Consider the following 144,179-nt stretch of genomic DNA (forward strand, 5'->3'; position numbering starts at 1 on the left):
GGATCCCAGCACTTTGGGAGGCCGAGGCGGGCAGATCACGAAGTCAGGAGATCAAGACCATCCTGGCTAACACAGTGAATCCCCGTCTCTACTAAAAATACAAAAAAATTAGCCAGGCATGGTGGCAGGCACCTGTAGTCCCAGCTACTTGGGAGGCTGAGGCAGGAGAATGGCATGAGGCAGGAGAATGGCATGAACCCGGGAGGCGGAGCTTGTAGTGAGCCGAGATCGCGCCACTGCACTCCAGCCTGGGCAACAGACCAAGACTCTGTCTCAAAAAAAAAGAACAGTTGGGGGGTTTCAAAAACGTGGTACTCTTATGCCCCTATGCTTACAAAGCCATGCCAGTTGCCACCAGGAAGTCAGAGCTCCTTCAATATTTTCTCAGGACTCTCAAAGGAATAGAAGCTCCTGCTATCACCAAAGTAGTGTCTTGGGACCACTCAGGCAGCTGAAGCAGCTGGGATTCTTTAGGTAATGGTCAGCTTTGGTTTTTGTTTGTTTGTTTTTGTTTTTGAGATGGAGTCTTGTTCTGTTGCCCAGTCTGGAGAGCAGTGGTATGATCTCAGCTCACTGAAACCTCTGTCCCCCGTGTTCAACTGGTTCTGCTGCCTCAGTCACAGAGTAACTGGGACTACAAGCACCCACCACCATGCCCAGCCTTTATTATTATTATTATTTTACTTTTAGTAGAGAGAAGGTTTTGCCATGTTGGCCTCGAACTCCTGACCTCAAGTGATCTACCTGCCTTGGCCTCCCAAAGTGCTAGGATTATAGGCATGAGCAACTGTGCTGGGCCTAGCTTTGGATCTTCAAAATGAAACTCTAGATGCCTCTGTTATCAAGATGGAAATTATGTGCCATCCACCATGGTTTGAACACAAGATCCTACCTAAAGTATAATTTTAAAAGAAAAATATGGCATTACACTTACTGCTATTTAGACCAATTACTAAACAGAATATACAAAATTTTGTGTTAAATTTTTTTCACTAGAAACTAGACTGGGGAACACTTTTAACCTAAAGTATATATTTAATTGCTGGTATAACAAGTGCTACTTTAAGATGTTATAGAAAATTCAGGAAAACCTACTAGAGGGAGACGCTTTTGGGTTATTTTGTTTTGAGATAAGATTTGGAAAACAGAAAATGCCTTCTTAATCAAGGTTTTCCTTGATGGAAGCCCTCAGCCTGAAACACATGTTGATAGAGTCTATTAGGATGAATTTAAGTCAGGAGGTTCAACTATATAAAGTGAGTCAGAAACCTTCAGCTTCAGCAGTGAGTATATTTTTTGTGTATGTATGAAGATAGTAAAAGAGGGCTAAGTTTATTTTTGATTAACTCTGTCACGAAATAGGTTGCAGTTTTCATTTGAGCTTTTTTGAGCAAACATATTCACAGTATGTAAAATCTATTCTTTTAGAATCTCTAATATTATATAATGCTATTTCAAAGGAATATGATGAAATATCCATATATAATATGAAGAACAAGTTTGTTGTTCATACCTGCATATAAATCTTCTCTTCTAACTTCAGTAGGGGAATGGAATGATCGTTTCCTTCCAGTGGGGGAATAGCAAGTATTTTAGCAATAGGATTTATCTTTCATATTTAACAGTTAAGTATTCAGGGTTTCATGGAAATGTTCCAGAAAATGTTCCTGCAATGTGGGCAGATCAGTTTTAAAATAGGCCATTTGTAACTTTTTTTAAAGTGCATGTAAAAATTTATTGCAGATGTTTTTATATGTTCAAAAACAGTTATCCATCTCATACCCTGTGTTATTTTTTAAAATACCCTTGTGATTAAAGAAAAAAATGGAGGCAAAATAAAAATGTTTTCAGGCAAAAAGAAAACAAAAAACAAAGAAAGAAAAAAAAAATACAGGTTAGGTGCAGTGGCTAATTTCTATAATCCCAGTAATTTAAGAGGCCAAAGCAGGAGGATGGCTAGAAGCTGAAAGTTCAAGACCAGCCTGGGCAACATAGTGAGACCACATCTCTACAGAAAATAAAAATAATAAAACAAGGAAACTTATTTTAAGCTCTTCAGATAGAGGAAAAATCACCTGTGATGAAAGCATACAAATTCAGGGAGGAATGACAAACATTAAAAAGGGGAAAATAGGCAAATCTGAATTAATATTAATTATGTAAAACAATAATAATCTGAGTGTCAATATATCTGACTAAAACAAAAAAGACAAGAGAGAAGTATAAGGGAAACTAAGTGATCTAAAACCCTTGCATTGTCTTGGAAATGATGAAAATACCAATAGACATCACATTGTAGTAAGTCGGGGTATATATTGCTATCTCCAAGGTAAGCATCAAAACAAAAATTGAAAGAATGTATTAAGAATAGCTATCACAGGGGAAAGACACAGGATAATTAAAAGAAAACCAATTCTTAACCCAAGTTGAAGAATGAAAGAAGGAAAACAAATACAAGAAAAAAGTGATGCCAGGAGACAAAAAAGTAAAATAGTAGTTATAAGACTAACTTGAAATTGAATTGTGAGTAAACAGTAAGTAGTCCAATGAAAAGGCAAAATTGTCAGATTGTACTAATCAATAAGCAATAGATCAACCCATTAACTTAAAGAAAGTGGAAAGGAAGAAATAACAAACTATAAAAAGTATTTATTTAAATAATAAATAAATACGTAATAGCAAAAGCAACTAGCCAGATTTACTTCTCCAAAAGATGAAAAAATTGGTCATTTCTAGGGAGGCTAAATTTAAAAAAGAGAAAAGGCACAAGTTAGTATCAGGAATAGGAATCCGGACATCTCTAAGCTCCTTTTCATATTTAGAATTTAATAAGGATTTCATAAACAATATCATGCTAACAAATTTTAAAAATATAAATTCAATGGATAAATTCCTGAGACCAAAAAAAAAAACAAAATTTACCCAAATTATACAAGAAGAAATATGAATTTCAAATTGTATACCTTAAATAAAAACTTTTTCACAAAGAAAATTCCCACCTAGATGCCTTCTTTGAACTTTTCCAAATATTTAAAAAATAAATAACATAAATATGACATAAACTTTTTCAATAAATGTAAGAAAATGGGAAAACTTTCCAACATGCTTTATAAAATTAGCATAAGAGTGACACAGAAGCCTGACAAAAACATCACAGGAAAGGAAAATTATAAGTTAAACTTTCTCATAAGCATTGTCACAGAAGTTCAAAACAAATATTCACTAACTGAATCCAGTATATCTACTCATATAACTGAGTATATGTTATATACTCAGCTATATATGTATATAGCCGTACAGATACATACATTGCTGAGAAAAATTAATTACCCAGAATGTATACTAGTAATAGATACACTTAAGAACGCCCATATTTGTTTCCTGGCCCATGGAGTAAGGACTATTATGAGAGGGAACAAAATGTGACATCCCCTGGAGCCACTCTACCCCCACTCCAGCCAACACTGTGTCTAAAATAAAAAGCAATGCCAAATTTCTGGATTGTGCAGGCCAGGATTTTTGAATGTACCCAATTCCCACATGAGCTATAGGGCATTGTGAGTGGAGTTCTAGTTTCAATTACTAGTGCCAGATTTGGCAGGGAGTGCAAGACTAGCTGCTCTAAATTCCATTCTGTGTTTTAATCTAAAGAGAAGTTCAGGAAATAAACCCCAAGATTCATGTGAATTGTCCATAGGATTTTAAAACTCACCCTCTACTCTGTGATCTCAAGTTGGGCCTGACTTGGTTAATTACATAAATACTGATAATATTCTGCTTCACCTAAATGTCAGCTTCACCCAGAGAAACATGATAGTTTTTATTAATGAGCAACTGAAAGGAATATAGGCCTAACGTATAGGCCTTTCATTTACTCATTAATAAAAACTATGTATATTTACAAAAGAAATGTACATCTTCTTGGGTTAAAATAAGACTGAGAGAAATTATCCAAATCCACGTATAAGAAGGTAAATAAACAGGGCTTTGAAACAAATCTGTATCTGCACCTAACAATCAGGTTTCTTCAAATAGAAAATATGGTGGCTTATAAAACCATAAGCTTTGATATGAAAGGCGTAGCTAATAAAAAGAAATGAAAAATAATTAAAAGATAGGCTGATTCAACTAGAAGAAAAGAGAAATGCGATTTGACAAAAAGATTGACATCCAAAGTTTACACTAGAAATATAAACTAGAAAATGATATGTTGAAGAGAATAGTCGATGTTTCTAGAGCTAGTTACTCTCTTAAAGAGATAAAGAAAGGAGAAACATGTATTAGCTGTTACCAGATTTTATTTTTCTGAAAGAATAGATTGGAATATTTTCCCCAAAAGTAAGACACAGGAAATGATGGGGAAGTGTCTCTTAAGCCTTCATAGTCAATTTGTACCTTGAAACTCTAACCCCACCTCCGTGAGACGGTATTAAGAGGTAAGGCTCTGGGAGGTGATTAAGTCATGAGGGTAGAGTTCCCATGATGGATTCATGCCCTTATCGAAAGAGGAAGAGGATTCCGTTCAAGATGGCTGACAAGAAACAGCTAGCACAAGTCATGTTAGATTAGCATGGAAGTGAGGAGGCTTGGCAGCTTTGTGTGCTCTCAATAGCAAAATCCAGCATCACTTGTGTGGAGGGAAATGCCAGTGGGCCACCTTCCTCACAGCCACCAGTCTCCATTGCCCCAGCTGAGGGGTCCTTTCAGCGTAAGGCCCACAGAACAGCTACCTTCCCCCTTCATGAATATTTCAGCTGTGGCCCATAAGAGTTCTGAAACCCCATTCCCCACAGGCCTGTGATACTCCCTCAGGCTCTCACCACCTCAGTGTTCTGCCTGCCCCACCTGAGAGTTCGGATGGTGAGCCAGGGACCAACCCGTTTCACTCATCACAGTGAGCACCTGAACACTGGGCTAGCCCAACCCTGGTCCAGCTCCTTCATGACTCATACACACTCTCCAGTGGGCCATCTAGGGGCCAAAGAACTGAGGAACTACCTACCCCATTCCGACTCAGCTATTAGCTGACCACTTCCTTAAGAGCAGAGCCTGAGGTGGGGCTGACCCAACCAGTTGACACCATTACAGCCAACACCCACCTACACAGACCTAACAGTGGAGCTCCCACTTTTAAACAAAGTGGCAATGCTATAATGTTGGAGAACAGGTGAGAAGCAAATCCAAAAGACCCTTCTGAACATACTCTACAGTCACACTGCCTAGGCGAGCAATAAAGCTATCTGTATTGTGCTCAGTGACAAGGTTCTGCCCTGAAAGCAATCTCAGAGAGAGTCACAAAACCAGGTTTTCCCCACGACCCTCAAGCACATCATGGTCTGGAGATAGCCTACAGTGTATGCCTGAACTAGAAGTCACCATCCCTGGAACAGGGGTGAGATAGGGAAACAGATCACATTCCTGCTTCTCTAGGATGGGGAGCCAGTGAAAGTCCCTCATCCTCCCACAGACATCTCAGTGTCTTTCGACAGGAGCTCCCTGCAGCCACCCTCATCAGCGTTGGTGCTTGTGCTCACCACTGGGGCATTCGAGGGCAATTCAGGGACTCTAGCTCTGCCCAGCTGTGTCCTCTTACCCACACAGAATAGGAAGCTCAGGGCACTGTGTACTCCACTGTCTAGCCCATCACCTGAAACAACAGAGAGCACCTAACAGTAAACAAAAATCCACAGCTGGTTGTTGCCCAAAAGTGCCTTCTACTGGCCTGTAGGTTAAACCACACAGCCCAATATAAAACCTACCAACAGAAGTGGCAACATGCTATATAGTCACACTCTCTAGTGAGGGAAAGATGGGAAAGAGAAATAAATATATAAGCAAAGAAAAAAAATCCTATTTCTACTAAAATAATTACAAATTTAGAAGTGCCAGCCACTTCAGGTAAGAAGGAACCAGTAAAAACACTCTGGCACTATGAAAAATCTGAATGTTGTAAAACTACCGGAGAATCACACCAGCATTCTAGCAGTGAACCTTAACCACAATGAAAACTCAGAAGTGACAGGTAAAGAATTCAAAGCATGGATTGCAAGGAAGCTCAATGAAACCCAAGACAAGGTTGAAAATCAACACAAAGAAACTAATAAAGCAATTCAGGAAATGAAGGAAGAGATAGATATCTTTTAAAAAATCAGTCAAAACATCTGAAATTGAAAAACTCACTTAAGGAATTTTAAAATAAAATTGAAAGCTTTATCAAAAGACTAGACCAAGCAGAAGAAAGAATTTCAGAGCTGGAAGTCTTCCAAACTAACCCAGTTAGAGAAAAACAAATCAGAATTTTTTTAAAAAAATTGAGAAATATGGAAATATATGAAGCAACCAAAACTATGAATTATTGGCATTCCTGAGAGAGAAGGAGAAAAAGTTTAAAACCTAGAAAACATACTTCAGGGAATAATTCAAGAAAAAATTTTCTAATCTTACTAGACACGTAGACATCCAGAGGACATTTGTGAGATATTATGTAAGATGAATATCACCAACGTGTGTAGTCATCAGACTATCCAAAGTCAATGTGAAAGAAAAACCTTAAAAGCAGCAAGAGAACAGGGAGCCCCATCGGCTAACAGCAGGTTTCTTAGCAGAAACCATATAAGCCAGAAGAGATTAGAGAGCCTATTTTCAGCCTTCTTAAAGAAAAGAAATTACAACCAAGGATTTCATATCTTGCCAAATAAGCTTCATAAGCAAAGGAGAAATAAAATCTTTTCCAGATAAGAAACTGCTAAGGGAACTTGTTACCGCTAGACCAGTTTTATAAGAGACCCTTAAGGGAGTTATTAACATGAAAACCAAATAAGAATAGTTGCTACCACAAAAACACACTTAAATACATGGCCCACAGACTCTATAAAGCAACTATACAATTGACACTACTAAGCAACTAACATCACAACAGGATCAAAACCCTACATGCCAATATTAAGTTTGAATGTAAATGATCTAAATGACTCACTTAAAAGACACAAAGTGGCAAGTTGGATTAAAAAAACAAGACCCAGCCAAAGTAAAGGATTGGAGAAAGACCTATCACACAAACAGAAAACAAAAAAAGAGCAGGAGTCGCTATTTTTACGTCAAATAAAACGGACTTTAAACCAACAACAGTTACAAAAGGACAAAGAAGGGCATTACCCAATGATAAATGGTTCAATTCAACAAGAAGACTTAATTATGTATGCAACAATATTGGAGTGCTCACATTCAAAAACAAGTAATTCTACACCTAGGAAAAGCCACAGAGTAATAGTGGGGACTTCAATAGCCCACTGATGGTGTTAGGCAGATCATTGAGAAAGAAAACTGACAAAGAAATTTTGAACTTAAATTTGACACCTGACCAATTGGACCTGATAGAATACTCCACTCAACAACCATAGAATATACAGCTTTCTCATCTGTACATGAAACTTACTGTAAATACCCCATGTTCTCACTTGTAAGTGGAAAGTGAACACTGGGCACATATGGACATGAAGATGGGAATAGTAGGGGGCACTGTTGAAAAATTACCTGTAGGCTACTATGCTCACTACCTGACTGACAGATTCAGTCATACCCAAAATGACAACATTGCACTATATACCCTTACAACAAACCTGTACATGTACGCCCTCAATCTAAAATACAAGTTGAAAAAAAACTGCATAGTTAGAGCAATTAGGAAACTATCTCTTTATAGACACATCTAGGCCACTTGATTAGATAAAATAATTCACTGACTTGAAATGGGAAGACCAGAAATACTGGAGTAAAAAATTCAAAATATTACAAGATGATTTTCAAGTTAATATAAGTATACATGCAGCTACAGACATTGCCTGTGCCTAAAATATGCATGAAATTAGTCTTCCAAGGGAAGTTCTAGAAAAGAGAAACATGTTGAAGTACAGAGGTTAGAGATGGAAAGACAGGGACAGTTTGACTCCAGGCCTTAGTGACGTTCTTATGGGTGACACATCCTGAATGTGATTCTTCCAAATTAGAAACTTGAAGATGGAGAAGATTACCTGAACAGGGGTTCATTTGGGAAGTTCCTGAACTAATTTTCACTACTTACCCTATGGAACACAACACGAGATAACATAAAGAAGATTATGAAGGAAGGTGCAGGCCAGCTATGAGGAGAGAAAATGAAAATTAATGAAAGAAACCATTCTGTCCCAGAAATCAATTTGAGCCCAAATGTACGAAAGATGTAAAAGAAACAGGCCAGGCACAGTGGCTCATGCCTGTAATCCCAGCACTTGGGAGGCTGAGGCAAAAGAATCACTTGAGCCCAGGAGTTTGTGACTATCCTGGGCAACATAGTAAGACCCTGTCTAAAAAAGAAAAAAAAAAAAAAAGTGTAAAGAAAGCAATGGACACATTGATTCAGCTGGGCCTCCCAAAAAGAGATAAAAAAAAAAATATATAGAGGAATTAAATACTAGAGGTATGAGAGGCATGACCCACTGTTGCAAAAAAATGATGGAACAGATAGAATGTTGCTCAAGGCTATAAAGCCACACATAAGCCTTTCAAAAGCTGAAGAAATATACAGACTCTGTGGCTAGACTAAATCTAGCTAATTAACATGTATTAACTCACAAAGTTATCATTTTCGTAGTGGGAAAACTTAACATCCACCGTCTTAGAATTTTTTGTACATAATACAATTTTATCTGTCAATTAAAATAATAACTAAAATTAAGAAATGCAAAAATAAATAAATAAATAAATAAATAAAATGTCAGTGTAGAAGAAAAAATTCCGAAGAAATACAGTGCCTCGGGAAGGACATATTCTGATTTGACATACTGCCTTGACATCTTCTGACATTCAGAGTTTACTCCTAGTTCTGACTTGAGCCATGCGGCCCAAGTTCCAAACCTCAGCGGCAGCCACAGTTCAGAAATCTCATGAGGACAAATACATATCTGAAACAAATGTGGAAATGAAAGAAAAACCTTGCCTAAGAGGCAGATATCAGCTGAAAGCCTGTGGAAGACATATCATCCCTAGAGGCCATACTTAGCAAATTAAGGGGCATATTAAGTAGGAGAGTTCACATGGGCTGGATGGGTACATCTTGTGTAGGCTGGGCCAAAATGCCATTCTCTGAGAAAAGACAAAGTATGAATCAATGACGTTTCCTGCAACAGAAAAATGCACAATGTCAAAATTATCATTTGAAAGGAGGGTATTCTAATTACATCTTAAGTCTCAAGCGATGAACTCTGGACAACTAGTGCAGACAAAATGGTAGCTATTGAGGCAAAAAAAAAAAAAAAAAAAAAAAGAACTTTCCCTTCTGCTCTTCATCTGGAGACACTACTGAGTCTCCATTTTATGTTTTGGAATCACTCTGGAGTCCCAGATTTGCCAGGAGTAATTGGTTTAGGGGCTTTTTTATTTAAAAGGTTGGACTTTTAAATTTTATTTATTAATTTGATGGATGAGGAGCCGGTGCTGTGATCATCTTATTTATCCCACTAACTCTTGAGCTCCTTTAAAAGGGAACACATGAGACTAATTAGGACTTGAAGTACTGGAAAAATTACAATGATTTTCATGGAGAAAAGCCCAGGATACAGATGCTTGAAGGTGCTCACATCTAACCAGTTATTGAGAATGTCTTTGGCTGAGGCTGAGCAGAATAAAAAATCAGGGAGATGAGCTTTAGATTTTAATTTATTTGAAGTTTACATGGTAAAAAGAATTTAATTTTGTTTGTTAGTCATTTCTACTCTTTGAACTAGAAACTGGAAACTTGGCCAAAGTCAGCCACATAGAGCTCCAGAAAAATTGGCCAAAAATAATTATTACTCTTGCATGTTTGTGATAGAGCAAGTTTGGTAAAACATTCATAACCAAAAATAGGACATTAGTTGGAAGAATAACATCCAACAATTGGTGAACACATACATATGTATTTGTAGGTTTATATAACCATACACATAATGTTTTTATAAAGAAGATAGAGTTGGGGCACAGAGAATGATATCCCAAATTATGGTACTCCGACATGCTAGGCACCTTGAATTTTAAAAAACTGGAATGACTTAAAAGATGCTTCAAAACCCATAACTTCCTAAACTTCTTTTGTTCCTTCCCACTATTCTCCCCGCCATCAGCGCAGGGAGGAACTCTCTTAATTTCCTGATTCAACTAAAGAAGCTTCTCTCCAAAAGAAATGAAACTGTCATTAACACACCCCTTCCCCCAGGGATCTCATTAAAGAACCAGGAAAGATTAACCACTGGAGAAAAGACTAAGAGAAAAGATTAAAAGTCGCAATGCTCAGACAGACTTTTCATCTGTTCTCCTGAGGGCAGCACTGAGAGATTATCTAGGGGGCCGTCTGCGTCATAAGAACCTTTGTTAATGGTGAAGTTCCACCCCTCAACTTCTCTAAATTTGCCTCCACCTTCCCCAGAGCTCAGAGAAACCCTTTTCCAAGTCAATTGTCTGTTCCTTGGGCTCTGCATTTTCCCTGAAAGTTGTTTTTTGCTACTTATAATTACTTACATCCCCTATTTCCCTGCTTCCCTAGAAGAGAGTATCTAACCTTCAAACATCTGGCCCTTCTTTGAGTCTCGTATTTGTAGGACTCCGATGTCCACGTGCATGTAAATAAATCTGTATGCATTTTTCTCCTATTATTCTGTCTATTGCAAGTTCAGTCTAGTGAATGTTCAGAGAGGACAGAGGGGAGCTTTCCCTCTGCTCCTACAATATCCAGATACATACATGCATACATACACACATACATAAAATCTATGACTCTTAGTGATTACATCATACTTTATCAATAAAGGTTGCCTCAAGGTGAGAAATATTACTGATATGTATCGTGATTGTTTTTTTTCTTTCTGATGATTTGAGATATATGAAAATACAATCAAGAATTGGGGCAGAAATAGGTACTGTTTTGGGAGGACCGGATTTTTTTCCTGCTCTGAAATAAAAGAGCTCCAAAATTAATTCTTTTTTTTTCTTACCTACTTTTGATATATTTGAATAAACTATATATATATATATATATATATAAAATCTTCTAAAGATCACCTGTCGTATATATTGATTTTTCAATGTTTCCCTAACATAAATTTGGAAAAGAAAAATAGCTGATTGAAAATGAAAGTAATAAAACAATACTGACAATAATGGGTAAGATTTTAATAACATTAACTTACTAAATGCCAGATGCTGTTCTACAGGCTTTACAAATCCTAAGTATTTAATCCTCATCATACCAATATGAAGTTTTTACTCTATTATATGAGATTAAGTGTCTTGCTCAAGACCATGCAGCTGTTTCTGAGAAAATGATTATTAGGGTTGGGACATCATTGTTGCTTTGCACAGAACTTGATCAAAGACATTTCAATTTTCAGAACCTGGCTGGGCATTTCTGAAATTTTTTTTATGTTTCTTCACTTTTTAATATATTGTCACAAAAAAAAAAAAAAAAAGGAAAATCATCTAGAGTGATTTGAATTTGCACCTGATCTAACAAATTACTAGTTCTGGGATCTTAGCAAGCTTATGAATTTGATATTCATTCCTTCAATAAATTCCTAAGTGCAAGAAGGTATTCTCGGCACTGAGGGTATGATTGTGAAAAGACAGAGCAAGATCTCCGTTCTCGGGATTGCATTCCAGTGAGGGAGATCTACAATAATCAAACAAACATATAATACAAAGTAATATCATTTTAGGTGTTTAATATTCCTTAGCCTCAATTTTCTTTTCTATGAATTAAGAAATATACTACCGACTTCAGGGCTGTTCCTGAGATCCAATAAAATAATATGTGGAAAGTATTTAATACAGTAAAAATTGCAGCTCTTCTCTGGCTACTATAGAAATACATATTTGGCCGGGCGCGGTGGCTCAAGCCTGTAATCCCAGCACTTTGGGAGGCCGAGGCGGGCGGATCACAAGGTCAGGAGATCGAGACCACAGTGAAACCCCGTCTCTACTAAAAATACAAAAAAATTAGCCGGGCGCGGTGGCGGGCGCCTGTAGTCCCAGCTACTCGGGAGGCTGAGGCAGGAGAATGGCGGGAACCCGGGAGGCGGAGCTTGCAAACCGGAAGGCGGAGCTTGCAGTGAGCCGAGATCGCACCACTGCACTCCAGCCTTGGGGACAGAGCGAGACTCCGTCTCAAAAAAAAAAAAAAAAAAAAAAAAAAAAAAAAAAAAAAAAAAAATACATATTTAACTTTTGTTTGAATCTTTCTCTGTATATCTTTTTTTCTTCTAAAATAACACGTGCATACTTTTTCATTTAAATCATATAAGCGACTTTCTTAGGTATTACACAATAGGATCTCAGTTTATCTTTGAACATCTAGGCCTCCTTGTGTTCCCAGTGTTAGCAATAATCTATTCTCTGTTTAAAATTTTTGCTTTTATTGGTAGCTTTAAGGAATTTAAGATAAATATTTGCATAAGAAAGAGTTTTTATTGAAATGATCCCAAATCAACATATGCTTTGTCATTTGTGATATTCCCACTAGGGAGTAGAATGAATAATAAATGGCCAGCCAGATGTAGGACTTATTTAAGTACTTAACAGAGAGTTTATATTTGAGGCATTTAGCCGTAACCATACTTCAGCTGTGCTTTTGCCTTAAGACACATTTTTTAACTCCATGAATACAGAGAGCTTCAGACATCTACTCTGATTCTCTCTCTCTCTCTGGGCTCAAACAGAATTGAGTAGTAAGAATGTACATAATTAAAACATGGTAAAAAAAAAAAAAACAATCTCAATTAAATTTTGTTTTAATCTGCTATGAAAAATGGCATTGCTCACGGGGAACTACCTGTAGGTCAATGGTCGGTTTACTATAAATATGAAAACATAGTCAATTGTAAGACACGCCTTGAGGCACTTTATCCTAGTCAGAATTCTACAAAGTACTATAAGCTTATACATTATATACAGCAGACAAAGTACTGTACATTTTTAAAAACAGACATACTGAAGGTTTATTAACAGCTCTTTTATGATACTTAGCATGTGTCAGCATGTTTTAAGCAATTTACAAATATTAATTCATTTAATACATTGCAAAAATCTAATGAGGATGGTTCTAATATAGACCCTATTTTACAGATAAGGAAACAGAAGCCAGATAAAAAGTAAATTTCTCAAGATTGTAGAGCTAGTAAGTGGCTGCAAGTTGGATTCAGCACTAGCACATGGGGGAGTCAAAGTTCTTAACCGTAGCCCTCTGCTGCCTCTTATTTGAAAAGCGTGTGGGCAAAGTAACTTACGGGGAGTAAAAGAGACTTCAAAGCTGGTTTTGTTTAATATTATAAATCCCTGAACTTTTGCTATTCCTTACTAAAAATATTACTGTTTTCAATAATAAGTAATAGTATTCTAAGATAATTCTTGTATTTTTCAATAACTATTAGGTCTTAGTTCCTGAACGCTTAGTTCCTGAACTTAGTTACTGAGTGCAAAAGAAAATGAATTGTAATTCTCTAGGAAGTAAAGATATAGCCTCACTAAGTAAAATGTTCATGTATGTTTCATCAGATGTTTTTACATTCTTAGCAAAAGGCAAAATATAAAAGTTTTATATGTAACACCAAAAACAAAACACATTTTATGAGACTTGGCAAATAATATTAAATAATATACAAATAATATTCACTTAGTTTGCAAAGAACTTTCCAAAAGATTATATATACTTGGGTATTGACCTTTAAGGTTCAGGCCTTTCTGAAAAAATGTTGTGGCTCGTGATAGTTTCCTAGTAGACTTTATCTATAATGTGTAACTATCAGCAATAACATGAAGACAACAATTGTTTATATTAGGCACTAGAGAGTTTTGTAACCCTGATTCACATACTAATTAAAATCTTTGAATAAAAGGAAACAAAATGTTACAGAAAAGAAGGCAGGCATTTTTCAGGTAACTAATAAAGAAACAAAAGTATTACTGAATAAATTACATTTCACACTAACTCTGGATAATTTTACCATTTGAAACAGGAATGAAATTGCTATTAAGTATTAATCCCTTTGCATTCTGAGCATAGCAATCTAGATAAACCATTAATCATATGCTATTTACCCCCATTGGGCTACCATGTTCTCTTGTATCATCATCACATGTGACTGTATGGCAAATGCACCTGATAGCAATAACTCAAGCATACCCTTATAGAATGACCCTGTATGGCAGACACACCTGAATGTGTGTTCCCAGTTCTGAGCTAAGGAATCCAGGAATGACCAACCCAGAGATCTGTTCTATGAGGAGCATCTGAGCCTCCGTCTTGTACTGTGGACCACAGGATAAGTCATATGCAGAATCAAGGCCACAAGTTTTGGGTTGAATAAATGTTGCCAGGTGGAAGTTGTTAGGGAGAGGGTGCTATGTGAAATGCTATATAAACTGCCTGCTTTTTGCAAGCAGTTGCAATTCTTCTTCTCAGCCTGCCACCATCAAACCATGCGATTCTCCTGTCCAGTCTGCCACCAATGGACTCTCTTTGAGATGTAAGCCCTTCTGAAACCCCTCATTTGCTAGCTCTGGGTTTCTTTGGCTTCTTGAACCTGGTGCCATCCCCATTGGCATCGATACAGGTTGGCCACAATGGCGACTGACCCTTAACTCAGATCAGCTGCTTGTCAAAACACAAAGTCTTCAGACTTGACCAATAAAATTAAATGGCTCTAAGTGTGGTGGTTCACACCCATATCCTCAGTATTTTGAGAGGCAGAGGCAGAAAGATTGCTTGAGGCCAGGGGTTTAAGGCCAGCCTGGGCAACAAAGCAAGACCTCATCTCTAAAAATACAAAAGAGTTTTAATTAAAATAAATAGCCAGACATCGTGGTGCACACCTGTTTCCCAGCTCCTCAGGAGGCTGAGGTGGGAGGATCGTTTGAGTCCAGGAGTTCAAGGTTACAGTGAGCTACAATTGTGCCATTGCACTCCAGCCTAGGCAACAGAGCAAGACCCTATCTCTAAAATTAAAAAATAAAACAAAACATAAAACTAAATAGCTCTATATAGGTACCTAGAAGTTTCATCTTGAGTTCCTTTTAATGTCTATCAAAATTCATCAATATTAAACAGTAGTTGATGAATCTGTGTCCCATCCTCTTTTCTAAAATTTTCCCTGAGTTAATCTAGAGTCTACATGATCAGAACAGTCTATTGGACATTATTAGGTGCACAAATTTCCTGAAGTATTTCTTATGCAATGGTATTAGTTTAGGTTTTAAAATATTGTCAGAAATAGGCCCATGAAACATCATCACTGCAAGGATTTTGAGGAGTACATTGCTTATTAAACTGCCTTCTTTATTGGGACACTTAGAACAAATTCATTTCTGGTCTTGGCATCAAAAAGAGCTTTGCCTCTTCTGAATAATTTTTGACACAAACTTTGTGGCTACCTACATTTCCCTCTTTGATTTGTTAAAAAGCTTAAAAAATAGCTGCCTCTGTTTATCAAGCCAGTATGTTTTGGGGCAGAGTTTTGTATAGTACCTTCATCTTTACTCACTGGTGTGTTCCTATCATTGTTTTCTTTTGGAATCATGTTATCCACTGCTCATTTATGTTATTGTGCCAGTCCTAGGGCTCACACTTATCTATGATTGTCTTCCCAGCTCCTCTCAATTGATTTCCACTGTGTTCAGCCAATGAGAGGCACTTTGGGAAGGCTGGAGCCCACAGGCTGGGAGAAGCCAGGGTACTTTTCCCTCTCTCTCTCTCCAGAGATGCAGTCAGCAACTACATATCTGCTGAGGCCCTGGTTCTGCCAGAGAGCCCTGCAGTGGTTCTAGCTCCTATGGGAAGGATTCAGTTCTTAGTTAGGTTCCATTAACACAACCTTATCATCTTCTTTCAGCTGCAGGATGGCAGCTGTCTCCTGCTGTTGCTAATTTCTGTGTACCTCATGATCCCCTATTTACCATGTTCCTCAGTTTATTGCCTGTGTAAACACTGTTTTCTATTAAATTCACTTTATTAAACATGTTTAGACCAGTTTCTGTTTTCCTGGTTAGACCCTGACGGTTATCTTGCGAAATGTCATGCATTTCCATATAAGGTAACGTAAATCCTTTTGGAAGACAGCCAGAAGTCTGGAGAGATAGGGAGAGGGGACTGAGGAAGATAGAAGGAGACAGAGATAGAGATGAAAGAAAGCGTGAGACACTATGTAAATATTCTAAGTTCATAGTGTTTGTAAATAGATTTCTCGGCATAATTGCTTTCAAACTTGCATTTCACAGACTCTCTTTGCACTTCATTCAGATATTTAAATTCATTTTTGCTTTCTTAATGTTATTGAAGATGTTTGTGATAGAACGTTAAGGAATCTAATTTATGAAAAGAAATGATTAGCTATATTTTTTTCATGACTGTGAAAGTAGCAGTAATCTTTTAAAACTTTCCATTTTTCATTTGGATTTATTTTAAGCATTCTTCAGTCTTGCCTAAAATAACATTTCTTACTTACATACTCTTACACTTTAAGTCACGTTGAAAATTATGTGCAAAATCTGATTTTTTTTTGAGAAAGACACACTTGTTTTCCTTTTAATGTCATTAATATTAATTACTCCTAGAAGGCCCTGATATTAACATGTGGGAAGTATAATGGTGATATTATAAATCTGGTTAACCTTACAACAACATAACAGCTGTCTTATTCCATATGGGCTCCAGATATTTTTCCAGGATCTTTTAATGGGAAATACTTGTATTATTATGTATACACACAATTGTAATATGTTTGTTACAAGGTTTTCTGGTTTTTGGTTTTACTTTTCATTTTTTGGAGCATTCCTCCCTGATACACCATGACAAGAAAAAGACCTGTAATATGTGAGCTATAGCTCTTCAGTAGCAACCATAAGTTCATGGGAGACCTTGGGTTTCCTTTTGTTAAACATTTGTGACATTTACACCACCAGCTAAGCTCTCAACAAGCAGCCCTGATTTTTTTCCTCCACACAAATCTTTATTTAAGGAATATATTGGCAAAGGCAGCCCAATATTAATTATCAACATAAAATCAGTAATTATTACTAATTAAAATTTAAATTCTTGAGACAAAAACTTTATCCTCCATCAAAAGCAGGGATAAAGTTTCACACTTGGTAATTAGTATTTCTGTTAATAATGATGGTCTTTATTACAACATTTATTATTTTTTCACAATTAATTTTTTTATCTTAATTTACTTATGACATATACTCCACCCTCTTCCAGTAAGATTTTTGGTAGAATAAAATTAAGTGTGAAAAAATTGGGAAAAATATTATATTATGAAGTTAAGGAATGAATTTAAGATCACATATATATGAGTTGCCTAGCTCTAGATCAACTAATTATCAATATTAAGTGATAAATATGGTTATATATTTCCTGACAAGATCAAAGAATCCAAAAAATATTGTCATTCACAGACAAACATATGCCAATTCATGTGTAAAGATCCTTTTTTCCCCCCAGAATTCAATTACAGATTTACTCTCCATGGCATTTAACAATTGAGAAAACAGATATTCTTAACTATAAAGTTATCTAAAACTTATTTTAATTAGTTCAGTAACACCTGTTTTAGCTAAAAATTTCCAGAAGATGCAGAGTTACTGTTTAAATGGTTAATTCTTAAAACATCCTTCTATGCAGAAGATACGATATTAAATCAATATATAAGACTAAGACAGAAGGTCTGGACACTTTGCTACTTTTGTAATGCTATTACTTAATGTTGGACTAGAACATGGCAAATGTATTCAAGTAGACAGTAAACATGTCCATTAGGCTTTCCTGAAACATCTGTCTTGAAAAAGGTTTTGGCAGGAGCCGGATGGCCATCAAGACATGATTGAATCCCCTAAGTATATTTCACTCAGTTATATCACTTAATTGAAAGTCATATGCTCTGTTTAGCAGAAACGAGGAGGACAAGTCCTCATTCTACTTTAAATTTTTAAGAATTCAATATTTAGTCTCAAAGACAATTCAGAATTGATATAGGCATCAGGTACTAGCTGTTAGATCTAGGTTCATACACACAAAAAAAGCTTTGAATCTTAAGTACCTTCAGAAAATGTCAGAAGTGTGGACTTTAAAGCACAGAAGATAGGACAGTATGAAAACAAAAAATGAGGAAAGTACTAGTTCTGTATAACTAATAGAATGTCTAATATATATTTCTTATATAAAGAATTGTACCTGGACATGGGGAAATAAGCTGTAAAGCTGGAAGAAAGAGTCAATGCTATTATTTAAATCTCCTGGTTTAAATGTTGAAGAACACATACGGAATACAATCATTTTTGATTAATCATTAATCAGAATTCATACTGAGATGCCTTTCTAAGCATCTGTCAGTCATCAAGCCCAATCTCAATATAAATCTACTACCAAATAGTGATGCTTTGTTTTTGTCTTTTCATAGATAAAAAATATTTTTCCAATGCACTTGGAGGCTAACAAGTGGTTATACCATAAGCAGTAAGAAGATATGAGAAAATGGCTGTTTCACAATGTTTAAAGTTGAAATTTTATGTAAATGTAACTGATATGGGAATACACAGCATGAAAGATAACTAGCAAAGATTAGAAGAACGTATTAAAATTTGTGAAGATAGAAAAAGATTCAGAAAATTAGAAATAATGTTTGAAGAAACATCCTGATAAATTGTCTTTTATTGGCTATCCCAGGAGACTAGTTCCAGGGATTTCAGATATCATAGAAGACAGAAGATAACTGGCTTGTGATGTTTCCAAAATTAATTTTGGTTTACACTCAAGGCTTTACATGATAGCCACCAAAAAGTACCGTGTTTATTAAGCCCTGCTTCTAAGTGGTTTGAAGGACTAAGAAAACGCAAAACAATTCATTAAACTGTATAAAACTCCTTCTGAAACTGCATTTATTTGTAGTTTTTCTCTTACAGGACTCTATTTTGTGATGAAGTAATACCTACTGAGAATGAAACAATTCAAAGTATGTAGGCAGACTGTTAAGAAAAGTTAAATCCTTTGTGTTTGTTTGTTTGATGCCACAATTTAAATAGGAGAATTCCTTTAACAGCTTCAGGGGGTGCTATTGTTTGGATGTGGTTTGTCTCCACTAAAACTCAAGTTGAAATCTGATCCCAAATGTGGCAGTGTTGAGAAGTAGGGCCTAGCGGGTAGTATTTGGGTCATGGGGGCAGATCCCTCATGAATAGATGAATATCCTTCAGTGGGGGTGAGTTCTTGCTCTCCTGGGAAAGGATTGTTAAAGAGTCTGACTTCCTTGGTTTCTGTCTCTGGCCTCCTCTCTTCCATGTGATCTGTTTGCACACATCCACTCCCCTTTTGCACTCAGAATAGATGGGGGCAATATGAGGACCTCGCCAGATGCGGCTGCCGAATTATAAACTTTCCAGCCACCAGCATCATGAGCCAAATAAACCTCTTTTCTTTATAAGTTACCCAGCCTCCAGTATTTTGTTATAGCAACACTGAATGGAGCGAGGCAGTAGTGGTGACAGTAAATTTTAAAGACTTCTTTTTGAGACTTCTGGCTTTTGTCCACTTAAACTTAATTGCCTTGCAGTCAACTTCCAATTATATCCACCCAATCCTAGTGATTCCAAAGTGCCCTACCACATCACCAATATCTGTCATCACTAATGATTTTAGTTGGAAAAATAGTAACTATAAAATGCATGGTTGCAACAAGGAAAAACCTTTATAATTTTGAATTAGTAGTATTACTTTAATTCATCTGTTTTGTATTTCTAGTCTATGTAAACTAGGACCACAATTAAAATGCAATACCAGCCCCAAACTCTTATTTGAAGATTGTATTCTCCAAAAGACAAAGGTAAGGTAAATCAGTAACTTTAATCACAACATTATCTATGAAGAGATTGACAAATAAGTATAAGATAGCTGAATTTACCCACAAAACTGCAAAATAGCTATTAGTTGTTCACGTGCATAGTGTAGAATCCTCACATTTTGAATGCTTAACAAAACGTAACTATAGTCCTAAAGTAAATGTTAAAATTAAAGCTAAAATGTGTGTCTTTAAGCCAAAGTTGAAAGTGTCAGAAAGTGCTATAGGAACTTAAAGGCAAACTTGGTGACTTCCTTTCTCTGAAAGGACTGAAAAATGATTTATTTGTACTTAGATTCACAGAAGTATATGCTCTAGTTTAAGGCAAATTAATTTAAATTAACATTTGATCTTACTTTATGGTTTGGTTTAAAATATATTTGTGTATTTTAAATTAACTTATTTGTAAAGGAAAGTAATTTTTTTCCAACTGTGGTAATGTTCTCTTCTGCTCTGAAAAGGAAGGAAAGAAATTTGAAGTTCTTCTAATGAAACAACTTGAAAATACAATATATTTTATTTTATAACTGCATTATATTTGTGCAGGGGAAAAATTGTGGCTAAAATATCCCAAAGGTAAACACTAAAGAAAACAAAAAAGAGTTAATTTGTTTCTGCAATTCAGCTAGGAGAGTCAGAGCGGCAAGCTAATTGGAGCAAGGAGGGTTGCATTAGGGTAACAGTTTTCAAAATTTAAAATATATACCTTTTCCTCTCCTAATAAAGAAATACTTACTTGTTTGCTGGCTTCCTCACTGCTAGTATTTATCATTTTTTTTCCCATGGATTTTTTTTTTCTTCTTTAGTCCCTTCTAAAAAGGGAACAGGAACTCCGTTCTGGAACTGACCTCCTTCATTAGGAGCCAAGAATCTACCCTACGAACTTTCTGGAGGAACTCCCAGTTGCTGAAACATAAGTTAAAATATAGCAAATAGAGTTATCAATTATTACAAAAATAATATATAGGTTTTTATATGGCTATACTACAACATTAGCACTACTTCCTAGATCATACTAATGGAATAGACTGAACATTATTTCAGTAACCATCTTAGTCTTAAAGCCAAAATAATTTTAAAAGTCCTATTTTATAACAGATAAAAGTGCATTCACACATTATTGAAAGCTACATTTGATTTTCTGTCATTCTTTAAAGAGAATTTTACTTTTAGATTTTTTGGAAAAAAAATAAACCAGCTGCTTTTAGTTTAAATAGTTTACTCTTGCTAAATGCAATGGCAGTCTAGAAACATTTTTCTATCAAGGTTTATCTCCACTTGTTAAAGTTTAGATAAGAGACTGCCAGATTTTCTGCTTCAAAAGCGATAAGAACAAATGTAACCATCGATTCTGCTCATTTATCATTAGTATGTATGGTTTCACAGAACAAAGTAAAAATGCATCTAGCTCTGCTTAGAAAGAGGATACATTTGATTTAGACCAAAAGGGAAACATCAGATATTTAATTTCAAAAGATAGTGGTACAGGTTTTGTAGAAGAGGAGAGAATAATTCATAAATAATACAATAATGGAATTTTAAGTATAAAGTTATTGGTTTGAAGTTCACTAGACTCAGGTGTTTTTAAGGGTTTGTGGGGAAGACAACATCTTAAAACAGTCACTCATCATTATTCTAATGCTTAGGGTTGAAACACAGTGCTTTCTCTATTCAAGATGATTTGCAAATACTTTGTATACCTACATAGTATCATTTCTAATTCAGCAATTAACATTTACATGTACTTAAGTATTGCACAAAATAACTATTGGGAATTATAGGACAGATAGTATAGTCTAGGCATACTAAACACAGCAAGATAAAAGACAAAAAAGAATGCACAGGGGGATGATACACAAAGATACAAATAATCCAAATGTAGTATGATAGGCATTACGGGTGAAAAATGAGTGAGCAATATATGGACAAGGCACAATTCATGGAGGGAAAAAGATTGGATCTAGGACTTGAGGAAGAACAATCAAGATGATTTCAAGTAGAGAATGAGAAAGGGAGAAGACAATTCTGCATAAGGGGCAGAAGTAAAGGCACTGAATCATAAAAGGATATCAGGAGTTTGGGAACAGAAATATTGTTTAAATTGGTCATACATCATCAGTTGTTGAAATGGTGTAGGAAAGGATGGAGGAGATACAGATTTAAGTCAGGATAATGAAGGAAATTTAACTGAATCTTTGGCAAAATTGCATGATACATTTCTGTCATGGCAAATAGGTCTGGCTAAAATATGTGATATCTTTGACTAACAAAAGAAAGCAAGAGGCAGATGAAATGACTGGAGAGATACATATGTAAAAAATTGAGAAGCGTTTTGCAGAGTGTGCTAAAATGTTGTATTTTAGCTGCAGTCAATGGGGGTCCACTGAAGAATTTAAGCTGGGAGATGACATGATGAGTTCTGTCATTTTGGATAACTGGGTGATGCTGTGTAGTATGAGAATGTGAAGGAAGTGAATTGCATAAGACCGGGTCATGTTAATTTTGCCTTCCCACCATTCTTCCTTCCCTTTCTACTGAAAGGACCTTTTCCTTTCTTTTTTTTTTTTTGCTGGTTCTTGGAGCAAAAGTCATCCTATTATGCCTTGGCTAGGTTAATTATCTGGGCTAATTATAGTATTCCTTATCCCTGGCTACAGTGAAAGAATCAGAGATAGGTATGTATCCCTAGCGGGGTTTACCCTGGGATATTTTTTTTCAGATGTTTTTGCTGAGGAAGAAAGTAGTTTCATTTTAAGTGCGGAGCCACTTGCAACTTTAGAACCAGCCTCGTGGGAATAGCTGGCCTGAAAATAACAGATCAGAACTGAACAGAGGAAAGGAGAAAGGAGACTCCTGATAGACTCTATCCCCATAGTCAGCCTTCTCTGGAACAGCTCTATCTCATTTCTAAATTGTATTTATGTGATTATAGTAGTTTGAAAGTGGCCCCAGTTCTTCCCCTCCCTTTATCTGTGCCCTTTGCAATGTGAATTTTCAGCTCCTCCCATCGAAAAAATGGATTCTATCCTCCACTTCTCAAAGCCAGGATAACCTTGTAACTGACTTTGGCCAATAGAATGAGGAGGAAGTGATCATGTACCAGCTCTGAGCCTGAGTTTCAAGAGGCCTATGGCAATCTGTCCTCTTGAAACCCTGCCATTGCTGTAAGAACAAACCTACACTGGCTCACTGGAGTTTGGAAGACCTTGTGAAGGAGAGCTGAGTCATCCTGGCCAGATGGCAGCCGCCTTGCCAGCCTACCTCAATTATGCTAGCGCAACCAAAAGTATTCAAACCCAGTCCAGCTTAGCGGTTGTGCTCACCTAACCCATAGGCTTATAGGGCAAAATCAATGTTTAGTATTTATATTCCACTGAGATGTAATGGCTATTTCTGACATTGTTTCTTGTGACATTATATAATTGACAGTGTATGACTGTGACAATATATAATTGATGCAATAAGCCAATAAATTTACCCTTTTTAGAATTAACTGGATTCGAGATTATGAAACAACTAAATGAATCCAAACATAACCAGTTAACGAGGCATTTCAATCATCTAGATGACAGTTCATAGCCTGAAATACCATGGAATGCACAATTATTTAACATTATAAACAAATTAGAAAACCTAAAGTTGCACTAAAATAGTCTTGTAAAAACAACAAATGTTATGGGTGAAGCACAAAACTTGTTATACAGTTGGATGCAGTCTGGGAGTAAGGGGACATTGTTAAAAATGATGCTAAGATTTCAATTTAGAAAAATTAGGAGTTTGATAACTAAAATGCGGAATAAAGCAGAGCAGGGAACTGAGAAAACATGACCTAAGTGGCAAAGACAGAAGTTAGGGAAAGAGTGGAATTCAAATGTGTTAGCATTTAATGATTTCCATGGTTATGGAAAGATCAAGTATGATGGAGTCTAAAATGAAGGCATTGGTTTTGATAATTAGAACAGAGTGGTTGAATTTTCCATTGCAACTTCAGTGAAAACATAAAGTGGAATGTATGAGAAAATACAATCTGTACCAATTATTAAGCACTATCATTTATATTGTATATATCTGTTTTTAAGTATATATGTCTATATTTACTTTGAAAGGAAGGCATACATGTGTATTTACTCATTCACGCACTCAACATTTATGTATTGCCTGCTTGTCGTGTTGATTGCCAGAGATATGGATAGTGTCTCTGCTCATATTCCTGTGAAGGAGATATTATGTAGACATACATATGAAATATGTAAAAATTAGAAGAAAACATTTAATAAAATAAAATATATCACAGAAAGAGAAATCATCAACTCTACCTTTCAGAAGGCTTCCTAAAAGACAACATATGAATTGGGTTTTGAAGCACGAATCTAAATTCTCCATTTGAATAAGCAAATATGTGACCATCTAGTCAAAGGGAACTATTGCCTAGATGGTCATAGATTGTAAAATTGTACTGGGTATGATAATGACATTTCAAAAACTTGATTCTGATGAAGCACAAAGTGTGCTGGGAAAGCTGTGATCATTGAGATTGGCGATGAAGGCAGAGGCCAAATCTGCCTTTGTTGTAGTCTCAATGATCACAAAGAGATTTGTGCATTCCTAAAGCTGAGATCTGTACTATAGGGAAGGCTAAGAGTTGAAGACCCCTAATGCAAGGGGGTCACAGAGTCATAGTTTTGTTTAAAGGTAATTCAGGGGATAGTAGAGAATTGAAAAGTAGGGAATGAGACTGGGGTAAAAAGATGGTCAAGATAAAAATCTTTCTAAATATCAATGACCATTCCTACAAAATACCATCAAGTTTTGCATATCCGTGTATTAACTATATATCTTTACTTGATGCTTTATATCAACGTGCTTTAAAATTCAAACTTACTCATTCAGAACAAAACTAATTTCACTATCTTAAAACAGAATAACTTTATTTTATGATTTATTCTTACATGACATCTAAAATAATCTTCTGTACTACTAGTGCCAAGTAAACTGAAAACAGTACCATCTGTCAATGATGGTAGGAAAAGGAGAGGATAGAGTTGAGAGACACTGCGAGAGAGATTCACCAAGGTCTGATAATTGATTGGGTGATGGTAGTAATACTAACTTTACATTAGACACTTCATATGTGCTGAACACAACTGTGAGCACTTCAATATGCTTACAATGAGAATAGAGTGAGTTGTCTCAATTTTTATGGCATTATCTACATTTTACAGATGGGAAATGCACCATAGAGTCTAATAGAATGGTTCTTAGGTTTCTCATCCCACTGGTTTTCTCTAAGGACTTATCTGGATAAAATAAAGATTCCATATCATTCTGAATAAGCTAGCATTTATTGGGTGCTATATATTATTAGATAATGTATTGGGACTTTGTTAGTATTTGATGATACTAAGTCCAGGAACAAAAAAAGAACCACAGTCTCCCCTGCTAATGAAAACTAAAATTGGCCGGGTGCGGTGGCTCACGCCTGTAATCCCAGCACTTTGGGAGGCTGAGGCAGGCAGATCATGAGGTCAGGAGATCGAGACCATCCCAGCCAACATGGTGAAACCCCGTCTCTACCGAAAATACAAAAATTAGCCGGGCATGGTGGCGGGCCACTGTAATCCCAGCTACTCAGGAGGCTGAGGCAGGAGAATCGCTTGAACTAGGAGGCAGAGGTTGCAGTGAGCCGAGATCACACGCCATTGCACTCCAACCTGGGCAACAGAGTGAGACTCAGTCTCAAAAACAAACAAACAAACAAAACTAACTTTTTGTCTCACTACCACATTAATATCCCTGTGGAATGATTATTAAAGAATGGTAGCAAACTTAGGTAAAGTGCCAACTGATTAAGAGCTGAGGTTGTCTTATTCCATATCCTAAAGAACTCTGGTGAAATTGAATTGGAATGTATAGTGTGGGCATTCTACCTTCTGCTCATTTATCTGTATTGCTTTTTTTCCCCGATTATTTGGAAAATATATATTAAAGACTGACTCTGTGACAAGTACTCTGGTTACAAGATCCAAGAAACACCTGTTGACCTTCATGGAATTTATATCCTATTGAGGAAAGAGATAATTAATGTTGGATGGCCATAAGTGGCTTGGGCAAATAAATAAAGCAGTGACAAATGATAAGGAAAGCCAAAAGGCTCTGAATGCAGTTTATAATGGATGGACACGGAATGGTCTCATTGAGAGCTTTGCGATTTTGACAAAGATCTGAAGGAAGTAAGCCATAAGATAACCCAGGTGGAAGTATTCTATACAGAGGAAACAGCAACAGAAAAAAATCCCATATGTTTCAACAGGCATGGGGAACATACTCTCCCCTGGGTAAGGTAGAGAGAGTTAGAAGGCTCTGCAGGGTCTTAACCACTAAGCTACAAAGAGGAAATAGGAGAGAAAGTACCTGATAATAGCAACTACCTTTTAAGCCATAGTGACTCCATTGGCTAGTTACTATGGTTTATAGTAAATTCAAATCCTGATCAAGTAGATTAGCAACTAGTTCCTCCTTGAGGAAAAACTAGAAATGAGTTTAACAGGAGCAGGTGTAGCACGAAAAAAGGGCAAAAATTGTTCTTTCCAGTGGCAGTCTTAGATGAAATATAGGTGAATCGGGGATCTTCCTTCAGATAACTCCATTTCATGCCAGATTGCATTTCCAAACTGGCTTCCCTGTGTTATCATCATGTATGCATCGATATCCTTTCATTTATTGCTGAAAGAAAGCCAATACTATGCTTAAATACAACAGCCGTTTTATAGCATATTATAGAATAACTGAAGATAGGTTTAAACACCATAATAATGCAACTAACAATCATGTTTTCAGAGTTCTCTCACTTAAATGTAATCTTATTTTAATAAAGTAATTGAGTTTCAGTTTATAGAAATTCATACCTTATTTGAAAAGAATTTTATAACAGCATAAATACGCATATAACCAGTAAAGTTGCTCTTAAGAACAACTTCCAAATATAGGATACTGTTGAAATGAATTTACTTCTTTCACTTAAAAGATTATTCCTAACATAAGAAGGTGCTTATAAAAAATAAATCAAAAGTAGCTCAAACATCAGCAAAATCCAATAAAAGAGACATTCGAATGGCTTTTCAGTATTGGATTTACCAGAGCTAGAAAATTATAAACAGAGAAGTCATAGATGTCATGAAGTTACACAAGGCTCTAATGCCTCAAAAAAGAGGCCGGGGGTCATTTCCCTAGGTCTTTTTCTTGTGCCCAATAAAACAATATGCATTGGACCTAAGTTCATAGTAAACTCTGTCTATATCTGTTGGAATATTTAAATGGTCCTAGAGTGGAAAGAGAAATCTGTCCTATATTCTCACCTTTTCCTAACAATCCTAGAGTAAAACTGGCTACAGTAGTAGAGAAGGTTTGGGACATAATTAGTATGGTCCATCCATACAAAAATACTCATCCCGCAAATATGCAGATTTAGATTATTAAAGCTGATCTATATTCTCATGGTAGATTTGGTAATTTCTTATTCAGGGGTCAGGATAGGAACCTAACCTCAAGTTAAGTATTCTGTGGTATTTGTTTAGCTCTCATTTCTTGAGCACTGACTATTTGTTACCTTAAGAGCTAGACTGGGTAGAAGATAAATAGAAGCTACAAATACAAATTTTACTTTCTAAAAGTCTGTGCTCTAGTAGAAATAAAAGCATAATTGCACAATATTATGATACCATATAAACTATGGTAAAGGCATGTCTCAATTGATATAGCAGCTCATAGAAGGAAGTGATTATTCTCTCTGAGGAAGTTTAGGAGGGCTTCCCAGAGGTGGTGACAATTTAGTTGTATGGAAAATATAAATATAAGTTTACCATGTATAGAAGGAAGGTATAGTAGCATTTAAGAAAGTGATATGCAAAGTTATGACATGTAATGTTGGGTGAATGAAAATTAGTTCTGCACGACTATAGGATTGAGGGCTTAGAGACAAAAGAGTTTAAATGGCTTTGAAACACTGTTGAGTATTTCAGACCAGATACCCTAGAGAATTGCAAGCCATTGCAGGTTTGTAACTAAATTAAATTTTATTTTTAGGAAGATGATTTGTGAAACAATGTAAAACAAATATTATTTATTATAAACACTTAAATGAGTAACCTTAAATGGTTTAATAGAAAAATAAATGCTATGTTTTTATACAGACATGTTCAAATACTATCAAATCCATTTATCACCTTTAGTTTTTAGCCTCTTGAAGTCAGTTTTCCCTTCCCTTTATGAAATGATCACAATATATCTAACTTGCATGACAGCTAGTTCATACAACATTGGGCACAAAGGAGGTGTTCAATAAATATTGTATTACCAATGGGTTTTATTCACAGAATTTTTATGAAGATAAAAAACATATATATTTAAAAGTCGTAGTATAAATCCTGGCACATATTAAGCACGATGTTTCATTTCCCTTTCTTTTTAAATTTTTGACTGAAATAATTGGATTTTGATACTTATTTTTATAAGAAAAGGCAAAGAAAAATTACTTATTTTGAAAATGCCACAAGGAAATCTAGGGGATTAAGTAGTGTGATTGAAAGAAAAAAAACACAATAATAAGGTTATGTGATATCCATTTCACATAAAAAGCAATAGCTTCCCAGTGGAATACTGATCTATACAAATATATATACACCTAAAGTATAGACTAATTTCAGTTATGGAGGATGGAAATGGTCTGTGAATGTGATCATGGAAAGATATATATGATAGAGTGTTGAGAGTATTTTAAAAATTACAGAACAATATCTGTAGGTTGATTACATTTTTGAAAAGAAAGCATAAATTATATAAATGGAATAGCATTTAAATGATATATGTCAAACTGTTAATATCATCTCTGTGATGATGTGCTATTTTCAATTTTACCCTCTACTGTTCTGCATTTCTTACATTTTTATATTCATAGGCATATATTACATTCATACTATAAATACAAAATGGTAACACACACACACACACAGACACCTCTCACCAAGCTCTTTATTTTTTGCTAAGCTAATACACAAAAGATAGCACTAAAGAACAAAACACCAGCTCCTTTTACCAAGGGACCCAGCACACAAAAATGCAAAGGGAAAGTGGTAGCTTTGCCTTAATGAAGATAAAGCTGACAGTGAGAAAGTCCAGGGGAGGGTAATTGAAGAGATGTGCAGACATATGCCTCCACTCACTTATGGTTACTGACTACCAACGCTGCTGCTGTGTGTGGATGGCAGAGGCAATCTATAAGGCTTGAAATTAAGTAAATAAAGACAAATTTCCCCTTTTATTACACATAGAATTAGAAGCAAAAAGGATGAGGGAACGTCGTGATAAATAGTGTAAAGCTAAACCTTAGCATATGGCATCTACAGCCACACAGGATACGTTTTTAGAGACTCCAACTACAGTTAGAAACAAAAGTCTGAATCATTTTAAATGACAAATTGAAGGTATAAGATTATGAAATTGATTAATATGGAGTCACAAAGAGACTCGTTCTAAATTGCACAAAGAAAAATTGGCAATGTTAAGGGGGGGAAATGCTATTTTTCATGTCCATGAAAACTCAGATTTTCTTTTCTAGACACTTTATGAGCATTTTGTACGTGTATATATTATGTTTTCTGCTTAATTTCAAGGCTGAGAGAGAACATTTGGAAAAATACAAACTAAAATTACCTGCTAATCCAATACATCATGTTTAGTTTCTTTTCTCCCTCAATTAAATCTTGTTTTTCCAAGATCAACCACAAAACTCTACCTTCCAAATCCTGCAGGCCCTATTTTGTTCTATATTGTGCGTATATGTTCTATATTGTGTGTAAATATCATAGGGTGATGACATTTTGTTAAATGTGGCAAGAATAATTTAAAATCACTCTTTGTCCATCTTATGGCTACATATGTCACCTTTTTTCCTTGCTATCCAGAAATAATCATTTTCACTTTTATTTTTACTATGTTTTATATTTACACACAGACATATACACACATCACACATATACATCATCACAAGCATTTTCACAAGTAACTCTCAACAATATGACATATTTTAATAGCAGCAAAATATATCTGAGCTTATGCTATATATTAAACCATCCTAAATTCAGATATTTAGGTTGTTTCAGGGCTTCAGTATTATAGAAATGCAATGATAAACATATTAGCACACTTTTTTTCTCTGTATATATAATTCTATCCTTAGGCTAGATGAGTTAGCCTCCTCAGCTTTGCTCTCAATAATCAATAGTACTATTTATGACAATAAATAAGTCTCTGATGCCACTCATCGTAAACCAAACCAGAGTCAACTGTGAGTGACAGGTTAACTCTAAATCAACACCTCTTCATTTAGAGTTTCCACCTGTCTGAATTTTAATTTTGACCTCATACATGAAACTACTATTTGTTTTCACATTCCATAGAATCTGAATGCTTATTGTGTGCTGTTACTGATTGACTGTCATGTAGCAGTAAGTGTGCCTTCATTTCAATCTTCTGAAGTGTGATTATTTCAGTCAAGACAGTCTAGGTTATGCCATGGTGATAACACCAATATCCTAGTGTTTTTCAAGACAATGGCTTGTTTCTTTCACACCATTTTCCATTGCAGGTGGAGAGGACATGAAAAAAAAAAGCCATCTTCAGAGCTAAACACACAAAAATTCTAGCTCTTCTTACAAGCCAGAGCAGGAGAAAGTACCCCTATTATCCTATATCAAAAAAGCAAAATACAAGAAGTCAGAAAACAAACTGCTAATGATGCTTCAATGACACTTAAAATTCTCATATGTTGTTAAGAGCTTAAATTCATGAAAATTCTCATATGTTGTTGATGAGAACATAAATTCATGCATCCCCATTTTGAAGGCAATCTGGTTATATGTTAAAGAGCTTCAGAAATAATTATCTCCCTTACTTTAACCCAGTCATTCCTTTTCTGAAGCTTTAAATAAATAAAGCCAGATCTGTCTGGCTGATCTGTTTCAGCGACATAGCTGATTTTTTTTTCTTGCAAAGTTGGGAAAAAGTATTTTAAATTGTATGATTTAAATTCTGTCATATGGAGTATATGAAATTCATTTGGGGTCCCAGAGGACCCTCCAATTAACAGACAGTTACTTATGATAGGTTGTGTTACGATTTACACATGTTCCTGGCTCTTTTCTCAGGGAGAATTACATTCTGGCTCACTGACTCAGGACTGGCCCTGTGACTCACTCTCATCAATGAACTCTACACAGAAGTGACGTGTGTTGCCTCTGGGGAGCAGCTGTAAGTCCCTTCTGCAATGCTGACTGGCAGTGGTCCAGAGTGAGGCTGTTCCCTCAATCTGAGTAAGCAGAGCTTCCTACTAAACTCCTAACCATAGCCTACAAAGCTCTCCATTTAGGATCTGGCCCCTGTCTATCTCCACCCCTACTTCTAGACCTCCTCTTCCACCACTCTCTAAACTCATCCAAACATGCAGACCTTCTTGTTGCCCTAGAGTTCTCCAGGCATGCACCCACCACTTCATGTCCCTTATGCTTGCCGTTCCTCCCCATGGAGTATGATATTTTGTTTTGTTTTTTTCCTTCTTGTGTTTTCTGTCTCTGCTCAAATATGATCTCATGAAGAGAAAGGTCTTATTTGATTATAGATCTTATACCTCAGACTCTTCCTCGGATTTCTTTAGCTCCCTCCTTTTTTTTTTTCTATTTTTTAAAATTGTTTTTATGTTTTTAAGTTGTTTATTTATTGCCTAAGTCATCCACTACTGTGTTCTCAATGCTTAGGCCAGTACCTGACACATAACATCTGTTTAATAAATATGTCAAGTTAAATTAACAAATGCAGTTTAGAGCAGGGCTGAATTTCACATTCTTGAATAAACGGTTTGTTCTATTGCCACAAGGAATTTTCATAAATAGCAACAAGCAGAAATAATTTAACTCCTTGAAATATATACTTAAAAATAAGGGAGGCAGAACACAGATAAAATAACATTAGTATATCTTTCGAAATAGATATGTTAGCTTTTTCACCCTGAGATTATGAAACAATGAAAACAAAACATATGTCATGGTAAAGCAAGATGGAAAAGTCTGTGGTGAAGAGTATACATTGGATGCCCATCACTTAATAATGATCACCATGCCTACTTCCTAACTTTCCATTAACTTGTCGGTAAAATGAAGATAGACAAACATATTAGTCTGTTCTCATACTGCTATAAAGAACTGCCTAAGACTGGGTAACTTATAAAAGAAAGAGGTTTAATTAACTCACGGTTCCGCATGGCCGGGGAGGCCTCAGGAAAGTTACAATCATGGCAGAAGGGAAAGCAAACAGATCCTTCGTCACATGATTTCAGGAAAGAAGAATGAGAGCCAAGCAAAGGGGGAAAGAAGCCCCTTATATAACCATAAGATCTTGTGAGAACTTACTATCACAAGACTAGAACAGGCGAAACTGCCCCCATGATTCAATTATCTCCACCTGGTCCCACCCTTGACATGCAGGGATTATTACAATTCAAGATGAGATTTAGATGGGAACACAGAGCCAAACCCTATCAACAGATTATTGTGAGATTAAAAATCTATACTCGTGGCCAGGCACCATGGCTCATGGCAGTAATTCCAGCACTTTGGGAGACCGAAGCAGGTAGATCACCTAAGGTCAGGAGTTCAAGAGCAGCCTGGCTAACATGGTGAAACCTCATCTCTACTAACAATACTAAAATCAGCTGGGCATAGTGGCGGGCACCTGTAATCCCAGCTACTCAGGAGGCTGAGGCAGGAGAATCCCTTGAACCTGGGAGGCAGAGGTTGCAGTGAGCCGAGATTGTGCCACTGCACTCCAGCCTGGGCGACAGTGTGAGACTCATCTCAAAAAAAAAAAAAAAAAAAAAAAAAATCTGTATTCACTTTTTATATAGTGAATACATAGTTCTGCACATAGAATGTTTTCAATAAGTATTGGTTCATTTCTTTATCTTGGCTTATTTATATTGTATTAATTGTAATGTTTTAAATGTTGAACATATAACACATCATTACTTAAAAGTAGATTACCTAATCATAAATATTTTCTAAATAGAAAGCCTATCTAATGATGAAAAAGTAAGCATTACATTGTACACTTTAACTAAAAAATTTAACCATTGTAAACTAAAATTCTTTCCTCATGAATATATGAAATTCATATAAATTCCTATAGATTACTAGGCTTTAGTGAGATTTAAAAAAAAGTATAGCTTACTTTATTATAGGAATATAAGTATGTTTAAATTGAAATGGTTGCTAGAAAATGTATTTAAAAAACTCTACTTTCTTTCCCATATAAAATCCAGCTCACATAATTATCTAGCATATCATCAAATCACATGAGTGTTGCTTGAAATAGTCATGACCAGATGTTAAGTACAGTTTTGTCTTCATAATTTTAAGATATTGTTTAGTTTTTTTCTTGTCTTTTAAAGCTCACTGATTACACAATACAGTCTCTCTCCACAAAGTATATAAAGTTTGTTCCAACAAAAGTATAAAAAATAAAAAAGTAAAATATATTAAAAATGAAATTTTAGGACTGTGATCTGATGAAAACAGTAGAAAATGAAGGTAAAAGGAGAAATTTGGAGATAAATATTTTTTCAGTAAATATTCTTATACTCACTCTGAATCACTAGAAATGTTGTCTCTAATTGTCCCTTTATGTAACCTGATCCTGTAATTCAAATAAAGTTCTACTGTCATTCAGTGGGTTAAATAATTGTTTGTATCAATACTCCATCTAAGGAAGTATAATACTACTACTTTACCTTTCCACCCTCACCATTTATGTTCTGCTACACAAGGAAAAGGGAACTATATGTCACATTTTCCTCCTTAAAATTATGAAGAATTCTGAATCTTTGAAAAGAATGGGAAAGAAAGTTTAAAGTTTTTCTTTATAAAAGTAAATATCCTTTAGCACAGAGTTGGCTGGTGCTCCCCTAAATCCATTCTCTACTTCTGTTAGTAATAGAATTCCAAATATTTAGCTGGGCACATGAAGCCTAAGTCACCCTTTCAGCTAGGTTTGGCCATGTAACTAAGTTCATGGTCAAGGCAACATAAGCAGGAGAGCCATGCTTGGGCTCTTGGGATACGTTCTTAAGGAAAGACTGCACTTCCTTCTTTTCTGTCTCTGGGTGCTTGGAACACAGACTTGATAATGGGTCCTTAAGCAACCATTTTGTATATGAAATGGAGCTGAGTATTGGGATATAATTCAGTACAAGAATACGAAATGGAGCTGAGAATAGTATATGAAGTACAAGTATATGAAATGGAGCTGAGAATTGGGAATAATTCAGTACAAAATAAACAGTATCTAAGTCCCCAGTGATTCCCGAAACTATCGTGTCAACTCGGGACTTCTACCCCTAGTTTACTTTTATATGAAGGAAAAATAAAATTATTATCTTGTACTTTTGTCAATTTAGCAAAACCTAATTCTAACTGATAAAACCACATTCATGAAACTTTCTTTCATATGAATAACATACTTAATATATATTGCAAACAACTCATAAAGGCATAGATAGAACCCCTTAATATCACACAAGTGATGTTAAATATTTAAATGGAGGGAAATTACAGTGATTCAAACTACTGCTGATAAACTAAAAATCTAAAATTAAGATCAAACAAACCCAAGGTCATAATTATTTTAAGAGCTATTTATGTGTACCTTGTTCTAGATTTCATTTCATGGGAGAGAAAGCAAAGATATCGATTCATGGTTCAGTGGTGTGCACACTAGGCAACACTTGAGGTAGAAACTGAAGCTCCCAGGAAGAGAGAACAGCTGTGAGAACAATGTCTACGGGGTTTTATGTGCAACAATGTCAAGCTCTAAGTGGGCTAAGCTCAGTTACAGAGCTGAAATCCTATTGCTTCAGGAAAAGTAGGTTTTTTAAGGTTATCCACTTAAAAACAGATGGAACAGATCTAGAGCAGTGTTTCATGCCCCGACAATGGGTCTGGTAGGAACTAAACTAGAAAGGCAGGACCCAGCCAGTCACTTACTTGTTTGGGATAAGGGCCAAGAGGAAGATACAACTGAAGTCAAACTCAAAACCTAAGTAGGATTTAGCAAAGAATAGAGATGATAGGCAGAATTATATAAGAAAGAACACCATGACAAAACATTGACAAAACACCAAAATGCAACACCATGACAAACACCATTGAGACCAATAAAACAAAGGGACAGATAAAAACAAACAGCAAAACAAAACATATGAATATTCTTCCAAAGAAGGACCATGCAATCTCTTTGCTTAAAGCAGAACTAACAATGAGGGAAGAGGTGAGGGTAAGCTCTGAGGTCACTAAAAACCTGCCGTCTGCATCATGGCAGTTGGAAAGCCACAAAAGGACTGTAGTGTTGGCTGACTTTTCCACATGTGCCTTTTAAAGAGGTCCCTCCAACAGAGGTCACTCCAGCAGAACAGGGGAGAGGGGCTTGAGGAAAAACTAGTTTGGATTCAGCTTTTTAGAACAGAGGCAGTGGAGGGAAATGATGATAATTTCTACTAGAGCGAATGAGGCAAACAGGAAGAGGAATGGTGACTCTGAGGGCATAATTACAAGCACCTAGAGAGCTGAGCTGTGGGGCAGTGGAAGAAGAATGGATGAGCCAGGGCTCTGGCTTTGGTGGTTTTGCAGATGCTACTGCCAGAACTGGAATAGAAACTTGAAATTTTTAGAGAAAACCAGGTTCTGGGGGGAAATGACATGATCTGTGTTTGTAAGAGATCATTTGAAGTACCTATTGGACATCCAGGTGGATAGATGCACAAGAGTTTGTCTTTTTGAGTAAACCTCAGAAGAGCATGACGCTATAAGAGGGTTCCAAAAAATGTAGCTAAAATTTGGGCCACATTGCTATTATGTTACTCAAAATATGAAAGTCGAGATAATACAATTGTACATCATTGACCACAGGCAGACGTGATCAGGATATCTCATTTGCCAACCCTCTCTCTTCCCCGAAACAGTACTATTTCGTAAAGGAGACTGCACAGTTTCCACAGGGATCATTAAAGAGGGCTTTTGTTTCATTTTTAAATATGTGAAAATCTTGAGACTACTCATGATATTATAAGGTACACAGAGTTTGAAGATTCAAAGTAATGAATTAAGGTGGCTGAGAAATATATAAACCACGAGCATATTGAGAACGATAAGAACTATTTACTAAGCCTGTAATCAAAGTGTACAATCTGTATTTGGGAAACATCAAGTTAGAGTCTCAAACTGGTCTATTTAAGAACTCATCTCACAGGTTGCACAGTCACAGAACACCCCTAGTTCTATAAAAGTGAAAGAGATTTTAAAACTGCAAGTAAAGACAGTCATCTAAAGCTGCTTAAAAAAATAAAAATAAAATCACCTCTCTAGGTCAGGAACTCTTGCAGGTTTATGAATTGGGAGGGTCATTTCCCCAGAGGTTGAAAACAATGGACTTGCACTCATTCCATTTTACGCTACCGCTTGCTGGCTTGTGCTTTTGTTTGATTTGCATTTCAACTCCATTTCTGCCAACAAATTCAGTCCCAGGTTCTCCTTAGGAGAACTTCTTCCTGGCCAGGCATGGAGTCAGATTACAAACTGAACTGGGGAAGGAGGCCAAATGAAGATCCACCTTGGCTTGCTCCTTATGTAGGAGTTTACTAGGGCTGCACCTGGGATTGGCTTTCTCTGCCAGGCCTTTTCTATTATCTCTTTCAGCTGTAAGGTAGGTTGAAGCTCTCCTTTTCTCTGACAGTGTTTTAAATTTTTTAACTATTCGTGTTTTTAAACTCTTTTAAAAGTATTGCAGATACTTTGGGATTTTGATTAAATTTTAACATACTTGAATATGATTAAAAATAAGTAAATAATAAAACTAAGGTTTTAAATTTAAAATAGAGTAGATCTTGTTTCCAGGACTGGCTCTGCCTCCAGCTATGTGACCCTGGGCAAGTCATTATACTTTTCTGTTCGTGTGTGTGTGTGTGTGTGTGTGTGTGTGTGTGTGTAAAATGAAGAGCTGATTTTTAACTGGCCTTGGCAGTTGTCAAAGTCTATGTAATATAGGGTCATTTTGCATTACAAGTCTACGAAAAAGATTGTAATTTCCTTTGAAGGTGTTTCTCTCTTTCATAATACGCCTTCTAGTATCAGCAATATAGGGCAAGGGACCATTACTGCTTTTCTTTGTTTCAGAATAAATGTTGAACTTTTTCCCAACAAAGCCCCTTAGAATTCTTACCAATACACATTTCTCTGCAGTTCTATTTCTGTCTCACAAGCCTGTTGCTTTTCTTTTTCAATAGCTGCATTCCCTTCCCCCATAAAAGATAAATAAATCTCCTCTGCTAAACTGGCCTTTCCCTGCTAACTTTCAGCTCCATGGTAAGAAGCAACGCGCATGTTAGCCAGGTGTATTTAGAGATGAGGAGGCCACGTTCCCTTAGTTGACATCTCAAAGAGCTTTGGGCAAGGCCTGTCTGAAGAGCAATTTGACCTCTGAATAACTTCTTGCTCATATCCTACCCAGATGATAGCAGTGTTTTCTTGTTTAAATACGTGTTTTCCCTCCTTCCTACTTTCCTGGAAAATAATTAAATCAAATGTCCACCACACAGGATAAAGCAAAGGGCCAGGTGGAATTAATATTGAAAATCCACCCCTTAATGTATTCTAATTATGAATTATTTGAACACTTGCTTTTCTCTAAAATGGATGTAGTTTTAGAACCTGCCTATGTAAAGTTGTAATGGTGATTAAATGAGATAAAACAGAGCCTGGAAAACAGTAAGCACTGAATAAGCATTATCTACTGTTATTTGATCATCTTCAAATGTAATTAAAAACTTATGATGAAACATTTGTCAATTTCATCCTAACTAGAGAAATCTTTGTAATTTCATGTGTAAAATTTGCTAGTGTTTTCACCATTTGAGAAACTACGTTATTCCCTTGATAATAGACACAGAGACCTCTTGAATCCATTAATTGTTATAAGACTCTTGGGAAAGTAAGGTAGAAGGAGCAAGACTTAAAAGATTAGGAATCTCGAAAAACTCAACAAAGTAAGAGGGAGATAAAAGAGAGAAACACTAAATATAATTAAATAGTTATGTCATAATGGAAGTGTTCATAAAATAGAAAAAATATATTCAAATACAGGATTTAAGATTACCACAATATTGAAAGATTAAGGAAGGGTGAACTGAAAAGCACAGTAAACTCTTGCTGTAAACTCCAGAAGCTATTTGCACTTCTCAGTTAACACTTTCAGATTCTCGATTTGTGCCTGTTTCCCAAACTTGTTTGTATTTATAAGAAGGGTAGGGTCAAGGTTTATTTATTCATGACAGCATCCACAGCACCCAGTACTATCATAGTAAATGCTCAATAAACATGTGCTGATTTAAAACAGAAGTGTATGACAGAAGGCAGTGGAAACCACCTCCCCAACACTACTGCCGAAGGAATTTGGAGATGCTATTACTAAAAGAGTAAACAAAAGAGATTGTAATGCAGTCATATTTTTGAATTGAAAGAAAACAAGACAAAAACTGTGCACATAATTACTGACTCATTCATTTAAAAAATATTTATGATGTAGTAACTAGCCTAGCCCATGTTCTCCTGGAGCTTAGAATCTAGGAGTAGAGACAACATTCATATCTATGTATGCAAATGACAATTTAATTAATTGAGGTAAGTGTCCCAAAATAGAAGTGTGTCATCCTGTGCAGTGTGTAACTGGATCAGGAAGGTGGGTGGGGGGACGATTGGTGATATTTAAGCTGAATGATGAAGTAGGCATTAGTCAGGCAAAAGTTCGTGGGTGGGGGGATAATTCCAGGCAGAAAGAACAGCAGATGCAGAGGGTTTGAGGCAGGAAAGAGGTTCCTGGCCTACTCTCAGAACCAAAAGATACCAGTGTAGCTAGAATATAGTGGACAAAAGGAAAAGAGGTGACTGAGGAGTTGAACCATCAGGGACAGTTCATCTATTGGTCAGCTGATAGGAAATCATTGAGAAAATTCAAACAGGAGAATAACACAGAGTTACATTTTAAAATGTGTATTCTAGCTGGATATGGTGGTGCAGGCCTAGAGTCTCATCTGCTTGGGAAGCTGAGGTGAGAGGATTGCTTGAACCCAGGAGTTCAATACGGTATTGAGCCATATTGAGCCATGATGGCCACTGCACTCCAGCCTGGGCCACAGAAGAGAAGCTGTCTCAAAAAAAAAAAAAAAAAAAAAAAAAAAGAAAGAAAGAAAGAAAGAAAAGAAAAGAAAAAAAAAGAGAAGGTGGAGAGTAAATGTAGAGAAAGAAATTTTGAGATCACTGTAGTCATGAAAGTGGAAGAAAACTGTGCCGTGGGCTAAAGTGGAGCCATTGGAGATAGAGACATGTGAGTGATTTAAGATGAATGTAGAAGATAAAACTGATGTCTGGGTGATTGGCTGAATGGAGAAAGGACACAAATAGGTTACAAATGACTTTCTGGATCCTAGCTTAAGCAAGCCCGATGGATGTTCCTTTTATTGAGAAGAAGATTGAAGGGCAGGGAGAGATTGGGGTTCAGTTTTAGAAACATTCAGTTTAGATGCTGAGAGCACATCCAAACAGTGAAATCAAGTGCACAGATGAGCCTTTGCTTTTGTCTCCACCTGCTTCAGTGCTTTCCCATTGAGCTGCTTTGCTGAGATCCAGCCAAACTCCTCTGTAAAGTCATGGTGGTGGAAAGATGCTAAAGCATTTGAAGCTGAGAAGGGAGTTATAATATTTTAGAGAGCAATTATTACTAAGTACTGGAGCCTTAATGTACAGCTTGGTAACTATAGTTAAGAAGATGTTGTAGACTCGAAATTTGTTGAGAGTAAAAATCAAGTGTCCTCATCATACACGGTACCTGTGAGGTGATGAATATATTAATTAATTTGATTGTGGTAATCATTTTGCAATGTGTACATTTATCAAACATTGTTTTACACTTTAAAAATATACAATGTTTATTTGTCAATCATACCTCAGTAAGGCTGATAAAAAAGACATTACTGAGGAAGTTCAGAAGTAAAAAGAAGAACAAGGATGATTAAAAAATAAAAATGGGACGTTTTGAACGTGGAAGAACTGAATTCTCTGTGCTTGTTAATTTCGGGATGACTCATTGTATTTGGTTTGTAAGTGGATTTTGGAAGTACAAGTGACTGTAATTAAGAGGAAAGAGGCTAATAAAGAAGAATAATGCTTTATATCTTTTTGTTGACCTCACTTCTAAGGACATGTAAATGCCTTCAGAAAACTTCTCTCAGCTCCCCTCAACTTCATTTTGAATCTTTTTTTTTTCCTTTTCCTTCTTTCGTTTTTATTTTCTTTCCTAATCTTTACATGTCTTTCTTTTCCTTGGTGCCCCATTTCTAGAGCTGGAAATTTAGGCAGACAAGGAGATACTGTAAACACTAGAAAGATTTTAAAAAACACGCCTTTTTTTTTTTTTTTTTTTTTTTTTTTTTTAGCTTTCGTACTGTTAAAATAGGACTACCTTCATAGTTTTGTGTAATCAATTTTGGTTCTGTATTATTGATAGGAAAGTTCGTATAGATGGTATGTATAGGTGAAGAAAAATATGCATCAACTCCTCCTGTCTGAATTTTACTCAAATTAAGTAGAAAAGAGTAAATCATGTAAAAAAGAAGTTTGATCTGGGAAAATTTGCTCTGAGATGCTTTTGTTGAGAAAAAAAATTTACATTATAGACATAAAAATCTCAAACCATATAGTAATAACTGCCTCTCATTTAGAAAGTAAATTTGAAAATCCAGTTTTTCTGCACTGCATTTATCAGAACTCTAGTGTCTTAAGAGGAAATGAAATATTGGCTCTGTAATTGTAAGGGGGTTCTGTAATACAATAAATCTGAAGGATGTGCTCTACCATACTCCCTCATGGAGCTTCAAGACACACATGAGCACCTAAAGGCTCTCAACTCTCCCACAGCAAAGTGGCCTGTATAAAGCATCCCAGCATCTTCAAAGCTTACTTAAGCCTTGAACAGTTTATTCTTCTCAGTATAGCTTTTGAGGATCCTGCAAAAGACCAGTTTGGGTAAAGCTTATGAAAGTCATTAAAGAAATATTTCCTTCTTTAGAAAACGTTTGTAGTTAGGGATTCCATTCTTCTTGTTCATTCTTCTGCAACCTTCACTATTGGGAAGTACTGCCTGGTACCTAAACTATCTGATTGAAATGTCAATCTTATTTTTCACAAATTCTTACTTTTTTAACCAAAGAGACCTGAGCATTTCCTCTCAGAAAGACTTTTTGGACAACTGAAGAAACATATTTAATCATATTTGCACCTTCTCTAATCTAGGGATCTTTAATCACTTATTTCATAAAGTCAATTTTCCACGTATTAAATCATTTCATTATTTTTAATAGGATGTAAATTCTTTGTTTTACGGCACAACAATATATTTTGAACTATTACTACATTTAGGTTTTAATTCACCAAAAAAGCCAGAAACTTGAAAACCGCACACTTTTGTAAAGCTTTAAAAATACGTGGCCGGGCACGGTGGCTCACGCCTGTAATCCCAGCACTTTGGGAGGCCACGAGGCAGGCAGATCACGAGGTCAGGAGATTGAGACCATTCTGGCTAACACGGTAAAACCCCGTATCTACCGAAAACACACATAAAAATTAGCCGGGCGTGGTGGAGTGCGCCTGTAGTCCCTCCCAGCTACTCGGGAGGCTGAGGCAGGAGAATGGTGTCAACCCTGGAGGTGGAGCTTGCAGTGAGCCAAGATCGCACCACTGCGCTCCAGCCTGGGCAACAGAGGGAGACTCCGTGTCGCAAAAAATTTAAAAAAAAAAAAAAAAAAGGCTTTAAAAATGCATGAAAAATAATTAATACGAAAATCCATCTGCCTTTGGTCCACCTCATTTCCTTGCAACATGCTACCCATGTTGATTTCTCTCAGTTAAGAAAACTCATCAAATGAAAACCTTTTGTTCCTTAAATAATGATACCGTGAAACTACTCAATGCACAACAGATCGGATATATTTGGCACGTATGTAATGAGTGGACTATTGTGGACTCAGAATATTTTTGCAATAATTTATCCTTTAACTTCATCCTCCAATGTTATGACATCAGCCTTTCATAGAAGAATCTTTTCCCAGATGGGAAAAAAGTGTTCACTAGCATAATCTAAACTCTATTAGTTTGATAAAATAATACATTTATCCATAAGCAAACTAAAATTTAATTTTTATTTCTATTTTTAATAACCACATTGCAAATGTAAATGTATAAACTCTCTAAAGTTGATAATTTCTCTTTTCCAGCTGCATTGTCTGTTGTATAAATACAATAAACTTTTAAAATAGCCCCACTTACTAATTCAAATCTAAATGATGCAACTAAATAGAAAATCTTAAAATTCTTAATCCACATTGAGAGTTGCATAAGTTTCACAAAAATCCCAAACGTCTTGTTAACACTGATAAGGCTTCAAGAAGAGGGTGAATTATAGAATATTAATAATTATAAAATATATATTGGATACCATATGTGAAGCACTGTACAAAATAGTGTACAAATATTACTAATGTGACAATGCTAAATGTCTTCAAGGAGCTCAAACTCACTGGATGTGATTGCACATTGAAAGCAAAGCAGAATAGCTGGGCATCGTGGCTCAGGCCTGTAATCTCAGCACTTTGGGAGGCCAAGGTGGGTAGATCACAAGGTCAGGAGTTCAAGACCAGCCTGGCCAAGATGGTGAAACACCATCTCTACTAAAAATGCGAAAATTAGCCGGGCATGGTGGCACGTGCCTGTAATTCCAGCTACTCGGTGGCTGAGGCAAGGAATTGCCTGAACCTGGGAGGCGGAGGTTGCAGTGAGCCGAGATCATGCCACTGCACTCCAGTCTGGGCAATAGAGTGAGACTCCGTTTCGGGGGAAAAAAAAAAAAAAAAAAGAAAGAAAGCAGAATAAAACAAAACTAATCTAATTCAGCCATACACACACTATTGTAACAAACAAAAAGAAAGCATCAACAATTCACAATTGTCAAATTGTGGAACCAACCCAAATGCCCCTCAATCAACAAGAAGATAAAGAAGCTGTGGTGTGTGTATGTATATAGATGGAATACTATACATATATATATAGTATACATTTATATCATGTATGCATATCTATGATGATATATATATGAGATGGAATTCTACACAGCCATAAAAAGGAATGAATTAACAGCATTTGCAGTGACCTGGGTGAGATTGGAGACTATTATTCTAAGTGAAGTAGTTCAGGAATGGAAAACCAAATATCGTATGTTCTCATCAATATGTGGACGTTAAGCTATGAGGACACACAAGCATAAGAATGATGCAATGGACTTTGGGGACTTGGGGGGAAGAGTGGGGAAGAGTGGATAAAAGACTACAAATATGGTGCAGTGTATACTGCTCGGGTGATGAGTGCACCGAAATTTTGCACGTTACCACTAAAGAACTTGCTCATTTAACCAAATACCACCTGTACCCCAATAACTTGTGGGAAAAAAAATGAAATAATAAAACATTTAAAAATATATATTAAAAAATAAAATAAAGAATAAAATAAAGCATAAGCAGCCACTGTAGCAGGCTGAGGAAATGATGATTTTTTGGATAGGGATGTTGAGGATAGAATCACATAGGATACTCGGTGACATATAAAGGTTTTTAAGTGTTGAAGAACAGTATGATATTCTTAGGGACTGTTTGAACACAGACATGAAGTTTAAATATGAACACATGTTCAAAAATGATGAAAATAAAATAATGAGTGTTAAGGAGTATTTGAGAGGATGAGGGTCTGAGGTTGGTTTGGTGTTAGATTATATGTCATATTGATAAGATTTTTGTTTTCGTTGGTGGTTTTTGATGTCATTATTTACTTTTAAAATCCATAAACAAACATATAACCTATGATCCTATACTTCTTTTGAATTATATAAAATAAAAGTAAGTTTCTTTCCATTGCCAGGTATTTTCTGTCATGCTTAGCTGCACTTTAGGCAATAATATATTCTTCATCATACTGTAAACTCTTCACCAATTACTAGAAGTATTCCTTTTATCTTTTAATTCTCGGCTTTTAAAAATAACACATGCAATCGAGATATTTGTAAATATAAGGGACAAAAGAAAAATATAGAGTGCCAAGAATAAAACTTCTAATGTGAATTATACATGAGAGGCTTATAATTTGGTGAGAGTGATATAGAAAGCCTGTAATCTCAGCGCTTTGGGAGGCTGAGGTGGGTAGATCACAAGGTCAGGAGTTCAAGACCAGCCTGGCCAAGATGGTGAAACACCATCTCTACTATTGTATAGGTTAAAGATGGTGCCTGTGTAGGAGAATAATAAAATAGAACGGCAATAGAACTCTGGGACTAAAACACAGAGTTCTATTCAGGACATTGACAAATGGTAACTATTTAGAGCATCACAATTTATAAGAGTAAATGAATAAGAAACCAAGAAAAATATTTTCTAAGTATTATTTATGAGACCCCAGGTATCTAAACAGCTCACTCCTTAACTTTTACTGAGGACCCTGTTCAAATATCTCTTAAAGAAGCTTTGCTGGACTATTCTATTAAAATAGCAGAATATAAGTTTAGAATGGAATGGAATTCTAGAAAAGAGAGAAAAAAAGGTCAAAATCTAGAGAAATCAACAGTTAATATATTTGAAATATTCTTACTGTCACCGTAAGTGGATAAGTGTATGTTCTGCTTTAATCATAATCACTTAAAAGATTAGATATCTTAATATGGGCTATAGAATTAGATACATTAATAATCACTTGAGATCACTATCTATGCCAGAATAAATTAGTACAGCAACCTTTTGAGGGAAAAAGGCAGTAAAATACAATTTGAAATAATCAGTGGTGTTATAGAGCTCTCTTTGCGTAGATCATTGATGACTAGTTCTTCCAATTTGCATTAAATGAATCCATTGGATTCTTATTTATTCTTAACTGAATGCACACTTTAAAGAGATACCCAAAGTGATTAATTAAATAATTTAAAATCACCTTTGTATTATATAGTGGCATGAGACAGGAAATTAGGTGACAATTCATGGGAATATTTTGTATATCTTGGCAAATAACAATATAGCACCATTCCAGCAAATATGAAGAATGAATAAGTAGTTACATTTTACAGTAGGAGAAACTAAAGTGCATAGAGATTAATGGTTTACTGAAGACCATCTATATTGCTATGGATATTAGTTGGAATAAAATAATACTTTTTGTCTTAGTTCTATAGACAAGTTATATTTTTTGCAAGAACGTACATGTAATTTTTGTCAGTGAAGTCATTGTTGCTATTTTCTGCATTTAAGCCATAAGACAGATACAAATATGTACATGTAAATAATTATAACAGAGAAAATGAGCATTTTGATAAAATATTTTATTAATAATAATATATAATCATGGTTATAAAAATAACAACTTTATTAACTACAGAAAGTTTATAATACAAGTCATAACCACAGTGTTCCCTTTTTTGGGTAAGCATACAGCTATACCACTCAATAGGCAGCTTATTAATTTCCTATTTACATAGAAGACAAACAGTCATAACATCCACAGTATTTCATTTTCAGTTTCCTAAAGACAGAAACTTTCTGTGCAAATGGAAATGAGCCTACTTAAAAGTTACACTGTCAAGATATATATGGTCCAAAACATTTTAACTTTTTTTGTATTAGTAAATTCTTAGCTCCAAACTTAGTTGAATATTGAAAGATAACTTCTTTTTGGACTTTATCATGACAAGCGATTTATTTTAAAATTATGTATTTTAAAAACAAACACTATGTACTTTTACCAAAATTAATTTTATTTTTTAAATGAGTTTGCCTACATATATGGGATATAATTGATTATAATAGTATGTTTTGAATCTCAGTATATCGATTTAAGGCTTTTTAGTATAAGAGCTTATTAAAATTCTTTACCTCATGATCTCTATCTTGCAAAACCAGTATTTCTTTTTTAAAAAGTTTAAAAACAACAACGAAATGCCTGACAGCAATTTCCCACTTCTTGACAGTGTTCTTTTCAAGAGAATGTTGTGGCTATAACATTCACTTTGTACAGTACCATTGGTACCAACAAGAAATATTCACAGGAATAAGTGAAATACAATTTTGCTATCACATGCCATTATTGTTAATTTTCTTGCCTTCCAGTGTCTCACACTTCCCATAATTTGAAACACTTAGATAGCAAGCAAAAGCCTGTTAATACTAGAAATTGACTCAATAGATTTTACTGAGGACCTGCCCACAGCATATAGGTAAAAGTCATTACACATTTTACAATAAAATTAAAGAAGTATACAAAAGGATTATCATTCCTTCCGCACGGCAGAGGCATTATGAAAAATATTTTAGTTTTACACTTCAATTCCTGGTAGACATGAGAAAATGTCTACAATTATAACAGTACATAACCATTATTCAAACAGCCAAACCAAAAATCACATTGAAACCTCTGACTTAAAAGATCCTTTTGTCAATGACACAAAATAAAGTGGATAATTGGATTTTTAAAAATGTTTAATAATTTATTCAGCAAAGAACACGTGGTAAATAGTATCTTCCGCCCGCAAATAATGACATGACTCTACCCTGTTCTACTACCTAAAATAACACGGACCTTGTTCATCTAACTTTCATTGTCAATTCCACCCATGTCCCTCTATCACAAAAGGAGCCTCCCAAAGACAGAATTATTTTGTACAGTTTGTTTGATGATTTATTGGTGGTATTGTTTTTAGCCTTTAATAAAATGAAAAATACTGGGCTCAAAATGTCTAAATACTTAGCTGCATCTTGTATCTAGCTAATCTTTATCTGTATTTCCAGGAAATTTAGAGGAAGAGTCATAAAAGAAGTATTTTTAAAATGTGAGTATTTAAAAGTATGACAATTTTTATAAAAGTTTAAAAAATATCATTAATATGCAACAATAAAATTTCACTGGTTCAGCCAGAAGAAACTATGAAATATACTTTATATTTTGGCAATATACTCTTGAAATTTCTAGGTGTTCTTATGAAAATGGTGTATTATATAAGGAAAAGAGAAATACAATCAGATAAGATGATGGAGACTAGCAACTAGTTGGATGTCTTTTTGCTTCCACTTTAAGTTCCTTGATACCAGCACATATCTTATTATGAAAAAAAATTTTGTATAAGCATTTCTGGACTTGCCGCCAGAAGTCCAGTTAGTTCTGTGGACTAAACTCTCCATAAACTTAAAACCATTTTAGTCCAGATTAAACGGTATTCTAAAGAGTTGTTAGGGAATCATTTGGGGACTTAGCCTTGATAAAAATCACTCAAGAAAACTAAATCAGAGAAATGGGAATACTAGATTCACACCACTCAAAAAATTATTTTTAAAGATGTTTTGTACAGGAAGATTTTTTGCAAAAATTCAAAGCCTATCCTATTACTTTTTGTTATTCTATTTCTCAACAATACATGATTTTTAGCTAAACATGACAAATACAATGATAAATATGATCATTTGGCTGTTATACAGAACATGAAATTTAAATGTCTATTACATATGGCATTGGGAGTGATCTTTGTAAAATGAAATAAGAAAAAATAAAGATATCTTGATAAAATATCTGATTCAACAGATTCCACTGTACTTCAAAAAAAAAAAAAATGAATACAGAGTTTAGACAAACTAGTTTCTTTCCCTTTACAAGTTTTCTTTTACTTCAAAAAAACTTTATTAGGCTAAAATCTTCCAGGTTGAGAAAAGTATTTTTTTTTCTCTAATATATACTTTAATGCATGACTTGATGAAGGGTATTTATAAAACTTTGGAGACATGAAAATTTTCCTCTTAAATTTTTTAAAATTTAAAGGCAGTGAGCTAGAAGTCAATCACAGCAGCAATTCTTAGAATTAACCTATTTAAATACGTTTTTAATGACCAAAGCAGTTTTAATCTTCTTCAATTAGACACTGATCTGAGCACTGAAGAAATGCTTTAGGAAAGTAGACATACAAATATCTTGTGTAAATAAGTGGCCTTAAGTTTGGAGGAAACAAATTACACAAATAGAATTATTACCCTCTTTCCTTTAAGAATTAGAAACTACATGAAACAAACTAGGATATTGAATACATGTAAACACCTAGATTAGGTGTTATTTAACCTGGGGTGATGGCCACACGTAAAATGTCAACCAGAGAAGATCATCTGCAGATTACGTATGGAGAATTAGCCACTCATTTTGATTTTGCATCATTTTTTAATATTTCTACTGGTCTTTAGAGATTTCTATTTTTTTGAGGTAAAACTATAGGTACATACTTCTAAAATATTTAGAGGTTACATTAAGTACATCATAATTTAAACTGTAGTGCATGTACATGTGTACCTAGGCATGTGTACATGGGTATGTGGTTTTGTAAAAAGTGTGTTCGTGTACCAGTATTGCAGGATACATGGTGAAGAGAAATGAATGAACTATAACATATAGCATATGAAATGTAATATAATTTAATATAGGGTACAATTTAAGGACACAAGGTATAAATTGTTTTGGTGAGGTTAAAATAACATTTAATTTATGGTTTACTCATTATTAAGAAACCAACCTCAGAAAGCAGCTTAGAGAGATTAATTGATTTTTTTCCCACTAAATCTTTATCCAGCAATTATATCTGTGTGTTTTTTTAATCCATTCAAGTATCTTCAGGAGATATGTTACTACACTTGCATGTACCTTAATTCACTTCAACATTGACAAAATAACACTGACAAACAAAACAACAGAAAACACCCATGAACATTAATGAGAATTTTAACAAACATGACTCTCCAGTAGTTGTCTTAGGATTGTTGTAAGTGATATTTTTAATTCCACATTCTCTGAAATCTTCATGTAAAAGACAGTTGTATTGGTGGGTGCTTCAGACACACTTACTTCAGCTATGACTGTGGTACCTTATATGTTAAAATAATTTTGTGTATCCATTTTGCATAATATGCTACTCGGACAAAAATACCAGGACGATTTGGAATGGCGCATCCACGGCCGGGAACAATGACACCAAGAACCATTCTCATTTTATGTTGCTCACAAACAAGTGGGCCACCATAATCCCCCTAGGAGTAAGACATACAAAAACAAAGTATTATTAGGAATTTAAAAAATAGTTCATTAACATTATCGTATATAGATTTGCATCTCAGAGATATATACAGAAAAAGAGAATAACTGCAACCGAAATATGAAGATATAAAAATTAGTGTACTAGACCATTTGTTGACTTTCTACTGAATTAGCCAAGACTGAGATAATACCAAGTTTAAAGTGTTCTATTATGTGTAGTATTCTCCTAAAATGACTTGCCTTTTCCAAAATAGTCAATCATCTTTTAAGTGTGCTCTGCCTTTGTTGGATGCAGACTAACATATAACCATTGGTACCTATTTAATAAGGTAGATTTTATATTTATTTTAATCTTCTTATGTTCAGTATAGAAAATTTGGAACATGTGCAAAAATACAAGTAAAAAAGAAAATAACTTGTAATCATATAACTTTAATAATTAAACTGCATTATATTTTATCTTATTTCTAAACCTTTTTTTATTTGCCTCATCCAATCCTGCCCCAGATGATTTTAACAAGTTAAATAAAAAACTTGTAGTCAATAAAATAATTCTGTTAATTGAAATTGCTTTTCCAAGCAAGGAGTATTCCTCCACTTACTGCTGGTATTAGTAGTTAACATAGTTATATTTATATTTTATACCCTCCTTTCTATAGGATGTCCTGTGATTTCATGGCATTTCTTATATGGTAAGCCCGTTGCATTGTCAGATAGAGATAGATGGAAGATTAACAGATAGCTTTATTTGTGTTATATATATATATGCATTCATATATTCATCTATGGTTTTATTTATTCATATAATTATATAAAAATATATAATAAGCCAATATAAATAAACAATGCACTTATTGTTACATATAACCAGTACAACTGTGCTGCACCACTTTCATGAACCATGTAGCCTCCTAAGAATGCAATGGCTGGCTTTTGGTATCCTTATATGCATAAGAGTGTTTGGAACTACCTTAATTTTCCCCCAACAGCGACGGGGGAAACCGCTGCAAAATTAACTTCTGTGATTCAAATGGGAAAGAAGAGAGACATTGGCATTCTATGATGGGGAAAACCAAGTTAGGGGTAAAGCAGAATATTAAACAGTAAAGAAAAATAGTTTATTCCAAGAGACTTTGCATAAACTATGCCAGCTGAGGAAAGAAAACTGATTTCTTTTTTTTTTTTTTCTGAGGCAGAATCTTGCTCTGTCACCCAGGCTGGAGTACAGTGGTGTGATCCCGGCTCACTGCAAGCTCCGCCTGCTGGGTTCATGCCATTCTCCTGCCTCAGTCTCCCAAGTAGGTGGGACTACAGGCACCCGCCACCACGCCCGGCTAATTTTTTGTTTTTTTTTTTTTTTTTTCCAGTAGAGATGGGGTTTCACTGTGTTAGCCAGGATGGTCTCGATCTCCTGACCTCGTGATCCGCCTGTCTCGACCTCCCAAAGTGCTGGGATTACAGATGTGAGCCATCGTGCCTGTCCAAGAAAACTGATTTTTAAACAAATGCACTAGTGATTACTGACACAAACTCCTCGAAGTAATTTACTCTGGAAACTTTCACTAAATATGATGTTACTGCTATTATACAAACATTTGGGAGGTATCTCCTTCAAATTTATTTCAGTGGTTAAATTGCCTTGATTTAAATGTCAGTGACATATATATTTTTAAAAACATTCTGGAGGATAAATACATTTTTTAGAAGTGGCAGAATCTATTTGAGGTCAAGTCTTATCAATAAGGTTAAAAACAACACATATAGTAGACAGAGATGAATAAATCAAGCTGAAGAAGGGAAATGAAGAATATATAGTTGATAATCCAGATTAAAGGCTATTCTTCAAAAGCAGTTGTCAAATTGGTTTTGGTAATGACAATAATTAGATGATCTGTAAGGTTGGGTCTACTTAGAAACTTCTGTGTTTCCGGGATGCTTATTGCTTTTTCTTTTTAAAGTATAGTCATTTCTTTCTCCTAGTAAATTTTCCCCTGTTGTAATGAACAACGGTTTCATTGTTCGTGATTTACTAGAAAGGCAACAAATTTGAAACTGGTTATAAACATGTAATCTGTTTCTAACCATATCATTTTTAAGCAGTTCTAAAAACTAACTTAGTAAACAGTAAACATTTTCTCTTCTTTTCAGAAATAAAATCTCAGAGCAAGGTGTATAGCACTTGCATTTCAATACATATTTATGTTCCATACTTACAGCATGCATTTTCCTATATATCAAAGGACATTTCACTATCATTGAACTCATTTCATCCTTTGCCACACACAGCATTCCACAATCCCACAGCCCTGAAGCTTGGAGAACATGTCTCTCACATTCAAAAGCTAATTAAACTAACAGCTTAACAGCTTGTCTATGTAAAATAGGGATAGGAACATTGCCAAGCTGAAATAACAGTTGCCTAACAAATGAAATGTCCAAGCTCATAAAGTCACAAACTTTGACCTTTGGGCTTTTTAAAACAGAATGTTTAAACACATACACAGAGCGAGAGAGCAAAAGAGAGACCAGCTTACCCAAAAAGAGATTTTAAAGTTTAAAGCCAGGCATCTCTAAATGATATAACTTGTGGAGCTCATTTCGAGATAATTTGGGAAGATGAGATACATTTAGAAAAACATTAGAAAAATGCAAACTATTGATTTAACTGATTTGGACACTTCTCATTTGAATAGCTCTCCCTTGGAGTTCCGGATCTACACACTTATTGATTTTTGAGTGACAAATGTCATCATAGTTTGCTGCTAATAAAACATTGATTATCTCACTGTTTAGTTAAAGAAATGCAGAATATTACAGAGATAATTTTCCCAATTCCTCTCTCCTAGAACAGGTTGGTATACAACATTTTTCATTTGAGAAAAATAAACAAAAAAAAAAACCCCATGAAACACTAAGCTATTAATCACATCCTCCTTATGAAAGAACTTCCTTTTTACCTCACATGGTCCTGATCCAATCTTCTCAGCCCCAGCACATATTTCAGACTCATTCAGAGTCACCTTCCCTCGGTGATGCTGGCTGCATTTCTCATTTCCCATTATATAGAGATGTGCCACTCGTAATAGACCGTCATAGTTGATCACTAGATTGATGCAAAAAAACATACAATAAGATGAGAAAAGTAAGAAACAAAAATAAAATAAATATGGCCTCATCTTTTGAAAACTAGCTTACATCCAGTGTAGCCCCAGCCATAAACACTGCAACTGGTCTTTTCAGGAATTGTGCATCCATAATTAGGTAAATCAATTGTATTAACAAAATCATCCAGGACAGCAGGTCTGAAAACACAAAATAAAATGGTAAATACTCTCAACTGGATTCAACACAAAATTAACATATTAAATGTAGTGTTCATGTTTAATATGGCATTTACAGAGAAGTCCTGTTTCTTTATTAAAAAAAGAAGTGGGAATGTCCAAATGTATTGATGAAATTTGGAATAGGTAGTAAAGAAATGAGTCATGTATTTGCCAATATTTAAGAATAAATGGTCAATGCTATTTTTTAAAAGAATTATTTTACATTAGAAAGTTATCAAATAACTGCTAAGTTTCTATTTTAAAACAGACTGATCAGACTGTTGACCCAATGTTAGTTATTCATTTTTTACAGTTTTGTGAATACCTCTCTCTATATACACACAGAGAGACCCACAGGCACACATATATACATATATATAGCATGTGACATATGTTTATAATGCATCTGCATGAGAGAGAAACAACTGCCACACAGCTGAAGAAAATGCTCCAACAATTCTAGTCCAGGTGAAAAATACAAAATCTTCTAAAGTAACTAACCTGGCAAGCTTCATTAAAACCAGATCTGATCCTTCAGGGCCATATACCAGCTGGGAAACATTGAGAACCTGTTTGCGTTTCTCATCTCCTCTTCCATGGACATCATGAATTCCAAGCCAAGCCTCATAATCTTTCAAGTCTCTGAAGGAAACAACTTTAAATGTAAAACATAGTAATTCCAAATTCTGTAGTATTTTTCCTATCTATTGTTATTTTAGACTATTAAGGCACATAACCTAAATTTAAAATTTGATTCATAGTATAATAAAGAGCAACACATTTGTTATGGGAGATTCTGAATACTACAAACATACGTAAGCAGAAAGAGGCTTTTAAGTTGCTGATGTTCTAAATGACTATTTTAGAAACTTGCTTATGCTTGCTAGAGTAAGTCACTTGTGAAAAATGCTCAGGTAAAGCACTTTACATGAATTACATTTTTCTCTGCAAATTTTGTTTTGTTTATATCAGCTGTGTATATATTTGGTTTGGTAACAGGTGTTGAAGTTTTCTACAAACAAAATCAAGGTGACCTTGCTGAGAAGCAGGAAGTTAGTTTACGAATGCTGCCTCTTTATCTTTTCCTTAGGCCAATTTTCATTGAAAATTATGCCCAGGATGATCCTGAGGCTGACTCTACAGGAGAAAGAAGCAGTGAGGATTGGAAAAAGCCTATTGATAATTTAGAAAAAAAAAAGAATTATATCTAGAAATATAGGGTACAAGTAGAAAGTTGGGATATAAAATATTTACATAATTCTAGCAAAATTTTTCCCCAACTGAGAGTAATGCTAATTGTGAAAAGAGGTGAACTGAAGTAGTGTCTTGTAAATATCAGTGACGTCAAAGTAAGTTTTGTAAGCCAAATTCTAAAAATAAAATAATTTGTTCACCCCACTGGTGAATCTCTGTAAAATGAATACATATTATAACCTTAAGAGCAAAGTGGAAGACATATAAATTTTAAAGGCTCAAAATAATACTAGTTTTAAAAACACTTTACCGAGAAGGGAAACACTGTCGTGCAGTAAGAACCCAACTTTCCTTTATCAATGATCCTCCGCAGATATGTTTATTTCTGTGAAAAAGAGGAAAGAGAAACAAGTAACATCTGTGCAGAAAGAGTGACTGCCAATTAATGCAAAGCCTGTGGCTCCATTTGTTAAAAATAAATGCACTGCAGAAGAAAATATATAAATTAATCCAATTGGGATAAAATGAGAAGTTCTTTTATCTGAAGGGTGATATTTGGTGATTGTAGCATTAGAACTTTTTTTCATAATGTGACTACAAATTTATGAAATCAATTTTACTTTTGTGTAGTCTAAAGAACTCAGTTATTACACATCAATAGCCATCCCGAACGTACACATTCATGTGTATGTGCATCTATCCTTGTGAGGAAAGTATGTGCTACAAACATAGAATAATTATAATTTTTTAAAACTGTGAACCTATTTTAAATTCAGTGTTTGCTTATTAAAAATGCAAAGTTGAGTTCCTATTTGAACCCTGACAACCATCCAGTGGTAGCAATTTTATTTGTGCACTATTTCCTTCTTCTACTACCATTATGTAGTTTTGATATATTAACTTAAAATATAACCGAATCTGAATAAATTACTTTCTCCAGTATAAGATCAGGAATATAATATTTCATCTCTAAAGTAAAACAATTTTGTGAGGCAAATCATTTAGGAAATTGTAAAATATTTGTAGAGTATGATGAGTACTAGTACATTTATTTGATGATATCCAAAATCTGTAAATCCATTCTTTTTTGGCAGAGACATGGAAAAAGTACAACTTTTCACAATTTACATTTCCAAAGAGTACAGAGGTTCAGTGCTTCAGAGGGTAATACTAGAAGATTCTCAGACTGAGACCGCAGTTATTTATGGCCTTTACCACACAGGAGGATAAGAATATATATTGACTTTTAATTTCTATCCTTCTCGGTATGAGTTTTGGAAGAATAACTAAGCAGCTGTTGTTGCTAAGAACTTGGATTTAAAAAGGAAAAAAACTAAAAATTTACAGTACTCTAATCTGATGGAAAAATAGCTTCACCTGCTTCTCCAAAAATGGAGATGACCAAAGCAGTATCCTTGTGAATTCTCTTACTAGAAAAAATAATTTAGAAGTATTAATACATGTCTTCTTTTATCCTCTGGGGTTATAAGAAAAGCAAAGAATCACCAATTAACTCAAATGTGGATTATTGAAAGATTTCTCCTTCTTTCCTTCCTTCTTTTTTTCCTTTTTTTTTTTTTTTTTTTTGACAGACTCTCACTCAGTAGCTGGGATTACAGGCATGTGCCACCGCCACCATGCCTGGCTAATTTTTGTATTTTTAGTATAGATGGGGTTTTACCATGTTGTCCAGGCTTGTCTTGAACTCCTGACCTCAAGTGATACACCTGCCTCAGCCTCCCAAACTGCTGGGATTACAGGTGTGAGCCACCACACTTGGCCTCTTGAAATATTTTCTATAATTAAGAAAATTAAACACTCCAACAGAATTCTAGAGTCTTTACTAAATCCTCATACTGCACACTCAGCTTTAATATTCTGGTTAGTTTCACAATTCTGTTTTAGTACTACACACCTAGGACAGCTATACGACAATTATTGGCATAAATATTTGTAAAATCTGATGAGCCATTCCTTGAGAAAAGGGTATACTATAAAAGAACTTCAGGCCATCTCCTACAACATTATGGTCATCTAAAGTCACATATATCAAATGATATAAACTCTTGCTTTCCAATAATTGGTTTATTCATAAAAGGACTTACGTTTCAAGTTGTCTCTATTCTAATGTCACTGTGATTTAATAATAGTAACACACATACTTTCTTTTTCTCTACTCTAGGAGGCTAGGGGTGAGGGAACAGGAGGGTATTCTAAAAGAGAGGATATTTAGGTTGAAATTTGAAGAAGGAGAAAGAATTTTCAGGTATAAAACATGGAGGAAGAAAGCCACATGTGCTGTGGGAACAACAAAATAAAGGCTTGGAGGAAGAAACGTGAGGTATCTAGAAAACAAGAGACAATGTGCTCAAATTCAGATGTACCTTGGGGTGTGTTGCATGGCGAGGTTCTGATAGAGATAGCCAAAACATAAATATTTTAGCATTCCGATTAACATACAGAATAATATATGTAGTATATGAAAGTTCTAAGATCAGATTTTAAGTTAACTAATATTTTCAATCTTTAATTCTTATGACATAATTATTAAGCTTAATTTTCTCTAACAATATGATTTGCAAAGTGATTTTATGTAGAACATATCATTGATTCTTAAGAGCATTGAGAAATAGATATGTCAAGAATTTTGTATCCCCACTGATTATTGTAATATCACGACTATTTAACTATTGGCCTTTTTGTAATGATAAAATGCTCTAGAATTTAAAATCGCCACTTTTCTTTTGATTGACAAGGAAAAAGTCAGAAATTAAAAACAAAAATAAATGTTTTGACATGATCATGCTTAAACATATTAGAAAATAAACCCATAATATCCTAGATTGGAAATTTAATAACAAGTATAATAACTACTATGGTAATAATAGGGCTTCAATAATATTTTGCTTAATCAGAACCAAAGTGTCCCTTGGAATCAGGGACAATGCCAACACATATGGGACCTTTGTGAAGATTTAAAAAGGCACTACCTCTGGAGGCACAGATTGCAGTCCGGAGCTTACAGTTTGGCAAGCAGAATGTGATCAGGCTCCTCTTTTACTGCCTCACCCAGGTGCCCCGTAGCGGCTACAACCTTCACGACCACGTGTCCATATTTTGGGGAATATGACTCTTGCACATATTCTGGATATGCATGATTTGCATCTATTAATAATTACCTGTATCTCAAACTAACCATCCATCCTACATTTGTTCGTGTTGGAATCCCATTTACAACTCGCAGTTGTTTCGTTTTGGCGCAAGATATTACAGGATCTAAAACAGGACCAAACATAACATTTTAAAATAGGAATTTGAAATAATCAGTGCCTCTTAGTTTTCTTAAATGCAATGATAATTAGATAAATGTAACTATTCTTATTGTGTCCAAAGAACAGTTTGGAGAAAGAGTAGTTTTATATGACCACAGCATTATATTAAGCCCTTAACACATGCCATCCTCATCTAAGAAGCTGAGTAACTCAGAAAAACAAATCAACTCAAAGCAGACAGGATTGCCATGATAGTGACAGTGGCTTTGCTCACAATCCACTAACACCGAGCTCCTCAGATCTAATCCCTCACCACCTTCAACATAAAATAAACCAAAGTTATTTACAACGATTATTTCTAAAGGTCAGTAGAAATCAATAGCTTCAGTGAAAAAAACAAAACCAAGCTTTACTTGGATATTACTTCTGAATTTGTACAGTTAGATTGTAGATTTATTCGATATGTCTTGCCAACATTTGATTTATTGAAATCATATCCAAATGATATAATTATTATATTCAAATCCTTATGTCCAAAGACATAATACAAAATTCATTGGAGTAAATGTTTTCCTGACCCTCCTCTGTGCTCCTCGCCTTATCCTCTCTACTTCTGTCCATGGTCTAGAATAGATTTCCATTTGCTTCCTGAGCCTGGGGCACAGCAGGTGGTATTTTAAATCAAAAACACTTGAGTAACTTCCTTCAGCTCAAGAGATATGTGAAAATAAAATACAAGTGGCCGCCAACAGATTCTTAAACTGAGGATTAACTGAATATCTCAGATTGTGTCATCTCGTGCCCACTGGACTGTAGGGCCTGCAGAGAAGTTTACAAACAGAGTAGAAGGGAGGCACTGAATAACTTTCCAACTTTCGGGTTTCATTCTTCCTGATTTCAGCATCCTAATTTTATTAAAGCATAGTATATATAAAGGTGTTCCGTTATATACATTGTGCCCCAAATTAGAAATAAATATAAACACTCTTTTCAAAATCACATATACCATCTTATAGATTTTTTGAAAGAGAATTGAATTTTCATATTCAGTATGCAGTTGCCTTTGAAACTCCTTTACACGTACGCATAGAAAAATATATTTTAAAAAGTAAAAATAAATAGATTAACTTTTTATAATGAAAGCTAATATAGATAATTTTCTTTGAAAGAAATAATGACATTTCTGACACTCAGAGAGAGACTCAGAATATACTTCACATTGTGAAAGATTACTTACGGTCTAAATTGACTATTGTAGGTGTGGTATCACCTTCACCTGTAAAAATAAATGTGTAGCTAAATACATAATTCATACATGCATATATCTGTTATATAAAACAAAATATATATTAAAATCCAAGTATCAATGAATTCAATAATTTACTAAAATTCTTTTTTGTTTGTTTGTTTTGTTTTGTTTTTTTTGAGACAGAGTCTCATTCTCTCACCCAGGCTGGAGTCCAGTGGCGCTATCTCAGCTCACTGCAACCTTCCCTTCTCAGGTTCAAGCGATTCTCCTGACTCAGTCTCCCAAGTAGCTGGGACCACAGGCACACACTACCACACCCAGCTACTTTTTGTATTTTGAATAGAGATGGGATTTCACCATATTGGCCAGGCTGGTCCCAAACCCCTGACCTCAAATGATCCACCTGCCTCAGCCTCCCAAAGTGGTAGGATTCTAGGCATGAGCCACCACATCTGGCCAATTTACTAAAATTCTTGACATTTTATTCAGAGATGAAATGTAAACTGTTTTGAGTAATTATGCATCATTTTTACTGGATAATATCGTATGTATATGCCCTCTGGTACTAGGTGATATGAGCAGAGCCCTATTTTATGACTGTGGAAGCTCTCAGGTGTGTGTTTGAATGATCACTGGCCATTTGAATTACATTGCCGTCATCAAGGAGCTGCCTCGATCCACCAGGATGTCCAACATCCTACACAATGAACATTCCATTGAATAGCACTCATGTTCATTACCGTCTACTTGGACTCTTCATATTGATAGGCCATTTTGCTTCTGTAATTTGAATCATTTAATTTTTTTCTGAAAACTTTTAGTTTTATATGGTTAAGGATAATTGCAACTACACAAACTTCATAAATCTCTGCAAGGATTCTAGAAGATAGAAATCAATGTCACTAGTGGAAAAAGAGTAGTAACACCATATAATTATGCTTTGTTAATTGAATATTTCAAGGGTTGTTTTTTCCAGATGCTAGTAAAAAAATATGGAAAAAAGAGAACACTGAAAACTACAACTTAATTCTAATTAAAACCTGTAGCTTACTACTTTTTCATCTCTACTGGGACTTAATTGCCACAAATAAGAGAAAGGCTTGGAAGATGTGAGGATTTTGAAATACTTATGCTATAATGAATGAGACACAAGACATTTCCTGGAGCTTAATGTCTGACTATTCAGAATTGATGGCATAGAGTTCAGTTAGGCAGTGTTTAGACCCAGATGGTTGTTAATCCCTGGAAATGCCCTGAGCTCAAATAAGCCAGCAACAAACCAATAATGCATATGGATTCCTTTGTAATAGACACCAATGTGATTGTTATTTATGATGATAGTTGTGAGAATTAATATATACTTATTTATGCTCATTTTCCAGATCTAGATATTTTAAATGAATAGGTTAATGGTGAACATACAAAATTCATCATTTCTCTTTCCCTGTAGCTTATCCTAGAGGAGGGTTTGTCAGTTAGCTGAGGACAGTGTTTTAGTTCATAAGTATGAGTTAAGATTGAGGCCGACTATGGTAACAAAAACATCAAGGATATTGGTTTTCCACATGAGTCAAATACTTGAAAATGTTAAATAAGTAGATATTTATTTCTTATTTTGTGATGAGAAAGACTGTTCTATCTTTACTTGTATATTAAGTCTCTTATTTGTAAGCATTAAGCTAATAGGTCTACAAAGTGCTTAGTTAACTATTGTATCTTACAATATATTTAGTTTTAAAAATTTGTAGATATGGCCTTGCGAGGTGGCTCACGCCTGTGATCCCAACACTTTGGGAGGCCGAGGCGGATGGATCACAAGGTCAGGAGTTCAAGACCAGTTTGGCCAACACAGTGAAACCCTGAATCTACTAAAAATACAAAAAATCAGCCAGGTGTGGTGGCAGGCACCTGTAATCCCAGCTCCTTGGGAGGCTGAGGCAGGAGAATCGCTTAAATCTAGGAAGTGGAGGTTGCAGTGAGCCGAGATCGTGCCACTACATTCTAGCCTGGGTGACAGTGTAAGACTCTGTCTCAAAAAAAAAAAAAAAAAAAAAAAAAAAAATTGTAGATACTATAAATTTGGGATTTTAATAATTAATAGTAATGTATATGTTTTCCTTTCTCTAATCCAATATTTCTCACACTTTAGCATAAACTGAAATACCTTTTAAAATTAAATTTCTGGGGATTCTGGGTTGGTAGCTGGACTCTTAATTTTTAGCAAGCATCCTAGGTTCTTCTGTTGCATACCTGGATTAAAACTTGAAAAACTACTTTCTAGGCCTTTTCCATTTCACTACCAAATACTATTCTCACTTTTCTTCCTTTACTTTCACCCTATCTATACTACACTATCTATACCACACTACTTTCAGACTCATGTCTAAAAAATATATGTGATACAATACTTATTTTTTATTGGTTCAACTTAAATTTGAAGAGAGAAAACATGTCAATGATAAAAGTTTTACCTATGGAAGAGTAGGGGGGTGTGTGTGTGTGTTTGTATGGCCTCAGAACCAAACATGGACTTTTTCTGAAAACATAAAGAAAACTTTCTCCCACTCTTCTTAAAGTTTTAACTCAATTTCAAAAGTTTACAAACATTATGTATTTCTCCATGAGAAATCTATGTTCACATTCTCATTTTATATATTGTCAATACATACATATTACATGATTATATTGCTTTGTAATTGTTTACACAAATGTCTCCTTTCTATATTATGAACTATTTGAAATTAAGAAGCAACGTTTGTATTTTTATAAATGTAGTCTGTTAAATATGGCTTTGTACACAACAGCAGCTCAATTAACAATAGTGAATGAATAAATGAAAACAGAGATGGAAGTTAAGGCTTTGACTGTTTACTATGCAACAGACACTGTTAACAATAGCCCCATATAATAGGTACTTTTATTATAAAATATCGCAAATACAAATATGAGTCCTAAGTGGGTTTAGTAACTTGCCCAAGATACTTAAAAGTGATGGGTCTGGCATTCTTAGGAAATGTGGACTGAAGTTCTTAACCACTACGCTCTTGGTAGTTAATTAAGATTTTTCTAAAATAGTATACCAACTGTGTCTGTGTATACTCATCATATAGGCATCTCTTCATTTTTATGTTTGCATATTTGATAAACTTAAAAATATGTAAAATATTATTTTGTAAGCATGTTAGAAAAAAGAATAAAAACCTTTACATATTTTGTAAGAGAATTTTACAGTGTGAAAATGATTTATATAGTCTCTGCAGTTATATAAATAATAAGAACTCAAATCTTCTAAAGATAAATATTATTACCCTTTCACCAGGGAGAAAATGTAAATAAATCCTGGCTATAAATATTAGTTAGAAAAATGACAGTGTAAAAATCTTTATTGAAATTAATGTGTGGTATACCTTGAAATAAAATGATTTATCTGCAATAGCATTTAATCAAATACTAGTAACCCCCTCAAATCTTTCAACAGCACATTACTTTTAGTTTAAAAATATTAGTTGAAAAAATTTTTTGAAAACTTGTAAATTATTAGAGTCCTGGCTCCCTTGGTTTGTGATTATAAACCAAATCACAGTGCCTTGAGATTCTACAGGACATTTCACTGTTAACCATGCATGTGTGCTAGATAGAGCTGCTGTGGTCTTTAAAAAGTCTGGAAATCTGTAGAGGAAGCAAAATAACCTGTTTTAGAAGGCAGATAATTGCCTTTTTCCTTCTTCCTACACCATTGTCTATTTTATGAGCCTCCATTAGTCTTAAACATAGAGAGTGAACAAAAGCATAGTGCTATAAAACTAGGACTTAGAAAGATAATAATCTTTTAATAATTTGTAAGTATTTTTGTATGGCATTCTCTGAAAAGGTAGGTGTGTTTCTTTTAGTATTAACATTGGGGCTGTGTCAACCTTAATATGGGAAAAGTGAAGAACATTAGGAAAACAAATTAGTTTGAAAGGCTATGATCATGGCTGATAATATGAAAATAAACTTATTAGAAATGCCATTTATTTGCAAGCATATAATATATTTAGTTATTTATTCTTATAGAGAATTTCCCAACCTATTAAAAATAGACGGAGCAGCTCCAAGTCTTAATTAGAGGTAGATTTGATTAACATCGTATTTTAAAAGTTTGCCTTTAATGCTAGAATTTCATAAAACACAACTGTTATTTCCATTTAAGGTGAAATTTACCACTTTAATTTGACAGAAATTCTAGAAAAACATAGACTTGTGTTTGTATTTCATTTTTTAAAAGCAACATATTATTTCTTCAATTTAATCTCTCTTTTTAGAGTAGACAATTTTGCTGCTATTCTCAAGGAACTTGCTACTACTGGCTGGTCTCACAAGAAAAACATTCTTAAAACAAAGTTCTTATCAAACTATAAAAGTATTTCCTTTCTAAAGAGAATGTGGTTTAACATTGTGGTAAAGGATGTTTGTTGTAAACAATAGAGTTACAGATACATAGTATAGTAAAATGGTCTCTTTCTACTGGCACAGCTTTATAAAAAGGATTTTTCACTCAATAACATATTTAAGACACACTTCCATCTCAATACATATTACTTTATATCACTGGTTACTGGTGGAAATGATTTTGCCCTCCAGGGAACATTGGCAATGTCTAGAGATAGTTTTGATTGTCATAACTTGGGGCAGGTGTCATGCTACTGGCATCTAGTGGATAGAGTCCAGGAATACTACTAAACATGCTACAATGCACAGAACAGCATCTAGCCCAAAATGTCGGTGTGCAGAGGCTCAAAAATCCTGACTATGTCAACATTATTACTGCTTTTGATACATTTTATCAAACTGACTTCGAAGCAGGATTTTGAATTCACACTCTAAGTAGCACAGAATTGAGACAACCTGATTACCCAGGTCCTCACTAATACTGGATATTTACAATCATTTTATTTGTTAACCTGACAGGTAGAAGTGACTTCTCATGTCTTAAAATTTTTTTTCCTATTAATACATTTTAATGTCTTTTCATTTATTTCTTAGCTATATTCTTGAAGACTTATTTTCTACTTTTTTCTCCTGAGTTCTCACATCTTTTTCTTATTGATATCTAGGGACTTTTTAACATGAATTATACCAGACATGTATTTTATATGAACTATGTCAAACAGGTATTACATGTTTTTTATATAACTTTTACTTTATGCACTAATATCCTTTTAACAAAGCCATCTGGGAATCAGGTAACTGGGTGGAAAACTCCAGGCTCTTCTTTAGTCTTAAGTTAAAGAACTGAGAAGGAAATAGAAGTACCACTAGTTCAGATCTGCTCATGGCTCTTTTAGTGGGCTGGGAACTTTGCTGAGAGCTCTGCTATATTCAGAAGTCGAACAGGGAGTACTGGTGTTGGAGACTGGGGAGATATTTCTAGCCCAGTCATATTAGAACTGTGGCAATTAAGGGAATAATTGCAATTGGGAATAAATGCCAGACCACCTATATTATTTGCAACTTTTAGATGAAATGTAGTATATTTAAAATATTTCACAAGACACCAATCCCTAAGTGTACTTACAACGAGAAATAGGGCAATAATCCCAAGGAATGAGTGGATTTCCCGTGTAGCACCAGGGTCCATGAGCATCATCATCTGGATTTCGGCAGTAATTCTCATTCAGCTTACTTGCATCTGGTTCCCAGAAGATATGACTGTGGAAACAACAGGCTTTGCACATCACAAGATGCTCATTCCATCCAAGAGACACAAAATATTACAAAAAGATATAATCTCAGCACATTACTTTCACTGTAGATACAGTATAACCTTCTACTTGGGATGAATTTTAGCTATTTTGTTTGAGGTCTGTTTTGTTGCTGCTGTTGTTCCTACACTTTAGAAGCAGACTCTCTAACTTGGAAATCTGGAAGAGGGCTCCATAATTGGCATATTAGATTTTGTGATTTTGCCTCTATTTGAGAATCCCAGTGGCATGGTAACAATACTTCTGTGCATAGAAATAAGAGAAACATTGTCTAAAGCAAGCAGATGGCAAAGATTAAAACTATAAAGTACATAAAAATACAAGCTATTATACAAGTATTTTTTTACATTTTAGATACAAATGAAGCATCACTAGCAATACCACTATGACAGAGTACAAGATATACTGAAATTAATAATGTGTTAATTAAATAATTAAAATTCTAAACTATACGGGTCATATGGTTATAAAATATTATTTTCTGACAGATAACTGAGCAATACTTTATTTCTAATTTACATCTTAACAATTTATTACAAAAGAAAAGCAAAGATTGTAAATTTACTGTAAATTATTTTATACGGCCATTTTCATTCATGTAACATCAATATTTACATTTACCTCAATAACATGAATGAAGTCAATTCTACGTGGTCACTCTGACTGCTCATAAAAGTCATTAAAACTATGCATCTTACTGAATTTGTTTCCAGTTATTAATTGCTACCATGCTTGAATATAATTAATGTATAATTTTAAATAAAACTTTAAAAAGCTTGAATATGGAAACTTGGACTATATTTCCAGAACAAGGTTCATTTTTCTGGACCAAGAATAATAGTAAACACATATAGTACTTATTACATGCCAGATTGTGTTGTAGGTTCTTTATAGATATAACCTTAGACCAATCTTATGAGACAGTCTTTAAGGTTATACCATATTACATTTGTGGAAATTGAAATCTGGAGAGGACAACTAATTGGTGTAATGTCACATGGCTTGCAAACACTAGAGCTGGGGTTTGAACCCACAGCTGTTTTAAGAGTCAGTGCTCAAAACCGTCATGCTATCTCCTACTTACAAAGTTTGTCCTTAAGCCAAAATGGTACCATGTGACTTAATCCTTGATCAATTTCCTACAAATTGTTTCCAAAAGTCAAACCTAAACTAGATGAATTAAGTATTATTAGGGACCCATTGATAGTTTCTAAATAAATATATCCCATATTTTCAGTGGCATGCGGGTAAAAGTTTACCAACTGGTACTTTGAGGTATGTGTATGTTGAGGATGAAGATGAGGAGTCCTCATTTGTAGCTGTTGCTGATTTCTGTCCTGTAAATACTTCTACTATGAAAATTTCAAGCTTCTAATGTAAAATCACTGAAGGCAACATTTTTGAAAGAAGATGAGAACAATTATATCTCACAAGTCCGTAAGAGCAATCTGCCCCACCCACCACTGCATGTTTCTAAAAATGCTTTAAAAAATAGCAGTGCTGAAATTAGCATTTATTTTAATCATGCCAATTCTTATTTAAAATTATTTAATAAATCCTTTTAATCTTCAGGATAAAATTTACATTTCTTAATTGAGCTTACAAGACTCTCTATATGGTGTTGTAAAGAGGTAAAAATAAACATGTAAAAAATTCACTTTGTGAATTCCTTCTTTGTGGACATTGACCAAGTTACATTCTTTCAGTCTAACCGCAATTATTTCCTATATTCAAATAACCTAATGCTTTGGCCTTTGCACATACGATTTCTTGTGTCTAATGTCCTCTTCCTCCTCTACTTCCCTCGCCCGATTCTTACTCATCATGTACATCCCAGTCAATTTCCCTTCCTTTAAGAAGCCTTCCTGACCACTCATGTCCGAATAGGCACTTCTTCGCATTCCCATAGCATAAAATATGCTATCTTTCATAGTGTTCATATGGTATTTCCTGTTTGCTTGCATCCCACACTAGAGTGGGAGATCTCTAAGGATAGAACTCTGCTGCTCTTTGAAGTCCTAGAACTACAGTGTCGATATAGTAGCCATTGGCCACATATGGCTAGCGAGAAATTGATCCAGTCCAAATTGACAGGTGCTGTAAGTGTAAACAGACACCAGATTCTGAATATGCAGCATGAGAGTATAATGTAAAAGATATTTTCTATTATTTTGTATTAAATACATATTGAAATGAAAAACTGTAGATATATTGAATTAAATAAAATATATTAAAATTAACTTTGCCTGTTTATTTTTACCTCTTTAAAAGTGGCTACTAGGAATTTAACAGAACGGATGTCGCTTACATTTGTGAGTTGCATTATCTTTATATTGGACAGCATTATTTTAGAACCATCCTTTTTGTGTGAAGTAAATTAATTGAAACAATATAATCCCCTATTGAATACATTTTGGAAGAGAATAAGGAACTTAAAAGACTGAAGCAAAGTCACTCCATCTCTCTGAGCCCTTAAATTCCTATCCACACATAGAAATCTTTCCTGTAGGATTGTGGTGGTCAAATGGCATAACTCAGGTAAAGCAGCCATGTTATAGGCACTCGATCAAATGACTGTAACTTGTTTTTTCTTTTATTCTAGTGCATATACTCTGGGATGTTTATGAAAAATCTGCTTTAGGTCACAATTATGTGTCATACTGCTTTCACAATTTTGTAAACACTAGCACTATTGCTAGGGCTGAATAGATGCTACCTTCTCTGTCTATGAGTATATCTATGGTAAAAATCTGTAATTCTCTAAAATTTGTAGATTTTTTTCAATTACATATACGTTCCTGTAATTATTGGAAAATTGTATGTATCAAAGTTCATAAGGAAACCTGTCATTACACATTTTTAATAGTTAAGGTTTACTATTTTAGATATTTAAATTATATATGAGTAATTATTCATTGATTTGTCGTAAACTACTATCAATTATTAAATATGAAAACAATAATCCCATAAAATACACTATTTCAAACACAAGATTTGCCACTTAATTATACATTGTCTTATTAAATTATGTAATTATTTTGTCAATGTGACTGTATCCTCCTTAGAGGTTGGAACTAAAATATTATCCACTTTTTGTTGATGTTCCCCATGATAGCAATTACAGTACAGAACACACAGTAAATGCTCAATAAATATCTACTAACTTGAATTGTACATTTAAAAGTTTGCTACATAGAGAAACAATGTTATGATGAGTTGTAAAGCAAAACCAATCTAATGTTTTTATTAGTTTACCATGATATATAAAAGAATAGAAAGAAATAGCAATGTACATATCTAAGTATACAATTTGTTGGTATCACTACATTCTATATATTTGAAAGGAAGAAATTTACACACCGGTGTAAGTCTTCCATGTTCTTGTTCCACATTGAACACGTTAGTCCAGATCTTGTTTGGGATAAGTTGCCCATATAATTTTTGCCATTCCCACGATAACAATCTAGACATAAAATATACAGAAATAAATCTAACGACTATTAAGGCAGATAAAACAAAAACATTTTTTACAAGTATACAGAATCATGAAATCAACATAAAAATTAAAGTACTTGAAAGGGCCGGGCACAGTGGCTTACGCCTATAATCCCAGCACTTTGGGAGGCCAAGGCAGGCAGATCACGAGGTCAGGAGATCAAGACCATCCTGGCTAACACGGTGAAACCCTCTCTCTACTAAAAGAATACAAAAAATTAGCTGGGTGTGGTGGCAGGCGCCTGTAGTCCCAGCTACTCGGGAGGCTGAGGCAGGAGAATGGTGTGAACCCAGGAGGTGGAGCTTGCAGCGAGCAGAGATTGCACCACTGCACTCCAGCCTGGGCGACAGAGCAAGACTCCGTCTCAAAAAAAAAAAGAAAAAAAAAATTAAAGTACTTGAAATCTGTACAAATCAAAAGTACTCAGATATCTCAGGTTAAAATGTCTTTATTTTAAGTCCAATATCTTCATCAAAATAAGGGTTTATGCAAATTCAAATGTAACAAATAATAATTTAAAAACAAAATAATTTAAATGAGTGGCCCTTGGAACAACAAAGAAATAAGAATTTTTAGAATAACACATGTATATCCCAACATTTTCTTCTGAAAAATTTCATTCCATAGAAAAGTAATATAACAAGCATTCATCTACTAGTCACATTCCTTATGTTTTGATTTTTGTCTTTTATGACATTAACATTCTGAGTCACCCAAGTCAGCTGTTTTACAAATGCTCTTTAACTTCAGTTTGTTTGATTTATTTTCTCATGAATAAAACCAAGTTAAAGATACTTAACAGGAATATTGCATCAGTGATGCTTTGTCCTTTTTAGAGCATAACATCTTGTGGCACATGATGTCACTTTGTTCCATCACTGGTGATGTGTTTGATCACTTGGTTAAGTGGTGCAAAAGAAAAACTCCTCTTTGTATTTAACAAAAAATCAGTTGGGGTCTTTGAGTCTGAATAAATATCCTATTGCCAAACAAATTTTCACAAAATAGCTTAGGCATACGTCAATGAATTTTGCATGAAACACTTTTGTCATGCTGATGGTAAAATGGTTATTTTGCTATTTCTAACATTTCTTTGTATTTGTTAGTTAGCATTCTTCTGTAAATAAAAAATTTTCCTTTTCCCTTACCCTATTCATTTAGGTATTAGTAGTAGAAGTGCTAGCACTAGCTGTAGAAGTAGTAAATGAAATGTGGACCAGGGGATTTTCTTTTTATTTCATATGATATATAATCTATTCCTGTTATTCATTTTGATGCTCAAATTGTTCCAAGTTTGGCCAATGGAACCCACTTTAAACTGACTCCTGTGTCTCTTACTATGCTCCATGAGGTTTTCTGTTTCTCCTTTTTTTAATTGAGCAGTTTGTGTTCTCCTGCCTCAGCCTCCTGAGTAGCTAGGATTACAGGCATGCATCACCACACCTGGCTGATTTTTTGTATTTTTAGTAGAGATGGGGTTTCACCATGTTTGCCCAGACTGGTCTCAAACTCCTGACCTCAAGTGATCTGCCCACCTCGGACTCCCAAAGTGCTGGGATTACAAGCATGAGCCACCATGCCCGGCCATATTGTTCATATTTTTAATCAAAAGAAATGCAGTCAGAAATCAAGTTCTTCAAAAAATGTAAGTTGGTCAGGCGCTGTGGCTTACACCTGTAATCCCAGCACTTTGGGAGGATGAGGTAGGTGGATCACTTCAGGTCAGGAGTTCTGGCCAACGTGGTGAAACCCCATTTCTACCAAAAATATAAAAAATTAGCTGGGTGTGGTGCTCACGCCTGTAGTCCCAGCTACTCAGGAGGCTGAGGCAGGAGAATTGCTTAAACTCCAGAGGCGGAGGTTGCAATGAGCCAAGATCATGCCACTGCAATCCAGCCTGGGTGACAGAGCAAGACTCCGTCTCAAAAAAAATAAATAAAATTTAAAAGATTTTATCTCTCCCTACATATCTATATATTGCATCCTGAATTTTAAAAGAATTATTCTATTTTTAAAAATACTCTATATTTTTAAATAATACCAAAAATTTTTAAAGTGACTTTTTATATTTAAGATTCTTAATTTTTATATGAATGAAAACTGTACATTTGACTATGAAAGGTCATCTACAAATTTACATCAACATTAAGATTTTATGTCGGGAAAAATAACTAATGAGTACTAGCCTTAGTACCTGGGTGATGAAATTATCTGTACAACAAACCCCCATGACACAAGTTTACCTATGTAACAAACCTACACATATATTCCAAAAAAGTAAAGAATGGAAAATACACAAGAGCCATAAACAAGAAATTAATGAAATTGTCTATTTGCAATGGTGAGTAGAAAGTAGAAATGGAATGACATGGAAGCAAAAGAAAAGGACACTTCTCTGAATTTACCCTTTCATATAGCATTGACTATTATCCAATATCAAGGTTTTAAATATTCAAAAAATAATATCCAGAAAGATGGAAATAAAGACAGAAATATGCCTATGTATATATCATATGTATACCATTAATACAGAGAAGGAAAAAAAATCCAGATGATTTTTGGATACAATTTTCTGATTGTATATCTGACTGTATATACTCTCACTAGAATATATTTTAAGACTGAAATAACTGTAAATACATTATATGATATCAATATAAATATTTAAATAAATTATATTGTTTACTGCCTTAAATGTATAATACATAGTATTATAATAAGTAGTGTTTTATAACATTTTAAAGAAATTCTGTAATCAGTTTTCATTTTTCTTTAATAGTGTTTTTTAATATTCAGTTGGAAGAATATTTTTATATATGTTAATTCAGATGTTGCAAGATTTGAAAAATGTTTCCACTCATCTAACTATATGTAGCACTTATATTTTCTGTTTTTAGGAAAATGCCTACATCTAAGCATCCACTTAGAACATTAGATAGATCTATCTACTTAGATCTAGGTATTTTTCAATAGATATAAATATAAACATTTTTCTATAGATATATAAAACAACACATACTATTAGCTCAGCAGTGTCAAACAACAACATAACTGACAGTTAAAATTCCACAGCTGAATGTTGATTTAGCTAACAGTGTTTTTCTTGAGTAGAAGGTCTATGGCTTCTTTATTTTTAAATTGTCCCATAGTCTAGCAGTTTGTTGTATATATCAGGTGCAATGGTGCAATATATTGTTAAAGAATAGTAATATAATGTGGTGTTAAAGAATGAATGAAAGGAAAAAAGGATGAAAGAATGAAAAGGTCAATGTAAAGAGAGTCAGGTTTAATCCCAATGTGCCAATTTGAGAATTTAGGAAAGGTACTTAAATTCCATAAAACTAATATTTTCCCCTATGAATGAATTATCTGATAAGCAATAACATGTTTACTCTCCAGAATCCAAAATTTTCATATTCTATTACCTGATCCTTTTTAAGTGATGTATATGTATATAAAAATATCTTAATATACACCAAAAGTTTATCAAATAATTGTTGTCCTTTATCACTCACAAATTATTAACAAATGTTCAGGTAAATGAGACAGGAACACAGAAGACTCAGCTGGTACCAAACTTCCCTTAATCATTGACTTCAACTTTATTTCCAACTGACCCTTAAAAGAACAGTGAAACTGATTGAAAAGGGACTCATCCCCTCTTCCCTCTACAACTCTCTTTTCAGAGTTGTTCATGAACAATGGCATTGTGGAAAAAGTTAAAGGATGGAAGAAGTATGCATAGGGCAGTAAGTCTATGAGATGGAGCTTTAAATTTGGCTTGGGATTTCCAGGATGATTTAGGGCTAACTGTGATCATGACCATCACAATGAAGTCTATGTGAAATAGAATATGATCATTTAAAAAGGATAACTCAATTTACTACACATCAATAATTCCCAGGACCTAACATTATTATTAATATTTAATGAATTATTTCTTTGAAAAATCTACCTTTTTAAAAAATTATTTTAGGTTCAGGGGTACATAGGTAGGTTTGTTATATGTAAATTGTGTGTCACCAGGGTTGGGTGCATAGATTATTTTGCAGGCATATACATGCATGTGTCTTTATGGCAGAACGATGTATATTCCTTTGGGTATAGACCCAGTGATGGGATTGCTGCGTTGAATGGTAGTTGTGTTTTAAGTTTTTTGAGAAATCTCCATGTGGCTGAATTAATTTACATTCCCACCAGCAGGATATAAGCATTTCCTTTTCTCAGCAACCTCACCATCATCTATTATTTTTTTGACTTAAAAATCTATTTCAATCTGACTTTACTACCGCTCCCTGAGACAGTTATCTTCAATGGCATCTATGTTTCCAAATGCAATGGTGATTTCCCTCAAACCCCACGGTTATCCAGCAGCTACACTGCTAACAACCAGGGTCAAGTCACTCCCATCTGTAGTCTGAATTATGGAAACAACCACTTCATTGGTTCTGCTGTTTTAACACTTGTCAAGAATTCTAGCTATTTTCCAGAATGCAGCCAGAGTGATCCAGTTAAAACTTTAAGTTTGGTTGTGTAACTTCTCCTTTCAGAGCCCTAAGAGTCCTTTCTCTTTCAGAGCAAAAGTACAAACGTTTACAATTCCTGAAAGGCTGATACAATTTTAGCCCAATTGCCTCTCTAATCTCATCTCCTACTACTCTTCATCTTACTTATTTTGTACTAGCTATAGTGATGTGGTTATTTACTTAACTTTCCCAGAACTCCCTCATCTCACACCATTTGCATTTGCAGTTTTCTCTATCTAGAATACTCTTACACATATATGTGCATGGCACATGCTGCTCCCTCACTGCCCTTGGCTCCTTCTTATATGTTAACATAATAAGTATGATCTTCCCTGAATATTAAAATATAAAAGAGCAGCAGCCCTCTTTTCTAACTCTGAGACATTTTTCTCTCTACTACTTATGACAAACTGCTGTAATATTCCCATTCTCATTTTTATTTTGCTTATTTTCTATCAGTTGGATATTAGCTCCAGGTGATCAGATAACTTAGTTTTGTTTACTGGTATATCTCCAAGGCTTAGAACTGTGGCTGTCAGTAGCATACACTCAGCTAAATAAATAAATGTTGAGTGAATAAACATATAAGAAAAACCCAACTTCAAACTTGGTGATTTTGTTTGCTAGCCAGCAAAACCAGTGCAGCAACAAGTACATTTTATGCTGTAAAATGTGGCCTCCCTTTAGGCATTTCCCCTGAATTTAATCATGCCCACCCTGCAGAATGTCAGCTATTACCTTGTCCATTTGACATATCACAGTTTGGAATTTGGGAGCAGTAACCAACTCGGATGTTTGGATCAGTGGTAAAACACCAGGGTGATTCAGACCCATCTGGATTTCGGCAGTAATTTTCTCGTAGGTCCCTATTGAGAATAAGCATGTTAATGTAAATTACCAGAGTTCTTACGTTGGTGAAGTCAGAGCTATTACATTGCTAGAATTCTAGAATGTATCATGTTTATAAATAGAGTTCTAAGTTTTTGCCCTTAAAATAGCTATAACAATTTAATATTCAGCATACATAACTGACACTGCCCAAATTACTGAAATAAATGCTGTCATATGTTAATATTTTTTTTTCCTTCCACAGGTGTAGAGTTTCACCCAAACATTACCACTTCATAAAAGAGAGAAACGGTACCACTGCATTCTTCTCACTCAGTCTCAAGATTTAGACTCTCAGTTGGTACCATTTCAAAACATTGGCCTGTTATTTATTACATGTTCATGACCCATATATTGTGTAGAAACAGCATGTGGAAGAAATGTTATTATCAATAGTCATTAACTACTCTCATTTAAAATGGAAGTTCAATCTATTCAAATATGTCCCACGAAAATTATGATAGCTATTTTTTCCTTGAGTTCTGCATTTCTTTGATTTATTTAATTTGTTGCATCAATTTACTTTAATTACAAAGCAATTCTTTATGGATTTAGAGAGGCTACCTAAAAGCTTTATACATATTTCTGTAAAATTAAGGCCCAGTTATACTATAGAAAAACGAACTATAGAACAAATTGTCAATGTAGTACATGTATATTCTTCATTTTACCAGTATTTTAATTAGAAATTTAGAATTCCTAATAAGAAAAAAAAATCTATGCTAATAATCCCTGTATATAAAAGAATTTTAATGGTTTTCTATCAATATAAATAAGGTTCACATTAAATAAAATATGGATTTCATGATAAATAAAATGTGTTAAATATGCTAATTTTAAACAAGTATGTGCTTTTATTTCATAGATTCCTTGTTAATAATTAATATTCAATCTTTTGGAAACCACAGTGTTTGTATCACTTAGCTCCAATTAGAAGTACTATTATACAATTATATTAATATCCAAATGGACCATTCGAAACTGAGAATTTTTTTTTTTTTTTTTTTTTTTGAGACGGAGTCTCGTTTTGTCACCCAGGCTGGAGTGCAGTGGTGCGATCTCAGCTCACTGCAAGCTCTGCCCCCCGGGTTCACGCCATTCTGTTGCCTCAGCCTGCCGAGTAGCTGGGACTACAGGCGCCCGCCGGCCATCATGTCTGGCTTTTTTTTTTTTTTTTTTTTTTTTTTTTAAGCAGAGACAGGGTTTCACCATGTTAATCAGGATGGTCTTGATCTCCTGACCTCATGATCTGCCTACCTCTGCCTCCCAAAGTGCTGGGATTACAGGCATGAGCCACCACGCCTGGCCAAAACTGAGAAAGTTTTAAGGAAGAAGCTTGTGTTGCGTTAGAAAGTCAACAAGTAATAGTCTTATCTAATCAAAGTCAGTCCTGACACAAACTATTATTTAAGGATATGAGAACATCAGCCACCAATGGTTAAAGCCATGGTATAGTTAAGTGTTCATAACCCATATTCAAACCTTTAGCCTTCCTATACAATTATTAACTAGAATAGGTGAGACAAGAAATTTATAGTTATATATACTTTTAAAAATCTATGTCAGTATAAAATACGTGTGTTAAATTTTACATAAACTTTGCATACACTTTGGCTTTATTTTCTATTATTTGGTAGAGATGGAGTCACCCTTTGTTGCCCAGGCTGGTCTTGAACTCCTGACCTTAAGCCATCTTCCCGTCTCATCCTCCCAAAGTTCTGGATTGCTCATTTAGACAAGCTAATTAAGTGAAAATCGAGGGCTATCAAAGTCTTACTGTGGACTGACTTTAACATCTGTATTAGAAGCACGTCAGTCAATCTAGATGAAGCAAGAATGAAAGTCAAGATTTGCCGAGATATTTTTACTAAGTCCTTATCTTTCACTTGAAGAAAGGATGGTTTACAATTACTAAAGGGAATTGATTTTATGATTTGTGTAGATTCATCGGAGGCAGTATTGTTCAGTTACAGTGTTCCAAAGATTGCCATTTGTAAGGTCTCAGTGCCAGGGCAAGTAATATTCCATGTTTAATATTTAATAGAGACGCCTGACCAGTACACCCCTCACTACTGGATCACAAAGAGTAAATGGCAAATCAATGTCCTGAGAAAAATGTTGAGTCAGATTTTATCAGTTTTGTAACACAGCACAAGCTTTGTTTCGTAATATTTATGTTTGGTTATTTAAACCAAATAACAAAATTAAGAAATGATGACTTAAATTCTGCCAAAATATAACAGGTAACTTTTGATACTTAAGTTTCACTTGTGAAGTCTGTGAAGTAAATGTTTATAACCATTCTGTTTTTCTTACAGATGAATTTCACTAGGTATCTTCACATACACAATTTCTTATTGGGTATTACCAGTCATTAGAAGTTAACAAAAATGTGAATGGCAGTGACACTATCTCCTTTGTCCCTTATAACTAATATTCTCTGTGTTTCTTTGTTTTTTTCTACTTTGATATGTATTTCTCAGGTGTGAAACTCATAGGTCAGGAATAGAGAGTGAATTGCTGTGATGGAAATTAGGGAAATAAACCCAGAATGACAACTATCAATTTTGTTATTGTAAATTAATGGGAAAACAATCTTAGATTAATATTTACTATTTAAACAAATTATGGAACTAGCTAAAGCTTGTGCATGCAGACACACACACATACAACACAAATCTCCCCTCTTCTATGGTGGATGGGCCAACTAGTGCTCACAGCACCTCATTCAGAAATGTTAGCCTGTCTTATTAAAAGCCAATTACATAAAGCCAATATATGTTATTTATAGGTGCTATTTCAGGAAAGCCACTACAAATGATGTGTGTTATTAATTTCAAAAGCAATCACTTTATGTTCCTCATAACAGGGTGGACAATTTGAAAACACATGGCATTGTGTTTGTGCCTGTCTACAAAAGCCAAGTGGTGTGAAAAGTACCCATAGAGAATGCACAAAACAACTATGTAATTGATGCTCAAGGGCAGTTTCTTTGGCTTGAGTCATCTACACAATTGTTTTGCTTCCTCACTTTTCAAAGCAAATCCAGAAACAATTGAACACATTCATTTAAGCTTTGAAAAATTATTTTATTCACAGATCTTTAAGGCTAATAACTGTTCAGTGGTAGGCCTTTTCTTTCCATTCTTTCAAAAGGAAAAATGTGTAATCCTCCCAAAGCTAACACGAAAATTTAAGAAGGCAGTATTTTGAAACATGCCTGGCTATCATTACTATTAATTGATTTATTAAACAGACCCACAAGAGCAAAGTTGTGATCAGAAATCCACCTAGGGATGTATTTCCCAAAGCATAGTGAATCTACCCTCTGGATCTGAACCACCTAGAGTGCTTAATGAAATGCATATTTGAGGACCAAATCCCAGATCGAAAGAATCAAAATCTCTGAGTGGAGGAATAATCTGCCTTTTAACTCCTGATTATCACTGGGCACAATAAAGTTTGATCACTAACACAAAATTAGTAAAAAGTAACCACTCTACCTCATTTTCCCCAGGGCCTACTGAAATGTATAACATTTGCCTACTTTACTCACTTGCACTTGAAATTTTCAGGAGTCATGTCATGCTTGTGAGGATACTGAGAATCCCAACGCTGACATGGAATTCCATTCCAAATGGTATTGGCAGTGCCCCTGTAGCCTTCTCCTTGACCTTGGATGCATTCAGTTGTTTCCATAGGAACATCAGTATCATTTACAGTATTGTCAGCTATTGGAAAAACAATAACAAAAAAACTTACATAAAATCTTTGAAGATGCCATCTGCCGCTTAGAGTTCATTGGCATTTTTATTAGCAGACTTTTTTCCTGTTACTTATAAGTTTTTATAACAATTGAGTGGAATAAGAAATTTAACTGAGTCCAAGTGATCTCATTGTTCAGTTCCCACCTATGAGTGAGAACATGCGGTGTTTGTTTTTCTGTTCTTGTGATAGTTTGCTAAGAATGATGGTTTCCAGCTGCATCCATGTCCCTACAAAGGACACAAACTCATCCTTTTTGATGGCTGCATATCACTTGGACTCAGGAAGGGGAACATCACACACAGGGGCCTTTCATGGGGAGGGGGGAGGGGGGAAGGGGGAGGGGGGAGGGATTGCATTGGGAGTTATACCTGATGTAAATGACGAGTTGATGGGTGCAGCACACCAACATGGCACAAGTATACATATGTAACAAACCTGCACGTTATGCACACGTACCCTACAACTTAAAGTATAATAATAATAAATAAATTAAAAAATAAAAATAAAAAAAGAAAGAAATTTAACTTAACATTATAACTAACTTCACTCCAATTTTCCTTTCATTTAGATCCTAAATTAGTTTTTTCTTGAACAGTTACTTAAATGCATTTTACTTCCACATGTATAACTTACATATGCTGAATATATAGTGTTTCTGAAATGACTATACAATTATTTCTAAAATCAGCTTGCTTATAAGTACATACTAAGTGGTAATGAAATTAACCACAATTTTCCTCCAATCTAATACATACATTCTGGCCGGGTATGGTGGCTTATGCCTGTAATCCCAGCATTTTGGGAAGCTGAGGTGGGTGGATCACCTGAGGTCAGGAGTTTAAGACCAGCCTGGCCAACATGGTGAAACCCCGTCTCTACTAAAAAAAAAAAAAAAAAAAATTAAGCCAGGAGTGGTGGCAGGTGCCTGTAATTCCAGCTACTTGGGAGGCTGAGCCAGGAAAATGACTTGAACTTGGGAAGCAGAAGTTGCAGTGAGCCAAGATTGTGCCATTGCACTCCAGCCTGGGCAAGAAGAGTGAAAGTCTGTCTCAAAAAAGGAATTAAATAAATAAATAAATTCTAAGTTTCTAAGCTGACAAGTTAAATATATTTTTAAACAACTTGTTTATAATAAAGAAAAAAATCAGTTATTCCTAGGAAGATCTATCTCCTGCTTTTTTCCTAGTCCGACTTCAATGCTTACTATACTTCATGAAGATTATGAAATCCTCAGTCACTAAGCAAAAAAAGTATAAATTTAAATTTTTACCACAATTTGGTCTCTCTCTGTGTGTAATGTTTAGTCAATCAAAATATAACTCAAAACATTCCAGAGCAACTAAAATTCATATTTCTTAAAACATACATGGAAATGTTTATGGTTTGATAAAAGTGTAAACTTCCCAGCTACCTTTACAATCTAAATGGCCATTCAAGATGCCTCCGAATGAAACTCAAGTCAACAGCTTCTAGGACAGTTTAAGATCTGAGTAAATTTCATTGATGTATCCATTTTGGAATTGGATGTACCACTGTACAAAGTACAGGCCAGAATTAGACATGCTTTCAGTGACTAAGAATGCCTATGAAAGTTTTCTATAGTTAATAGTGTAAGTATTTTTAATAGCTCTTAAATTTCATCTAAACATTTCTCTCACACAAACCATTGCTAACTTATGTAGTTAGCTGAATGCTTTATTTCATTGCATTCTATGAGCTAACCGTAGGCAAACTAAACAATAGCCTATGTTTAGAGTTATTCTATGAAGCATTTCTTTGTGAGAAAAGGGAAAGCATTACCTTAATGACTACCCTAATTACTGAAATAAGTTGTACTATGCAAATTTCCATTAAATTCCTTTTAAATAACTTTATTGCAACCCATTTAAAAAGTGTCTCAATGTTTTGTATATCTGCTTTAGAGAATAGAAATATGACTCAGAAATACCCAAACTTAAAAAGAAATTCAAATGAAGATGAAAAGTGTTCAGCAATTGACCCATAAAGTGGTAATTGAGAGCTGATAGCCTAGAGAATTCATCTATATTGATATTGATGATATATATTGATTTTAGGAAGAACACAAATTACTGCACTTGGGGAAATGGCTTGTATAGAAAAAGTTGATGCTGATTATGCAAGTCTTTTATAATTTCAATACTATCCAAAGGTCTTTGGTGAAATACAAAATAAGATGGATTTCATAGGTCCTAAGGAACTATATTTCATCAATATAAATGCCATTAAGTTACTCTATTTCTGACTATGTGAATTAACTGTTAAATGATATGAGGAGACTGAATGTGTGGGGGAAAGTTTTAATAGATGATAACTCTAAAACAGGTAAAAGGTCAAGTTTGTACTGCCATATTTCATATCTAGTTATAAAACTGATGGGAAAGGAGACAAAAATAAATGTCCTTGGGCATCTATCAATTCATTAGCTTAACATGCTAAAAGAAAAGTTTTGGGGCACAAGCTCTTGGGCAGCAAACTTGTGACCTCAGTCAAAACTAAGTCCTGACAATAGAAGGGAGTTCAGAGTTAGAACAGCCAGTGTAAACACACTTCCACTAATCTCTTAGACTTCATTGTCTGCCTCAGGTACCTCAACTCTTTTACTTTCCTACTCAATTGTGTGTGATTTGTTTTGATTGTTTACTACTGAGCCATTCTTCTCGAGCACTACTCTTATACTGCGCATATAACTCACAGATAAGTCTTGATGAGTCCAGGTGTCAATCAGTGCCATCTTTGGCTGGATATGGACCCATCCATTGCATCTCACTGAGAAACTAGTTCAAGGCTCAGTCCAAGAAAAATTAACACACCACTCCTTGGACACAAGTATGATTTGCAAGATACCAATCAAGACAATAAATAAAAGGAATATAATATTTAGACATGATTAAGGATTTGAACATTATTTGTTGAAATTTCTAAATATGGAAGCAGCTTCAAAAGGCTGTTTCCTCTACTATGTGAAGGTAACTTCCTACTGTAAGGATATGCCTGGGTGGGGGTGAGAGAGTAAAACTGTCTGTCTATGTTGTCAATGTAAGATTAAATATCAATTATCATTTCTACAGCATGTTATTAGTCAAGGGTGATTCGAATTTCAAAGTAATTTTTCCAAAAATAATACTTTAAAGTTACACTCTTACAGAAATGACATATGATAGTTACAATCTGAAGCAATATTTAGAGCCTTAAAGTCAGAAACAAGGGGAAATATACCTTATAAAAAGGGAGATAGTAAGGTAGACATAGGTTATCACAATTCATTAAAAAAATCAATACTTGGAAGGTGCAATGAGCAACTATAAGCAATCACGTGATAATCAGGTAATATTAAGAGGAACGATAAAAGGTAAATACTGATAAAGGATAAACATATTCCTAATTTGAGAGCAAATTTTGAAATTTTAAGAACCTCTGTGAAATGAGAGATCTATATTACCAAAATCCCAAGTCAAAGAAAAGGCTACTTGCTTAAAAATATTCAGGAAAATAGTTCACTGCTGATTTATCCACTAAAATTTCAATGTCAATTCAGACATGTATTGTTAGTGCTAATTCTCTACTTCAACTGGAAGTTTCCAACCAGATTTAATAAAAGAATCTTTCACTTTTAAAAATAGCAATGATATAAATCTCATCATTTGAACTATCATGTTGAATAGGTTTTTTTCTAAACTTTCATTAGCATATTTTACAGCGTTTATTATAAACTTGAAGAGTCACTGAATATTCATTTTTTTAAAAAGTATGTTAAATCATTAAATAAAAACCAAAATGCTGGCTTTGGATTAAATAATTTAAACAGTTTAATATATTTTAATTTGGACATGGAAAAATAAAACCTTTTAGAATTTTTAAAATTATGGAATACAAAGAATTACTGTAATTAATATAAATATAACATTTTACCAAATAAATATAACTTTTTCATTAGGTTTTATTAAAATGTAAAGAATCTAAATAATAACATTATTATTTTTCATCTTTTAAAAAATAAGTATCTATAACTTTAAAATGTGTATAACTCTAATAATAGTTTTATTTTTCTGGTGTTTTAATTCATTGGAAATATTTGTCATTATTTTAAACACAAACTAGAGTATTTAGCTAGTATTTTTCTTTAACTCCAAAGTACCTTCTGAAATCAGTGCATTGTATTTATTCCCTTTGACATTGAACTGCTAGAAGTCACCCCATAAATAAAAACTACATAATTCTGGTGCAATGTATAGAATAAATAATACAGGCAAATAAAGATATATTAGTATGACAAGGTAACTAAATAGTTTTCATCAATAAATGAGAGTTATTATGAGTCTCCATGAAGCTGTTTAATAAATATCTGATGAGGACCATGATGAATGATTTGTCCATAGACCATTTAACTGTGATATAAATGTTTGATCTTTGCTGCTCACATACTTACTATTCAAACAAAATTAATTATTCCTCAATGGCAGTAAAACAAACTCCTCCTGCAGCCCTGCTGTATAAATATCAAAACCGGGTGTAAAAATAAAACAAATATTTCATGACAATTGATTTGGAAAGGGCTCTTAAATGTTGGGAAAGGCATTCCTTTGTACTTAATACTTAACATGGGACCTGAGTAAGGGAGGGTTTTGAAAAAATCTCTATTGGCCAAACTAAAATGTCAGAAAAGACAGAAACATTCCCAAATATCAGCTGAAGTTGATTGTTTAGACAAAGCAACAGGTATTTTAAAATACAGCAGCCCCACATACACAAATATATTTTCAATTCTGTCTACCAAGTTAACACTGAAAATATCTGGAACTCTTCTGAGAGTTTCTACAAAAGAAACATTTTACCAGGAGTATCAGTAGTGGCTACCCATTGGAAGCAGAAGCAAAGGTATTTGTGTAATCGTCAGTGGTCTATGAGTAAAGGAATGCTTTTCTTTGATGATTGACACAAAATTTGCTGTTTGGAAATGCTTTAAGTAAAACATTTGCTATCAAAATTTTTCACTGTCCTGTTTGAATATGATCAAATACAATGAGTGTCTCTTGGAACATTAATTTCACTTTGCTGGTGTGGTTGTGATGTGATCTGATTGCTACAAAATTTGGAAGTGAATTTTAAGATTTGAATAGATTACTTTTGAGACAAAGAGTATTCATTGTTGTCTAATTCTTGGGACAACCATCTTGCCTCCCAACAGTGACCAATAGAACAAGATCAACAATTTTAAAAAAAATCTGATTACTTTTCTCTGTGAAAGGCTGGTCAAAGCCTTGCAGAGAGGCCACAGGGCCCTGTTGGAGGTCTGAATGGTAGCTAGAGAGGAAGAGTGCATAGTATATTACAAACAGCGACCCCCAGGGCTCTATAAGCTTCATATGAATGATGAGTAAATTCTTACATCTACAGTTTCCACCACCCCCAACCTGCCCCCAACATCCCCACCAAAAGAAATCCCAGATTTCCCAATGGAGACAAGCTATTGCTTCTCTTTTCCCTATAGCCAAGAATAAGTCGATTCATAGTCTGGTAGACAAATACCCAATTATCCCTTGGAGTAGTTCAACCTAATCCACTGCTTATTCCCAGCTACTGAAGAGCAACTGAAATAGAATTTACTTTATGAAGGTCCCTCGGGATTGAGAACAGTGTGTAATAAAGCCACTCTCCCATCAACAGTACTTATGCTCTGTGGGCCACTAAGACGAGGATGAAGCTCATTGTAAATTTAAAGAGCTTCTTGTTTTAAAATTGGCATGGGAAAACAGTAAAGACCTCCAAAATAATGAACCTCAAATTGTTTGCACGTTTGCTTTCTATGTGAAGCCAGGATTCACATCTCAAACTTTTCCCTGGACTTTATCCAAGCTTTTTCTCGTACAAAATGCTCAGGAGACAAGACTTTCATGAAAGGTCTTCAATTCTATATAGCTTTATTCTTTAGAAAATGATTTGGAAGAGACCTCCAAGTAAAAGACTTTTCCCTTGAGAAAGGGCATTGATAGCACTGTTTTTTTTTCTGACACAGGGCACAAGATTTTATTTCTATGAGTCTCTATTCTGGCCTTGGATAAATTAGGAAAACTCAAAGAAACAATCAGCTTTCTCTAAGAAAGAAAATAATTTGTAAAAATTATTCTGTAATTGTATACAATTTGTAAAAAACATTTTCTCATCATATGAACACACTGAATCTTAAAAGATGACTATGTTCTTTTAAAGTGATGTCCATGTTCATTGGTTACTAAGGGAAAGGATTTTTTTTTTGTATATTTGTTTCCAATGGCAACATACCTATATTAGTCTGCACATGCTGCCATAACAAAGTACTGCAGATTTGCTGATTTAAACAAAAATAATTTATCTTCTTACAGTTCTGGAGGCTAAGAAGTGTTCAAGACCAAGGTGCTAGCCAATTGGGTCCTTGGTGAGGGCTCTCTTCCTCACTTGCAAATGGCCACTTTCTTGCTATGTCCTTACATGGTAGAAAAACAGAATTCTCTCTTTCTTCCTCTTGTTATAAGGCCACCAATCCTACCAGATTAGGGTCCACTCTCATGACCTCATTTAACATTAATTACCACTGACAATCCCTATATTATCTAAATATAGTCACAATGGCAGCTGGGGCTTCAACATAAGGATTTGGTGGAAGAAGCAATTCACTCCATAGTAAGACCTCAAATAGAAACCTTAGTTATCAAAGATCTACCCAGGTCTCACTTCTAAAGTGTTTCTGGGCACTTAAGTATACTAGTTCCTCCTTAATTGCAGTTTTGGTTTCTGCCATTTCAGTTACCTGTGGTCAACCATTGTCCAAAAATATTAAATAAAAAATTCCAGAAGTAAATAATTCATAAGTTTCAAATTGCACACTCCATTCTATTTTGCCTCAAATATGCCTCATTTCTTTGTCCAGCATTGTATATGCAACTCGCAGAGTTAGTCACTTAGTAGCCTTCTGGGTGATCAGGTCAATGGTCATAATTTTGCAGTAACCTTTATTTTACTTAACAATGGTCCCAAGGCACAAGAATAGTGATGCTGGCATATTGTTATCATTATTCTATTTTATTGTTGTTGTTAATCTCTTATTGTGCCTAATTAATAAATTAAACTTTATCATAAGAATGTATGGAGATGATACAGTAAGGGAGCTCAAATGAAGGGGCTGATGTGAGGAAATCATAACTTAGTTGAAATGTGAATGAGTAGCTGCCAATTAGATCAGGAAGAAAGTAAAATTTTTGGAAGGCAGAAGGCATGGTTGGGGTAAAGAGACTATAATGAGAACATGGAAAATACGAGGCAAAGGAAGAAAATCACTGTGGCTGTAACAGAGAGCAAGAGAGCCTGGAGAGAAATGTGGAGGTATATGAAGTCATATATAAGGTTAGAAATATAGGTAGGGGGTAAAAGATGGTTATGTTTTGTCATTGTCCTAAGATCAAAGGAAACCATTGAAGGGTTTTTAATTTATGTGTAGAGGGGTGTGTGTGTGTGTGTGCGTGTCTGAGTGTGTGTGGTGTTCTATAGATGAGGAATGATATAATCAGATTTTTGAAAACATTCTCTTTTGCAAGGAAAAATAATGGATATAGATATTACACTCTGAAGGCCATTCGTGTTAAAAATGATACTCTCTTAGAAAAAGGAGACAATGATGGAGTGAAATGGTCTTATGTGAAAGGTATATAGCAGATAAAATTGACAGGACTTGGTGATAAATGAAATGTGAAGAGTGAAGGAGAAGGCTATATCTAGGATTATGCCAGGCTTTTGGATTTTAAACAGGGCAAATAATGGTATCAATCATGCAAAAGAGAGTATAAGGCAGAACAGACCCTCTCAACCCCCTTTGCAGGATTCATGAAGAAAATCAGGGTAAAAGATAATCAGTAAGAGAAGAGGTGAGTTTCTGGTTCTGAGGGGCTAAGGGAAATTGGAGTAGCCCATAGGTAAATACTAATTAGTGTTCTCTTAAGGGGACCATGTCAGTCTTGCATGTTCTGATATATAGCAAAAAGTTGTCCTTAGAGCGTCCTGGGACACCTGAGGTTCCTGAGATCCTTTCAGGGATCCAGGAGATCAAAACTATTTTCACAGTAATGTTAAGAGATCATTTGTTCTTTACACCATGAAGCTTTCAGATGGCATGTGATATGTGATATCCTGAAAGACTGATGGCAAAAGCAAATACAAGACACCCAACTGTCTTCATTTAAGGTGTCATTAAGTAAAAATTTTTAAATGCCAAATTTGTAAAACGTTGACCATGCCACTGTTTTCATAGCTAATGGCCTTACTACTGTTTTAAATGAATTAATACATGTCTTGAAGTTCCTGTTTCAATTTCTAACATAGTAAACATGCATTCATATAATCCACACAGATAATTTGGGCTTCCCAATAATGTCGAAGAGTATAAATGTATGTTCAGTCCAAGAAGTTTGTGAACTGATCTAAATACTCAATGTGATTTCTAAGGGGTATCAATCACAAGACGGTTTTTAAATTTCTAGGGACCTGTTGAAGTTTACTTCATAAAAAATACTAATACTGCATGTTCTTACTTATAAGTGGCAGCTAAATGATGAGAACACATGGACACATAGAAGGGAACAACAGACATTGGGGCCCACCAGAAGGTGATAGATAGGAGAAGGGAGAGGATCAGGAAAAATAACTAATGGGTAGTAAGTTTAATGCCTGGGTGACAAAATAATCTTTACAACAAAACCCCATGACATAGGTTTACCTACATAACAAACCTGCACATGTACGCCTGAACTTAAAACTTAAAGAAAATACAATAAATTTAACAAATGTTATTATTTGTCTCCAAAAAGTAGGAAACTAATATATAGAACCAACTGTTATTCAGAATATGAAGTTATAATCAGGGAAAAGCATAAGAAAATCAGTCCTTCATTCAAGCACTATGCAGGACTTCTAATCTTATATTTGTGATGTCTTAAAATTCCATATGCCCCAAAACGCTGTTAAAAATTATATACACAGAATATTCGTGGGCTGATGACATTAAGGTATATATCCCCTCCTGAGAAATACAGTGTAAGGAAGTCTGAAAAGGCCCATCCCAGAGTACACTGGCACACATTTGTCAATGAGCAACATTCATTCTTTACTTTGAGTGAGACATTGATTGTAACATAGAAGCTTGGAAGCAAAGTGACTAGAACAAATTTGTAGTTCATTCAGCTGTTGAACAAATAAAAGGAACAAATAGAAGGAGAGCAGTATTCAAATGTTGGCTGGCAGGTGTGAATATCCTAATATCAAGGCAGTTTCATCTTTTGCTTTACTGGTTTGTGTTAAAGTTCTGAATTTTCTATCCTGTTATAGGCTTTGGTCTGTTTTATTCACTTCTGTATCCCTGATACTAGAAAAGTGTTTGTTTGACACATCATAGCTGCTCAGAAAATATTCATTGAATCAATGCTACGGAGAAAGGGGCAAACAACACTTTGCGTTCTCAATATGCCGGGTGGAACTGCCGATGCCAAAGGCTTTTGCTATCCCTGTTTACTTGTCACTTTCCTTGGCTTTCTGGAGAAGAATGAACTTAGATGTGCTATAAACAAGGATGCCAAGTGCATGCATCTCAATATAAGCAGAACTAAACCTGTGATCTTTCTCCTCAAATTAATGCCTCTCTGATATATATGTCATCTACCCAATAACTTGGAAATATTTTAGACTCTTCTCTCTCCCTATCCCATTTCCTAGTATAATCAATTTGTCATTATACACTGTACATTCCCCCCTTTTGCTATTGTTCACATCCTTCCTCACCTTGTTTTTCTCACCGCTTACTGCCTTAATCACACTCTTTTGATTTCTTACTGGCCTGCATTGTATTTTGTGTTTAATAGTCTTTTATTCCTCACCTAATCATACTTCTCTGAAAGCTTTTTATTCATTGAAATTACATTTAAAATGTCTTGTGACCACAAGGTTTTAAGAGAAAAGTACACACATACACTGAATACATGCACATATGTACAAACATATATAGTATATAGGGATACAATTATTAGTAGTCCATAAATTATAAACAGCACAAATATATGTTTAATGTATTTTCAAAGATCTCTTTGTTGTCCCCAGGGTTTTTAAACCCAGGGCAATGAGCTACAGTAAAATTCAGGTAAAGTAGGAAAGGGCAGCAGTGTGGGAGGGCAGGGGTGTTGACGTGCCTGGCTTCCAAGAAACACATGCATCTCAAGAAGGGACCTTTGGGAAAGAATTCACCTGAGAGAAGAGGAGATGGAACTTTAGCCCCTTAAGCAATCTATGCCCAAAGGCCCCTAGGAGAGTCTTTGTGTTTTTCTGGGTCTCATGGACACCAGTTTAAAGATCACTGTTCTAGATCACAAATGAGGTAAGATCCCTCCCTTTGCTTAATTTTCCAGTGTTTCTCATGGCAACTGAATGGGCTACTCTTGGATCTTACTTGATTTGCCTCATATCAACTTAATTTTTCTCAACTTCTTTCATTTTTCTGTTTTTACCCCATACCCTACCCATATCAATCATGTACCTTGTCTTGAATTGCCATCCAGCCACCCATGTCTTTACCCCTTTCCTCACTGGCCTAATTGCAGACATTTGCTAAGAATGAAATAAGGATTGTTAACTCTGCAATGGAAAGCACCTCTTTGTAGGTGTTAAATAAATGGTGGTAATTATGATTTTCTAATACAGTTATTATATGATAAAACAAGAGTTTAGAAATTCCCCTCCAACTTTCTAGAGAGTAAGTGACATAATCATTATCTTTATTCTTTGTTTTAGAATCATTGAAAACCCAGAATGAGTTCAGCTGGACTGGACTAAGAGAAAACCAGAAAACTGCCCCAGTTAATTATATGAATAAAAAATAATAATTAATTATCTGTTATAACCAGTACAAGTAAATACAGATCCCCACCCTCTGGTGTACACACTGCATAATCTTCTCCCTTTGGGTGTGGATGAAACTTTTGAATACAATGAGAACTACTCTTGTGATTAGGTTATATTATACAACAAAGATGAAGAGATTTTGCATATGTAACTAAAGTCCCTAATCAGTTGACTGTAAGTGAATTAAAAGGGAAATTAACCTAGGCAGGACTGACCTAATTAGGTTAGCTCTTTAAAAGAGAGTCTGGAGGTCAAACGCTCAAAGCAGGAGAGATGCTATCCTGTTGGCAGGAGTAAACTGCCATATTGTAGAAAGGGTTATGTGTCACAGAAAGTTAGGCAGTCTCTAGAAGAATTATACCACAGCCTTAAAACCACAAGAAACTGAATTCTGTCAAAACTAGTGAACTTTAAATGCAACATGGAGTTTTACATGAGACCAGAGGTGTGGTGGGCACCTTGATCAGGACCTTTTGAGACCCTAGCAAGGAACCCGCTTGAGTTATGGCTGGACTCCTGACCCACAGAAAATATGAGACAATAAATGTGTGTTGCTGTTAGCCACTAAGGTTTTGGTAATTTGTTATGCCACAATAGAAAATAAAGGCACAATTGAATCCACCACCAAATTTTTGGTTTCACATTAAAGGCTTTATTATATATGTGAACCAAAACATTTGAAAGAATATTCATAAAACATTATCTCTTATGCTTTCCAGTATGTCAACTTCATTTCATTCACTTTAATAGAAGTATTATCTCTTTATAGTCATATTTATATCTCTTTCATATAAGTATTTTTTAAACTAAAAGCTATCCTTTAATAAAATATTTCCAAAATATGCCCAAAACTCAGAAGACTTTTTAAATCTGAGTGATACAGGTTTGGCTCACAAATTCTGTTGTTTTTTTTTGTTTTGTTTTGTTTTGTTTTTTAGAATTAACACCCTATAAATACTATCCTCTGCTTAACAAAGACATTGGAATTATATAGCATGTTACTTGTGTAACTAGCCAGCTCCTCTTTGGACAGAAGAGAAAAAATAAACCTACTTAATAGCTAGAAAGTATCATAGTCATTGTATTTCTTGCCTCTCTCAATCTCTTTTTTAAAATACCCTAAAGATTGGTTTGGAACTGAAGAGGAGGGCAACATTTGGATTTCTTGGTGTGTGTATGCCAGTTGAAGGGTGAATGTGCAGGTGAGCATATGTGTGTGTGTGTCTGTGTGTGTGTGTGTCTGTGTGTGTGTGTCTGTGTGTGTCTGTGTTTGTGTGTGTGTGTACAGGTTTTATTCCAGAGAAGATTTATAAGAGTACCTAAAGTGGCTCATGCCTGTAATCCCAGCACTTTGGGAGGCCAAGGCGAGCAGATTACCTGAGGTCGGGAGTTTGAGACCAGCCTGACCAACATGGAGAAACTCTGTATCTACTAAAAATACAAAATTAGCCAGGTGTGGTGGTACATGCCTGCAATCCCAGCTTCTCAGGAGGCTGAGGCAGGAGAATCACTTGAACCCAGGAGGTGGAGGTTTGGCAAGCCAAGATTGTGCCACTGCACTCCAGCCTGGGAAATAAGAGTGAAACTCCATCTCAAAAAAAAAAAAAAAAAAAAGTACCTAAACTACACATACATACACACACACACACACACACACACACACACACACACACACACAAAATCAAAAGGGAAACAGTTGGTTTATTATACCTAACTGGTATAGAACAATGGGAAGACTAATACATTTTTAAAAGTCAATGAGTGGAACCAACCTAATCTATACAGAGAAACACTATGACAGGAGTCATCTTTTATTTAAAAGGACAAAACAGATGATTCAATTTCCTGGGAACACAGTGTTTTACTCTGAAAGGCTTCCAGATTCTTCAGTTATTTCATATATGCCAGGCATATCCCCTGCCTATGGGATTATTGTCCAAAATATCAAGAGTTGTCCAAAACATTTCCTTTCCTTTTATCAGTAGGTCTACATTGAGAGAGATTTACCTTGGCAGTATCATGGTGTGGATTATATTCAATTAGGTTTGTTCAGAGGAATTTCCCCATCATTCTGCTATAGTGAAATATATGAAAATCAATCCATGCCCTCTTAATTGTGTATTTTACTCTAGGTGCTGGTGCCTGATCTTATGTAGGTTATTTAGCTTTACATATCTGTCCATATATACATAACTTTATATTATCAGGCCAATTTATAACACTATTATACCTTACTAAATTTATGCAATTCTATTGATTTTAAAGAATTTTAGGATCCAGTTGAAAAAAATAAGAACTGTATTCAAAGAAATGAAAATATTATGTAATATTATTTAAGAGAACAGTGAAAATGTGTGAGTTAACCATAGAGGAGAGGACCAAGTTCATAGATAGAAAGGAACAATATAAAACAGGTTAAAAAAATAGTTTTTATCGTAAATTCAGAAAAGCTGGGTAAGGGCCAGCATATGGAAAAATGATTGTATGGACTGCTAAAAGACAGATTGAAACAGAATGCAGGCTGGGTACAAGGACAGCCAGAGAAGTAGGGATCAGCTATAGGTATTAGAGACATCTGTGATAAACTTCTGTTAGACTTATTATTCTTCATTGCAGCCTCTGTCACTCACCAGAAGGGGTTCACCATCAGTTGAGAGCTCATGTTATATCTCTGGGGAGGAAAGGTAGGTAAAGGATACAGGATTGGAAGGCAAGGATCTAAGGTCCTAGCTTTTACTCCCCTAATGACTTTGTGATGCTGCGCACATTTCTGATCTTTTTCTCTCTGTGGTTTTTCAAATTTTCTTGATAACGTTAGAATGTTTAGGCTCTTGCCATGTTGAACATTTTGCCATAAGTAAAAATGTTTTCTGTGAATGTGTGTATGTGCATATTTATCACTGTCAAAATAATCAGTCTCTGAAAATGCAAAAGATTGGGTAGGATTATGTAACACATTCTTAAAATATTAAAACCTGCACACATTAAAGCATCAAGTTAAATAGTTGTTAACCTGTCTCACTAATAATCTCCTGCTTAGATCCAGTCTGTGAGAGGAAAAGGAAGCAATAAATTTGACCTTCACTTACCGCATGTTTTAATTGCACAGTACTCCCAGCGGGTGTGAGGGTCAAGAGTATAGCACCATGGCCTCGGCTGGCCATCGGGATTGCGGCAATAATTATCATCAAAGCCCTTGTCGGGATATCTGCAAACCACACCAAGAAAAGTGTCATGTAAATCTGCCTGGAAACACCACCCACCCCTCAGCTCACAAAATAACTTTCCACTTAGGTTGTCTACACCTAGCTGAGGAAAGAGGACGTTTTCTATGTCTTGCCTTACAAGGACTGCTTATCACTGACTATTGAATCTACTAATTTATATATCCCACTAAGGATAGAGTATCATCCCCTGGCTAGTAAGTTAGGTCCATGTGGTACCTTCCCACTAGCTGAGGTTCCAAATCGAGTCTCTTTGTCCTAGAACCCAGTTAAGGGCAGATTACAAAAACATGACCTCATGTAGAGTGCTCATTAAGAAAACAGGTCCTCTTCCAGGGAAGGCTTAAAGTTCAAACTGAAAGTTCGTTTTCAATAGCGCTGTTACTAATGACAGCTCAGTTTTGGAAATAGAGCCTTTCGAGGTCATGCCCTCACCTTCACCAGATCATGAGACAAACTTCATCACACTACTTTCTCCACACCCCACCTCCCTTCAAATGAACAAAGTCCTGAATTGGTGACTTGATTTTAATTGCTACCATATCCCTTCTGCTCTCACTTAAATGACAAGACAAGCATTTATTTGGAAAATAAGCTGGAGTTTTAATTTCATTTAAAATAACAACAAACAAAAAAGGATAGAGGAAAAGAACAAAGAGAAAACACCTAACATCAATTTCCGAAGAAAGGCGGGGGATGAAGTTTCCTGTGTAATTATTTGTATTTTTATTCTTTATAATCAAAATAAAGGAACTTTCTTCCTTTTTTTTTTTACCTTAAAAGTTTTATGTAAAATATATGGTCAAAAGTAGACATTATTATTATTATTATTTTTTTTTTTTGGCGGAGGTGGGTAATGGCTTAAGCTCAAAACCTACTCCTGGGGGAAAAAGATAGATTTAGCTGCCTGACTTCTCCAAATGCGCTTTTTATATGGGCAATTTCAAAACACACCAGGATAAAGCAACCTGAATGGTTTGCTCTTTTACTCCATTTCTATGAGCACTACTTATTTCATGTTGTTATGCGTGTCGCCTGCAGTACCTGAGTCTCTGAAGATGCAACTCCAGATTTGCCTGCAATTAGTAACAATACCTCTAACCACAGCTAAGGCTTGTCAAAGTGGTCATTACTGAATTGGCCCTGTGGTTTGCTTTGGTTTTGTTTTGTTTCTGCTCTGAGAGAGAAAGAAGCTTCTTTTAGTGTTTCCACTCTACACCCTGCTGATGATTTTGTGTTTAGTACCATGGTGATTTTAGAAACTCTGACAAGTTGACTATGTAGTCAGTGTTCTCATATATCTCATCAGAAATATTTTTGCCCTTTGACTATTTCCTCCAAATATAATGGCCAGAAATTCTACCAGAAGAACTCCTGAACATTCTGGGAGTTCTAAATGTTATGTTCATGCCCTATCGGGAAAACACAATATAAGGAGAATTTCCACAGTGGTGTGTCATAGAGTGAATAGAAGTTTATAAAAGAATCATTGAAAGCATGATTCATTAATATATTACCTTTCAGGCAAGAATTTGTGCCGGTGTGGTGTCTGATGATCCCAGCGCTGACAAATCTTGCCTGATTCTGTATGATCCATGAGACCTCGATAACTCTCCCCATTGCAGGTCATGCATTCAACTAATAAAATTAAAGTATGGCATGTTAATTGTTTCTGACAGCAAAATCAAAAACACCACTGTTCCATTTAAAGAACAGCACCTGTTTAGTAAACAGATTTTTAAAAAATCCTACACATCATCCTAACATTTTATTAGGGCCTAATGTCCATAAATAGTGACATAAACTACTCCCTACGGAACACATCATACAGTTTAAGTGGGATTTTTGTAATTAGTGTCACGCAGATTTACTATAGGGCCACGATGCTGTCTATCTATTTTTTTCAATAACTGTCTCAAAGGTATCTAGAAAATGGAAATAAAAGACATATCCTTGGAAATTTTTCCTGTGTTGGTCTAAAGTGCAAAGATCTCAGTATCTATTTGTCAGCACAATAGTGTTTCTCTCTCAATTTGCCCTCCAAACACATACACAGTAATTACAAAGGTTAATTGAGTTTGTGTCATACTTTTATGGTTAATGCCACAATCAGGACCACATAGATTTAAGAGATTGGCTTCACATAGAAATCTGGTGCAATTCAAAGAATACGGATCTTTTTAAACAATAAATCACAGCTCCTTTCTGTTAGCAAACATCCATGTTGAATAGGCTGGGCGAGTTTACATTCCTATCTGGCTTAGGATAGAAGATGACCTGCTATTGAACTCCGTGTTTCCACTCTTTTTAAAATGTATAAGCTAATGTAATTAGGTAGGATCTCACAGATGATTTTGTGAGGTTAATTCATTGTTCTCTTCTGGCTGGCTCCTTATGTCACACTGAAAACTGAATCACATCAATTGCTGAAAGTGAGACTTCTCAAACAGACAGGTTGATTTGTAGCACAGCAAGCATCCTGTGGAATAAATCATTGCTTGGCTTTCCTATGAATCAGGCAAACTTCCTTAAACACATCATTTGTATCTTATAATTACTGATAATCTAACTTTAGCTGAAGTGGGAAGAGGCATCAATGCTTAGTTTTATCCAATGGAATCTAGCCTAATGAGTATTTGTAGTAATTTGGGATTATAGTATTAGAATCATCACTTTTGAATCCTTGATTCTTATAATCCAATAGGGACATTAACTATTAACTTTCTGAAACATGAATAACTTGGCTTGATCCATCTACTTTCTTTCATTTATATTAATATATGGGCTAAGAGGCCAACTCAGCTTCCCTTCATTTGATACTGAGATTCCCCAGACTACACCCAATAAGCATCTGAACTGTAAATGAGTGAAGTCCATGAGCGTATCAATAAAGGTGCTCAGGTTGGCCAAGGTCATTGCAATGATCAACACAGGTGATGCAATGTTACATTTCAGCTTTCCATTTGAATGGTTAACAGGTTCATTTAGTTCTCTCTCTTTTTTTTTTTTAAAGAACACAAAGTTTGATACCATCAAGGAAAATGATGCAGCATTTATCATTATTTGTTCCTTTGTATTGAATGAAATGTACAATAGAGTACTAGGGTCACATATAAAAGATAAGTATTCATATATACAATTTCTACTCTTGTACTCAGGAAAGAGATTACATCTATTATGCCTTCTTCAGCAAATGCAGCTTATGATAGTATATTCCTTTCTAATGAGAGTGAATAGAATTATTTTCTGGTAATCACTACATTGAGCAATATTATAAATTTTTTTCCTTGACTTACACATTTTAATGGTTTCAAGAAAACATAGCTACATGAATGAAACAGATAGTTCCATAAGATGACCACTTTTCGTTATGAGTGTGGCAGATCAATGCTTGTTCAAGTATGAATGTGCATAAAACCACCTTGAGATCCTGTTAAGAGGCAAGTTCTGAGTCAGTGGGTCTGGGCTGGGGCATTAATAAGAAGCTCCCAGGGGTTGCTGCTGCTGCTGGTACTTGGACCTCACTTTGCTTTGCAACTTTCTAGATAATGGGATCTATTGTAAAAGTTCTAAGTATTTGGCAGTCATAGTCTAGGCAGAGACTAGTCAGTCTAGTCTCTTACAGGAGAGACTAGATTTTACTGGGACCTTGAATAGATGAGAGTTGGATAAATTATAAAGGGACAAAATAACATAAAATCAGAAGCATACTTATGCTATCTTGATAGTAAAGTGAAGGGAGAGTTATTATTGCAGTTGTGGGCCTAAAAATAAATAAATAAAAGTTATCAAGAATAACGTTACATTTTAGAAAGCAATGAAAGTTATTGTTGGAGTGGGAATTAAACATGTCATGATTGCATTGAGATATTTAGATATATTATAGTAACATATTATTTGATTGTTTATACCATAATTTTAACATAAAAGGTATCAGCCAGGTGTGGTGGCTCAAGCCTGTAATCCTAGCACTTTGGGAGGCCAAGGTGGGCAGATTGCCTGAGGTCAGGAGTTTGAGACCAGCTTGGGTATGGTGGCACATGCCTGTAGTGCCAGCTACTTGGGAGGCTGAGGCAGAAGAATTGCTTGAACCCAGGAGGTGGAGGCTGCAGTGAGCTGAGATGGCACCACTGCACCACTCCAGCCTGGGCAACAGAGCAAGACTCTGTCTAAAAAAAAAACAAAAAGAAAAACAACAAACAAACAAACAAACATGAAAGGTATCATCTGATTCTTACAGTGAGGAAAACAAGGCTCACAAAAGTTTTAAGAGACTTACCTAAAACACAAAATGTTAAACCTGAGCCTGGAACACAAATCTTCTGACCCACAGTCTTAGTATTTTTTTCATTATCCCAAACTGCCTTTTTGTTTTACATATTTTAACTTATTTTCTACATATTCTAGCTGGTTATACTTTATGATATACTGATAGCAATAACTTTAGAAAGTTGGTATCCCTACCAGCTTGTCCTCATTGCCCTGTTTTTTTGTTTACAACAGTTAACTTGCTCTCCTTTTGCAGTCTCATCTACTGGAACATTGCAGGGAAAGTGCATGGGAATGTAACTAGATTGGATACCTTATCCAAAGTCAATGGCTGAAAAGTTGGCTGTTTTACCATGGAATCAAATCATCAAGTTATTCGTAAGAATTATCTCAGGAAAGTCAAATTTTTAACTCATATTCACTTTTCAAACTGGGAATTCTCAGATTCTTCTAAATTTTCTTAAAATCAAGCAGTTCAGGTGAAACCAAGTCCATGTACTCAAGGAAACAGGTGAACATATAAACTATGTAACAAATGCCCTTTGGCTCTTTCTATTGCTGTCAGTACATTATTTAACTGATCCAGCAAGTTCTCCTCAAAAAAAAAAAAAAAAAAAAAAAAAAAAAAGAAAAAGAAAAAGCTAACTACTGCCCTAGATAGATCACAAAAACTCACAGAGTAATGGTTTCTGTTCATCAGTTCAATATTTTTTCTAAGTACAGCTCTGGACTGAATAATACTAGAATACTACAAAAACTGTATATAAATTACAAAACACAGAAGATTAATTTAACAGCTTTTTCATCATACTAACCAACTAATCTTTAAAAATGTGTTTCATTTTTCTCAGTCATAAAACAGGAGTGATATAAGTATACAGACTAAAACAGTTATTTTGAAAGTATCTGAATCTATTTTTAATTAGTGTTTATTTTATTACATTAAAGACAATCTCAGAAAAATCCATGCAGGTGATTCCTTCAACAAAACTAAATGTTTAAAATATAAGCAGTCTCATACATTTACATATATAAATAAAAGTTTTACAAATAAATTATAAGTTGCCATTTAATCTTTATAACTTGCCATTTAATATTTGTTTTAGAAAGTTTTTCTTCACTTAGAGTATCAAATTATACACATAAACTTATGTCAGTATTATTTGGGATTTTAAATGTAATGTATTTTTTAAAATAATTATTATGGCTTAATTAAAATATATTGACTTGGTCATTTGACAATCATTAGAAATGACATCAGTTCCAATGACTAATGATTGTTTTATTTTAAGTTTCAAGCAAACGCTAAAGCAAGAAATTGGATTTTACATACCTCAACTTTCTAAAACTTTTGAATCAAGCACTAATTATTTTCTTTGTATAACTCTATAGGGTTCTTTTTGAAAACTATCCAATAAAAGTGTATATATTTATCATGTACAACATGATGTTTTGAAGCATATATACATTGTCAGTGGACTAAATCAAGCTAGTTAACATATACATTACCTTACATAGCATTTTTGTGGTAAGAACATTTAACATCTAGTCTCTTAACATTTTTTAAATATATGATATAATATTATTATCTATAGTCAACATTCACAAAATAGATCTATTGAACTTATTCCTCTTACCTAACTGAAAGGTGATAAGTGTGATCAAAGAATATTTGTTTTCCTTTGGAATATTTACTGTATTTTAAAGTTTTAAATTATAAGAAAATAATATTAATCATTGACTATCAGACACAATCCTTTTAATTTTAAACAAATTTCAGGTGATTATAAGCCAAGTTTTAAGCATGGTTACAAAAATTTCAAAAAAGATATACTGTTCTATATGTCTTTTTCATTTGAACCGTCTAAAGTTTGATCACGGGTGTTTTTCTTGTTTAATTTTAAATATGCAAAATGATTTTATAGTTGCTACCTTAGCCATAATAAAATAACCTTTATAACTTACCATTTAATTTGTATCCATGGATAGAAATGGCCCATCTATTACACAACTTAAGCACTCTGGATTTTGAGGTTTCCCCCTTATATGTATTTTAAAAGAAATTTATATCATGTCTATACTATTTTGTATATTTTATATTATTGATTTTAAAAGTCACTCTTTTTCTCTGCCAATGTTTTGACAATGCTTCTTATTTTGGATCTTTTTCATTAAAATCCTGCTAACATGTTGCTTGTGTTAGCTTGATTTAAAATACCACAGTTTAACTCATGCTCTCTGAAATAAGTTTAACCTACAGGGCAGATGTTGGTTCCCTTCTCCCACAGGAGAGTTATTCCACTATTGTCAGGCCACTAATTATTTGCAGAAGGAACATGTCTGCAACCTTTAGTGCCGTGGTGACCAACAGCATCATATACCATCAATACCAATGAGCAACGCCCTTTTCTAAGGGAGGTGTGATGACTTCAAATTATTAAGATACTAGAGAGTTACATTCTAATGAGGTAAGAATAACTGAAAATAGGATTTATTCAAGGACTTCTTTTCTAGCACTTTTAATCTATGTCGCCTAGCAGTCCAGTCCTATGTAGGTAAGTATATTTTGATGAATGTTTTTCATATAAACCCAGAGTTGAAAAATCATATTCTCACAAGAACCAGGCAGGTAATGAAAACAGTAAGCTGTTTAAAGTTTGGCCAAGGTACCTGTTTGAAAACACTTTTTCAGGTCAAACAACACCCCTTGCCAATGATTTTCAACCTCAGAAAACTGTAATAGGAGAGAGTCCCTTAAAAGTAGGGGTGTTTTTTTCTTCCATGTGCAAGTTTAAGACAAATATTAATTCATTCAGACTTATTCATACAAAACAGACTTGTTCATAACGTGATCATAGAAAAGTTTATTATTTTTAAAAGAAAAGAAAACAATGAAGAGGTTATAGGGAACAGAATATGATATGGAATGGAAAGTAAGAATTTACAAACAGAGATGGAACTGGCTCTAGCACATAAAGGCAAGGATTTCAAATTCACTAACAACAGAAAACAAATCCTTCTCTGTGACAATTAGCTAACAGTAGCCTTTACTTTTTATGTGATAAATATCAACCTAATATTAAATGAATATTTATGGAGGAAATATTTTTAAAAAATATTTGGTTAATAACAAACAGGTAAGATATCTTAGTATAAAACTTGGACAGCATTCCAGTAGTCCCCCTCCCCAAATACTTCGAAATCCTAATAATTTTCTAACAGAGTTTCATCCATGTTTCACTTAGATTTTTGGAAATTTAGAGTTTCTGACAGAACTGAAAACCCCAGCTATTCAGTAACCAGATAACTAAGAAAAATGAAACCACATACAATGCTGAAATGGTTACTCTTCCATCTTGTCATTCAGTTTTCCACTGCAAAAGTAAGGACAATGCCCTTTTATGCTGTGAGAAGAGCTGAAAACACAGACATGGATTTAAGGTGCCTGCCTTCAAGACAGTTTGGGCTCCATTGCTTTGATCTCTTCAGATCCTATGCTGAATGGTACTCAGTTCCAGTCTATGTGTCAGATTCTAGGCACATTTTCACCAAAACGTGCATGGGGTCAAGCTTCCAGTGATCCCTTCTTATACTGTATTTTCTTCTGGGTCCATATGCCCTTGTCACACCACTTCAGAATAGTTTTGACAAAATTTCTGTGGAAGCAGGTGCTGGTTGAATAGAATTAGCATTGCTAATGAAAGGCTAAGCTTCATTCAACTCCTTTCAGGTGCCACACAGTAAGTAGATTTTGAGGTATGTGAGCTCAAGACAGTAGGTAAGTAAACCCTCTCTTTCACTTTCCCCAGAGGGATGTCTCAGGCAGTGTTGAAATTCAAACTGATAACTTGCTCTGTTATTGTGCATTAATCTGGTGATAATCCAACAGTTTTAAAAACATTGTGTAAAAATGTTTAAATTATTATTTGTAGTTGCATTTGCATGAACAACATATTTATTATGATTGATTCGTTGCTGTTAACCTTTAATGTGAGTTACAGTTCTACACATAGGGGGAATAGAATGGCCCACATGGCATTCAGGTTTATTTACCTTCTGAACACTGAGGAATGTCACAGACTTCGTAGCGTACCTCTGGATTGCTTGTGAAACACCAGGGTCCCCCTTCTTCCCCTCGAGGATTTCGACAGTAGTTTTCCTGTAGGTCTTTACCCCGATAGCTCGAAGGCAAAAAGCTAGTTTTAAAATGATAATCATTACAGTATAAGAGCATGCAACTTTTTTTGGCCTATTAATTTTGCTAATTAGTGGGTATGTTTTTGCTGAAAGTAGAAAAATCCTTTATCTTATATTCCTTCATATATTTTAATTTAAATTCTGTCATTTCCATCTATCCTTAAAACCTTTGAATTTTATTAACATTCATTTAGCTGAATTTCCATATTCACCATCAAGTTAGAATGATTAGCCTCTTAATTTGCTAAGAGTCAAACATTCTAGAACTTAATCGATGTTGTTTGAAACATAATTTCAAAACTCCATTAAAAGATAGCAGGTGATTGAGCAAGGCCACTTAGGAGAGAACTGAGAAAATGCTGCCACTGATTTTGAAATCTTACTATTTCTTGCATTACTTGCGATCATTACTTGTTTATTGTTTTTCTTATAAATAGCCCCCTTTTTTCTGCACAATTGAGAAACAGATTCATGAAGTAACATGAATAAAGAGCCCAGAATCCAATTAAATCTGGGCTGAAACTTCAGCTCACTTTCTTACTGTGAGACCCCAGCAAGTAATTTAGCTTCTCTCAGCCTATTAGCTTACCTGTGCACTGAGTATAACCATAACCTTTAACATCTTACACCTTATATGGTTATTTTGAGAAGTTCCAATGGATGATAGAGTAATCGGCACCCAGCAAATGCTACCTCTCATTAAGCACACTCTACTTTATCTACCCTGTCATAATAAAGAATTGCTTATTCTCTTCAATAATTTTGATCATTTTGACTGACTGGAGCTTAGTGATCCCAATTTTGGTTTATAATAGTAAGCCATTGGGTGCAGTAACTGCAACACATTATCTTCACTTAAAATTTCTAGTGCCCTACTCTTAGTTTTATTACCAGCATAAAGTATTTTAACACATCAGAAAAGGCCAAGTCTTTTTTATACTTTTGAACTGCTTGTGATATTGGACTCAACAATTAGATATTGCATTTGTCTGCCAGACTTCACACAAAAGATCATAATAAAGAATATACATCGACAGGTAATACCAGTAAACATTTCTTTGAAATTCCAGTAACATTTTTAATATTCAGTTTGGGTTTTGTTAACAGGCTTTATTTCTACTTTTATTGAGACTTTGAGTTCTAAATGGCCCTAAAAGTAGAGTGAAGTCCAAGGATTTTGGTCTCTTAGTAAATACCATTCAAATGCGTTTCCTACCCAATGAAACTTCTAATAAACCATCATTTTTCATGTTGTGACACAAAACAAATACAGGTATGCATCATGTACCAAGCAATATTTTGCAATGAAATTCTTTCATTTTGGCATGAGTGCATTCTAGTTAAGTCTTCAACAAATATAAATTATTGGACAAAACAAATAGTGTAAGACACTTATTACTAACTAAACATTTTCAGGGAACCAATTAAACATTATCCACATTATGCAACTTCAATGCATCTAAACAGTTAATATCCTTGCTTCACCAGCATTCTTCATATGGGGAAATAGAAATAAGACACGTTGTCAGACCGTATGACTGACAAAAATTATAATGCAACTAAAATTCAGCATAATTTCACAATTCCTAACAGTTAACTTTTTTAAAAAGTCATTTTTCTTACTTTTAGCTCTATCATTCCAGAATATTTTAATGCATCTTTTGTTTGGGCTATGGCTTACTCATTTTTCTGACAGAATCAAATGTGACTTTTGCTTTATATGTTTTCAAGAAGTCATGTACTAATCAAATTTATTTAAGCAAAGTATACTATAGCTCTCTTTCATGGAAAAGTTGATACAGTACAGTGTTGAGAAGTTACTCGTTAATCATAAAACTCATACAGTTGCCCCATATCTGTCACCTAAATAGTTATACGACCTTAGTCCTTAGACAGTTTATTTACTCCCTGGGTTCTAATTTCTTCACTTAGATGAGTAATACAAACTATAATTTCCCTTTTTCTATATCATTTTATATATTAAGATTATTTAAGAAGCCTAGTAGTTATAGCAAATGTTCAATACACAAATACTCAATATTTATAGTTTGAGAGAGGATTTTAGTCCCCTCTACACATGCACACTGAAATACACAAAGTGATACACCCGTATACCTTTCCAGTGGATTTGAAAAGCCAAAAAAAGCTGTGAAGAAGTAGTGAATTAATCAGTCAACAATTTATTAGGAAAGATACAGGTAGAAAGGAAGAGAGAATAATGTAGAAATCAAAAGTAGATATGGCCAACAGATGAATAAAGTTTCCCCATTGGAGTTAATAAAATCAAAATGAAGAGAAAAGATGGGCTCCTTTCCACAATTCTGAATCAATCCATATCAAATTACTCTCTAAGATATGAAGGTTAAAGAGCAGTCTGGGTCATCTCTTTTCTTCATTCTATAGTGTATTTTACCTTTTACCTAAATTAACTATTTTTTTGTTAGTGTCCCAGTGTGTTTCGCCTGATTTTCTTTAGCACCCCATATTTGACCAAGGGATGAAGCCTCGCCGTGCTATTTCACTTATGTATGTTCATTCAGCAAGTGTTTATGAGAACTCATTACACACAAAGCATGTGCCAGTCAGCAGATTCTGTAATAAGCATTTATTCACATATACACTATTTTTGGTTCTCTGTCCTTGCTGTTGGCAAGGCTTTAAGAGAGATAAGTGAGGAAATGTTTAAAATTGGGTTATATCCAAATATACTTTGAAATATAAACTAGGTCTTCTAGGTGCTAGACTCCCTTTGTTTTCTTTTAATATTCACTGTGCTCCTAGGAAACTTGATCTATTCCATCATCTGATTCATTAATGAATGCTGGGTGGCCAATGAAGGATACAGATGTAGATATCAGGTCACCTGATTTTCTAGTTAAGCTTCTACACTAATTTCATCATCTATCATCATCTTTCCATTAGGCCACTTGTGAAATATTTCAATTTAGGGGTCAACAATAAATCATTCCTCCAGACAGAAACATATTTTCTTTTTCTATTTTCTGTAAAATTAATCTTTAGTCAACACTTAAAAGTGTTAAAACATCATGCAGATATTCCAATAAGCTGCTAATTGATGAAAATTATGTGTTTCCCTCATTGAATGCAAAAAAGGATTTTATTAATATATTGGATCCTCTCAGCTGTAAACATCTATATCACAAGGAAGTGTTCATTGGTAAAATAGCTGATTGGACTGGGAAGCCAGTTCCCAGGGAGATCTATTTCATATTTACTCCTCCAGCGGAGAATCGCAACCATAGAAAACTCAGGGTGAAATAAGACCTCTACTAGGTCAGTCCAGTGCATTCTCCTGGACTAGGGTAAGATTGATTTCAAATGTTATTCCTTTGTTCATGAAAAACTTAGATCCACCTACTTAAATAAAATGTTTTCTTCACTATGCAGGGAGTAACACCATGCAAACTCTCAAGAAAGGACAAAACCAATCATAATTTTTGTTTTTGTAATGTAAGGAAAACACTATGTTTTAGAGGTATTTCGACATAATTGTTAAGTAACTAATTTTGAAAGTTGTTGTTTTCTGTTATTGAAATGTAGTAGAGCTGATCAGCTTGGACACTTACTAGCGAGTGTTAATTAGGCCAAGATCATATGTTTAATCCCAGTGTGGAGCAACAAACTCTTTTTCTTTCTGTGTTGGTCAATTAACTCATCTCTGTTTCCTAATTAGAATCATCTTGCAGAATTATGTCCCCAAAATGGAATAGAATAAAAAGTGGATTCAACAAGGCAGTCATCACCACCACTGCAAAAACAAATCACAGCATGGATCCTACTGATAGGCCAAATGTTTCATGCCCTGAAGTTGTTAAAAGCATAGGTTACAGAGTGATGGTGACTGGGCTTATATTCTGGCCATGCGACTTTCTAGTTGTGCATGACACTGAAAACTTACTAAGTGTTTTTATGCTTCAGTTTTGTCATGTAGCTAAAATAGAACCAATAAAACTACCCACTGTGTGGTTCTTATGATGAGTAAATAAGATTAACGAGGTACGTTGCTCAGCACGGTACACGGTAAAGTAAACCCTCCAAAGCATTACTAACAAGGGGAGACTTGTTTTAAACTATTTTGGTTTCTGATAAAATTGTATGTGAAATAAGCCTTGACTAATACTCCAGTCAGTATTAGATATCTATGTTTTTCTTCAGTGATGATTAAAACTCTCAGTCTGACGAGCCTAAGTATATTGTGTTTACTCATCTCTAAATAGTATCCATCTGTTGTAATGAACACATTTATCCAATCTGGTCTTTAGGCAATAGGTGAGATGGAAAAGCTGGTCAATCTGAAGCTTGAACTTCTAGCAGTGGTTCTCAAATTTGGCTGCACTTTGGAATCATGGTGGGAGCTTAAAAAATACTGGTGCCTTATTCTTCCCAGAGATTCTGATTTAATTGTTCTGTGTTGTCATCTTCTAAGTAAGATTCGTCGAGGGCTTGCAGCAGGTGATTTTAACGTGCAACCAATGTTGGGATCCACCAAGGTTAAAGAACCCTCAGCTTTCAGTAAGGTAAGAATCTCATCTACCTCTCACTTTTCACAGTCAGCCTCTACCCCTGCACAGTGCCATACTTTTTCAAAGACAGAAAGAGGAAGTAGAATCCTTTTAAATGAGGTTTACATTATTATTTCACAAATACCAAGATCTACAAATTGAGGCATTAAGGTAAGATATTGTTTTGGCTACATTTTATTAACATATTAATCATTTGCTAAGTATCAGTCATGAATTCATATAAACCTTGCTGTAATACAAATCAGCAAGTTGGCTAAGTTATTCTAGGATTGTAGAATTATTCTGAAGGACTAATATGAGACTGTTAACATATATAAAAGACAGAGGCTTCATCCTCTTTTCTTCATACTGTTCTTACCTGTGTTCGTGTGGTATCATGGAACTCCAGGGCTGACATTTGATGCCACTCTTAGTGATAGATACTGTTCCCTTGTAGCTGCGTCCTTTACCAATGATGCAGTTTCTAATGTAGTCTATTGAAGAAAGCAGATAAAATTATTGCAACTATGCAAAACATATGCTGTATTTAAGAAAAAAAAATCCATTCAAACCTGTAAGTAATTAACTCTTGTAAACTATTTCAAATAACATTGAAATTTCTTGCCTAAAGCTTCTACTAGTATTTTCAAAATAACACATTTTGAATAATCCAAAACAAACAGATGATTGAGAAGTTTTTATTTTGTGTATATATGCATAGATAACTCCAGAGAGCAGTCTCTGTACTTAACGTAGTCTGTATACTCAACTAGCCAAGGAATTCTGATTTGCTCACATATAAAGACCATTTTAAGAAAATATTAACAACAAAAATTAAATGATTTTTAAAATCTATATTGAATTCAAAAAGTTACCTAAGATAATTACTTTGTCCTTCTTAGTAAAATTGTGTTGATTTTTGTTTACATATGTATATGCATGAGGTAGCTTGCTTATTTTTTTCCCTATTTTTGCAAACATTTCCACTGCTAACTGATATGACAAGCAAATTGTAATAACCTATATATTCCTACCAAATAATAGTACATGCAGTTGTTAGCAAGCTAGAAGACAGTTTGAAGTAAGAACGGTCTTATACTAGATCATGAATTATGTTTAGAATTTGTAGTATTATATATATAAAGATTAACTTCTACCATGAAATTATTTTTAATTTTATTTAAACATTTACCCTGTTAACTTGAAAACATCTACATATTCTACCATGTTATGCATCCAAATTTAATAGGACACAGTTAACATTCTTTCATTTCATTTACTTGATTCTGCTTTTGAACAAAGTAAATACCTAGTGAATACAATATCAGACCACCAGAATAGGCAATCAACAAATAATATGGTCTCAATTCCTCCTTTAAATATTTTTCAAGTATATGTTGAAACATAGTCCCAACTCATGTATCCAAAATCTCCATATTTTGTTATTATCAGTAATCATCACTATAATTTAGTTATCCAACATTGTTAAATGCAAAATACTGTAGCAAACTCAAAATTTGCTGTAATATAAAGTGTTTTAAACTAATGAATTAAAGTAGCACTTTCTAAAATGAACACGGAGAATGCCAGTTCTAGGAGATGCTCCTCACCCCCCCTCAAAACAAAACAAAACAAAACAAAACAAAAAAACAAAGAGGGAGGAAGGAATCTAGATTATGAAAAGTTTTGAAAATGTTTTCCTTAAAGTACCATACTAAAAATAGTCAAGATACTAGTTTCAACTGTCTTAATGGATGAATTGACTACATAAGATATCTCATATATACTAGAGAAATCAGTGAGAAAGACCACTCTGGCAGGAAATTACAACATGTATTTCATTATACTTTATTATGCACTATTTAGGGAGAAGTCAGTTACCTTTGTTTTCATAGAGGTCAAATTCATGGCCAAATTCTTTCTTCACTCCACTTGACATGCTATTGAAGGGGAACCAGAGGCATTGTTTTCTCGCTTTATCAAAAACAAAGGCCCTGAAAAAAATATCAGTGTGAAAAGAAGAAATACTACTGTTTATACAGTATTTAAAGAAAGGGCATATGGTTCATCAAGGAGGACAATATAGAAATGAACGCATAATTACATATACATAATAAAAATATGAGTAAAATTTGAACCTACCATTTTGATAGCCAAGCAAGAAAGAACAAAATTAAGTTTTTGTAGTAGTAGATTTAAATATCAGATTGAATACTCCTTGGAATTTTCTCATGTTATTCCAAAAGACTTGTAGAAAAATAACAGTTTTAACATGCAAAATCAATATGTAACACAACTATTTGAACTATTTCTGAAGGCTTTATTTTTCTGTAACTTCACAGAAAGTTGGATGATTTTTATCCGCAGTTGTATAAAATGGTATTATATTTGAGATATTTAAGCTATCTCAATTATATCTGAGATATCAGGAGTAATTTACAAAGTGTATAACTGTAAAAAATATATGCTAAAATGACATTTTCTAAGGTGCATTAGATATATCAATGCCCTAGGAGATTCTCCTAAAAAGTGGGATCTGAAACCAGTGTTTGGAAATTTTTGCATATAATGTAACTTTTTGGTGAATTACAAAACATTGCAGTTTATTAAAAGCTATGAAAATGTTGAGGATAACTATTTAAGCTAATATTTCCTAAATAGGTTTGCTTATATAAGTTTTTCTTTTTCTTTCTTTTGTGTGTGTGTGTGTGTGTGTGTGTGTGTGTGTGTGTGTGAGACAGAGTCTTGCACTGTCGCCGAGGCTGGAGTGCAGTGGCGTGATCTCCGATCACTGCGAGCTCCGCCTCCTGGGTTCATGCCCTTCTCCTGTCTCGGTCTCCTGAGTAGCTGGGACTACAGGCACCCACCACCGTGCCGGGCTAATTTTTAGTTTTTGTATTTTTAGTAGAGATAGGGTTTCACCGTGTTAGCCAGGATGGTCTCGATCTCCTGACCTCGTGATACGCCCGTCTCGGCCTCCCAAAGTGCTAAGCATTTTTAATTTTAATTTAAAGAAAACTAGTAATATTAGAGGATATCTTTTTGATATAACATCTCAAAGAAAGTTACGAAAACTTGCCACCCCTACTATTCCTATAGCTAAGTATTTTTTTTGTCGTTGTTCACTAAAATAATCTATGTATATAACAAAATGATAAATACCCAAAAAAGTGAAAAATTTGTTTTTAAGTAATTCTATCTGTAAAGTGGGTAACAAGATTTCCAGTTTGCTGATCTCATTCACTCTTTTCTCTCGTTCCAATGCAATGACAAATTCTTTAAGAAATGTGTTTTTTATATTGTTTTACACCTCCATATAAAGTGGGTGGAAGCCATCAAATTCCATGAGTTGCATCTTCTTTTAGGTTTGACTTTTAGAGTCTTTATCTTAACATCGTTCTAGTTGTAATCTTTTCAACAGCTTCTTTTGTCTATTTCCTGGTTGTTTATGGCAGGAAGGCAATTCCAGTAGCAGTTGCCAGCCATGGCTAAAAGAGGAAAGCTTCTTATCTTATTCTTTTAAGTGAATTCATGAATGAGCTATTTCCTGAAGAGCTTTGAATCAGACATTCTTGGTCATCTTTCCTACCCAGCAAAAAAGAATTTGAATCTCTAGAAAACTAATATTGTTGATATCTTCTCAAGAACAAACAGTATTTAAGAATGTTCCCCCTCACACCCATTCACTTCACAGATGGTTTTGCACACTTCTTTGGTATTTTATAAGTGGTTTAGGGTATTTTTCATTGTTTTAAAATAATTCTGTTTTATATAACATGTCTACAAATAAGATCCTTTGGTTCATTAAGACCCTAAGTTCATAGTATCATAGTATGTTAATTCAATTCTGTATAGCTAACATATTTAATAATTCCAAATACATAAGTGTGTGTGTGTGTGTGTGTGTGTGTGTGTATGAACAAGGAGGATTTTACCATTTCTGGGCCAATAAATCTTGGCTCTAATACATAATATTACCTGTGGTTTTCTGCACAGGTTGCCATAAATTTGGAGACCAAATATAACAACCAAAATATGGTAGGAAAGTATGAAATTTCATATATATGGAATATGTGAGCACTTACTAATTTATTAATGTCTTCTCTAGTAAAATCATTTTAGTTCCTACTAAATAAAATAAGAGGAAAGTTTTTCTTTCCTAAGTATAAGGTTGACTAATGTGAAAATTGAATGGTAGCAATACTTTCCTTACTTGTAGGTCCAAGAGAGTTTATTTTCAAAGTTAAAAATCAGCAATGAGGTGTCCTCTCCTTCCCTTCACCCTGCTCTTCCAACCCGGAGAGGGGAAAATACAACTGTATCCTCCTCAACTGCTGGAGCATCTCCATGAATCTACACAGCTGAGATGTTGATTGAGAGTAGTTGTCTCTATTTTTAACAGTAGCAAGGCTTTTATAGGAAACTCAGGGAATGAAACAGAATTATCATAGGAATATACTTGCAAAGTCAATTCCCACTCCCCTTGCCAGGAACTATCTCCCTGAAATTGGCAGTTTCACTCTAGATATTGAAAGCAGATAGTCTTTCCTCAACCTAAACCTGGTAAAGATCTTTTCTGACCATGCTGTTTCCTCTCAGGCCCATAACATTTATTTCTCTGAAAAAGGCAAGATGAAATTAGGACCGCTTGCCATGACCTTACTAAACCCTGTGGTCACATTACGAGTCACTACCTAAATGTAATTGAGTAGAATTTAATATGTAGAGGATTTTATGCATGACCCTATTTAAAAAAAAAAAAAAGATAAATAGGGAGTGAAAGACTGGGAAATAAGTGAGGGAAGATAATGAAGAACTAAAAAAATGTGTCTTCTTCTGACAGTTTAGGAGACTATTAGAATGAAATTGTCACCCTCTTAGTGCAAAACAAAAAGTTTTATGCTCTAGGATCACTGGCAAAGTAGTAAGGCATCAGTTCCCAACCTTTTTGGCACCAGGGACTGGTTTATTTTTCCAAGGGGGTGGAGTGGGGTGGGGGGGCCAGGGAGCGGGGGATGGTTTTGGGATGAAACTGTTCCACTTCAGATCATCAGGCATTAGATTCTCATAAGGAGCACACGCGCTAGATCCCACACATGTGCAGTTAACAATAGGGTTCAGCTCCTATGAGAATCTAATGCCACAGATACAACAGGAGGTGGAGCTCAGGCAGTAATGCTCACTGGCCTGCAGCTCACTCCCGCTGTGAGGCCTGGTTCTTAACAGGCCACAGACTAGTGGCAGGGGTCGGGGGTTAAGGACCCCTGTAGTAAGGAATTCTTCCCTATGAGGTCACACAGGGACTGTCAAAAGACATGAAACTCTCCATTTAAGTCCCCTCATGCCTCTTTAAACTGCCCCATCAATTTTCACCTGAAACTTTACCATTGCTATCCTCTTCTTTTAAACAGTCTCTGCTGACACCAGTCTCTCTAATTTTTAAACTAATTCTCTCAACACCTTTTATTTAAATCCCTAAAAGCAATGATATAATAAAGTTGAAGTAAATTTTGGCTGCTGCCCAATTTCTGTTCTAAAAATTCCTCCGTTCCTCTTGCAAGGAAAAAAAAAAAAAGGTTATTCTGAATAGATATTTTAAAATATTAGGGAGATCAGAGCCAATTGAATTTTATTTCAGTTACTCAAATTCAATTGCTCATCAGATGAGAAAAGAAATTCCATAAGCAAAGCCACTGTGGATTTTAGAAGGTAACAGTTTTTGCACTCTCCCTTACTCAAGCTATGTTTCGATAAACTGAGAGCTAAGTCTTCCTTTGTAGTGAGTTAAATCTAGAATCAAAGTTACTTATGATCAAATCACAATGACTACAACACAAAAGAGACACATGATTATAATACATGCATGCTATATTTGGAAAATTATTCTAAGAACAAAAATGAAGTAACTTACTTGCAAGTGAATGGAAGTCCATTATTCCTAGTACATCTATTAGCACATTGGTCTGCAGTATTCACTTTTTTGGTTTTTATCTTCAGTGCTGGATCTATTTTGATTAGGGTAGTCTTTGCTGATTTTTTGAATTCGTGAATTGTATTTCTTCTTTTCTTATGTCCCTCTATTAAATACAAAATGTTTGAAAAAAATAAACATTGGAGAAATGTTTTTAAGGTTCCTATATTAAAAAAATCCCAAGAATCATCCACAAGACAGTGATTTTACCTAACAATATACTAGATTTCCAGGGGTTAGGAGCAGAGTGAGGTAGGGAATAATTAAGAGAAAGAGAGGAATATTGTAAACACGTAAAAACAAATAACTTGTCATGTAGAGTCACTCATTTACATTCTTTCAAATTAGGGAACTTTTAAAAATCAGGACAGAGTTCACACTAAAGAAATAAATAACATGATATTTTCCAAACATCATGAAAGCAAATATCAGTGCTAGAAGCATATCATATCATGCTTTATAATTAACCTTTTCATTTCCTTCTACAATTGGTCCTCATGTACATTATAGTATTTAATGAGATAAGCCAACACAAAGACAGGCGAGAAATTTCTCACTAAAAACTGTGCAGTGGATAAATTCTTCTGACCTACTCTTTAAAGTCTTTCATATTATTCATATTTTAGCCCCTCTCTCCTCATTTAATGCATAAATGTTTTCTGTGCTTTTGGACACTATTTCTTGGTATCACTGAACTATTTGTCTTGAGATCAAGCCAAATGCTGTAAATCAAATGTATGTAAAACTTCATCCTTTAATGTAGCAATATCATTTTTCTTCATGAAAATACAAGGCGCCTAGATAGCATGAAGCCTCCTACTGAAAACCTGAAAAACAGAACTAAAACATTCTAAAAGACTTAACCTTATGGATAACTTTAGTGTATCAAAAACTTGTTCTCTGTATTCTCCATTTGCCCAAAATAGCTCCAATCTGTTAGTGATCAGCATCTTCACAATGCAGATCAAAATGTTGAATAGAATGCAACTATTGTGTAATAAGGATAGATGTGCTTGTGCTCCTCTGCCTGTCAATTCTTTTCGAACATGCTTATACTAAAGGCGGTAAGGATACATTCATTTTTCAGTCAAAGAAACCAAGACATAGAAAAAAAATTAATTGACCACTTAGAATATCTCAGATTGGAAACCCACCACTCTGAACCACTGACCATGCCATCTGTATCTAAGAATTGCTAAGATCGTAATGGAAATATGGCATGTAGCATTTTCCTGAAGATTTGGTTTAGAGCTAGCAGTAGAGAAGAAATGTGGACAGTAGAGCAGGAAATACATTCCTGATCTGTATCTGTGTTGAAATGTGTCAAAAAAGGAGAGTAAAAATTTGTGTGCACGTAATTTGGAAATACACCTAGCCGAGTGAGGTACCAAAAATGCCATCATACTCTAAGTTTGTCAGCAACCACTGGCTCCAGTTGGTTTATGAGATGAGCAGATGCTACTAATTAGTGTCCATCCTAATTTGAAGGCTGCAATAAATTAGAGAAAACATGAGATCCTCTAAATTTCTGAATCTCTGTAAAACTCCAAAGCAGAGTCTCCAAAAGATAATACTAATTCTGCAATGATGCTTTCATTTTTAATTTTTATTTGCCTTACAGGATAGAATGGCTATGGTACAACAGATACAGTTTATAAGACATTTTAACATGAAAATGAAATTAACCAAAAATTCTGTCAACATGTTATTTATTGAACATGGACCAAATGCCTTGTATAACACTGGCAATCTTATTGACTTTGGACCAAATGCCTTGTATAACACTGGCAATCTTATTGACTTGCCAAATGACTTTAATTACCTGAAATGTTAACACCCCGATTTCTCAATCTAAAATATAAAAGTTATGTTGACTTGATAACCTTAAGTAAATGTTTGAAAATCAATTTGGATTTTTTAAATGTTATAGATATGCAAAGTTTTAGTTTTGTTTTTGAAATTTTATCCTTTAATCTCTGGCATGGAGAAGGAACTGTTATTCTTCCAAGCAAAGAAGGCATAATTCATTTCAAATTTTGGTTTCTGTCACAGAACCATGTTAATAGGAAATAAGTTTTTCCATTAAGAGTTTCTCTTTCCTTTGACCTTATTACCCTATTTCTAAGGTGCTTTGAAATGCTTCATAGCATAATAGTGATATAATTTCCTGTATAAATTTGAATGTTTCTTAGAAATAAATGATAGTTAATGGATGAAAAAAAATCTATGAAACAACTGTTCACCAAAATAGAAGAGTTTTGTACACATATTTCTCAAATATGTGTATAATTATATTAACTAAAAATATAAAATTGAAGTTGGCCTGATGTATAATGTATTTAGTATACACGTCTAAGTGTGAGGGAAAAGCATAAAAATCAAAAAGTCTAAGACAAACATTAAATTGTAATATATTTTAATGTATCAAATGAAATAAAATCTCTGGTCAATGTTCTGGTTTCTTTTCCCAATGCCACGCAAAATGAAGGCAAGCCATGAAGATGATTCTGGAGAGCGGAGGTCTCCATGGAATTGTTGATTGTATTTAATTCTGAATCTCCTCAGTTGTCCTACTGAAATGTGTTTATGTTTTGTTGTACCTCATAAAAACAGTCTACCCTTGCTTGCTGACAAATTTTCCAATCACTACCTTTCATCTAAAGATCAAAAAGCATTTTGAAAAACAAATAAATCTATTATTTCCCTTTACTAGATAATAAATAGAAGTGAAAAGCTTGTCTGGGGCTACAAAGCTATCAGGGGCAATCAGAACCAGACACCAGAATTCTTTTCTCACTATTTTGTTCTCATGACATAGAAACTTTCCCTTTTAATTAAGTCATTTATACTAAGCCAGTAACTAATTACTAAAAAATATGAAGTTGGAGCTAATTGTACATCATGTAATCCACACATCTATAAAATTAATTCCTTATTCAATAAAAGAAAAATTCAAAACAGAAGTCATTCAAAAACAGCATCTGAAAATAAAATTCCTTTGCTGAAAATAGTTTCAACTTTCTCTTCCATATGTATTAACAACTGATGCTTGTTTTACTGAAAACAGTTAAAAGCCAAGCTTAATTTGGGAAGAAACTCAAAAATATCTTTGGATCAGATTTGTCCCTACTATTTTTTGTGCGTGACTGTTAGCTGAAGTGTATAAACAAAATATTGAAATGAAATCAAAGGGTGAGAGATCACTACAAATTTGTCATGCTTTCCTGTGCTTTAAATTACAACTCCTTTTTCCTCTTCTCCCAGTATGGTAAAACATTCTGGAAGCTGTATTTCCTGAAGAACCTAAAGTCCCTGTCTTAGAGCTGAAATCATTAGGATCCTAGTGAAAACCTACACACAGAAAGTAGGGTCAAATGTATCAAGGTGCTTGAAGAAAGACACATTTCTCCCTCTAGTCCCAGCACCTCACACTCATTTCTCTCAGTACCTCATATATTTTCTTCTCTGTGTGGACTAACCATTTACTTCAAAGGAAAATCATGCAAGGAAAGGATTTGCAGGGTGTGGAAAGAAGCAGGAATCTGGATCCACATATTCTGAGAAACCTATCCACATGATTAGTGATTAACAGTTTGAAGTGGCAAGATGTTAAGATGAAAGTACACAAATAATTAATGGAAGGGAATGGTTGGGACTGGAGATTGTAAACTCTCCAAAGCCAAGAATTTCAAATAGAAATCTAAATTTTCATTATTATCTAAGACATGGATTTTTGCAAATTGGCAGTCATCTCCCCTTATTTAGAGAAGGCAACAATATCACAAATAAAGATACCAAGAAGACAGAGACTGTGTCAGATGTAAATCAAATGCTGGTATTTGAGAAGCTGCACCATCATCTCTTCCAAGGGGATTTACAAAATGAAGTGATGTCCAGTGTGATTTGAGGGGCCTCCCTAGGTATTTTCTTCCTTCTCCTTCTTTCCAGTTCTTATTTAAGGCTTCATTCTTCTAGAAGCCTAATCCTGGCCTCCACCTTCACAGTCTGTTTGTGCCTACAACTTTCCTTCCACACAGGAACTGAAGCAACCACACTGAAGAACAACTTCAATCAAGTATCTTTTCAACAAAAAACTTTCAGCTGCTCCCATGATGTTCATTTTAAAGACCACATGGTTGAGCATGACATTCAGTCCTATCCATTCTACCTCATCTTACTTTTCCACTCACAGACAATATTCCGCATCACATGCCCAGTACTTCTGTCTCAAATGCTTGCCTTCAGTTGCTGTGTGGGGTCCTTCCTGGGACATTCCTTATACTTATGAACCTCTGTACTTTGGCCCACTTGTGTTCCTGCGCTAAGGTACTGACTATTCTACCATCTATCTTTTCATATGGACTTTAGTACCATATGACCCCTTAACCTGGTTTGATTCTCTATGCTAGAAATGAACTCTCAACCATAGTACAAAGTATTTCTAACCGGGTTTTTTTTTTTTTAATATATCACTTAAATGATTTTTTAAAATTAAGTTTCAGTTGATTTCGCTGCTGCTGGCTTCAATATAAATGAAAAAAGAAAAAAAAACCACGACGTAGTTCATTCACATAGATTTGGGTAGGAACCTCAGCTCTGTCCCTTAACTCACAAAGAAATAAGATAACTGAGGTCTTTGAACCTCAGTTTCCTCAGGCAAAATGAGTCCAATAGTGCCAATCTTATTAGAATTAAGTAAGATATACTTTACTACTTGGTTCATATCGGTTGCTCAACAAATTTAAGTTCCTTTCTCATTTGTTCATCTTTACATCCCCCACATACTCTTGAACATTAGGTGTTCATTTAATGCTTATTTTATTACAGAGGATTGGATATTTGTTTCCCATGTAGGTGGGAGTGAATAGAGGGTAATTCTAAATAGGCTAACTCCTACAAAAATGGCTTGGGCCCTTTATATTGAATATTTCTTAAGAAGCTTTTTAAAAAAGTATCTCTATAATGTATTCTGTTGATAACTGGTTGTCAACTTACAGTATATACTTCTTTCCTAACAATGTGTTATTTTATAATATGTACAAATATAAATTCATAGAATAAATAATTATAATCAAAGCTAGTAACAACAACAAAAGAAACCTCTAAATAGTCAATACTAAATGACATTTAAAAAAGAACAAACTTTTATGTGTTTAAGAGGCTACCCATGTTTTTTATTTTAAAGGTTATTTAAAAAACTATCAAAATAAACTGGCCACCTAAACAAAGGCGGACCCTCCTTTGATGACAGTTTTAGAATTATCCACTTCAGGAATTATTCACAGCATATTTGTAATTCCCAACTGGACTCTCCTTGCCTGCCAGCACTCTTGGGCTGCATTCTGCCTGTACTCAGGAAACACAGTCATTTCTACATCAGGCAAGTGAAATATAATTATCAATGTATGTCTCCTGCCAAAAGTTCATAATGCATGCCAAAAACAAATAGAAACTGCCTATGGTTGATCTACTGTTTGGGTTTTCCACACTGTGTTCCCCTTACATTCGCACAGATGAATTCAGGTAACCAGATTCTACTTCAGAACAGTGACATTTTAATCTTTAAAAATGAAAACCCTCAAAATATTAGCCATTATTTCAATTTAAGCTCAAAATCCCCTAAACCAGCAGTTGTCTGTGAAACTTTTTTTTTTTCTTCTTCATCTTGAGATGGATTCTCTCTGTTGCCCAGGCTGGAGTGCATGGCACAATCTTGGCTCACTGCAACCTCCACCTCCCAGGTTCAAGCAATTCTCCTGCCTCAGTCTCCTGAGTAGCTGGGATTACAGGCGCCCGCTACCACGCCTGGCTAATTTTTTGTATTTTTAGTAGAGACAGGGTTTCACCGTGTTAGCCAGGATGGTCTTGATCTCCTGACCTCATGATCCGCTCGCCTCAGCCTCCCAAAGTGCTGGGATTATAGGTGTGAGCCACCGCACCCGATCCTGTGAAGCAGTTTTAACATGACACATCTCAAGCATGATAACCTGCTTGATTTGAACTCACTTCTTTTTAACTTCTTCAGAAATCTTACCTAAATGCTTTCAAAGTGACCCTTCCAAACAGCGTCATTTTCCAAAAGGGCCACTTCACAAAATAAAAGAAAACCAGGTGGGTTGAATGATTTTCCTTTTCATTTAGCAAATTCTTGAGGTTTTTAACCTTTGTACCATATCAAAAACTAGATCTGACGCCTGATAAATTTCATATTTAACATCTCAAAAGATACAGCCAGTTTCCTTTTTTATATTGTAAAAAGGCCATGTCTCCATCTGGGCATTTGTTCCACTCTTTTATTCCCCTGTGCCCACCCTTGATATTCACTGCCTTCTCCCGTTGGCACTTCAGCCTCTACAATGATAATACAACAAAATACAGATGTTTCCTCTTGCCCTGATAACAAGAGAAACTTCCCAAAGCAGCAAATGAGTTCTCTAAACCTCCAGGCAATATGAACTTTCAAGCGACTCCTCCCCAACCGGCAAACCCAAGGGAGAAAGTGGGAGACAGAGAGGGGCAATTCTGCAGCTTTAATCAAAGTCTTCATGCACTGCAGTTTCCAAAGGGCAGACATCCACACCCAGAAGGGATAAGATCTTCAAAAAGAGGCTTTCTCTTTCATTTTTATGATATGCAAATAATCAGTTTATTCTGCCTCCTGAAAATGAAAACCTGTACAAAGTTGTAATTTGGCCCCAAATGTTGACTAGGTGATGTGGAATAGTGGATTATTATGAAAAATTTTTCTCTGGAAAAAGATGACTTCCTGCTGGACTGACCATCACTCTGGCCTCTTCAGACCAGACCCTCTCTTTAGCTTTAAACTAGTCCAAAGCAGCCAAGTTCAGCCAGTATTAGCACTTCAACCCTATCCCATAATCCACAACTATTAGGCTAAGTGGGACAGGGCTTGGGTTGGGGGTGCAGGGGAGTTGAGGGAAAGTTAATTATCATTTTAAATGCTATTCAAACAAACAAAAAAGAATGTCAAAAGCAAGCATAATGAGAGCTTTTAGAAACCTATACTACATACTGAGTTCAGAAAGGATGCTGGGAATAGGATAAAAAGAGGGTGTTAAAAGGAATAGGGAAGGTTAGCAGGAGACTTAAATACTAATAATAATAAAGAAGAAGAAGGAAACTAACCTGCATAGGGGATGGCGATGGGGAGCAGGAGGAGATGCAGGAGGACATGCTGCAGCAGCAGGGCTGGCAGGAGTTTGGTCACCCACATGGTGCTGCTGGACGGGCTGGCGGATCCCTCTGGAGGAGATGCCTGGGTGAAAGAATCCTGTTCGGAGTCAGTGCCTAAAAGAGCCAGTCGGCTCTGAGCTGCTTTTTATTGCGATGAGCTAAGTTTGTTGTGTGATTAACTGGAAAGATCTAGGTCTGAACTCCCTCTTACGGTAAGAAACTGTTTAACAACAGCCCTTTACTCTCTTCCAGCCCCCTCCTTTCCTCACTCGCCCCCCCCACTTCAACACCACCAAACAGATCCCTGCACTCCCCCATTCCCCGCCTCCCCCCAACCCCACGCTTAGGAAAGAAACTTACAAAGAAAAGGTCACCTGGCCTGAGGCCAGCTTCAATTTGGAAGCTGGAGCTCCAGATCCCAGTGGCTCCTATCCGAGTAAGGCAGGGAGGAGCAAGGCTGAGCCCAATAGCTAAATCAAGGCACAGGCAGAGGACCATTCGCTCAATTTAAACAGGAAAATACATGTGTTTATATATCTATTTGGGAAAAGAGGAAGGGGAAGCAGCATAAGAAGAAAGCGAAGAGCTGTCTTTCAGCCAAATGTGCCCCAGCTCCTAATCTGTCTAGTTTTCCTGCTAGAGCAATTGAGGGATTCAAAACACTGACACAGGTTCTCTAGGGGTTTAGAGACCTGGGAGAGGAGGCAGAGGGGCCAGGGAGGAGAGCCCAGGCAAATCCAGCCCAGGTAGAAAGAGGTTAGGTAAGAAAAGGGTGTGGTATTGTGGGGCCAAAATAAGCAAGCAAAACAAAAGCACGCAGATTGTCAGATGAAAAATGTACCCCTGCCCCATGGGCTCAGAGAAAGCAGTTTTTTTGTTTTTGTTTTTGTTTTCCCCCCACAAATTGTGCTAAACTCACGAAATACCACACATTTTCCCAAAGTATACAAAATAAACTTGTCTGATCTGACTTTTTAAGAGAAAGTCCAAGAAACAGTCATTGTCCACAGCCTGTCCCTGACAGGTAAATATGCCATGTGTCCTTGTACAGGCACACACGTGCACACAACACATATTCACACATGTTGGTGTGTACATACGTATGCACTGGCTAGGACTGACTTTCACCAGAAATCCCTCAAGCTGTTTGAATTCATGAGTGTTGACTATGCCTCTCTTTTCCAGCTTCATCCGCCTGTACACGACAGCCAGCTTCCCAAAGTGTAAGTGGAAGGATGAGGCGCTTGTATGGGGATGGAGGGACTGCTAGGTATCAAATCTTTGTAAGGTCATTGCACAGACCGCTCACTTGATTCAGAGATTTTGTCTTTGCACCCAGAGGTGGATGCTCTGGTAACTTTAAGCCAGAGCCTGCTTTATTTCTAATGGATGCTGAGGGAGAGTTGCCCCTGTGTCTCTCTGAGATGGATATTATTAGAGAACAGTGCCCCTGTCCACAGAGGAAGAGAAAGCAGGCCGAATGTGGGAATGACTAGAGCAGTGTGTAGCTGTACAGAAGTAATTGTGGGGCTGAATTAAACTCATCCACAGAACAGCCTTCCCTCCACATACCACCTTCATTTGTCCTCCAGCTCCCCTACCCCAACTTTCAGGGAAAAACGACCTGCCTGATAAGTCCCTGAGGTTGTGGGATATCTGGAGAAGCTAGGGATTAAGCAAATTCCTTTTGAAGGATCTATTTTATATGACCCATTTCTATTGCTAATCCTTCTCTTTTATCATTTTCTCCTTACGTAAAATTCATTTGTCAGCCTCTCTCTGGTGTCCCCAGGATCCATTTTACTTTCTTTTTACTCTTCATTAGATCTTTTGGGAAATCTCAGTTCAATGTATTGCCTGACCATGACCCTGAATTGCTCCACTGCATCTCTTGTGCTTTATTAAGGTGTAGGGGCTCAGAAAAATGATACCCCAAGTGAAGACCTCAGAAGCAGCTCTCTCCGACCTTCTCTTGCCCTCCAGTCTCCGGCCCTTCATTCTCCCCAAAGGCGAGCCGTAGAAACTAGAATCTCTCTTTCCCAAGGTGGCTCCTAGAAACCAGAACCCTTTTTCCCAAACCAGCCATAAAACCTAAACATATCACTCTAACACCTCAACTTTCTGTGTGAAATCTGGCCATAAAGACATTATCTGACCTACCTTGTTTGATCGTAGCTCATAAGACCCCATTCCAGAGAAGGTCTTGCCCCATAGCCAGAAGGAATGAGTGCTGCACAGATATACCAGGAAGAATCTCACCTTGCCAGGCATCCCCACTCAGTTTGTTAGCATGAGATCATATTCCCTTTGTCCAGTTGTATTTCTCCACACCTGCCCACACTTTGTTGAACCTAAGCATAAAAATGGACAATTTCTTTTGTAACTTTGGGTCTTTGTTCTAAAGGCTCTCGTGTTGTATAAAATTATGATCAAATAAATGTATATGCCTTTTTCTCCTATTGATCTGCCCCTTGTCAGTAATTTTTTTAGCAAAACTTCAGTGAGCAATGGAAAAGTTTTCCCTTGGCCCAACAAGGGATTAAGGCTGTTTTTAAAAGAAGCTAGATTTTTCTGTAAGTAAATTCCTGTAGGTAAGGAAAGAAAACGAACAGTGTTTCTATTTATTTTTTTCTCTCAGAAAAAACTAGAGTCAGGGTTGTAAATTATTGTTATAAGTTAGGAGCAAAATCCATCCGGGATAAGGGGTTCAGGACGTTAGAAAACTGAATAAACTTATTTATTAGGTCACACGTTTTCAGGACTTTTTTTTACTGTCATATTAAATATGGTAAATACAACTAAAAACCTATATAATTTGTTTGTATTTCTTTTTGACAAAAATTATTTGGTCTTTCTTTACTGAAATTGTGGCTAATATGCACTGAGCTCTTAATGTATGCTAAGCATCATATTACATACCATTGAAAAGTATTTAATTCTTACAACAAGTTTAAGATTATTAAAATTCTCATTTTATAGTTGAGGAAACATAGGTAAGTTATTTTTATTCTTAAATAACTTGCGTTTAAGATCCCGAAGTAATATTCAAGTGTGAGATTCAGATTAGTCATACTCCATAGGATGGTATACATTTTCTTTAACCCCAGGAGGAGAAGAATCACATGTTCCAGAATATAATCACCAAAATAAGTCTAAGACTGGATATATAGGAGGTGCTCCATAATAATTTATAAAATAAATCAATACACAATTTTAAATCTCGTAAAACTATAAAGAAATATTCAAATGAAATTCTAATTATGCTATTAGTTTAGTCTATTTTGATAACACATTCTCTTTGTTCTTTCTACATCATACACTGTTGTTTTCCCATCATCTACTGATTGCCTTACATAGTCATACATCATTTTATTGCTCTTCACTTTATTGTACTTCACAGATAACGTGTTTTTAACAAATTGAAGTTTTGTGGTGTCCTCGAATTGAGCAAGTAAGTTGGTGCTGTTTTTCCCACAGCGTGTGCTCACTTTGTGTCTCCGTGTCGCATTTTGGTAATTCTTGCAATATTTCAAGTAGTTCATTATTATTTTACATGATGATCTGTGATCAGTGATCTTTGATGTTACTGCTATAATTGTTTTGGGCACCACAAACCACAACCCAAACTTGATCCATTAATGTGTGTATTCTGACTACTCCACTGACCAGCTGTTCACCCATCTCTCTCCCACCCCTCAGGCCTCTCTATTTCCTAAAACACAACATTATTGAAATTAGGCCAACTGATAGCCCTGCAATGACCTCTAAGTGTTCAAGTGAAATGAAGAGTTACATGTCTCTTCCTTGAAATCAAAAGGTAGAAATAATTAAGCTTCTGGGGAAAGGCATGCCGAAAGATGAGTTAGGTCAAAAGCCAGTCCTCTTGCACCAAACGGTTACCCGAGTTGCGGATGCAAAAGAAAAGTTTTTGAAGTAAGTTAGAAGTGCTACTCCAGTGAACACACAAATGATAAGAGAGCAGAGCAGCCTTATTGCTGATATGCAGATAATTTAAGCAGTCTAGATAGAAGATCAAACCAGCTGCAATATTCCCTTAAGCCTTAGGCCAAAGCCACAGCAACACTCTGAACATCAAGCAAGACTCTCCATCAGCGAAAAGATTACCACTCACTGAAGGCTCATACGATCGTTAGCATTTTTTAACAATAAAGTATTTTTAAGTTAAGGTATAGACATTTTTAAACATAATGCTATTGCACACTTAATAGTCTGCTGTGTAACTTTTATATGCACTGGAAAACAAAAAAAATTCATGTGACTTGCTTTATTGCGATTTTTGCTTGATCACAATGGTCGGAAGCGAAACGAGCAGTATCTCCAAGATAAGCCGGTACTTCTTAAGTGTTAAACAGTTTGTATAAATCCCCAAAAAATTGTGTCTGAAAAGTTTTTGATAAAATAAAATAACTTGTAAAGAGATTACTTTAAATATTGCAATTTATGTAAATACTGAAATGCTAGATAGATACTCATTACCCTATAATACCAGTTTAAATCTGTCCTATGATTGAGGTTTCTAGTATCATGGATACTAGATGGATTTAATGGAAAAGCCTCTATTACTGAGCTTTTTAAAAGGCTGCTGCTTTAACACAGTATCTTTCTTTGTCTTAAGCTCATGTTTCTCCACAAGTGATGCTTATAAGTTCGTTCGTACGTGGGGAATAAACTGACATGACCTTATGATCTGCAGATTACTAATGAGTTTTGTATTCTTGAACTGGTTATTTTGTTTACTAAACGCCTGTGATTACTAATGCGTTTTGTGTTCTTGAACTGTCATTTTGTTTATTAAATGCCTGTCACATGGCAGGTGCCATTCTGTTTCTGCTACCACTTGGACAGGTTCAGCTTAGTCATAGGCCTGCTTTCAAATCCCAGCTGAGTCACTTACTAAAACAATTACAAATTGAGGGAGCTAATTTATTGCGCTAATACCTCAGTTTCCCTATCACCAAAATGGGACCCTATGTGTCAGGTGCTGTACTAAACACTTCATACGTATTATCTCACTTGCCCTTACACCTTGCCTCAGGAAAAAAAAAAAAAAGGTATGTGTATCTAAGAGGTATATCTTATTATTGTCATTGACTTACAGGTAATGAAATCAACATTTAGAGATGGTGACTTGGTTTAGGTTAAATTGTTAATGAAATGTGATTTGAAGACACCAGCTATCCAGGTATCAAATCACTGCTATCAAACACCGTGCCACATTGAAAGAGATCCAGATTAAGAAATTTCCAGCATTGCTTCTATCTTTAAAATTAGATTATCCTACTTATCTGAATTCTTTAGTGGCCACTATACTTCTATACAATTCTTACCTTCCAAACCTATGAAGGAAGCATTTGTGTAACCTTTGGTATTGCTTACTTTTCCTATACAACCATATCTTCTCATTCTTTTCCTGTTTGTTGATTCTACCCTCTAACTGGTCATTTTTTTATCTTTAGACCTCACCACTGAATATGTTGACTACCTTTAGTGTAGGAAATATTACAAAATTCACTACAATTTGAATCAGACAAAAACCACTTTAAACATGAAACAGAAACTAAAATCTATATGACACAAGCAAGCATGATGACATATCTATTTGCAAAATTATTGAAGAGTGGGTACAACATTCATGCAGACACCTAGACCTGTGATGTCTAATATGGTAGCTATAAGCCACATGTTCCTATATATATTCAAAATTAAATTAATTAAAACAAAACCTCCTCTGTTGTGTTCAGTAATCGCATATGTGTGGTTGGTGGCTCCCACAGTAGGTAATGCAGATACAGAATATGTCCATCATCGCAGAAAGCTATGTTAGATAATGTTGATCTAGTCTAAGATGATTGGTGTAAATGTTGTCTAAATGTGATTATGGGAAAAGCAAGATAATGACTATTAAAGGTGTAATTTTAAAAGATACTAAAAAGTTATCTGTATGTTGGTGACACTTGAGTTTGAAATCCCCCTTTCTTTCTACCAGTAGTTTGCATAGTATATTATGAACCAGGATAACAGGATTTTGATTACTTTGTCTTTTGAATAGAAGGTAACAATGACTGAAGATAGCTCCTTGTTCGGAGAGTATGCCAAGCACTTACCACAGACACAAGTCCAGAGAAAATGGTTAAAGAAAAGTGTTTTAAAATAGTTATGTCTAACAAAACACCTGTCTGCTAAGGAATGTGATGCAATCTATAGAGTCAAGTATAGAGTCTCTGGGAATTTGGTGAGTCTTTGTCCGTTACATAATAAAAATGACCTAATTGAAAGCAACTTACAGGACTTCAGTACACATTATAATTATAGACTTAATGTAAAGGTTTTATTTTTATTAATTCATCATTGATTAACCACTAAAAAGACTCTAATGGTTACTCAGTCAAATCATAGTCTCAATCACTCACGCATGACTTTGCCACACTCCCAGGAAATCTGTTGCAGAATTTGTGGTGAGACCGCAAAGCAACATCCAGGAAAATGACAGTAACAGTTAAAGTACATCATCACAGGATAGGAATTGTCATGTATGTAAAAATAGCAGGGTTATTTTTTTTTCCTCTAGAAATATGCCATATATACTTAAACAGCATTTTTATATTGTTCACTATGACTATAAAACAATAGCAGGGTACACATTAAAAGAAATTCTTCTCAAACAGAAAAAACTGTCATGACTTGAGCTGTGTTTTGCCTTTTGGGAGTAAAGAGAGGATAGGCGTTGAGAACACCAGGAAATCTGAGCTAAAACTAAACTCTGATGCTGCATTTTCAGTTTTCTTTTCTGAGCCACGGGGGGCCATTTTCTGAATCCAGGGGGCCTAGTTAACTAACACTCATCACCTTGTGCTTAGAGGCCAGCTTTTATGTATTTCCAGGTGTTGGCTGCTTTGTTAAATCTGGAGTGCCCCCAAACTTATAAAGCCTAAGCACTCCACACCTGGTATGTTCGACGCTGGCATATTAGTAAAATGCATGAATTGGAGGAATCTATTTCTTTTTTCCCAGTTTAGAATCCAACCATGATAAAATCATTAGTGTAAGAAAATGGGAATATTCACAATAAGGTACTTTTCAAAGCAACTGTTTAATCCATTTATTTTGCATCTTAAAAGCCATGTAATAAAATTGAGGTTTCCCTTTTACTATATGTACATGTTCCATGTTTATTGTGGTCCTGGGGATATCTGAGGGCAATTCCACTTACCAGATGGCACTCAATACCAGGAATTACATTTCAAACCTGGGAGAAAAAGGCTCCACCTGGTGGAGCACTGCTTTTTTGTGTGTACAGGGCCGAGGGTTGGGGGGCAGTGTTTGTTTCTTTATAATATACTATTCTGTACACCAGTCATCTGGTGCATTGGCCCTTCTTAGGAATTACTTAAAGAGTTATTTAGCTAACGCTATGATAGCATGGCCCCGTATGATACATTAATCTTGCAACATTTTTTAAATGACTGAATTTATATCTAGTTTACGCTTAATAAGATAGTATGCTTTAAGTTTTTTAAGAAGCTTCTACTTAAATTCCTAAACTATGAGCCTGGGAATCCTCATTCTAAATGGGAGCGTTCTTGGCAGACTTCTTACCATTTTCAAGTTTGTGAGGATTTGCAGTTACTGGACTCCTGGAGACTTGATAGAGCTAAGGGACTATCAAATCCACCAGAAACATTGCTTTTTCTAGCCATGGAACAAAGCATGCGAGGAGGCAAATTCATAGTTCCTGACATTTTCTATATTCTTTATTTAATCTTGTTTTAATTATATGTTTTTACAACTCACAGTAATGAATATAGCAAAATTATGGAAAACGGTAAGTGTAAAGGACAGATGAAGTATATTGCCCAATGCTTTAATCTAGTCCTGAATGAAGGGACTAGAAAGGAGAAACACCTCTAGAATGAGCCCAGTGTCCTCATGCTGCAACTCCAAAACAGAATTATTCCTTGCATACTGAATAAGTGATGACATTTAGCAGAACACCCACTATGGAGAGCACTAGATTATAGCTATCCTTAAACTGCTTGTTTGCTTTGCCCTGATAAAAGAAAAAATGTTCATAGAGTTTTCTAAGTCTCTTTTGTGTGGTTAGTTTATTTGCTTGTTTTATGTGAATAAGAAAGATTACATATGGCCTTCTCTTTTAAGAGTTAAGTAAGAGAATTCTCTTTTTCAGCTGTCTCTGTCCAGCCTCAAAATGATGTATTTATCCTAGCATTTCTCACATTTAAAGGTGCACTAATATTTTTCTATAGTTTTTTTCTGTCATTTTCCTAAGAGATAATCTTTTACCTCTCCAAAGTGCTAGTACATCTTATGGTTATTTAGCCATTGTCCCAAATATTACTTATCAGAAAAAAACTTTGTGTCTTGTTTAATTTTTAATTCAGGATTTCTGTACAATATATAGCTTGAATACCCTACCAATTAACATTTCTTGTTAGGGATTTATTTATGTTCTTCCTAACGTACACAATGAGATAGCACAGTGTAGACCAGCTGGTTGAAGTCTTAATTATACCACTTACTAACTGAGAAAACCTGGACAAATTATTTTACTGTATTCATGTGCAAAATGATTATAATAAGAGTTGTAGCAGTTATTTACACTTACATGTCTTACATGTGAATTATAGTGATGATTAGAGAATAAACATGCGAAACACAGATGACATATTTAGTAACACAATACAATTTTATTACTAGTCTTATTAATACTGAAACACTTAAGATAGTCCTTGAGTCATTTAATATCTCAAACAGAAAATACCTAAATTAAAATGCAGAGTGAAGGCATGATCTTGGCATAATGATATTAGGAAATGCCTTAGTGTTTAACAATTATTTAATCCAAAGTATCTGCTAATATTTTACAATAAGTTTTAAGTGAAATTAAACACGAATTTAACTTTGCTGCATGCATCCACACGTTAACTAATGCAGGGAAGCAGAAGAAGCCACAGAATTCCATGTTACAAAATATTGCTAGTAAAAAATTATATTTAAGTTAAATAATTTGGTATTTTAAAATGTAAGAAGTTTTGAGCATACTTAACTTTGCATTGGCATCATTTCTTCATAAATGTCATTAAAATAATTTTCTTGAAGTTCCGTAAGGGGTATATAGCACCCAGGAACTAAGCATTTGTGTTTTGTACCATTAAATCAGTAAAAAGAGAATAAATACCATCATGCCCTATCCAAAAAATTCCTATTGACTCAGCTTCTCATTTTTATTAATGAAATGTTAACTGAATTTGCCTATTTCAAAAGAACTCAAGCTAGCCACTCATTCTATTAATAGAGTACATGATTGACTATATATTGTCCACCTTCTGAGTTAGAGCCTATGGCAGTGTCTGGCATATCTTAGTGACTACCAAAAGATATTTAGCAGTCACTAAGTAGGCTTTAATTGTTTTCACCTAATATATTCAAAGTATTTGATATTCTCATTCAAACAACATTGCAAGGCTGATGCGGTGACTCATATGTGTAATCCCAGTATTTTGAGAGGCCAAGGTGGGTGGATTATTTGAGCCCAGGAGTTTGAGACCAGCCTGGGCAACTTGGTGAAACCTCGTTTCTACACAAAAATACAAAAATTAGACAGGTGTGGTGGTACGCATCTGTGATCCCGACTACTCAGAAGGCTGAGGTGGGAGTGTGTGAGCTCAGGAGGTTGAGGCTGCAGTGAGCCATGAATCACACCACTGCACTCCAACCTGGACGATAGAGTGAGACCCTGTCTCAAAAAAAAAAAAAAAAAGGATAATAGTAAATTCACTATTTAATTTCTTTCACACAGACACATATACACAGACACACATCTGTATATACATGCATACATACACACACACTCACAAGAATGCATAAGTAAAATCTGTTCATCAAAACCACCGTGAATTACTCTAAGTCAGTTTATCATTTAGTAGACTGCTAGATTTATAAGTGACTCAAGGTCTGTCAATTTACAATAATAGAAATTGAAACTGAGAGCTGATTTCTACTTTTCCAGCTTTCAAAGATTCCCATTCTCTGATACATATCTTTAGATATAATTTTAAGACAAAACCCAAGATCTATGCCTATTGGCATTGTATTGAGATTGTGTTAAGCTCTAATAAATGGCATTCTAAACAGTATGTGATTTGTAATAGCAGAACTTATGAGCAATATATTAACGTGTATTGACACTAGAATTTATTTTTTATAATTGTAACACCATTCATTAATGCATTTATAAGTACATACTTTTAAGTTCTTTTTGAAACATTTATTTTTAGAGACGGAGTCTTGCTATGTTACCCAGGCTGGAGTACAGTAGCTATTCACAGCCACCATCATGGCACACTACAGTCACAAACTCCTCTGCTCAAGCAATCTTCCTGCCTTTGCCTCCAGAGAGCTGGGACTACGTGTGCCTCCCACTTCAAACAGCAGTTTATAAGTTCTAAACGGAATCTTCAAATTTGTGACTTGAAATAATGAGATATTAATTAGATATTACTGTGCCAAAAACAAGTCATGTGAATTTCTGTACGAGAGATGTCTATTTCCATAAACCTAAAAGCCCTTTTCTTATATCATCTTTATTGCTGTATACATCTTTCTATTTATTCACTGATTAAAAACATTTATGAAGTATTTTCTAAGTGCTAAAGATACCATAGTGATTTTATATGTTGTGGTAGGCAGAATAATGTTTCCCAAAAATGTCCATGTCCTAATCCCTAGAAGTAGTGATACCTTACATAGCAAAAGGGACTTTGTATATGTGGTTGAGGTTAAGAACTTTGAGACGGGAGATTATCTTGGTTTATCCAGGTAGGTCCATCATATGACTACTTTAAGTCAGAGAACCTTTCCCAGCTGTGCTCAGAGAGAGCTGTGCTGTCTGAATAAGGGTCAGAGGAATGCAACGTTGCTGATTTTGAAGATGGAGAAAGGGGCCAAAAGATAAGAAATATGGGCAGCCTCTAGAAGCTGAAGAAGTTGAAGAAACAGATTATCCCCTAGAGCCACCAGAAGTGAACACTGCCCTGCTGTCACCTTGATTTTATCCCAGTGAGATGCACATCAGACTTTGGAGGTACACTAACAAAGAATACAGCTGTGTTGCTTTAAAGCCAAGTCAGTTTTTTTTTGTTGTTGTTATTTTTTGTTTTTTATTTTTTTGTAATTTATTATATCAGCAATTAATACCTAATATCTTCTAAGTATATTTTACTTCTGTGAATGTTTTGTAAACTCTTTAAAGGTCGTAATTAAGTCTTATATTTCATTGTATCTTTCCAAATTACCTATTTCTATGCTTTGCACTTAGTATTAAAGGAAATCTCTGAATGATTGATATAATAAGGAAGGTTTGTTTTTTTAGGAAACTGTTTGTATTGATTAGATTACAATGATAATCTTAACCTCACAGTGGTTTTTGCCTTACCCTGTGCAATGATGCATTAACTGATCTTTGAGAGAAACATTTTGCAATGTGCTGTTTATTCAAGTAATCAGGAGAAAGCACAAATATTACACTTGACTTTGCAGGAAGATTAGCAAATAATAGTGCTGTTTTGAAAGACGCAGATCTGTATCTTTGAAAAGGGAAGTGGCAAAACTGTCTTTTCCTTTATCTATTCAGATTCCTTAGGAAGGAGGATTTTACAACTAGTATTATCCTTGTTGGAGACTCTTTTATATGTGGCAATCTTCCAGTCCAAGTTTACCTGATACCCTAAGGTTTCCCGCAGCCTCCTCTGGGATGTAGATCCAAAGTTCTTGTGCAAAATGTAACTGAAAAAAATTGGTGTAGCAGTACAGAAACTTGTCAAATAATTTATTAAGAAGAAGCAGAAAAATAGTTACAGAAATTACACAAAATTTGTCAAACAGATGATTTTTGCTAAAAATACTGGCCACATCCTCTAGAACCTATGGGTGTAAAGTGGGTAATTGAAAGTATTTTTATTCCCACCCCTCTTACCTTTTTAGCTCATTTACTATACTTTGGATGACTCTTGTATTTACATATCTTATTACGTACATAAATCATGTATTAAAACCCATTCTAATTCTTGCACCTGCTGGGAAGTGACATTAATAATTATTGAGTGCCCCATGTACTAATAGATATGAAATCATCCAGAGAAATAGGAGACAGCTTCCCCACCCAAAGGAGGAATTATCTTCTACCAATAGGCCTAACAATAATAACCCGAGTAGAGCCACTAGAGATTTTATATAATATATATTTAAAGTTATTTCGTGTATTTTTATACTTAATTTTGTATTTCCATTCTTTGTATTTTATTTCTCGTAATTTTTTTGACTCAGTAACTAGAACTCAGTTTATTTTTTTCTTCCTTTTTCCTCAATTACTACAATCTTTGGTGACCAAAACACTAGTATATGGCAAATCTGAGATTGGAACCCAAACATTCTGCTTCTGCAGCCTATTCTATTATCCTTTAGAAAAAAGGAGAAAAATAAGGCACAGTAGTCTAGGGAAAGAAGATAGGGATTTTCCTCTCAACTGAACTTGAATGTAATGTAGAAAATGGGGAGAAATCTATCCATTAGTAATAAAACTGATTTCTCTCCGTCGGTAGCTGACAGCATGCATAAGTCAATTGTTGCAATCATTATTCAGGACTGCCCTATCCCCCGCATGCATTGATCTATAATCCCTTTCCAGTTTTTTTCGAACACTATTAGCTGTTACAAGTTTTTGATATTAAAGTAAATTACTGATGCTAACGTTCTAGCTTTACCTGTTGCTGCTAACAACACTTCAACTACTAGTCATTTACCCTCTCTTGCTTGTTCAAAGACAGGAAATATACCATCATTCTTGGCAGTTCTATTACTAAGCCGTTGTACATTTAGAAAATGCTCCTTCGTGTTGATCTGAAATCTACCACCTTATAATGTTCATGCATTTGGTTGTGATACTGCTTTCCAGAGCCAAAGAAAATAAGACTACTACACTCTTTAGAATACATAAAGATATGTAGTACTTCATAGGATGCACCCTACTCCAGACCTTTCAATATTCCTTCTCAGCTGTCATGTTCAAATGCCCTTTTAAACCACCAGGTCCAGAAGAGAATAGAACATGATAAACATGATCCACTCCATGCAGAATGGAGCTCTGATTATCTCTATTTATGAGCTAAAAACCAAAGAAATGTCAATTAAATTCAATTCTTTTAACACAGAACCTGCCATCTATTGACAGGCTATTATATGTCCAAAACTGGGAAAGAACTTCATATAACACCATATCATTTAATCCTCATAACAACTCCCTAAGGTGGGTACTTTGGGGAGCAAGGCATACTATTTCTATCCAGATGCAATTTTTCTTTCTCCACATTTTGTTCACTGTGGTCTCTCAGTGCCCACTCAGTATCACTTCTTCAGGCAGGCTTGTGAAACTTCTCTTGCGTGCTTTGTGGATATTTAGGAACAATAAAATATAAAATGTACATAAATATATTTTATAGCAGTATTAAAATGATGTAGTAAAACCATTCTCACGTAATAAATCCTCATAAATGCAGTAATTTTAAAGTGTTATTTTCTCATGTAATCCGTTCTTTAACTCATGCTTATAAGGTTATGTCAGCTCATATAGTTACATATAATTTGATTATATAATATTAACAGGTAAACATTTGGTCATAGAATTTTTAGCTGTTTGTCAAAACTGAAATCCACAATAATTAGGAAAAAAATTCATTAAGAGAAAGCTGTTTGGAACATGAAAATTCAAGCAACAGTAACAAAAGTATCCATAAATCACAAAAAAAAACCTTTGAGAAATTTATCCAGATTTAAAAACAAAGATCATTGTTTTTCAACTGGAATAAAATTTAATTATAATAGCATAGGATCAAGAGTCACTGTCCAATAATGTGTTTTAAATTAACTAAATGACACCTTACCCTCTTTTTATATCTACTCCAGGAAACCCTGATCTTTATAGTTCACAAAAATGTAAGCATACTTGTCAGACCTCACTAAATTTATTAAGATCTGGCAGAATGCCTATGCAAAAAAACATGTTTCAGAAGGAAGTTTAAAATGAGTAAGAAAAATAACCTCTTGAAGTCAAGCAGCAGAGCAAAGCAGGTTGCAGCTAACTAGTGAAATAATGAGTTCCTTTAGTACTTATCTATCATATATTAACCATTTCATTTTTTAAACAAACTTCTAAAACAGATTTGCTGCACCCTGAGTTCTGTTCACTTTGGCGATAATAAAAATTTCACTGAGATAAATCTGTGTCATGAAAATGAGGGATAAAATGAAAACAGTAAATAGGTGATGCTATCACCTACACTGATACTTTAAATTTGTTTCCACCTGTATCTTGAATTTATGTAGTACTTGGTTAATCACCTCTGTATTATGCTGGCTTGGCCAACATTAGGCATAAAACAGGGAACCATGGTTACTTCAAAATAAATAATAAAACAATAGATAAGAAGTCTTTCAAAATATTCATAGAAATAAAATGCATTTGAATCACCATTTATTTCCTTATTTTGTGTGCTCATTAGCATTTTATTTGCCCTTAAGGAATAAGAAAATATTAATGAAAAATAAATACACACATACAAATATACATTTATATATTCGAGCTATCTGCAGATAATAATAGTAAATTCACAAATATTCCTTAAAATAATTGATAGTTTTAGTGTCATTATTCTTAAAGGGTCAAGTCCCCAAAATTGTATTTCCTTTTATTTCCAAATATTTTGATGTTTAAATATTAAATATTTAATTCATTAAGAATTTCTGGCAGGGTAACACTTTTCAAAGATGAATTTCTTGAAATTTAATGATTCAATATTTTTGATTTAAGAATAAAAATAATTTTTTCAATATCATAAATTATGCCAAAGGTTCACTAATGTGGCCCATTAAATGTGTTCATAATTAACCTAATTTTCTGCTACTGTGGTTAAAAGTGTTTATAGGATCTAGTCCTGAAAACACAAAAGATGTAAATTTACATAAGTGACTGTAATTTAAACTGATTGTTGCTAATTACAAAGGAAAATGACTTCTGAAAACAATAGAGTTTCTTTATAAATTCCTTATTTTGCTTTAATTCTGGCAACAAAAACTAAAAAAAACTCAACATTTTTTGCCTCATATTGAATATATTATAACAGCAAAGACATTCAAGATACAACAGGTGAGACTCAAATGATTTTGGAGACTAAACTATTAAGGATATAATTACCCCAGAGTTATAGGTTAAGTTTCACTAAAATAAAATTTAAATGAAATTAATTAAAATGTAATTATAATTTTCTTCCAAGAGAAATGTTGTTTTCCTTCTTGCTAATCTTTCCCAGGTATTGAACTACCATTAATATTATATTTGTTTCTAAATAGGGCCACTGATTTCAGAGGAAAATGATCATACATAATAGTTCAAATATTTTTCTGTGATGTAGAGAAATATAATTCCACTTAACTGCTCATATGTAGTTCATGTTGCCATACTTTTTCCTATTATTGTTATATATTTATTATACTATATATACTTGATATGAAAACACATGCAAATTTATACGTAAAACATCACTTAAATAAACATTTCAAGGATGTTTGGGGCCAAAAGCAAGAATGCTTTACTATAGTTTTTTTAACTTGTTACTTATTTTGAATAAAACCAAAAGGCTAAAAGTAGAATTAATAAGTTAGCATTGAAGTAGGACCTGTATATTTTTTTATTATCTCTGGCATTCATTGGTAAATGGCAATTTAATTTTTTATCCTATCCCACTAATAGTCACCATAAAGCATCTTTATTACTTGGTTTCCATAATATACTGCCATACTTTTATACTATGTGCTTTTATTTTTCTCATTTATTGGATCAGTTTTGTCTCCATATACCCTATCTTTGGCTACTTGCCAGAGGCAGAGCACTTCATTGTGTTCCTCTGCCTAAACATCCTTCCTCAGAGGGCTGCTTTATTGTCATGGCATAGCTCCTTAATGACAAATAACATGTTTCATTAAATTATGATTCCTCAGTATTTAACTCAGAGACCCACATATATTTCAGTCAAATTATCTATATTCATTCATTCTTTCTTTTAGTTGTTTTTCTGTGAATGTTTAATGAGTGCTTATTTTCAGCCAATAATAATTGTAGTCTGTGAAGCACTGGTGAATGAAAGAGGCAAAGGTCCCTCATCACCTAGGGATGATATTTTAGTGAAAAGAGACAGCAAGCAAGTAAATACACCATGACTGAGATTATTTTAGATAAATAGTGCTCTGAAGAATATAAAACATGGTGATATGTTAAGAGTGTTGAAACAAATAGGGATGGAAAATTTAGACTGGACTAAGAAAGACTGAGTAGGAGAGGTGACAAGAGAATTAAGACCAAAATGTCAAAAGCAAATGGTTTTGAGAAATCTGGAATAAGAGCTTCCAGAGCAACTATGATTTGAAAGGCATATGTCCAGAATGAGCCCGTCCTCTGACTGCACCTTCTCAGTTCCTTCTGGTCATTTCAATAAATATTTGAATGTCAACCCAGAGTTAGTTTAATAGACCACCATACTAACTTCCTCAAGACTTGCTAACTCTTTTAACATTAAAATGGTTTTTGGTGACATTACCATTTTTCAAATCACCAAGTTTGGAATCTTGAATTAGCTGAGACCCTCATCTTTCTTTTTCATGAAGAATCAGCCAAGATTCTTTTCAGATGTGTTCTCTCTCCCCCTCTCTTTTTTGTTTGTTTGTTTTGTTTTGTTTTTTGAGAAAAGATCTCACTCCCATTGCCCATGCCAGACTGTGGTGGTGCAATATTGGTTCACTGCAGCCTTGACTTCCCAGCCTCAGGTGATTCTCCCATCTCAGACTCCTGACTAGCTGGGACTACAGGCATGTGTCACCACACCTGTCTAATTTTTATTATTATTATTATTTGTAGTGAACAGGCCTCTCTATATTGCTTAGGCTCATCTCTAACTCCTGGGCTCAAGCAATACGCCTGTCTCGGCATCCCAAAGTGCTGGGATTACAGGACTGCGCCACTGTATCTGGCCTCTCCTATCTTTCTCTTTCTACTTCCCTAGATGTGTCACCTGGTCCAATTACATGATTTCCTGAAAACATAGTACTTCATCTGTGAAACAGAGGTGATACTTCTAGTGGTAATGTAACTGCTGGAAGTGTTCTTCCTGCCTGTTGTACAAAGACAGACCAGGGGAAATAACATGAGTTTTGCAAAGAGGCACACAGATTAAAATCTGGCCCATTGCTTATTAACTATCTCATCAGGACAGTGCCAAACTATTTTAATTTTTGCTTTCTGGCTTTATAAAAAAAAATTCATTAAATAAAATGATGTGTTTGCTTCACAATAGTTTTGTAAAGAATAAGGAAGATATCACACAAAAAGAACCTAGCATACATATTTAGTGAGTGTTAAATAACCTCCCTTGTCTTTTTTAATTGTAGCACCAAAGGAATTAATATACAGGAAAGCACTTTATTGATGATATAAAATATTTTGTAAAACATTTTTTGTTTTATTTATATTCCCGGTGTCCCTACCTGATCTAACTCCCAGTTCTTCCCACTTGAATTTTTCTTTAATTTTTGGAGGTTGCTGTGGTTTGAATGTTTATGTCTCCAGAAAATTTATATGTTGAGATACTAACCCCCAAGGTGATGGAATTACGAGGTGGGGACTTCGGGAGGTGATTTGGTCGTGAGGGCAGAGCTCTTCTAAATAGTATTAGTGCCCTTCTAAAAGAGGTCCCAGAGAGATCCCTCCACCCATCTACCATGTCAGCGCACAGCTAGAAGTCACCCTCTGAACCAGATGTCTGCCCCTCACTAGATACCGCATGGGCCAGCACTTTGTTCTTGGACTTCTCAGCCTCCAGAGTTGTGAGAAACACATAAGCAACCTAACTGATGCTATTTTATTAAACCAGACTGAATGGACAAAGAAGGATGCTAAATAAGGAATTGATCATTCTTTTCCTTAAGATCTCTCATATCGAGCTCATTGAAACAGGGGCATCAGAGCTTGGACACCAGAGATTTTGCTTAGGATAGATTATGTGGGATATCACTGAATATGAAATCATCAAAACTTCATTACACTTCCCATGAATGAGTTTCTAAGAGTGCAGAGGTTCACATGGAGAAATCTGTGACCCCTGGCACCATGCTGTTTGAGTGACGGGTTATTCTGAAAAGACCTCAATCACTGAGCCAATTGGGAGAGCAGTCCTCAGCTTAGTCCTATACACACCACACCACCCATGATCAGGAGCCTGGCAGCTTCTCCAGAAGATTTTGCCAACAGAGTGACTATACTATCATAAAGCAGGTCATAGCCCTCAAAGATCAAGAGAAAAATCTCTTTTTGAAGCTACCATCCCCTTCACTGGAAGTTCCAGCAAAGAGGAGGTTTTGCTGTGGTTGTTTTATTTGTTTTGGGTTGTTTTTGCTCTTGCTTTTCTTGTTTTGTTTTGTTTTGTTTTTAACCAAGTTCAAGGCCAGAAAAGTGTATCACCCATAAAGTAACCCCAGCACTTCATGCCAGAGGAATTTCTGACAAAATGAATGGTTTCAAATACAACAGCCTGCTGACAAAGTTCCCAGCTTGCAACCTCCCTGGAATCTGCAGTCTTGGATTAACCCTCAGCAAAAAAGCCCTTCGTTCTGGTGTCTTTGCCATATATATTGTCTGCTCCAATCCTATGAACCCTCTAGGAAGGGTAAGCGAATTTGGACAACCAGATGTGCAGTCATACTATAAAACTATTTTGTTCTACTTCTTCTAAATGTGTTTTAAAAAGAACGTAAAGAAAAAGTAGCAAAGTCTCTTTAAAAATCCACATTCAGAACCAGCAGAAGGAACACAGGAAGTTTTACTGAGTAATTGAAGTGATTACATGCAAAGCACTTTCCCATAATCAGTGAGTTTCAAAGAAGGGCAGAGGGTGATTGACAGTGTTGGCCACCCTTGAAACTACATCCTGATTGGAGAAAATAATTACAAGCAGGGAGAAAGAGACTCAGTGCTCTACATCTCTTTTATTTTTAGATTTAATCTGAGAGAAGAAAGATTATAGAAGAAAATAAAGTTTAGAAAGTTTAGAAATCTTGTTCTTGGAGAAGAAGAAAGCAAAAAGTCCCTGCTATACCAACCACAATAGCTTATTTTATGTTTTATTTTCCTTTTATTCATTTACTGAGCACCTACTATGCTCCAGGTTGTAGAAAAGATCAGAGGATGTTTTGGCATAAAAACATGTGAACTGCAAACCTATAAACAGATATAAAGCTGTCATTGTGGATATAAACTTTTCAAGGAAAAGAGGGTAAAATGACAAGCTAAGATTCCAGATCAAGCTTGCTGTCTGTTTGCTGGAATGTATATCTATCTACACATATGTGCAATGGATAGGGTAGAGCAATTTCAGTTGAACCAGACATGGAGTCACTTGGCTCGAAGGATTCCAGAGCTCTAGGAGAGCCTGTGAAAGCCACTGGCCTATGAGAAAGTATTCACGCATCGTTGTCTGCTGTTGGTGTTCTGGCCCTTCAAAAGGAGCCAGGCTGTTTTGCTATCTTTGAAATGCTTCCTCCTTTCTTCCTCTGTCTTGTTGAATGCTTCTACCTTGAATTCTTGATCTCTCTCTCTCTCATATTTTTTTTAACAAAAGGCTGCCCTCTTCCCTGAAGATTCCCAGATTCACATTTATCTTTCGATTTCTCCCAAATGCCTATATATAGCAAGTACTAAAAACACAGTATTTGGTCGCATACCATTTTTCTATCACTCAATGTGTGAATTTCTCATAAGTCCTAAGAAGCGCATGATATACTTATCTACCTCTTCTGGAGTGCTTATTACAAGCACCCAGGCTTTGCAGTCAGCTTTTGAGGGTTTAAATTCTGGTTCTACCACTTAATTGTCAAGACCTATGAGCAAGCTATTTACCGTCTCCACATGTCATTTTCTGCATCTATAAAATGGTGATTGATAATACTCATATATACCTTATATGGTTGTTTTAAAAGTTAAATAAAATATTGCATACTCAATACAGTGCCTGGCACGCAACACATTTGAAGTATTATTATTATTATCAGTATTATAATTATTTTCTCAGGAAAGACTTACTGAATGGAATTCTGTTAAATAAAAATTAGAATAGGTCTGTTCCACATTCTTTCCCAAGGAGAAAAATGGAAACTTTTCAGAATGTCACCCATTCACAAGAATGTGTTGCTAAAGCCAAATGGGAGGGAACTAGAAAATCCTGAATAGAACTGGCTAAGCAGAAAGTATTAATATATTAGACTAAACAACAAGCTGGGTGATGTAGGGGAATAAGGCATTAATATGAAAGCATCGGCTTGGAAATTCCTGGTTACCCATGGTCAAGTTGGATGAGCAGAAAGTGATGCAGCCCAGCTGCCTCCCTCACCGCTGCTCCTCCCATGTTGCAAGCACTCTCTTAGGAGAGGTCTCATATCAGCAGCATTTAGTCTTACCTTTAGGTATTCTGTTCCATTTTATGATTAAACAATTTCCTAAAGTCTTTAGTGGACTTCGTAAGTGAATTATTGGTGGCAGAATTTAACTGGTCTAGAAACAAGTGCAGAATCTGGGTGTTTTTAGAGACACAGATGCAGGGCTACCCTCAGTACAGAGACTAGACCGTTAGTTCTGTTGTGTGCTTTATTTCGGCAACAAAGCGGTGAACTGTGAAACATTGAGCAAAACTTCAGATTGCTACCAAACAGAGAACTTCATGATTTATAAAATGAAACATTTCATAGATAGTATGCACAATGAAACCTCTTAAAAGGATTCCTCCTTTTAATCATGTTTAATATTTTACTCTTGTCAATTTTTCTAATTCACTTGATATTCTCTCAGCAATTTTGTTAACTACAAATTGTTGGCCATTGGTCTGACATCATCTTCTCTGATTTCCCAAGACTCCTCTACAGTAATTGGGGTTTTGACAATGAGCCGTCACATGGTTTTATCTAGTAAGTGTCTGTCTCTCTCACTTTAGCCTCTTAGCACCTTGAGGGCAAGGACTTTATTAATCAGTCACGTAATTTTAGTTCAAGGCACATACTAGATGAACAAAATATTAATGTTGACTATACAAATGCCAAATATTTTATGAATAAAGATTTGGGGTTTTTTTTGTTGTTGTTTTTGTTTTTAGTATTTCTACTAATTCTCAGGCCTAGGCTTTAGAGCTCTTCGAAGTTACTTTCTTAAATTCAGAGGTTTATCCAACATCTATCCCATTTCCAGAAAACCCATTAACAATGTCCCTAATATGGTTCACCCATAAACTGCTTGCATACAATATTCTGAGTTGTATTCCCTTGTCTGCAAATAGGAATACTATCTATTTCGCAGTTAATATATTAAAACAAACAAACAAGAACCAAAAAAGGAAAGACCAGAAACTCAGGGCACTAATTAGCTTTTACAAATGCAGAAGTTATTTTTGGCACTAAGGACTAACAGCAAGACAAGCAATCATCTTTGAGAGAGTGCTCACTGAAAGACCACTCCCAGGAGGGAAGATTTGTCGACCATATTTGAACAAACTCTTTTTTTTGTGTGTGGAAAGCTCTTAATCTACATTTCAGTAAACAATCCACTGAATATGTTGATGAAGATGTCATATAGTAATCTTGCAAAGGACGAAAATAAATATATCTCCAAAAATTCTCAACAGCTAATAATTACATCAGGCTTATATCATTCAAGATTCTATATTAGGTGACCAACAGTTTACTCTATATTTGGCTGTTTCTCCATTTAGTGTAATTAATTTTGTATTAAACATCTCCTCTTCTAAAACAATATCCTCTCATTAAGAAGTAGACTGAATATTGTAGATTCTGTGTTTTGAAATGCATTTATTTCCAAGAGAATAATATCATTTGTTTCTAAATATTCTTTGGCTTAATATAATTCTTTGATCCTATATAAAATAGAGATAGATATATAAATTTCTCTGTATTGATTGCAGATATATATACATATATATGCTTTCTACATTAAAATGCATGAAATCATTTAAAATTTTCAGATTTATATGCCAACATATTTAGCCATGCCTGCAAGATTTTTCTGTAATCGGTCCTCCTAATTTAAAAGAACTTTAAAATATACATATTGAAAGATAGATTTTATTTTATTTTATTTTGAGATATGGTCTCCCTTTGTCACCTAGGCCGGAGTACAGTGGCACAATCTTGGCTCACTGCAGCCTCAACTTCCCGGGTTGAAGTGATCTTCTTGCCTCAGCTCCTCAAGTGGCTAGGATTACAGGAAAAGCCACCACAATTGGCTATTTTGTTTTGTATTTTTTTTTTTTTTTTTGTAGAAATGATGTTTTACCACGTTGCCCAGGTTGGTCTCGAATTCCTAAACTCAAGCAATCCACCCATATCGGTTTCCCATAGTGCTGGGATTACAGGCATGAGTCACCGCGCCAGGCCAACAGATAGTTTTTTTAAAAAAACGAATTCCCTGATAAATCTTAATCTCCTTAAGTAGCACCTTAATGAATTTCACTTCTTTGTTGTGTAAAAATGCAAAAACTTTCAGGTGAATTTTCAAGTATAATGCAGATTGTCTGGTGAAGTTCATGAGATGCTATAAATGATAAAAAAATTTATTTAAATTACTCTCATTGAAAATGTAGGTGTATCTTAGAAAGTAGTCAAGATGCGATACAAAATGGAAATTGAATAGAAAAGTAGTGTCCATATTTCTTTATGGCTGGGAAAAATAAATGGTAGTTATTTGCTTCAATACGATAGCCCTAGATTGAAAAGGTTAATAACAGATTTTCACTAATTAAACAGTGGTTTAAAAGAGTATTTGCACAGAATTTTAAATCTTTGTTGAGCCAGTGTTGGCTAAGAAATCTCCTCCAGCACCAAAACATGAAATCAAAATGTAAATAAAAGATCAAAGGCTTTGCACAGCTGGCCATGGTGGTCCCTGAATTCACACCAGGCCTCACTGAGCAGTTAGCAAAATCATGTTTAATAGCTATGCTGAGTGTCAGTGTCACCCTGAAAGCAGTGTAGGTTTGGAGATCAGGGAAGGAAAATGAAGAAGGGGTTATAAAAAGGAGAAGCTGAAACTCAGTAAAATCTTCAGGAAAAACTTGCCCAAACAGAAAAGAAAAATGATTTTGTCTGTAAAATTTATTTCACCTTTAAATAGCAGATTTATTTTGCAGACAATGGTTCTAAATTGTTTCTTAAATTAGCACATGTTTTGATTTTTCAAACAAAACCACAGGCCATTACAAAGTAACCTTAAATAAGATGTGATACACTGTGCATCATCAATTTTTCTCTTTAAATCAGGCATGAGCAAAAGTGAATTATGTCTTGCTTAGATGAAATTGCTTAATGCAGGAGTCTTCATTCATGGAATCGTTTCAAAGAACAATGATGATAAATATTAATTGAATTCTTCCAGAATGAGATTATAATATAGAGCAACAATGGGTGGATCCCACAATTTTAGCAGTAGCCTATTCCCCCTCTTCTGTTTATAATGCCCTTTAAAGTCTGTCTATAATACATCTGGTGTTTGTTCTCCTAGACTGAAACTAACTAGTAGACCACCAGTAATTTAAATTGTACCCTGTTCCAAGGATATTTGACATGTGGTCCCTTTGGAAGAACTAATGCAAAAAACTGGCTCTAACCCTGGAAATAAGGTTACTATAGACTAACAGAAGGTTGCAATTAACTAATATCAAGAAGGTTAACCTGTAAATTTCTCTCTCAAATACTTACTAATCTCATTTGTAAACCATTTTATGCAGTTACAGAGAATGAAAATAATAAGGGTTATATTGTTTAATTTTAAATGTGATTTTTTTTTCCTCTGGAAGAAAAAATAAAAAGAAAATGTCACATTTAGTTAATAGTTACCAGTCTACCAAACACAAATACACACACACACACACACACACACACACTGAATTTATTTAATGCCTAAACTTTATCATAGATAGGTAGATGAGAGAGAGAGAAAACAAAAGAGAAAGATTCTTTCTAAAAACCATGATATATCTTTTATTTTTATGTAAATGTTTACAAAACTAAAACAGTATATTTTAAGGTCTTCCTCCATCATTCTCCATCATTGTGATTTCTTAGTAGACAGGAAAATCAGACTCATTAGAGTATCAGAGGATGAAGAGTTCAAAATTATATAATTTAACCACTGCACTTCACAGGTTAGAAAACAAAAATGCAGATCATTGAAGCGACTTGCTGCAGTGTGCACAGCCAGTCACTGGGTAATGCAAACTAGAAATCTGTTTTTCTGATTCAACGTCCAGAACACTTTTTTTACAATACCATAGTGTCTCTCATAAAATATTCTGCATGTATCTCCATAATTGGTAAAATGTGGGCATACTTAACTAGAAGGTTAAAATAGTAGCATATAAACTTGGTGACAAAGTTTTAAAAATTCTTGTATAATAGTTTCTCTTACAATATTTTACAAATGGATGGGAGAGGCAAAGAGAGTTAATGTTAATTTTCTAATGGGAAAAAGTAACATTTATTTGTATTTAAAAAAAATAACAGAACCTGATCACCAAGCATTTAACACTTACGTATGGTTTAAAGAATTGCTTTAGTTTCATGTTGACTATTGGGAACAAAGTGCATAGAGTAAGGAGGAACATGCTACTACAGTATCCTATGAATTATGGTGCTGGCTATCCATGGAAGATAGGATTAATAGAAATCATTGTGATATTTTCTTTTTTACCTCTGTTACTCGAAAGAATGTTACAGAAGCACATGCCAAGCTTAAAAAGCAAAATAAAATAAAAATTGAATCTCACCTAAAATATTAATTTATATGACAAAACAGAATTGTTTATATAGATATATAAATATACTGAAAATAAGAAATGTATTGCTAGTTCTAGTCATTTAAATTTACCCTGCACGAATCACTTGAGGTCAGGATTTCAAGACCAGCTTGGCCCACGTGGCAAAACCTCACCTCTACTGAAAATTTAAAAAAATTGGCCAGGCCTGGTAGCACATGCCTGTAATCTTAGCTACTCAGGAGGCTGAGACAGAAGAATCGCTTGAATCTGGGAGGCTGAGGGTGCAGTGAATCGGGACCATACCATTGTACTCCAGCCTGGGTGATGAGAGCAAAATTCTGTCTCAAACAAACAAATAAATAAATTTGCCCTGCAGCGCACAACCCTACTCCCCAGTGATAGGCCTTCCTCAGATGCATTCCAGTTCTCTTTTATCTTGACTCTTGAAGGTAGTAAAATCATCTACCTCTGAAAAAGTGAGTCACTCATTTACTTCCTCCATGTAAATATTAAATGGAGAAATAGCTCATTAAATCTTAAAACAGTAAATACTGTTGCATTAAGATCATTCGTAATTTTTAAGTAATATATATTCAAAATTTTAAAAAACCTAAGCAACATATTTGACACTAAAAATGTGACAGCTTGACTGAAGTACAGATCTTCGATGGGGAAAAAATAAGTATTTGAATAACTTAAAACATCACTAATGGTAAAGTTAACCCTCAAAAATATACTCAGTGAATTGCATATCTATAATTGATATTTATACAAAGTAAAAATATTATAAAGTGTTACTTTATAATCCAAACTCAAACATACTTTTGACATAATAATACTGCTGGACAATTGATCTTGATAAGTACCAAAATTCAGGAATGATAATAAATGTGAATAAAAACAAAATTTTGCAAATCCTGTATGCATGATAAAATTAATTTCCAAAATAGGTCCAGGCTACCTTCATTTTTTGACACAAAGTCATGCTAAACAGAATATATTCAAGTTTATATCAAATTTTCTCTTCAAGGTCTGGAGAGAAGGTCTCCAAGAGGGTGAAGTGATAAATTAGCAATGAAACCATGGAGATTATTGGTGTGATTCATTGCTTTCATTTCTTAAAGCACACTTTTCTCATCTCAAAACTATGGAACCTAATAAATATCTTGCAAAGTTGTGTTGAGTTTCACAAATAATATATGTAAACTGCCTGGTGCAGAAGAGGAATTTAATACATGCTAGCTAGTGTTATTAATGTGACTGGAGAACGTAGGCTCAACATAGCATGGGAGACATCTCTGAAAGGAAGGAGGAATAGAAGAACCACCGTGTTGCTGAGTTTGGCTCTATTAAACATCAACTTGGCAAGAACAAATATTTTGTACAACGCAGCATTTTTTCCATGCAGGTGCAAATGCATGATTTATGCATTTATAAATAAATCTGGCTTTACACATGGCTAACTATGTAAAATGAGGCTTTTTTCCCAGAGGATATATGATCATGGTATACATACAGAGAAGAAAGTGGGACTGTTGAGAACCAGTAACAATAGAAATTGTGGAAATGATGATGTCAGGAAAAGCTTGAAATATTTGAATATAAATTTAAAAAAATATATGCCTAAGCCTATGGTCATAATTTACTTTTTAAGAAGTATGTTTAAGAAGTATTTGTGTTGCTACAATCAACATAAATATGCAGGAAACAATGTTCTTCAAGCAATTATATAAGTGAAAAGGAGTTTAAAACTGAAACTATAGGCAGTGTCCTATCATTTAAATATCTATACTAGGGTCAGGAGCAGTGGCTCACGCCTGTAATCCCAGTACTTTTGGAGGCTGAGGTGGGTGGATCACCTGAGGTCGGGAGTTCAAGAGCAGCCTGACCAACTTGGAGAAACCCCATCTCTACTAAAAATACAAAATTAGCCGGATATGGTGCCGCATGCCTGTAATCCTTGCTATTCGGGAGGATGAGGCAGGAGAATCACTTGAGCCCGGGAGGCGGAGGTTACAGTGAGCTGAGATCGCACATTGCACTCCAGCCTGGGCAAGAAGAGTGAAACTCTGTCTCAAAAAAAAAAAAAAATATATATATATATATGTGTGTGTATATATGTATATATATGTGTGTGTATATATATATACTGAAGAGATCAGCAACATAAAAGTATATATACACACACACACTGAAGAGATCAGTAATCATCGGACAGTGATTCAGTTATTCACTTGCTATGTGTGGGACCAGAGATAAAACACTAG

At 34.9% G+C, this 144,179-nt stretch overlaps 1 protein-coding gene across 2 annotated transcripts; it reads right to left on the reverse strand.

The window, feature by feature from the left end:
- Nucleotides 1-46,586: 46,586 nt before the first annotated feature.
- HGF (hepatocyte growth factor) lies at nt 46,587-117,460 on the reverse strand. Of its 2 annotated transcripts, none has more exons than XM_050782812.1 (19): nt 117,320-117,460; nt 116,912-117,041; nt 109,706-109,871; nt 105,676-105,788; nt 104,174-104,288; nt 99,128-99,255; nt 92,323-92,443; nt 90,671-90,789; nt 76,435-76,609; nt 72,729-72,856; nt 67,329-67,431; nt 63,782-63,915; nt 58,213-58,251; nt 56,883-56,979; nt 54,014-54,088; nt 53,011-53,151; nt 52,382-52,488; nt 52,144-52,289; nt 46,587-49,179 (listed from the first exon to the last, which is right to left on the reverse strand). In XM_050782812.1, the coding sequence occupies exons 1-19, from the start codon at nt 117,455-117,457 to the stop codon at nt 49,003-49,005; spliced, it is 2,352 nt and encodes a 783-aa protein (XP_050638769.1). In that variant the 5' UTR covers nt 117,458-117,460; the 3' UTR covers nt 46,587-49,002. The 2 variants fall into 2 exon arrangements, with proteins under 2 accessions (XP_050638769.1, XP_050638768.1); XM_050782811.1 differs by having other exon boundaries at nt 99,128-99,270.
- Between the last annotated feature and the right edge of the window lie 26,719 nt (nt 117,461-144,179).

This window comes from Macaca thibetana, chromosome 3, assembly GCF_024542745.1.
Source record: "Macaca thibetana thibetana isolate TM-01 chromosome 3, ASM2454274v1, whole genome shotgun sequence".
Lineage (NCBI taxonomy): Eukaryota > Metazoa > Chordata > Mammalia > Primates > Cercopithecidae > Macaca > Macaca thibetana.

Coding starts and splice junctions, on each gene's coding strand:
- HGF (XM_050782811.1), bottom strand. CDS start 117,457: ATGGTCCTCTGCCTGTGCCTTGATTTAGCTATTGGGCTCAGCCTTGCT. Junction 90,790..92,322: donor CACAAATTCTTGCCTGAAAG/GTAATATATTAA, acceptor TGTGGTTTGCAG/ATATCCCGACAAGGGCTTTG. Junction 52,290..52,381: donor TGGCTGGGGCTACACTGGAT/GTAAGCTAGTTT, acceptor GCATCAATCTAG/TGATCAACTATGACGGTCTA.